Source organism: Sinohyriopsis cumingii, unplaced genomic scaffold, assembly GCF_028554795.1.
Source record: "Sinohyriopsis cumingii isolate HCF-2022 unplaced genomic scaffold, ASM2855479v2 utg001170l, whole genome shotgun sequence".
In the NCBI taxonomy this organism is placed as follows: Eukaryota; Metazoa; Mollusca; class Bivalvia; order Unionida; family Unionidae; genus Sinohyriopsis; species Sinohyriopsis cumingii.
The window spans coordinates 529,242-673,420 of NW_028315967.1; the positions used below are offsets into that span (position 1 = coordinate 529,242).

At 35.1% G+C, this 144,179-nt stretch overlaps 4 protein-coding genes across 8 annotated transcripts in view; 1 reads left to right on the top strand and 3 right to left on the bottom strand.

Annotated features, from left to right (window-relative positions):
* Nucleotides 1–14,560: 14,560 nt before the first annotated feature.
* Nucleotides 14,561–45,546, bottom strand: LOC149772810 (uncharacterized). Its single transcript, XM_089947256.1, has 4 exons — nucleotides 45,463–45,546; nucleotides 44,000–44,136; nucleotides 37,751–37,913; nucleotides 14,561–24,681 (listed from the first exon to the last, which is right to left on the bottom strand). The coding sequence occupies exons 2-4, from the start codon at nucleotides 44,063–44,065 to the stop codon at nucleotides 22,340–22,342; spliced, it is 2,571 nt and encodes an 856-aa protein (XP_089803382.1). The 5' UTR covers nucleotides 44,066–44,136; nucleotides 45,463–45,546; the 3' UTR covers nucleotides 14,561–22,339.
* A 1,699-nt stretch (nucleotides 45,547–47,245) lies between these two features.
* Nucleotides 47,246–78,064, top strand: LOC149772811 (uncharacterized). 4 transcript variants are annotated; one of them, XR_016417588.1, is made up of 6 exons: nucleotides 47,294–47,371; nucleotides 50,401–50,503; nucleotides 55,781–55,937; nucleotides 63,872–64,042; nucleotides 69,699–71,916; nucleotides 72,001–78,064. XR_016417588.1 is itself a non-coding variant. In XM_089947248.1 (5 exons), exons 2-5 carry the CDS (start codon nucleotides 50,411–50,413, stop codon nucleotides 70,625–70,627), a joined length of 1,350 nt encoding a protein of 449 aa, XP_089803374.1. In that variant the 5' UTR covers nucleotides 47,246–47,320; nucleotides 50,401–50,410; the 3' UTR covers nucleotides 70,628–78,064. The 4 variants fall into 4 exon arrangements, 3 of the variants coding, with proteins under 3 accessions (XP_089803374.1, XP_089803373.1, XP_089803375.1); XM_089947248.1 differs by having other exon boundaries at nucleotides 47,246–47,320; nucleotides 69,699–78,064; XM_089947247.1 differs by having other exon boundaries at nucleotides 69,699–78,064.
* A 15,709-nt stretch (nucleotides 78,065–93,773) lies between these two features.
* Nucleotides 93,774–123,609, bottom strand: LOC149772812 (uncharacterized). Of its 2 annotated transcripts, XM_089947274.1 has the most exons (7): nucleotides 123,273–123,609; nucleotides 117,901–118,001; nucleotides 114,202–114,358; nucleotides 111,196–111,267; nucleotides 105,522–105,920; nucleotides 95,544–95,676; nucleotides 94,892–95,027 (listed from the first exon to the last, which is right to left on the bottom strand). In XM_089947274.1, exons 2-6 carry the CDS (start codon nucleotides 117,985–117,987, stop codon nucleotides 95,585–95,587), a joined length of 807 nt encoding a protein of 268 aa, XP_089803400.1. In that variant the 5' UTR covers nucleotides 117,988–118,001; nucleotides 123,273–123,609; the 3' UTR covers nucleotides 94,892–95,027; nucleotides 95,544–95,584. The 2 variants fall into 2 exon arrangements, with proteins under 2 accessions (XP_089803399.1, XP_089803400.1); XM_089947273.1 differs by lacking the exon at nucleotides 95,544–95,676 and having other exon boundaries at nucleotides 93,774–95,027; nucleotides 123,273–123,590.
* A 17,754-nt stretch (nucleotides 123,610–141,363) lies between these two features.
* LOC149772813 (uncharacterized) overlaps nucleotides 141,364–144,179 on the bottom strand; it is a 10,326-nt gene continuing 7,510 nt past the window's right edge. Inside the window, exon 6 of the mRNA XM_089947258.1 lies at nucleotides 141,364–142,444. Within this exon, the coding sequence (XP_089803384.1) occupies nucleotides 141,687–142,444 (758 nt within the window). The 3' untranslated portion in view covers nucleotides 141,364–141,686. The remainder of the gene's footprint in view (nucleotides 142,445–144,179) is intronic.

The window sequence follows — 144,179 nt, forward strand, 5'->3', positions numbered from 1 at the left end:
TATTACTGTAGCGACTTTTATTTTATTTTATTGTACAGAAATAAGACATTTACGTGGATACTTGAATATACGGTTTTGCATCTTTGTAGGTATTTCATTTCGTATTGGTTTGATGATTTGTATCATAGTATGAGATACACATATGGGTTTAATAACTTTCATTATTTTTTTTGATAGTTATGAAAATATGCATGTATTGTATCAAAACAAATATATCGAATACTTTCATTTAATTGTTTTGTAGTCATTACACAAGATAAACATTACATTATACACTAAAGGGTTCAAGAGAGATCATTCTACAACTTATAAATATAGACACAATAAATAAATAAATAAATAAATAAATAAATAAATAAATAAATTCTCAATCAAATACATAAACAGTTCTATAAAATTAAAATACTCTAAATATTAAAGATCAAGGGACTTTTATTCAGCCCCAAGGTGCATTTGTCCCATGGGGGCTTTAATCCTTGAATCTATATAAATAATCTGACGGAGTCACACACTCCTATATATTTACCCACCTCACTCTCTCTGTTATATATATATATATATATATATATATATATATATATATAATAGAGAGAGAGAGAGAGAGAGAGACCGACCGCCTATCTTTCCATTAATCTGTGATTATACTAAATGAATTTGCGAATATACGATTTCACAGAACTCAAAAGTACAAATGGCAGACTTTTTCTCATTTTACTTCGAAGCTAAAACAAATTATGCAAACAATTGATGTGCAGTAAGGTCGTTTATAGATAATTTATTCCTTTTATAGAGAACTTTAGATAAAAGCTTGTCAGTGTAAATTTCCGCCTTGTCAATAGCTGGAAAATACTTTGCTCTGATTCATAGGAAAATAAAAGCATATTATATACATTTTATTGTTTTAAAAAAAAATAATTATCTTGATGGAAAAAAAATCTCAGCTTAAACAAACATCGCACCAGCACCACCCGCGAATATTAAATTGCCAGTAACTTATAGTAGATGATACTGTTATACACATTAAATTATTGTATAAATTGTAATCTAAAATCAAAATAACTTAAGTTGGATCATACAATGCTGACATTAGACTGTCAATAATATATTAAGATTTTAACTCACTGGCATGATATTTATCAGACAGTGACAATAACCATCCAATAAACATGAAACACTCACTCAAGAATCGATAAACTATTTAGTGAACTTCAGAAATGAATTTATTCAAACAGAAAACAATTACTCTCCTCGACATTTTAGGATTATTCGCAGTTTTATAAAGGAATTAGTAGCGTGGTTAACACATTAAATGCAATAATAAATTATAACAAATTACATTTTAAATCCAAAATTTCCATAAGTTGCATCTGGCCCGAATATCTTTCACAAGAATTCCTTTGGTAAACATGTTGACATACGTGACACGTGTCCAGCACGTCATTACAGGATCATGGATATAGTTATATTTGATATAATTCAAAATTAATTTTGTGATAAATAAACTATTGTTCTAATAAATTACCAATTGCAAAAAATTAATTTGTCATGAAAAATGGAAACGTCATTCATATCATCAAATCGTAAGAAGAGTACTAGAGAATTTCCTTATATTCAATACCGACGGGAACTACCTACGTACCGATACAGTGAAAAAGTACCCTGGTACGTACCACGGGAAAACCCACCATAAACCGGTATACCGGCAATACCTCATATTTCCAATCGGAACCCATTAAAGTGCAAAGATGAAAACTAAAATTAAAACTACTGAATCCAACTTTTCTTTGAGCATGCCTCATGTATGAACCGGTTTACTTAAATCTCATCAGTCACGCCAATTCATGAAGAAGTGATAACTCTGGCTCAAACAAAAATGTATGAACGATCTTCAGAAACTAACCGTGCCTTTGGGAATGCTGCACTTTGTTAATTTGATAATTAAAGGATTATATACTAAAGAAACCAAGCCTACGTGGTTGACCCTGTTAATTCTGTGGTTTTGTCAGAAAATCATTGAAATTTGAACTTGAATAATCTGCAGTAATCAGCGTATATACCGTGTTACAATAGTAATTGTACTTCGAGCAATTGGCTTAGTATCTAACAGTGATGTTGTTAACTGGGATCAGGCATGCGTGGATAAATTGTAATCATTTTGTTCATTGGGATTAGGCATACAGACATCAAATGAGACATTAGGTCAACAAGATTTAAATGTTTTAGAACAGTTTCACTTCAGTGAAGAATAAATTTGAATAAATGTTAAATACAACTTACGTTTAAAGTATCATATTTATTATTTCTTTTATTTTCAGTAATAACAATGCTCGAATATTTATGTTTTCTCCGGTTTTTTTCTATCCTTGCCTATCTCTCAAAATATCCATTTGAGACAAATATATATATATATATATATATATATATATATATATATATATATATATATATATATATATATATATACATTACAAACAATATAAAACTACTTTAAGGTAGATTTTTAAATGGTTAAATTAAAACAAATACGTATAAAACCTAATATAGATTTACCACATCACAGAAATAAGGTTTATTTATCAAATAGCTTTGTTTCTTGGACAATTTTTCATTGAAACTTTAAATTCGAATTTCAGGGCAACAATTTGCGAACTTGCTTATGACGATGATTTAATCATCACTAATCTCTAATCCTGATAGGTGATTTGACCTACAGCCAAAACTACATATGACAAGTCAATTAACCCCACGACAAGATATAACGTGGCTATCACTCCCACGCAAACAAAATCATTCTGCTATAAATAACTGTATGCAGTATTGCTGTTGCTTGGGGGTGGGGGAGGGGTTGATTGTTGGCATATTTGTGTTGTTTTTGGCTCACGCGCACAAATAAATATAAGTAGTTATGTAGCTCCTTTCAAATGTTTTTGTTAAAGAAGGAATCATCTTTACTCCTGATGAAGCAGTGCTTCTTTCACCAACCACCACTAAAACGTTCACACGATTAGCTCTTGATAGAACAACGGTTGACATTGTCATCCCACAAGCAGCAAATGTAGTAACAATTGTTATACCCATTTCTTTACACTGTTGTTTTAGACTTTCTTCCAATGGTATGCAAATGTTGAAGCAGTAATTGTGGTATATGTTTTCACACCAAATAAAACCAAAAGATCCTAAGATAATATATATTTATGTAGCATTGCATATACAGGATATTAAGTAGAAAAACGTAATATATATATTGATGTAGCATTGCATATACAGGATATTAAGTTGAAAGACGTAATATATATTTACAGTAACATTGTATACACAGGATATTAAGTAGAAAGACGTAATATATATTTATGTAGCATTGTATATACAGGATATAAAGTCGAAAGACGTAATATATATTTATGTAACATAGTATATACAAGATATTAAGTGGAAAAACGTATTTTATATTTATGTAGCATTGTATATACAGGATATTAAGAAGATTAACAGAAGTGTATTCATTCATAATGTTGGTTTTCGCCACGAAGCATTCTCTACCTGTTTTTTTAGGATATCGATAGTATTATCTGTTGTGTGATACAGAATCCGAACATTAGTCTTTGGGGAATGTCATCATAATGTGATATAAGGCCTACAAGATAAGCAATGAATGACAAATTCTTTACTCGTCTACAAGACATCATAGGAAAAATTGAAAATGTATTAAAGATTCGATGTCGAAAGCGCTTCGACCCTTCAGCAAGTTTTTTGTAATGTTTTGGAAGAACTGCTGAAAGTTGATCTGCTGATTTCAAGTCTGCGGCATCATTTGGCGACATGATTTGGCGGCATGATTTTGCGACATGATAACGTGAAATCCCACATTGAAATCACAAGTAATAACGTGTAGTATAAAAAAGTAAAGATTCAGATCGGAAAAAAACAAGATGGTCACACTGTTCGAGACTCATCGTCGCAGCTTTGGTGTTCCTTTGGATCAATAGAAAATCTGGACATAGGAGAACTGAAACAACTTATTTTTAAAGAAGGGAAGAGATTAAAAGGAACAAAAGTGATTTGGAAACGCTAGCTCTTGACCATTCTCTTTGTGGATAAATAAATATTCCATTTACATTTCACATTCTATATTCTTTTTGATCAAACATTCTTTGTTAAAATTTCGTTACAAACTTTGTAATTGGTTTAATCAGTCCAGGATGAATGAAGATTTGACCTAAACATTTTTAGTGGTAAGCGATTTCACTCATGGTTGAAAATTTCATGAACTTTTTCCTTTATATGTGGGATACAAAATATAGAGACATACCACGTGATGTCGCAATTCATATCATTATAAAGTTTTCCTTCTCCACAAAGATATATATTTATTGTGTACCAATAACATGTCTCTGACGGTATTTGCTTCTAAAGTTGATGAAATAAAAGTAATGAATAAAAAACACTTGCCTTACTCCGACAGGTAATCCACTGAAAATTTAGTTAATTTAATTTTCTGGTTTTTGTAGCTAACACTAATAATTGTCCTCGTTGCAAATTAGACACATTTGTATAAAAATTATTTTCATCCGCACATATTTGAAACTTTTATTATGTTCTTATCCTTTTTTTTTTGTTCCAAAAACTTGTTACCAAACACACTGTGATTCATACATTTCTACGAGAAGATAACTTATTCTTAACTGTAGGCTGTTGATATATCTGGGTCATGGGCAATCCCTCCCCCTCCTTGAGACCGCGAAACACTAAAATGTCAAACCTCTTTAAATCTGCACCTTGTTCCGACCCTAGCACAGTATGGTAGTGACCAAGGCCTCCTATCTAATTTTAATACACACATTATTCCAGTTCTCAAAAATGTCATAAAATATCAATATGTCTGATAGTCATGTATATTTCCAAGTGAATGAGAGAATGTTCAATGGCATCATGTTCATATTGGTCATTGGTAAAAATCATGTATTGATGACTAATACGTTTCTCGTATAACTGTTTCATTAACTCGTCCAAAGCTGTCTATGTATTAATTTGGGTACATGCCATTCAGTAATTAGTTTGCATATTTGCCATCTGTTTCAATATTTCTGTGAACTTTTTATCACTTAAATATTTACCTTGCAATTCGATAGTTTGTCCCGTAAAACTAAACTTATCAAGAAACCTGATTATTCTTTCACCTATTGTTTCTGTTCCCTTTTTCATGAACCTGGCAAGTATGAAATTTTTCCTTAATGAAATATATTTGTCAACATTGTTTGAAAAAGCTTTTATCACATCACCGAGTTATTTTTTTTAACCATGGTCTTAATAAATTACCGACTTTCATAACTGCACAAATTGCGATTGAACTTATTATTTTGTATCATACCAATTACTATATCTATCTGAATTATATTCTAGTGGTCTCTCCACATCATCCCTTAGTGTGTTCAACATAATTTCCACAGAAAAACAAATCTACCATCTTCATTGTTCATGTCGATACAAGATGTAGATCTGTGCCGTTTTATTATTAGTTTTCCATTAGTTGCATCTGGCCCGAATATCTTTCAAAACATTTCCTTTGGCCACCATGTTGGCATATGTGACACGTGTCAAACATGTGATTAAAGTATCATAAATATAATTATATTTGTAACATTCAAAAATTCATTAAAAATGTGTTGTACAAATAAATTAATAAATTAATAATTTTTGAAACATTAATTCTTCATGGAAAATGAAAACATTCTGTTTATATCATAAATCCAGAAGATGAGTGCTTGGGAATTTCCTTATATTCAATACTGACGGGAACTACCTACGTACCAGTACAGTGAAAAAGTACCCTGGTACGTACGACGGGAAAAATAGAACCTTAAACTTAAACGGCCCAGACGAAACCTAAAATTAAAGCAATGGAATCCGCCTTTTGTTTGAGCATGCCTCATACAATGAACCGTCATAATAAGATCTCACCAGTCGAGAAAATTTGTGATGAATTCATAATTGTGGCTCAATAAAAAAAATGTGTGAAGGATCTTCAGAAACTATCCGTGCCTTTGAGAATGCTGCAATTTGTTAATTTCACAATTACAGGTTTATTTACTGAACCAACCAAGCCTATGTGGTTGACACTATGTTAAATCACTGGCTTGTCCGAAAATCATTGAGATTTTACCTGGAATGTTATGCAGTAATCAGCGTATAAACAGTGTTACATTAGTAACTGTGCTTCGAGCAATTGGTTTAGTGTTTAACAGTTATGTTGTTAATTGGGATCATGTATGACTGGATAAATTGTAATCTTGCTGTTCTTTGGGATAAAGCATACACGAATTAAATGAAATATTCTGTCAATAGGACTGTCACTTCAATAAAGAATAGATTTGAATAAATGTAAAATAAAATTTTCACTTATGAATAAATGTTAAATGTCTTTTTCATTTATACAATCATTTTTATTTTATGCTTTTTACCGTTTCCCGAGTGTGTGTGCGTATGTTTACGCTTACATTAAAACAATGTAAGACTACTTTAAGTACATTGTTAAATGGTTAACATACAAAAAATAAGTATAAAACCTAATATAGTTTTACCACATTACAGAAATAAAGTTCATTTATCAAATAACTTTGTTACTTGGCTAATTTTTCATTGGATCTTTAAATTCGTAGTTCAGGGCAACAAGGAAATTCACGAAAATTGTTACCCAATAAAAATCTGGGTTCACAAGCAGTTTACGAACTTGCTTATGGCGATGATTCTTCAAAGAAGGACCTCACCTAAAGTGACAAGCATCAATAATCTCTAATCCTGCTTGATGATTTGACCTCCAGTCAAAAATACAGATGACAAGCATATTAACACCACGACAAAGAAATAATTCGGACAAGCACTCCTGAGCAAACCAAATTATTGCGCTATAAATAGCTGTATGCATTATTGCTGTTGCTTGGGGAGTGAATGTTGGGTTATTTGTGTTGTCTTTTTCTCACACGCACAAATAAATATAAATAATTACGTAGCTCTTTTGAACTTTTTATTAACGAACGAATTATCTTTATTCCTGATGGAGCAGTGCCTCTTCCACCAGTCACTCTTAAACCTTGTACACAGTTAACTATTTGATAGAACAACGGTTGACATTGTCATTCCACATGCAGTGACTGTGTTAACAATTGTTATACTCATTTCTTTAAACGGTTATTTGAGTGTTTCTTCTAATTTTCCCTATCTTTCTCATTAAACCTATCAATGTTTTCTCTGGAAACTCTCTCGAGTTGTTCAGATATCTAACTAGTTACGCAAATTTTGAAGCAGTATTTGCGGTACATTTTCACACCAAAAATTTTATCAAAAGATCTCTCTGACAAATATATATTTATGTAGCACTGTATATACAGTATATTAAGTAGAAAGACGTAATATATATTGATGTAGCATTGCATATATATGATATTAAGTAGAAAGACGTAACATATATTTATGTAGGACTGTACATACAGGATATTTAGCAGAAAGACGTAACATATATTTATGTAGGACTGTACATACAGGATATTTAGCAGAAAGACGTAATATATATTTATATATTAAGTAGAAAGATGTAATACAGAGATTATAGAAAATGTGAGAAAGCAAGATGTAGATGTTTTGAACCAATGAAGATGATGCATGATCACAAAAATGTCAAAGTTATCTATGTATTCTCTTCCATAAAGATACGTGGATATTGTTGCTGCAGAAAACTATTGTTCGGTCAATAACGCTGTGTAGAGGTCCAGGTTTGCCGAGAGGTCCATCTTTGCACTTGATGGAGCAGTGCTGCCTCCACGAACCACTACTAAACCTTTCGACCAATTAGCTATTTGATAGAACAACGGTTGACATTATCTTCCCACAAGCAGCAACTTTAGTAACAATTGATACCTTGTCATCTCACGAGCAGAGACTGTAGTAACAATTGTTATACTCATTTCTTTAAATGGTTATTCCAGTCTTTCTTGCAATGGTATAATTTTCCCTATCTTTCTAATTATTCTAATTATTCCTCTCAAAGTTTTCTCAGGAAACTCTCTAGAGCTGTGTCAGATATCCAACTAATTGTGATTTACAATAAGTGCAAATTTTGAACCAGTATTTGTGGTATTTGTAGTATATTTTGACACCGACCATTTTACCAAACGGTCGCTGAGATAATATATGTTTATGTAGCAATGTAAGGAGCAGGATATAAGTAGAAAGAGGTAATAGATAGACCATAGAAATGTGAGAAAGGCAAGATGTAGATATTTTGAACCACGGACGATGATGTAGGATCTACAAAATCATCAAGGTTATGCATATATTCTATTCTATATAGATACGTGGTTATTTTTGCTGGAGAAAACGATTTCTCAGTCAAATACGCTATACATAGGGCCAGGTTTACCAAGGAAACTTGTACATGACTCCCAATACTTGTCTCCTGTGTCAATGATAGTATTTCCAAACAATCTTCTACATTTGCACACTTGACGGGGATAAAAAGCAATCAAGTAATTTCGAAACGAATACCGAAACTGTTGGAAGGGCTTTATATGTCGATGATGATTTTCTGAATAACGAGTCGTCTCCAAAAATAGCTATCTTGATCTTTGTGTGTCTAGAATGTGTTCAGCTTGTACCGGAAACCTAAAAGAACCAATGCCTTCAATAGCATTATTTAAAGATTACTGGAAGCGTGTTCATTCATAATGTCAGTTTTCGCCATCACCATGAAGCATTATACACCTAGTTTTGGTGATATCAATATCATTATCTGTTGTGTGATAAAGACTCCAAACAGTTGTTTTGGAGAATTTTATCATAATGTGATGTTCAAGGTGTATAAGATAAACAATGAATGACTCCAAACGTGACAGATTATTTTATGGTTTACAACTCCTAATGGGAAATATTGAAAAGTTATTAAAGATTCGTCGTCGAAAGGGCTTCGACCCTTCAACAACTTTTTATAAGGTTTTGGAAGAACTGCTGGAAGTTGGCCTGCTGATTTCAAGTATGTGACATGGCATGGCGACATAATACCTTTGAATCACACATTAAAATAAAAAATCAAACCATGTAGTTAAACTGAAGTTTTTATTCTGTTGGAAAACAATACAAGACCAAGACAGCTAGTCAAGACGTTCGAAACTCATCGACGTAATCCTGGTGCTCCTATGGGTCAATAGCAAATCTGGACATAGGGGAACTGAAACAACTTGTTATAAAAGAAAGGAAGAAATTATAAGAAAAATACAGAGATTTCGATGCAGAAGCCTAGACAAAGGACAGTGGTATCTATTAGTAATGAATTAAAACTTATTAAATTTCAACAAAACTCCATCACAAATTTAAGCGATCCTGTTAAATTAACTGAATTACTAGTCGGTTTGTCGAAAGATATTGAGGGAATAAGTTGACAATAAACTTATAGCTATTCAGCAAAGATGTAGTGAAAGAGCTAAACAAAATTCTTAGATCTGCAAAGTCAGATTGATGAGAACATAAAAATAGTTTAGATGCCTAGAATATATTCACACAGCGATAACGAGATTCATCTATTGATTTGCAAAGCAATTGTAATCTGACGAACTTAGCTGCTTTGGACTAACATTGGAAAAGACTTAATTTTTCAGCTGCAATCTAGCATTTACGGGGCTGATGAAAAATATAATTAGACGCAAGAAACAAAAGAAGAATTACAAAAAAAGACTGCATAAATAAATGAAAACAGATTTTTTAAACAAAGAAATGAGTAACTAAAATGAAAGATTTAGAAAAAAAGAAGTTAAAATATGGATACCCGCAAAATACTTGTTTCGGAAGCATGCATGAACATCCAACACAATCAGTTGAAATCTAACATGTTTTAGACCTGAATGACAGAGGCAGTACGAAATGCAAAATATGCCTTTACAACGGAAGTACTAATGGCCTCTGGAGATTATGCAAATGTATGTTGTGCGCTGAAATTGCAACATGTACGATTGGTAAATTTTGAACACAGTAAAAAGTGTTTAACCAAAATGGAGCCAAATAAAATGATTGTGGAGTGACTAATCACGGAAACAAAATCTTTTAGGATTACATTGCTATAATCTATCCACTTGTCCTGTCCAACAAGACTTGCAAAGAAAGAGGTTACTCAAGGATAATGTGCCAAAATTATGTATATAAAAAAGAAACTAACCAACCTTATCAAACAAGGCTGAAGTGGCTGAGATTTGGAAATATCAGCATGGTTCTTTGTACATATGTAAAACTCAGTTATAAGGACTTAGGCAAAAATGCTAGGCATTAGTGGTGTTCTCAAGGTAACATATTTGCATTGTTAAAACTAACGGTTGTCATCATACATAGACAAATGAATTCTGTTCATTTTAAATGTATACATCTCATGATTGTATTACCCGAGCCAGTTCAACTCTTGACTATTTTCCTTGTGGATAAATAAATATTCGTTGTACATATCACATTATATATTGTTTTTGATCAATCATTCTTTGTTAAAATTTCTTAACAAACCTTCTAATTGGTTCAGTCAGTCCAAGTTGAATGAAGGTTTGACCTTAAAATAATCGTTCTTAATGAAAACGCCATTCCACTCATGGTTGAAAAGTTCATGAACCTTCTCCTTTATTTGTGGGATATAAAATATGTTGACATAAAATGTAATGTCGCCATTCATATCACTATAAAGTTTTCCTTCTCAGAAAAGATATATACTTATTGTGTACCAATAACGTGTCTATCGCGGTATTTGCTTCTTAACACGATGAAATAAAAGTAATATTAAAAAAGTTGCTTTACTCCGACTGGTAATCCTCTGAAAATGTAGTTTATTTAATTTTCTTGTTTTGTAACCAACACCAATAATTGACGTCACTGCAAATTAGACACAGATAAATAATTATTTTCATTGAAACTCCTTTATTCTTTTCTAATATTTATCTTTCTTACTTAGACTTTCCAAGCTTGTTACCAAACACACTATAATTAGTCAATTTAAAGTCTTTCTCCAAATCACTTCTAGCTTGTTTTCAGTTACAGATCATTTTTCAAACTTGCATGTTCTGCCACTCCATCACAGCCATGCCGCTGCATTCGCAGAAAAATCTTTTTCCATGCCGAGAAAATGTAACATCTTGGCGAAAATCTGAACAACAGTACCACCCAGTCTCTACTGAGTGCAAATATGAACAAAAATGACACTTGCCTTACCTGCATACCACCCACTGAATGATTGAGAACAGCAAAGATTGCAACTAATGCAATCTTTAGACTGTCCAAAATATTTTCATAATAAAGAAACATTGTTTTTTAATTTAATGTCTGTGCTTCTCTGGTTATTTGAGTGTGTGGTGATAATATCTGACAGTGCTAGTCTAAAACCTATTTTTATTTTGAAAGCGTATTAAATGCTTTAATGAAAGCAGGAATGCTATTGTCTCATTTAATTTTGAATTTCCTGTCATTCTCTATAGGCTTCTAGAAGATACCTTATTCTCAATTTTATGCTGTTAATTTATCTGGGTCATTGGGACTGACTTCCCCTACTTGATTCCACTCAACACGAAAGTCTAAAACCCCGCTGCCAACACTCTCTGGAAGGTTGGCAGGTACTGTCATGATTTATTCAAAGTACATGTTTTAAAGTCATCTTTAAAAATATACTATGTGCTGGCCCTGGCCCCAGTATAATAGTGAGCAGGTTTTACTTTGTAATTTTAATATACACATTCTTCCATTTCTCAAAAATGTCATAAAACATCAATATGTCTGATAATTTTTTTTTATCAACCTAGCAATTACGAAAGTTTTCGCTACTGAAATATAATTGTTACCATTGTTGGTAAATGTTACCATTGTTAGTAATGCTTTTCCCTCTTCATCTAGATAATTTTTAACCAATTTCTTCATAAATTAACGATTTTCAAAACCAAAAGTTGTGACTGAACGCATTATTTTAGATAATTGCAGAACCTTTAAACTTGCCTGTACAGCAATCCATGTTTCTTATCTTCTCCACATTTGCTGTATTGAACCAATGGCATATGCTGATATATGCCCTACGTTTCATTAGTTGAAATATCATTCACTTCTGTGTGTGAATAACATACTTTTTTCATTTTTTTCCTTTAAGAATTATACCCCAATTCATTGTAAGAAAAAATACTTCAATGCAGTTTGTTCGTTTGTAAACTATTGTTTTATATCTCTTGTGGATTGAATTAACATATGAACAAAGTGCTGATGGAATGTTTTTGATGGTTTTGATTCCTGAAGTTATTTCAACACCGCAGATGATATGTTCCAAAGGAATAATGACCTTTAGTTGTTTACAAATCTGTGTCTCTGGCATGATGATATTTTCCAAATAGCAATAAATTTCAACTGAAATTTCTAATTTATTTAATTTTTTAACTAAACATTCTTCTGGCATATCAACTGAGTTAATATGTTTGGTGTTCACTATTTCTGTTATACTGAAAACATTAAAACATTTTTCTTTCTGTCATGTCTATTTATCTGTGAGGGTACCAATCATGAAACAAAATGTCCAATGTAATTGTAACTTTGCAGATGGTAATATTGCCATGCTGAAATATAATTAATCAGTCAATGTTTTTGTCTTCCTATTTCAGTTAACTCTAACTGGTTTCACGTAACACAGTTTAACTATTTTATAAACATTTACAGATATGTCAAACTCATTTTAAAAATTTCCCAATGTGCTCAAGTTTTAGCATACATCAATCATACCCATAACTGTATCGGAATTATTTTCTAGTGATCTTTCTACATCATCACTTTATGTGTTTAACATAATTTCCACAGCAGAGCAAAATAAAAAATCTACCATCTTCATTGTTCATGTTGATATAAAAATTTTATGAATCCCATGTTAAATATTCCATACTATCAAAATAGTGATCTTTAACTTTTCTCATTTCTGGTACAAATTTGGTGTGTAAAGCATTCACTGACCATATCCCTTTCTTCAATTTTTTCAAAATGTCAATAGCAAGGTCAATTAAATATCAATTAATGGGGCATGTCATAAATCTCATTGTCAAGTCAAAATGTCAAAAGCAATGTCATGTCATAAATCTCATTGTCAAGTCAAAATGTCAAAAGCAATGTCATGTCATAAATCTCATTGTAAAGTCAAGCTGAGGATCTACGGAGACAAAGTGTTGAATGTTTCAACTGATGACAATCAATATAGTTCAATATCAATAAAAAAGTATACAAATCTGTATTGTTGATACAATAAAATATATACTTATTTACATTAAATAATCTGTAATAATAAGGATTTTGTTTAACTTCACTTATTTTGGCCTTGTTAAGTCTTTTCTGGTTGGAAAGGACATTAAAGGTTGGGGTTCATAAAACATTTTTAGTGGTGGGCATTTAGTATTGGTATATAAAGCATCAAAGTCTGCGATTGATTTATTGGAAAAATTCCAATATATATTTAAACAGTCATTATTTTTTTTACTTACAAACAAGTAAAACATATTTATACAACTATTTTGCATGTATTTTAGGTCACTATTTCACATGAACAACTACATCTCTATCGTCCATTAGGATTTTAACAGGTCTTAGATCACTGTTTTATGCTGTGATGAAGTCATCACTATAAACATTTTTCATCGCAAACCAGCAGCACTCTTGCTTTCTAACTGCTGCTAATATACTGATGATTTATAAATTAAACACATCCTGTAGTGCAGAGTATGTTCATGGTACAGATAACTTTACATAATTGTCTGTAAATACTCATCAAGAGAACTAATTCAGAGAAAGCATAACTGTACTTCACAACACACTAAGAGATTTATCTCCCTTAAATGTTTCTCTTGCACTACAGTCTGCCATTGATTTTGTGCACAAAAATTGAACATTATTACTATTTTGTTTTTGCTAATTGTCTTCAGAACACATTTTTCAATTTTTGAATGAATACCCTCAAGTACGAAAAATGAATATCCTCAAGTCTGACTGATGAATACCCTCAAGTCTGACCGATGAATACCCTCAAGTCTGACTGATGAATACCCTCAAACCTGACTGATGAATACCCTCAAGTCTGACTAATGAATACCCTCAAGTCTGACTGATGAATACCCTCAAACCTGACTGATGAATACCCTCAAGTCTGACTAATGAATACCCTTAAGTCTGACTGATGAATACCCTCAAGTAGGACTGATGAATACCTTTAAGTCTGACTGCTCCTGTAATTTTAGATTACACGGTATAGTAGGAGTAATGGAATCTACATTTTTTGGAAATGTCCTGTATTGTGCTTATTTACGGTGAGAAGATGTGACTCTTGTCCAGAAACGTCAATTAACTTACTACAGGACAAGTCCGATACAAGGTAGGACATGATATAACAGCTCTGACAGTGATACGTCTCTGGATAAATACCTCCAAACTAAATGATATTTTTGAAATGTAAGCTAAGTCCAACTAAAACAACTATTTTTCTTAGTTTCTCTCTCTTTAAAGGTAGCAAGCAATCAAACACTAAAGAATGTTTTCTCTTTTTGTTTGTGAATCTTTATTTTGTACTATAATTAAATATTATTTTACTGAAAGAAAGAAAGAAAGAAAGAAAGAAATGCAAAACCTCCTATACATTTTAACATTCTATTAAACATCCAGCATCAGTAATCCATGGTTCATAGTTTCATCAAGTTCATTTTCATACACTCTTATTTTTGTACAACCATTCCTTATGAACCATTAAGTACAACAGTAAATTCTGGGGCAACACATTTTGTGTAGTGACCTGTAATTAAGCTACACAATGGACACATGTTTATACACAAGAAGTCAGTGTCAAAGTTCAAAAATGCATTCCATAGGAAAACAGGAACATTTACTGTATGCAAAACCAGAATGTAACCTATAATAACATAGGTAATCTCCATGAACGTCTTAACAGTGAACATTCTAAAATATCATGCTGACAATTAATACAGACTATAGTGATCTTGAAACTAAATGATGGTCTCGTTAATAACTGGCCATAAAAGTATAAAATAATGGAAATTGATGTTGTTGTTGTTGCTGTTGTTGTTGTAGGGTTTAAAGCCATTTCGCAGCACAAGATAGGCTATACATGGCAGCCAGTATAAATGGCGGAGGAAGAACCTTGGTAAACCCCAGGAAGAATTACCAGCCCACAAGAAGCTACTGGCAAGCTTACCCACATAACCACATTAGCTAAATCTGAGACTCGAACCCACGCAGACAGAGGTGAGATGGCAGTGATCCGTAATGGTGAGCGCTTTAGACCACTCGGGCACTCGTGGCCCTAATGTTTTTGTCCCATCATATCAAAAATGAGGTGATATAGTGAGTTGATACAATTCAGAGATTACATCTGTTTCTCTTCATTTTTAAATCACTTCTTAAAATCTGCCTCGGTAGCAGTTATCTTTGTCCAACCCTAGAAAACACGGCTGTATTCAATAATGCAAGCATTAGCAAACAATCCTACTGTACAAGTTGTCATTAAATGATACTATGTGGCACTCCTACCATAAAAACTGCCACAGAATGGTGCTATGTGGTACTCCTACCATACAAACAGTGAAATTGCCAATGAATTGTGTTATGTGGCAGTCTTGTCATACAAACAGAGAAACTGCCAATGAATTGTGTTATGTGGCAATCCTACCATACAAACAGTGAAATTGCCAATGAATTGTGTTATGTGGCAGTCCTGTCATACAAACAGTGAAATTGCCAATGAATGGTGCTATGCAGTACTCCTACCATACAAACAGTGAAATTGCCAATGAATGGTGCTATGTGGCACTCCTACTGTAAAATTTGCCAGATAATAGTTCTAGGTGGCAATACTATTGTACAAGTTGATAGATAATGGTGCTAGGTGGAAATCCTACTGTAAATAGTTGCTAGATAATAGTTCTAAATGGCAATCCTACTGTAAAAGTTGACAGATAATGGTTCTAGGTGGCAATCCTACTGTAAAAATTGCTAGATAATGGTTCTAGGTGGCATTCCTACTGTAAAAGTTGCCAGATAATGGTGCTAGGTGGCAATACAATTGTGAAAGTTGCCAGATAATGTTTCTAGGTGGCAATCCTACTGTAACAATTGCCAGACAATGGTGCTAGGTGGCAATACAATTGTGAAAGTTGCCAGATAATGTTTCTAGGTGACATTCCTAATGTAACAATTGCCAGACAATGGTGCTAGGTGGTAATACTACTGTAAAATTTGCCAGATGATTCTAGGTGGCAATACTATTGTACAAGTTGATAGATAATGATTCTAGGTGGCAATACTACTGTAAAGGTTGCCAGATAATGATTCTAGGTGGCAATACTACTGTAAAGGTTGCCAGATAATGATTCTAGGTGGCAATACCACTGTAAAGGTTGCCAGATAATGGTGCCAGGTCACAAATGCCAACAGTCAAATGATGTAGCTTACTGCAGGCAATGCATGCACAATTGTGTTCATGCACATTTGACCTTACAAACTATGACATGTAAACAGTGGCTTAGAGAACCTAAATATACAACTAAATTACCAAGAATGTCATATACCTGAAGTATCTTAGACCTTTTTACTGAATTATATGGAGAGGGACCCAGGCCATCTAACCTTCATCCATGTGGGTTCAAATCTCAGCTCAGCCAGTATGGGTATGTAAGAAAGCCAGTTGTACACCTGCCGCCATGTATAGCCTATCTTGTGCTCAGAAATGGTGTTCAACCCAAAACAACAAGGATATGGATTAAATATTTACTTTCCAATAAAAAGGCTTATTCTTAAATATGTGAAGAACCTGGTTCTAAGAACCTGAAAATTTAAAAACATGCTAACTTGATGAAAGCATTTGTCCACCATATGGAAATTTCTAGTCAGAACAGATTGCTCAGTAGAGGAAATCGACTAAATGCTGACACTGCAAATAACACAGCCCACATTTTACTGGATTAAAGTGAAAGGCTAAGATCAACATTGGAGTGACAGCCAGTATGAATACTGCTAGAAGGATAGTTCATGTATAAATAATTACATTGATTAGTCACTACAACTGAGGCTTAAATGACAAACATGCAGTCCATTTATTTAATTCCAATACTCTCATTCACAATTGAATTATATAAGTAAAGTTTGCTTGTTGTTGGTTTTAACAGAACTTTTAACACATTATTGGCCATATCAAGAAAAAGAAATGGGTGCCAAGTGCCTTTTTCTATGGACACACCAGGGCAGCCAACCTGGGTAGAGCAGGTGTGTATCAAACACACACACTTGAGTCAGATGCTCTAACCTACCATGGCTCCCATGTTAGTAATGTATACAACATACATCACAGTGACCTTTGGTTGTAAGGGTGTAGTGCTAACAGAAATGCATCCAACAGGAACATGAACAACACCCATCAAATGACCTATGAAAAAGAAATTCAAGAAATTCACTGTGGCAAAAATATAGGTCACAATGATCATTTATGCATTAAAAATGTAGTGCATATGAAGATACAAGCACTCATCAAGTTTCATGGTTCTAAGTATAGCAAGATAAAAACTCAAATAATCCATGAGCCAAATGCTTGTGACCAAAGCCAGCTTAAAATTAAAAATATGCCATGGTGAACTTTTGTCATAAGGGTGTAGTTAAAACAGATACAAAAATCATTAATTTCACGACTGCCTCATAAATAGTGCCTGAGAAATGAAAATCCGTACAAAATTAACCCCAAGTCCCTGAAGTGTGAAGCGAGCCATAACAACCAATTCTGCTCATCAAGACACACCCGCTCACCAAGATTCATGATTCTATATAGGACGGTATACACACGGTATGCAAAAGACCTATCTGGTCATGAGATCAATACAAAAATTTAACCTAAGATGTGACATGTAGGTTATGGTGACCTATATTTGTAAGTGTCTGGTACTGGCAGAAATGAATCAAATCACCTAGCCTGGCACAAACAGTGCTCAATAAATAAAACACAAAACTGAACCTAATTCAATGTAAATTGTAGGTCCCAATGACCTACTTTTGCTGAGCATGTAGTACTCATCAAGATACATCCCCATACCAACTTTTATTCTTCCCTGTATAACAGTTGTATACTGGGTGCATAAAAAAATTGTGCTCATGCCCTAAATGTAAAAATATCAAGATAACCTTGAAAAATGTGAAATGTTGGTCACAGCAACATTCTTTTTGCTAACATAAATGCATGCAATCATCGAATGGGATGCTTCTAACACGAACAAAACTAGAAAAATAACTTGAAATAAGAAATTTAATCAAAGTTAACAATATGGGTCATACTGTCATACTTTTGTGATGAGGCTGTAGTACCTGTCAAGATTCATCATTTCACCAAGTTTCACAATTCCAGTTATATTTACAACCAATATTTGAAGATGGGATTCACCAAATCTCAAGTTCTAAGCCTGCTATGGCCTGTTTGTTAAAAAATCTCCAAATACACAGAGATTGCGGACTCTAAACAAGTCAGCTTGTCAAGGATTGTTTAAGTGCATGTCACCAATTTCAATGTGATTAGATGACAGTTGTTAATAACTTGTGAGATTTCTCTGACAGGTGTGTTTGGGTAAAAAGGCACTTATTTCTAACAATCTGCCAATCTAGCACAAGAAGACGTGTTAATTATCTGTTGTTTATATGACTGTTACAGGGTAGATGCTTACTGTTTGACAAATAATTAAAAGGATGGAAAGAGTGCTCCCAAATCATTCTCAAAAGTCAGTTCCTCAAATATTGTTTAGATTTATGTCACAGATTTCCAGGTCAAAAGTGGATGACATGGGAGCGGAAGCAGACATGTGAGTGGACACAATACTCTTCATAAAAAATGCAAAATGTAAATTCATTGATATTGCACTCAGATTTACCTCACTCAATGTGGGACTCAAATTTACCTCAGTTAATGTGGAACTCAGTTTTACCTTATTCAATGGGACTATTCAAGTTTAACCTCAGTCAATGTGGGACACAGTTTTCCCTCATGCAAAGTGAGACTCAGTTTTACCTCATGCAATGTAAGACTCAGTTTTACCTCATTCAATGTGAGACTCAGTTTTGGAATCAGGTCACAATTAGTGCTTCCAGTACAAATATATTGTTGTTGTAGGGTTTAACGCCACCCTTCAGCACATGATAAACTATACATGACGGCCAGTATTAATGGTGGAAAAAGAACACAGGAAACCCCCGGAAGGAACCACTGACCCACGAAAAGCTACTGGCTAGCTTTCTCACATACCCACATTAGCTGAATCCGAGACTCAAACCCACGCAGACAGAGGTGAGATGGCAGTGACACATACGAATGTAGTTCTAGTCTACTTTCAGAACATTTTTTCCTCTCTCATTTTGGTGGTGACAGAAGAGTTACATTTGTGCATTTTTGGTAGGGATTTAAAGATTATTGTTTATTCTTGAGAATATGAGCTCAGGGCAACAGTGCACAGTGAGTAATAAGGCCTTGGTGATGATCCGAAAGTGAAATCTGTGTTCTGTTTACATGCTGCTCTGTTGACAGTCCTGCCTCTCAAAAAAATGCAGGTCAACCTTTGACAAGAACCTCATCCTGCAGTCAACTTTGAAGGAAATTTAGATTAACATATGATTTGTATTGACTGTCACACAGTGGAAAGGTCAGTATTCAGAAACAAATGTCGAGAACACATGGTAAAATTAATTGTGTTCTATGTCCTTTTACCGTTTTACCTCATTCAATGTGGGACTGTTTTATCTCATTCAATGTGGGACTCAGTTTTACTATTTTTACCTCATTCAATGTGGGACTCAGTTTTATTTACTTCATTGGTGGCGCTATACAGTTTCGCATTTTGCATAGGGTTAGGAATTTAAAGAAAAAGAATGTCCCCGGCTTTCCTCACTGGTTATACTGGCTATTTAAAAAAGACCTTGTATATCTTAGGTATAATGCAAAGAACCTTTAATTCCCTTTATTTTGGTGTATGATTGATGGGTGTACTATGGGTTATAGAGTATACAGCTTGGCCTTACTTCAAATGTGCACCTTTCAAAAAAGTGCTAGCTCTACTTGGTCATTTTCACTTCCTGAACTTCAGAGGTCATTTGTATAAAAAAGAGCCGATAACTTTTTTTACATTTTATATATTTGGTAATTCATTCATTGCACTTTCAGAAGCTGGTATTGTCTAGTCTGGCAAAATTCATTTTCCCTATTTTAATAGCTGCTATGTATAGTGTACTTTAGACTAATTCAGACTGACTTTTTAACACAAGGGAGCAGTCGTTTTAGTTAGCAGTGTGCTTAAATCATGTAAAATTTCCAAAAGTACAATATCCAAAAGAAATATCATCCACATTACATTAATGTAGCATAGAGGTATGCAAACATTCTCTCCACTGTGCATGTTTTAAATGCGAACTACTTCACCTTACATACGTCACTCTCTCAAAAGTACATATTATCTGGTGAGCGCCACCATTCAATTTGGAATGCAGTTTTTACCTCATTCAATGTGAGACCCAGTTTTACCTCATTCAATCTGGGACCCAGTTTTACCTCATTCATTTTAGGACTCAGTTTTACCTCATTCATTTTAGGACTCAGTTTTACCAGTCTTCTTACTAGCTGGATACTTAAATATGCATGACTGACTGAACTTTAACTAGAAATGAGAATGTGGTAAAATGTTATGATATATTAAAACATGATTAAAATTAAGCTACCATTTATGTTCTGGGCTGTTTAATTGTTCACTTTAAGGTATTTTACCTAACATATATCTCTCTCTCTCTCTCTCTCTCTGAACAATCTATTTCCAAAACTCTTTTCCACCAAACTATTTATTTATATATACATGTATTTGCCTACCTTTACTATTTAAATTCTAACTCTTCCTTTGTTTCCACATCTACATGTCTATCTACCTGTAATATTTACATGTACCTTTTTTTTATATAACTTTCGTTATCAACATATGGTTTTACAGTGCAAATAAAGATACAAAAGTTATATATTGTAAAATAAATTTCCTTAAAACATCTATGACTTTCAGTGTTAGCCAAGATAAACTTTTGTATATGCAACTGATGTATACAATCATAAAGTCACATCCATAGAAGAAAAATTAAAATCTAAAATTCGTTCAGGCAGCAAAACAGACATTGTTCTAAAAGCAATATTAAAATCCTAATTAACTGGGTAATAAAATTACTGTAAAACATCAATTATCTAGACCCAGAACAGTTACAGTAAAATATCAATTATCTAGACCCAGATCAATTACAGTTAAACATCAATTACCCAGACACACATCAATTACAGTAATTGTAAAACATCAAGTACCTAGATCCAGATCAATTACAGTTGAACATCAATTAACTAGACACATGTCAATTCCTGTAAAACATCAATTATCTAGACCTAGATCAATTACAGTAAAACATCAATTATCTAGACCCAGATCAATTAATGTAAAACAGAGTACCTAGACCCAGATCAATTACAGTTCAATATAAATTAACTAGACACATCAATTACTGTAAAACATCAACTATCTAGACCCAGATCAATTACTGTAAAACATCATTTATCTAGACCCAGATCAATTACAGTAAAACATCAATTATCTAGACCCAGATCAATTACTGTAAAACATCAATTATCTAGACCCAGATCAATTACTGTAAAACATCAAGTACCTATACCCAGATCAATTACAGTAAAACATCAATTATCTAGACCCAAATCAATTACTGTAAAACATCAATTATCTAGATCCAGATAAATTAAAGTAAAACATCAATTATCTAGACCCAGATCAATTACAGTAGAACATAAAGTATCTATACCCAGATCAATTATAGTTCAACATCATTTATCTAGACCCAGATCAATTACAGTAAAACATCAATTATCTCAACCACAATTAATTAATGTAAAACATCAATTATCTAGACCCCCTGGTGGACAGAGTGCTGGGATAATTGGTTGTCCAGATAACTGACATTTTGCAATAATAAATAGCTTATCAGATACTGAGAAAATAGATCACCTGTGGGTTTCATTATAAATGTACATGATTATACAAAAGAAATTAATTTTATCATTTCAAAGAAGAATGCGAAAAACTATCAAACTTATGATAAATCAATCAGTTTGTTTCCAAAAGAAATAGCAGACAATAGTAAAATATAGTACTGATATCAAATTTATCTTTCATACACCTATACTTACAAGTGTTGATTTAAATTAAAACAACTGAATAACTGAATGATTCATATTGTGTCACATATTACTGTGTCTATCTGAATTGTGCTTCTCAAGCTCTGTCCTTCTTGCAAACTTCGCTGAACAATAGATGCACTGAAATGGCCGTGTATGTGTCCTGGTATGGGTGACAAGGTTGGAGGGATGTCCAAATCGCTGTTCACAATACTTACATTTATAGGGTTTCTCTCCCATATGATACCTCCAATGGTATCGCCTGCTCATTTTGTTCTTGAGGATTTTATTACACAAAAGGCATTTTGCCATGTTGCCAATTAAAACAAATGTGCTTTCATCAAATTTTGCTCTGTTTGTTTTTATCCCAGATATACTAAGTATCTGAGAATCAGCATTAAGTCCCAAATGTTGAATGTTTGGACCCTGAATACCTTCAAGCTGTCCTCTCGGTGTTGACAACTGACCTTGACCCTGAGAAGTGGTTGCAGCCATAGCATCACAAATTATATTCTTGGAGGTAGTCATACCCTGTGGACTTGTTCTGTTGATGTGTAAAGGGGATGTGAACATAGGATTTCTTTGTGCAACCGTTTGACCCATCTGAGATGTTGCCATGGTACCAGAGAGCTTTTGGTGCCCATGAGATCCTAGAGAAAACTGCAATGAATTCTTGGGTGAAGAACTTAAAATATTACTTTGCATATGCTCATTTGGAGATCTCTGATAAATTCCTGTAGGTGAGACAAGACTTTGACCAAAACCTTCAACAGCATTCTGCATATGTGGAGCACTTCTTTCAGCAGATGCAACTCTATACTGGGGTTGGCATCTTCTTTGATACCCAACAGTGTCTGAAGACATTCTTTGCCTATGTAGGTCTCTAAGCATTGTCATTTGTTGTTCTGATGGATTCCCAGGAAGGAGTTGATCACAGCTGCTCCTTTCCTCACTCTTACTGCTGCATGTAAGATCAACAATAAAGACATCAGAATCGGTTTCTTTGTCCCTTTTTACATTGGACATTTGTTGTAAGTGACTCTGAACTTTCTCTTTTTCCATCTGAGATGATGTCATGTGTGAAAATTGTGAGATTTCCTGTGGTTTATGTCCCTGAGAAAATTCACAACTTCTTTTTCTGGCTGCCAATACTTTCATGTTGCCATGGCAACCATCAAAATCTAACACTGACGCTTGATTCTCTTGTTGCCTATCAATACAAGAGTGTCTGTTTAGAGACTGGTTGCTACACTGGTCATTATTTGTCAACATGGACTGGTTTTCAACTCTAACTGAGCTCACTGACTGATTACTAGATGAATATATTTTTGATGAGGTACCAAAAATGTGATTGTCTTCATTGTTACTCTTAGAAAGGGTAGGACCTCTAGAAGAGTTTTTTTGGTCAGACTTTTGATAATCATCCGATTTTGTGTCTGAGAATCTTTGCCATGGACTTGTACTTTCTGAATGATATTCAGAACCAGAATGAACACTGCCTGGAACCACTGATAAAAACTGTCTGCTTTTTTTGTCTTTGGAATAAAACCTACTCATCTCAGACATGTCTGTAACTTCACCATCTGATGATTTTGGACTGTGTTTTCCTGTGCTTCTTTCAGATTGTGGAGAATCCTTTTCAGTGCCTGTCTGATCTTGGTTGGATAAAGTTTGAGTACCACTCTTACACTGTGGGAACATAGTCTGGATATCAGTCTGATCTTGGTAGGATAAAGTAAGGTTTCCAGTCTGAGACTGTTGTATCTGACATGTGGGATCAGTACTGGGTTGATGAAAAGGCTGCAAATCATCAAATTCCACTGAGATCCTCCTTCTTTTTTCTGCAGAAGATTCACTCCCATGGCAGGGACTGTTCTCATGAGATGCTGAATTACCATTGTATTTGTCTATCTCACTATGATCTGAATTTAGGAGAAATGAATCTCTCTTATCACCTATCTGAGAAGATGTAACTGACACCAGCGATTCTGATTCTTTGGTACTAACTTCATCATTAATGCTCTCAATGAAAAATATCTCTCCATCTTCATTTTTCACCACTGTTGGGACCTCTATCTCCTTAACATCTTCAGTTTTGACCACTGATGGGATATCTATCTCCATATCATTTTCAACAAAATGACTCTGCTCAGGATCTTTCTCTGAAGGGAAGCCATCTTTTTGCTCCTCTGAAAGCGTGGGCCTCTTGCCATGCATAGCATCTGGTTCAATATTCACTGAAATATGATCAGATGTTTGCAAAGCAGAACTGGAACCAGTCACCTTGGATTCTGTCTGTGTGTCACTGTCTAATAGTTCTAATGAGAAGTTTGTTAGGTCAACTACTGAAGATAATTCTGATGGCTGCTTCTTTCCCTTCTGAGCTGCGAACATGACCCGTTTATCTGAAATGAAATTATTATAAATATGGTAACACAGGTCAGGCATTTCTCTAAGCACATATGCATATGTTGTACAAGTGTACTAGATGAAATATACGTATGTTGTACAAGTGTACTGGATGAAATCCTCATACTGTAACAATAGCTGTACAAGTGTACTAGATGAAATACTCATACATATCTTGTACAAGTGTACTGGATGAAATACTCATGCATATGTTGTACAAGTGTACTAGATGAAATACTCATACATATCTTGTACAAATGTACTAAATGAAATACTCATACACATGTTGTACAAGTGTACTGGATGAAATACTCATACATATGTTGTACAAGTGTACTAGATGAAATATATATATGTTGTACAAGCGTACTAGATGAAATACTCATACATATGTTGTACAAGCGTACTAGAAGAAATACTCATGCATGTTATACAAGCGTACTAGATGAAATATTCATACATATGTTGTACAAGGATACTGGATGAAATACTTATACATATGTTGTACAAGTGTACTGGGTGAAATGCTCTTATACTGTCACTCCTACACACTGCCCATCACTGCATTTGTGTATGTGTTATACTGTGTCACTCCTACACATCACTGCATTTGTGCATGTGTTATACTGTGTCATTCCCTCTAGATATGACACCTTTGCCTGTGTGCATGTGTGTGTTATACTGTGCCACTCCTCCTACACATTGCCCATCATTGCATGTGTGTATGTGCATGTGTTATACTGTGTCACTCCTACACATCACTGCATTTGTACATGTGTTATACTGTGTCACTCCCTCTAGATATGACACCTTTGCCTGTGTGCATGTGTGTGTTATACTGTGCCACTCCTCCTACACATTGCCCATCATTGCATGTGTGTATGTGCTTGTGTTATACTGTGCCACTCCTCCTACACATTGCTCATGTGTATGTGCATGTGTTATACTGTGCCACTCCTCCTACACATTGCTCGTGTGTATGTGCATGTGTTATACTGTGCCACTCCTCCTACACATTGCTCGTGTGTATGTGCATGTGTTATACTTTGACACTCCTCCTACACATTGCTCATGTGTATGTGCATGTATTATACTGTGCCACTCCTCCTACACATTGTTCTTCATTGTATGTATGTGCATATGCATTATACTGTGTCACTTATGTCACTCCTACACATTGTTCATCATTGCATGTATGTGCATATGCATTATACTGTGTCACTCCTACACACTGCCCATCATTGCATGTGTTTGTTATACTGTGCCATTTCTCCTACATATTGCTCACTGAATGTGTGGGTTTTTATGTTCTAATGTGCCACTCCTCCTACACACTGCACATCACTGCATGTATGTGTGTGTGATAATGTGCCACTGTTCCTACACATGCCCATCAATGCAGACTCCTCCAGTGGCCTAAATGGATAAAGAGTCCCCCTTAGATGCAGGAGGTCACGGGTTTGAACCCTGGCTGAGTCATACCAAAGATGTATAAAAATGGTACTAACAGCTGCCTCACTTCGCACAAAGCATTAAGAGGTTAGTGTTAAGACTCATTGCCCTTGTGTCAGGATAACATGATGGGTGGGACATGATGCCACATGTCTGTGGCATGATGCTCTAGTTCTAGATATCACTACAAACTGGGACACTAGACACTGTAGCGACATGACTAAATTTTTTATTTTAAAGCTACATTAAAAATCCGAATCATACACATGCACATTACCATGATCGCATGTGTGTGCTATAATGTGCCACTCCTCCTACACATTGCCCATGATTACATGTGCATGAGTTGTACTGTGTCAATACACCTACTCCACCTGGGAGACATTTTGAGCTTACAGGTATGATTAGGGGTACCAGTAGTTTGTAGAAATGCACAATAATTTTAGAATTTTGATACATCCCCTGCAGGCAATGTCTGTCAAGAGGGGAGGGGACAGGCTTTAACAAGAGGTTTGTGGGGTTGGGTGGGGGTCATGCAGCTAAACATGATGCCAAAAGAGTGAGATTATATAGTGCAGGATCGGTTTTAGATGAACTGTCAGATTTGTGATAAACTAAGCTGCGGCTAACATTTTCTAAATTGTACCATCTACACTCGCTTATCAGACAAGTCCAACTGCAAACTGCACAGATCCAGATCTGTCATCACATAATGTGCTGGCAGATCTGGGTCTGTGCAGTTTGTTAAGACTAATCAATGGATCAAAAAAACATAGTGCTCTATATATATATTTAATTTGCGTTGTTTTTTCTTTCATGATATGCTGCTGTAATGAATTTTCTACTTGACCTAAATTATTGATTTTTTTAATTCTGTAAACAACTAATACATAGCTAAAATATTCTCTTTGTGTGTGGGTTTAATATTAGTACCATTATTAACAGAATTAAACATTTATTTGGGTTTGGGTCTAAGTTACTGAAACTCCCCTGTCAATATACCTGGCCTACCTGACATATTCCATATTCTATAATATAATTTTAGTTGTTGTTGTAGGATTTAATGCCATTTTTCAGCACACGATAGGCTATACATGGCGGCCAGTATTAATGGTGGAGGAAGAACCCGAGAAAACCCTGGAAAGAACCACCAACCCACGAGAAGCTACTGGCAAGCTTTCTCACATACCCACATTGGCTGAATCCAAGACTTGAACCAACGCAGACAGAGGTGAGATGTCAGTGATCCATAACAGAGATAGCTTTAGACCACTCGGCCACTCAGGGCCCCTATAATTTTAGTAACAGACCTTCTAATTATAACTGAGATTGTATCTAGTAAACATTAGGATCATTCTAGAAAGTTATTTTCCATTAGATAATATTTTCTAGACAATGCTTATTGTGACCTCAGGTAAAGTAACAGACTATATGCTCTGGCTACTGGAAAAAATATTCATTTGTGCTTTAAGATCTTAGCAGAATCAACTGTATTATTGTTGTGTCCAGAAATTCATTTGGGCTGGAATTTATTTATTTAAATTATTTAAATCAACTGATTCTTCTTTGAAAATGAAAAGTACTCTTCAATAATAACATTCTTTGAAATAGAGACTTGACTTTATACTGAAACTGCAAACATTTAGATTTTGGATTGTATTATTGTGATCCAACAAACAAATGTTGGTATATCACCACAGGCACATCAGTATTGGATTTAATTTGGATTTCCACTTAAGTTTATTCAGAACTTTAATTATTAGGAGTTGTGTCTGTAATTCAAGGATTATATGGGATTTAAATCTGCAACACCATAAGTTCCTTTTTTTGACATTTTTACTCTGTATTCCAGGAAATAAATTATTTGCTGAATTTCACAGAGCTTGTTGCTTTCCACTCTTTTCTATTATTTATTTTAATCATACCCACAAATTAGGGATACTGCAATTACAAAGCTATCTACGCCATAACCCCACACTGGAAACTCACCAAACTTGGCGCATGGATTCCTTATATGGGAAAATGGTCCTGAGGGAAGGTTCAGATTTAAAAATACAAAATTGCAATACAGAAACATTTGGTAATAAATTTTTAGCCAACATTATACATCCAATCATAGCAGATGTGCAAACCCAAGCAAGACCTTCTGAGAAAGGCAGTCAAAATTTGTCCTAAAGTTAGACCAGTTTTTACTAAGGTGTAATGAAATTTCATATATTGCTTCTGCTGACTTGGCAACATGCATTCAAACAGTTCAAAAGTGTGATCTAAGACTGATGCAGCAAAGGTAAAAATTATTTTCAACAAAAATTTGTAAAGTACACTTATACTTTATGTGCCTCCAGTAGAGTTTCAGAAACTGCAGTTCCAAACCACATGGAGCTAAAAGGCTTCTTCTATATCTCTTAACTTGACATTATCATTGGATTTATTTTGTTTCATTTTTTTATTCGTCTAACTTCAAACAGTGACAGTGATCATTTCTCCTGCAATGTGTCATACTCAGATCAACATGGCATGATGTTTAGTAAATGTAATTGTTGCCTTTCCTACTTTTCTTAAAAGAATATGTATTTGTCTGGGGGAGGAAGGGGAAAACTAATTTTAATGATGGTATACTTACCTGTTGCTATTGCATAGCTAATCTTTCTTGGAGGAAAATTATCCTTGTCTGCACAATGAAAACTCATCCTCCCATTGGATGACTTTCTGGAAGGGTCCAGAAGCCTGCCCTATGACCCAATGCATGCCCAGTAGTCTTCATCTTTTAAAAGGATGAAGACCATTAGAGTGGGGTAGGAGTGAATCTGGCAAAATCTTGATCATCCCCAGCACAGACATAGCTGTGCCTTTGTATCTGGATTGGAACTGAGCTACAGACAGAATCTTATTTATTGCTAAAAAGCCTGGTTGGCAAAGGAGTGAAACTGACTCATAGTTGCCAATGAATTGCTGACAGCCTCATTCTATCGATGGGGTATGAAGCTCACTCCAACATATCACAGATGCCAATGAACTGCAGACAGCCTCATTCTATCAATGGGGTATGAAGCTCACTCCAACATATCACAGATGCCAATGAACTGCAGACAGCCTCATTCTATCAATGGGGTATGAAGCTCACTCCAACATATCACAGATGCCAATGAACTGCAGACAGCCTCATTCTATCAATGGGGTATGAAGCTCACTCCAACATATCACAGATGCCAATGAACTGCAGACAGACTCATTCTATCAATGGGGTATGAAGCTCACTCCAACATATCACAATTGCCAATGAACTACAGACAGCCTCATTTTATCAATGGGGTATGAAGCTCACTCCAACATATCACAGATGCCAATGAACTGCAGACTGCCTCGTTCTATCAACGGGGTATGAAGCTCACTCCAACATATCACAGATGCCAATGAACTGCAGACAGCCTCGTTCTATCAATGGGGTATGAAGCTCACTCCAACATATCACAGATGCCAATGAACTGCAGACAGCCTCATTTTATCAATGGGATATGAAGCTGACTCCAACAAATCACAGATGCCAATGAACTGCAGACAGCCTCATTCTATCAATGGGGTATGAAGCTCACTCCAACATATCACAGATGCCAATGAACTGCAGACAGCCTCATTCTATCAATGGGGTATGAAGCTCACTCCAACATATCACAGTTGCCAATGAACTACAGACAGCCTCATTTTATCAATGGGGTATGAAGCTCACTCCTACATATCACAGATGCTAATGAACTGCAGACAGCCTCATTCTATCAACAGGGTATGAAGCTCACTCCAACATATCACAGATGCCAATGAACTGCAGACAGCCTCATTCTATCAACGGGGTATGAAGCTTACTCCAACATATCACAGATGCCAATGAACTGCAATGATCTGGAATTGGGATATAAAAGTGCACTAAGGACACACTTGGGGAAGGATACCCCTCTGTTTCTATTCAACAGATGATCTAAAGCCTGGAACAATGTGGTGCAACTGGAGACATCTGTGACAGGGCAGTGCACTTGGGACACACTTCGGGAAAGGTGAACCTCTTTCTATTCAGTTGAGGATCTGGTGCTTGGGGCATGAAAGTGAACTGGAGACACACTTAGGGATGGATGATCCTCTGTTTCTATTTATCTCATGATCTGGTGCTTGGGAGATGATAGTGCACTGGAGACACACTTAGGAATGGGTGATCCTCTATTTCTATTTATCTCATGATCTGGTGCTTGGGACATGATAGTGCACTGGAGACACACTTAGGGATGGGTGATCCTCTATTTCTATTTATCTCATGATCTGGTGCTTGGGACATGATAATGCACTGGAGACACACTTAGGGATGAGTGATCCTCTATTTCTAGTTATCTCAAGATCTGGGGCTTGAACAGTGAATTGCACTGGAGACACACTTAGAGATGGGTGATCCTCTATTTCTATTTATCTCATGATCTGGTGCTTGGGACATGATAATGCACTGGAGACACACTTAGGGATGGGTGATCCTCTATTTCTAGTTATCTCAAGATCTGGGGCTTGAACAGTGAATTGCACTGGAGACACTTGGGGGATTGTACACTTCTATTTCTATTAGCTGATGATCTGGAGCTTGGGGCAGGGAAGTGACACACTTGTAGAAGGGTGTTCCCATTATTTGTATCCTGTTGACAAGCTTCTATTCAACTGTTGATCTGAGAACTGGAACAAGGATGTGCGCTGGAGGCATGGTTGGGGAAGGATGCTCCACTATTTCTATCGAACTATTATTTCTTTTAAATAGAGTGAAAACTAATTTTGACAAAAACTGCATCACACATAGTATTAATGAAACTGTTTGAAACCTTATGGCTATAATAATATATTTCATAAATTGCAAGTCTTTAATATATATTCATTAACAAAATAACAAAACAAATTAGTGTCAAAAAAGCATCAATATTTTAGTTATTCTACCAGTTTGGATCTATGTACATAGGTATGACTTCAAAACTTGAGAACATTCAAAGCACATTGCAATATTTAATGCATTTATCAGTTTAAAATTATTTTATCAACTGTTTAAGTGACTCTGTATACTAAAAGGGAGATAACCATATAATTATTGCACAAAGTTGAAGACTGGCATAATTTTGCAGTTTCATTATAATTGTAATTGAAGCTAATGGAAAACTAAGTTTTGTTAAGGTCTGATGATGCAGAATATAGTGTTATTAAATTTTTATGATGTAGTCTACAAAGACTTTTATACAGGCTTGATGATTCAGTCTATAATGAGTGTTATTAAGGCTTGATGATGCTGTCTATATTGAGTTTTATTAAGGCTTGATGATTCAGTCTATATTGAGTGTTAGTAAGGCTTGATGATTCAGTCTATAATGAGTGTTATTAAGACTTAATGATTCAGTCTATAATGAGTGTTTTTAAAGCTTGATGATTCAGTCTATAATGAGTGTTATTAAGGTCTGATTTACCAGCCTGTAATGAGTTTTATTAGCTTTGATGATGCAGCCCTAATGAGTGTTATTAAATTTTGATGCAGCCTATAATGAGTGTTATACAGGCTTGATGGTACAATCTGTATTGAGTGTTATACAGGCTTGATGATGCAGCCTATCTTGAGTGTTATCAAGGCTTGATGATGTAGCCTATATGAGTGTTATTAAGGCTTGATGATGCAGCCTTTATTGAGTGTTATTAAGGCTTGATGATGCAATTTATAATTAGTGTTATTAAGGCATGACTTAACAGCCTGTAATGAGTGTCATTAGCTTTGATAATACAGCCTGTAATGAGTGTTATTAAGGCATGATTTAACAGCCTGTAATGAGTGTTATTAGCTGTGATAATAGAGCCTGTAATGAGTGTTATTAAGGCATGATTTAACAGCCTGTAATGAGTGTTATTAGCTTTGATAATACAGCCTGTAATGAGTTTTATTAAGACCTGCAGATGTAGCCTATAATGCATGATATTAAGGCTTGATAATGTAGCTTGTAATGAGTGCTATTAAGGATTGATGATGCAGCTTATAATGAGTTCTATTATGTCTGATAATGCAGCCTGTGTTATTTAGGCTTGACAATGCAGCCCATATAGTGTGTTATTAAGGCTTGATGATGTAGCCTATGCCGAGTCTTATTAGGCTTGATGATGCAGACCTTAATGTGTTTTTAATGCTTGATTATGCAGCATATGTGTTATTATGACTTGATGATACAGTCTATAATGTGTGACTAAGTCTTGATGATGCAGCCTCTAGTGTTATCAGCCTTAATGATGCAGCCTAAAATTATCTATTAAGACTTAAGGATACAGCCTATAATGATTGTTATTAAGGACTGATGCTGCAGCCTATAATGAGTGTTACTAAAGCATGATGGTATGATCCATAACTAGTGATATTAAGACACGATGATGCAGCCCAATAATGAGTGTTATAAGACTTGATGATGCAGCCTATAATGTGTTATTAAGGCTTGAAGATGCAGCCAGTAATGAGCATTATTAAGGCTTGATGATGTACCCTATGAGTGTTATTAAGTCTTGTTGATGCAGTCTATGAGTGTTATTAAGTCTTGATGATGCAGTCTATAATGTGTGACTAAGTCGTGATGATGCAGCCTCTAGTGTTATTAGCCTTAATGATGCAGCCTAAAATGAGTTATTAAGACTTAAGGATACACCCTATAGTGATTGTTATTAAGGACTGATGATGCAGCCTATAATGAGTGTTACTAAAGCTTGATGATATGATCCATAATTAGTGATATTAGGACATGATGATGCAGCCCAATAACGAGTGGTATAAGACTTGATGATGCAACCTATAATGTGTTATTAAGGCTTGAAGATGCAGCCAGCAATGAGCATTATTAAGGCCTGATGATGCAGCCTATGAGTGTTATTAAGTCTTGATGATGCAGCCCAATAATGAGTGTTATAAGACTGATGATGCAGCCTATAATGTGTTATTAAGGCCTGAAGATGCAGCCAGTAATGAACATTATTAAGGCCTGATGATGCAGCCTATGAGTGTTATTAAGTCTTGATGATGCAGCCCAATAATGAGTGTTATAAGACTGATGATGCAGCCTATAATGTGTTATTAAGGCCTGAAGATGCAGCCAGTAATGAGCATTATTAAGGCCTGATGATGCAGCCTATAATGAGTGTTATTAAGTCTTGATGATGCAGCCTATAATGAGTGTTATTAAGACTATAATGTGCATACTATTTATATACTTTCTACACTGCTTTAACTGACAGTAAGCAAAAGCCACTATATTACTCCTGTATAGAGAATATTTATAACGCCTACATCCTCACTTATAAGAGAAGTCCAACTTCAAACTACACAGACCCAGATCCGCTGTTGCATACTGTACTAGACAATCTGGGTCTATGCTGTTTGTAGAGTGACTTGAGTTAAAGCAATGATATAGAGTACATTAACAGCTGCTACAGTACTTTAGATTGTTACAGGAAGTTTCAACAAACTGACAGAGCAAGCATTTTATGTAACTAAATTATTATTGAATAAAAATAAACCAATACTCAGAAGAAGAAAAAATCAGGTTCATATTAACTCATGCAGAGAAAACCCAAAGTTTTACTTCTTTCATTAGGGGGGCACTCTACTGATAGAAAGAGTGGCAGGTGTAAGGTAAAGTTCTTTACATTTGCAACAAGTAAGGTCAAGGTGTATACTCAATAACCCACATTACACCCACCAATCATACAACAAAAATAAAGGAATTAAAAGTTCTTTGAACAATACCTAAGATATACAAAATCTTTTTAAAATAGCGAATATAACCAGTGAGGAAAATGAGGAAAATTCTTTTTCTTTAAAAATCTAAGCCTATGCAAAATATGAAACTGTAGAGTGACACCCAAGAAGTTGCTTAATTACCTAATTTAAAAAAAAAAACCATCCTAATCTGTATAAAATACATTCTAAAATAGGCAATGTTGTGAAGTAGACAATTTCAATATTCTGTATGTAGTAATTATATCCATATTGTATATATGGTAATTAAAGCAATTTTTTATATGCAGCAATTATATCTATATTATATATATGGTAATTATATCCATATTCTATTATGGTAATTATATCCATATTTTATATATGGTAAATATATCCATATTATATATATGGTAATTATATTCATATATTATATCTGGTAATTATATCCATATTCTATATCTGGTAATTATATCCATATTTTACATATGGTAATCATATTGATATTCTACATATGGTAATTATATCCATATTTTATATATGGTAATCATAACCACATTTTATATATGCTAATTATATCCATATTCTATATATGGCAATTATATCCATATTTTATATATGGTGGTTATATCCATATTTTATATATGGCAATTATATCCATATTTTATATATGGTAATTATATCCATATTTTATATATGGTAATTATAACCATATTTTATATATGGTAATTATATCCATATTCTATTATGGTAATTATATCCATATTTTATATATGGTAAATATATCCATATTATATATGTGGTAATTATATTCATATTTTATATCTGGTAATTATAGCCATATTCTATATCTGGTAATTATAGCCATATTTTATGTATGGTAATCATATCGATATTCTATATATGGTAATTATAGCCACGTTTTATATACAGTAATCATAACCACATTTTATATATGGTAATTATATCCATATTCTATATATGGTAATTATATCCATATTTTATATATGGTCATTTTATATATGGTGATTATATCTATATTTTATATATGGCAATTATATCAATATTTATATATGGTAATTATATCCATATTCTATATCTGGTAATTATAGCCATATTTTATATATGGTAATCATATCGATATTCTATATATGGTAATTATAGCCTTGTTTTATATACAGTAATCATAACCACATTTTATATATGGTAATTATATCCATATTCTATATATGGTAATTATATCCATATTTTATATATGGTGATTATATCTATATTTTATATATGGTAATTATATCAATATTTTATATATGGTAATTATATCCATATTTTATATATGGTAATTATAGCCATATTTTATATATGGTAATTATATTCATATTTTATATATGGTGATCATAACCATATTTGATATATGGTAATTATATCCATATTTTATATATGGTGATTATATCTATATTCTATATATGGTAATTATATCCTTATTTTATAGATGGTAATTATATCTATATTATATATGTGGTAATTATATCCATATTAATTATATATGATAATTATATCTATATTCTATATATGGTAATTATATCCATATTCTATATATAGTAATTATATCCATATTCTATATATGGTAATTATATCCATATTCCATATGTGGTAATTATATCTATATTCTATATATGGTAATTATATCCATATTTTATATATGGTAATTTTATATCCATATTCAATTTATGGCAATTATATTCATATTCCAGAAGGTCTTAGCTGATCAGTACAGTACAAAATATTTATTTATGAAGGCCTAGAAGGTCTTATCTGATCAGTACAGTAGAAAGTCTTTATTTCTGGAGGTCCAGGTCTTATCTGATCAGTACAGTAAAAAGTCTTTATTTCTGGAGGCCTAGAAGGTCTTATCTGATCAGTACAGTAGAATGTCTTTATTTCTGGAGGCCCAGGTCTTATCTGATCAGTACAGTACAAAGTCTTTATTTCTGGAGACCTAGAAGGTCTTATCTGATCAGTACAGTAAAAATTCTTTATTTCTGGAGACCTAGAAGGTCTTATCTGATCAGTAAAGTAAAAATTCTTTATTTCTGGAGGCCCAGGTCTTATCTGATCAGTACAGTAGAAAGTCTTTATTTCTGGAGGCCCAGGTCTTATCTGATCAGTACAGTACAAAGTCTTTATTTCTGAAGGCCTAGAAGGTCTCATCTTATCAATACAGTACAAAGCAATAACTGATTCCTTTATTTTAAGATGCCATATTTATATTAATGACCAGAGACAGCATGTGTTGTGGTAAGCCATCTTCAACTGATTTACAGTTTGCTGTATAAATGTAAATATATAATACATAAAACAGGAACAGAACCATGCCTTCCATGTGAGGCCAGTTAACACTACTGATCAAGGTGTTTACCCATGAATAGATTATCTTGCAATATTAAGCAATAGTATCCACACAACCCCAACAAATTTTAAAGATGAAAAGCATGAAGGATATAAAACATACACAATACTTACTCTTTTCATTCCCTCATTTAAATTTCTAACATGAGTGTGGCCATGGGGTCCATAACACTTCCAACTTATTGGCATATCAACGCAAATGGAAGTTCTTGATGTAAACAAGCAGAAAGACTGCTCATTTTCCTTTTCTAGGTTCTAGAATAGTCCATTTCAGTGAAAACTGTGTCATCTGCATCAGATTCTACTATTTGCAGTGTCTAGTTTTAATATTACTAAAACAAGCAGATTAAATAAATAGGGGGAAATCTTGTAAACATGAGCTTAAAGAGATGAAACTCCAAAGCTATGAAATTATTGAGATTATCAAAGGTGGCGAACTATATCAGCTTGAAAACATAAACTTGCTGATGCAAATATCGTGACTGTGTTATTAAAGAAACTCCTGTTTGTTTCAAAATGTCAACAACCTGACAGAGTTTAGGACCCACTGGCAACAATCAGGATAGAACTTATAAATCACTGAAAGAAATGACAAAGTTTTATGCAGTTTTTCTATCTATGATTCTTTTTTGTTTTTAAAATCGGTAGGGGAGTACAAACAAAGGAAGGGTTTACAAATAATATAGTAGTTCTTACTTCCTGGTTACACAGTAGATATGACTCAGCAGACTTTTAGGGGAAGAAAATGACTGACAGGAAGAAAAGGCAGCAGTTTTGGAGGCTGATTTTCACAATAAATGCCTTGATATTTTGAAGAAAACAAAATCACTTTCCATTTCAAATCTGTACATTTTAGCTTATCGACTATTACATTTTTAGACATGATTGTTGCATATTTTTTTCCAATCTGTATTCTTTGACATTCCAAAATGTTACCTTTATATATAATCCACCGATCTGACATGTATGAGTTTGTAACATGGGCTGTTTCATATAATCCACCGATTTGATGTGTACGACTTTGTAACATAAACTGCTTCATATAATCTGAGTTAGCCGATATGAGTTGTTTTACTTGTCTGAATCATTGTCAAACAGACATAAAAAATAAAATGGATGTAAGTCAGAGTCTAGCCACATTTTGCCAACCTTGAAGAGCATATTTTAATAATTTGTTTTATATATAATCTAGGTATCAAATAAATAACTGGTAATTGGGGTGGGGTTTTCTTTAAAATCATTGATATAGTGACTTATTGTAATAAAATATTGAAAAGTTTCCGACATTCCAAATTTTATATTATTTATCTGATATATAAGTGTACCAGGTTTTAAACGAGACCATGATTATTTGACTTTCCAAAACTATACAGAATTTATACACATTGATAAACTGCAACTGAACTGGACATAACATGAAACTTTTAAGCAACAAGTAAATTAATTCTGACCTTTGCATTTATCAATGCAGTAATGGAGAAAATTGTTCTGCACAGTATGGAGGTCCTGAGAGTACCCTCTCCCCATCTCTGATCCCAAACATCCATGAGACTTGTCATCTAAATTAGCCGTGATGACAAGAGATTCTTCCCCTGCCTCAGCCAGTCTCTGCAGCTGTGATTGAAAGAATCAATTTGTCATCTTTAACTAAATGCAGATGAAAGGAAAATAAATTCAGTTCAACATCATAATGGCAAACAAATGAAATGCTTCAGCTTAATTTTAGTTTTAGTGTAGGTCATGAAACAGTACCAAGTCTTGTCTGCATAATTTTATTGTTAAACCCTCAAAAAGTAGTGTAGGTCAGCAACAGTATCAAGTCACTTCTGCATAATTTTAGTGTAAGTCCTCAAAAAGCAGTGTAGGTCAGCAAACAGTATCAAGTCACTTCTGCATAATTTTAGTGTAAGTCCTCAAAAAGCAGTGTAGGTCAGCAACAGTATCAAGTCACTTCTGCATAATTTTAGTGTAAGTCCTCAAAAAGCAGTGTAGGTCAGCAAACAGTATCAAGTCACTTCTGCATAATTTTAGTGTTAAGACCTTAAAAAGTAGTGTAGGTCAGCAAACAGTATCAAGTCACTTCTGAATAATTTTAGTGTTAAGTCCTCAAAAAGTAGTGTAGGTCAGCAAACAGTATCAAGTCATTTCTACATACTTTTAGTGTGGGTCCTCAAACATTAAGTAATTTCTGCATAATTTTAGTTAAGTCCTCAAAATATACTGAGTCATTTCTACATAATTTTAGTGTAGGTCATCAGACAGTACCAAGTAATTTCAACATAATTTTAGTGTAGGTCCTCAAACAGTACTAATTCATTTCTACATAATTTTAGTGTAGGTCCTCAAACAGTACCGAGTCATATTGACATAATTTAAATATAGTCCTCAAACAGTACCGAGTCAAATTTCCTAATGTGCTTGTCTATATTTATAATATTGCATATCACACCAAGCATATTTAAAATTATTAAATTAAATTGCACATGTACATTATGGTTTCAACACAAGTGGTTGCTGTTTTTTAACAAAATATTCTTTAAGCACCATTTTTATTATATAAACTCAAGTACAACTCTCCACTTGAGGCATACAATTTTAATTTGCCATTACAAACCTTAACATATCCCTGAACAAATTAATAGAAAACTAAATGTGGAAGCCATCTCCAGTATCTGCAGTTTAATGTTCTTTTAATCTCTCTCCTTCAATCACATTGTGCCCCAAAGAACTTCATTCAGGATTCAAAATTTTTGTTGTTATGTACTCATAATCATGAAATATCACACTAAATATCTCTCCTGTCTTTGTAAAACTTATACCAAACCATGACCCCCCCCCCTTTCTTTAAAATGTTCTTGCAAAAATTCATACTAACTATGATCCGTTTCCCTCAAGATCCTTGTAAAACGTCATGCTAAATATATCCCCCTCTCAAAAGATCCCCATAAAACTTTCCATCCCATATATCCCCCTCTTCCAAGATCATGGTAAAACTTTTTATGAAATACAATCCCCCTGAGATGCTTCATGACAAATAAGATCCCCCTCCCTCATTGATGTAAGCTAAGTTCAAGTTAAAAGTAATAATATTATCGATGAAAATGTGACCATCCATACAGACAAATACACACACATGCACATACACACACACACCTCCTCCACCTGGATACAAATGTTGTCATATACACATCCTCATGAAACTTGATACAAATATAATCATTCTCTTCCAATCAGTAGATGGGTGCCATTTACAGGGATAACCAAATGATGGAAATGTACATGTAGATGGGTGCCGGTTACAGGGATAACCAAATGATGGAAATGTACATGTAGATGGGTGCCAGTTACAGGGATAACCAAATGATGGAAATGTACATGTAGATGAATGCCAGTTACAGGGATAACCAAATGATGGAAATGTACATGTAGATGGGTGCCGGTTACAGGGATAACCAAATGATGGAAATGTACATGTAGATGGGTGCCGGTTACAGGGATAACCAAATGATGGAAATGTACATGTAGATGGGTGCCAGTTACAGGGATAACCAAATGATGGAAATGTACATGTAGATGGGTGCCAGTTAGAGGGATAACCAAATGATGGAAATGTACATGTAGATGGGTACCGGTTACAGGGATAACCAAATGATGGAAAGGTACATGTACTGACACATGTATGGATCGACACAATCGCTGACAAATTACAATATACTAACAAAAATGCAGACTGAACAAGCAAAATAACAATATATATTTCAATATGCAAAATTTTTGTATACAAAAGTTAAGGTATGTTTTTTTGTGACATATTTTCCCATAGATCAGTTGAAATAAATGCCTCCAGGTTTGAAGCTATGGAATAGCTATATATATTAGTTGTTTACACAGAATATAATTTTTTAAAAAGTTAAACGAGTCCAGCAGAAATGAACTCAATATTGGACAAGGTCAAGTTCAACATACAATGTTCCATTACAATAGCAGGTTCAAAGCTTGCCATTTTATTATATTTTGAAGATTATAATATGAAAAGAATACACAGTATGGCAAAAAGTTTTCAAGTCCAATCAAACCCACAAATTTTACATTCATACAAAATCCTATTGATTTAGAAGTCCAATTACTTATCAAAAGGGGCCCTGAGTGGCTGAGTGGTCTAAGGCGTTCTCCATTACGGAACACTGCCATCTCACCTCTGTCTGCATGGGTTCGAGTCTCAGATTTGGCCAATGTGGGTATGTGAGAAAGCTTGCCAGTAGCTTCTCTTGGGTCAGTGGTTCTTTCCGGGGGTTTTCCCAGGTTCTTCCTCCACCATTAATATTGGCCACCATGTATAGCCTATCGTGTGCTGAAAAATGGCGTTAAACCCTATAAAACAACAACAACTTGTTAAAATTTTGAAATCTATTTAATATACAATTATATGTAAATAATTACTGACTGTTAATTTTGTGTAAATAATTACTGATTTTTATGTAATTACAAATACTATGTAATTACTGTAATTGACTCAATATCCAAAGGTGCCTTAAGCACACACACCCAAACCTCAGATATAACTAATCCATTTCTATATGTACATCAGTGCTAGAATTCTCTGCTCAAACCTCACATATAAACCTCACATATAAATAATCTATTTATTTGTGCACATAACATTGCTAGAATTCTCTGCTCAAACCTCACAGGGGCCCAGAGTGGTCGAGTGGTCTAAAAAAACACTCTCCGTTACGGATCACTGCCATCTCACCTCTGTCTGCGTGGGTTTGAGCCTTGGATTCGGCCAATGTGGGTATGTGAGAAAGCTTGCCAGTCGCTTCTCGTGGGTAGGTGGTTCTTTCAGGGGTTTTCATGGGTTCTTCCTCCACCATTAATACTGGCTGCCATATATAGCCTATCATGTGCTGAAAAATGGCGTTAAACCCTACAACAACATCAAACCTCACATATAAATAATCTATTTATTTGTGTACATCACAGTGCTAGAATTCTTGCTAAAATTTGCTTGGAACATCATGATCTTCTTAGATGTAGTGTTCAAACTGTGACTTAACCTTGACTTAACCTTGAAGTCAGCCTCAAAGACAGATCTCACATGTGTTTTACGGGTTGAGGACAGCTGGAAATGTCTGCAGTGGAAAGCTCTTTATATGGACAAAGGGAGATAACTATTCTGGTATCTACCAGTATGTAGATACAAGTGATGGGGACACTGTGACAAAGGGAGATAACTATTCTGGTATATACCAGTATGTAGATACAAGTGATGGGGACACTGTGACACTTATTTTGATTGACTTCATGAAATTTACAACTTAAACCTCTGGAACAGCAATGTGTGGACATCCCATGAAATAAGGCAGACTCTTTTGCAATATCAGTAACTGTAATTTACAAGTTAAACCTCTGGAACAGCAATGTGTGGACATCCCATGAAATAAGGCAGACTCTTTTGCAATATCAGTAACTGTAATTTACAAGTTAAACCTCTGGAACAGCAATGTGTGGACATCCCATGAAATAAGGCAGACTCTTTACTGTAATTTAACCAACCTTGGTAAACAAGAGATATCTTGTGTGTCCTTGGGAGGGATAAAAGAACAATGTTCTTGATACAGTAAAAAATGTTCTAACAGTTCTTCTTCCCATAACATAATAATCCTTGTTCAAGTACTGTCAAGAACTTTGTTCCAGAGTAAAGAATACAACCCACCTCTGAAGACCTAGTGGACAAGGAAGTGTTTTTTGTTCTGTTTTTAGGTAAGCTCATCCAGAAAGATTTTAGAGTGCTAAACTTCCACACAAGTCACCAAACAAGTCACTAAAGAACAGCCCATGAGATCACATATCTGCTTATTACCCCAAGGTCCAGCATTCTCTATTTATATACTACTTATACTAGTACTCTATGGTCGAGTACACTATGAGTCTCGATGTATAGCAGGGGATAAGTTGGATATGGCCCTCATTAATTTACATCATAGTGTGTGGCTTTTAAAATCACTTGTTGGCCCCACACCCTGAAGGAAGTTTCCCGTGCCCAATTTACATACTATTTCAGCTACACTTTCTTTCCATGGTAACATGCAAACACTGAATCAGGACAATGCAAAATACCAAAAGGCACCTCGATACAATGTACACCTCTATACAATGTACACCTCTTGACAAGGAAAGTAATAGCCATATTCCTGTGTATTACTTACCTGGGGATATCATTTTCTTCAAAGCTGCTTTAATGACTCCTTTATTCACTGACAGTACACATAAGATTTCAATGCATACACAAAACATGGTTAATTAAGGGGAAATATTTCAATTAACCTTTCTCATCTGTCTTAACAACCTCTGTTATTTCTATCATAATTCATCACGATGTGCTCCTATCAATAATCATATACTTCAAAGTAAAACAAAATGATAGAAACACTATATCACTGCCCTACCAAAACCAAGATGACAATTTTCAATAGCAAAAGGTACATCTAGATTAGTAGTGTGAAATTATACATGACACAAAAATTGATAGTGTGATAATGGCACAAATTCAAAAATGATTTTCCAATGTTTCGGGCTAAACAAGCTCTTCATCAAGGGAGAATCTACAAAAGCTTCTGGATATATATATATATATATATATATATATATATATATATATATATATATATATATATATATATATATATATATATAATTTTGCTAAGTTTTCAGGTGAAATACTGGATATTCTTTATTCTCTTCATAAATTTTAGTTTCAAAACTTCTTAGAAGAGACATTATCTGGTTTTGGGGTTGAACATATTGGGATTTCAAAAAGTTCCTTGAGGATGATATTTTGTTTGGATGGTAGAAAAAAAATCAATAAGGCCTGTAACATACTTCACACACAGTAATTATACAGTGAATGTATGAAAAGGAGAGGAGAAGAAACCACACTTCAAGATACCATCTGACACAGGACTGAAAAAAACTCTGCTTGTTGTCTGACAGCTAAGAACTATGTATATAATCTTTTTCATACAGTAAGTGATCAATCCTTGATTTGGTCTCTTATTGTATGTCCTGATACACTCTTTATACACACAATTCGCAGTTGGTGCATGATGTATATTATGGTTTCTATGGTAACATTACTATTCTGTATATCTGAGAGCATAAAACATAAGCAAAAAATAGGTTTTCACTGAATGTAATTAATGTTTAACATGTATAAACTGATAACCATGCAAGATTTACTATTTTGGCCAGAATATCAATGGGTATAATTGGGACAATGAGGTGGAGTTGGAGTAGGTACCACAAGGCAATTTAATTCCACTTTCCTGGCACAATGAATCAAACTTTATTAGACAAGGATGAGTAATTAATTAACAATGATGAGTAATTATTTGAGAAAGATGACTTATTATTGGACGAAATGTACAAAGATAACTGTACTTTAACTGACTAAATTTTAAAGTATTTGACTCCCAGATCTGGTAACAAACAGCACTGTACAAATGTCCCTGAGGATCAATTTCAGGTCCTTTTGAATCAAAGCTAGGTGCACATACCATTAAAATAAATTCTCAAGACTTGTACATCTAGTGGTATGTACATATGACTTGTTTGATCCTGGGCTCAGTCTTTGACAAGTTATGTTTTCTTGATTCCAATAAATAAGTTCTAAATTATAGCTGATAAAAAAGGCTAATTACCAGAATTTGTACTTCATATTTGAGAACATGTTTCAACATTCTCACAAATTCTGGAGTGTCCTCCATCTTGTATAATGTCTTCTGACAAAAATCTCATTCACATCCTTTTAGGGAAGCTCTTCCACAACCTACAGTTCCTGGAAAAATACATGTAAAATTAAGTTTAAAATGTTTCTCCTGCTGAAATGATAGGGCAATGCAACATATACATGCAATCCCTTTGGGGGATTTCAAACTGATGTATTTATCAGATTTCTATTGTTCACCCTTATCAAAATCCCTTACAAGTTGCACAAAATGTTCAGCATGATCATGTAATGTGTGTTGCCTTCCATATTTTTAAAATGTCAGCAGTATGGGTCGACTGTCATAACAGTGCCATTTTAGTTCTAGATGTAATGCTAAAAAAGAACAATTTTTGTGGCTAAAAGATGTCTAATCAAGCAATAACTTTCGCTTTTTTAATTAGACTTAGTACCAATGTTAAATTAGTTCAAATGTTAAACCATCAAACACACACAGTTCAAATGCAAATGCATACAGTTCTCCCCTATAATGTCTTTATAGTACAAGACACATGGGTGATGTATGCGCATTTATATATTTTAAATTAAATATAAATTGTTCTTTTAAACTTTAACACTAATTATTTTATTTTAAGCAAAGTCTTTTCAATTCTGATTATTTAATGCTCTGCACCTTAACTGTCACCAAGAAACTTCCAGGTGAAAATTATCTATCCCTATGGACTTTTACAATGGTGGCAATGTACTAAACTTGGATCAACATAACAGCATGTTGAGTGGAATCATTACAATAGAGGGTAGTATGAATTTGTTTATCAATATGTGTAGTTCCATTGTGACATCACAGCGAGCAATATTCAATCCGGCTTGTACTGGATCACACCATTAGGTTCATTTCGTCCAAAAATGTCCAAGTACTTTAACATTGATTTTGTCATATGCACTTTTTGGGGTGTCTAAATAATGACCTTCCAAAGGAATATGAATGTATACAAATCCAAATGAAGTGAATGCTTGCCACTTAATGGTATCTACAATCAAATTCTAAAAAAAATGACACCCATTACTGAAATAATCGGTGATGACCCTTGTGGCTTGTACTATAATAGAACCTGCAAATGGGTTTCTACAAGGATGAATAACAACTCCATTTTTAAAAAATAACCTAGGAACTGAAATCCCAACTAGACAATATATACGTATACCAAAAGTGGAACATAAATATTAAATTCATTTAGTTTTATAATTAAAAAATATAATTTTAATTTGTAAATATAATTAACTTGTCCGTGATACATATTTAATACATCCGCGGAAATAGGTGATCTTCAAACATATTAGTCTACTGGACAATAATTATGGACATTCGAAATCAGTAAAGATCTGTACACATATCGTCCTCACATAATTAATGAATTATGAACTACTTGATGAAACCTGTGAATCAGTTTTCCAACGAGATGGCGAAACAGGCGAGTCTTTCATAGAAAACCTGTCTAAATACTTAATGTTTACAATGAGTACGGTTGCACTTTATTCGCGCTTCTTCGGAATGGTAGCAATGAATTACTCTCAAAGACGTAGCTTTTTGTTCCGGTAAATGTTTTAAAGAAAAATTACTTCCCAACGAAAAAGACAATATAATAAGAATGTCAGGTGTGGCCAATTGATACATGTGTTTTATATTCCTGAAAATTAGTTACGGGATGAACAAAAGCATGTAATTGTGAACAACCAAGTCAAATGAGCGGTGGCCTACTTCATAATATTTTACCCCTCCCAATTGACGAAGTTTTACCTCTGCTTCATACTTCATACTTCAAAACGATTATTACTTGAGTGCAAAAGTTAGAAGAACTAAAAAGAAAATAATTCGGAAAATCAAACATTTGATTAAAAGTAAATTTAGCTCTTGCTGGAGTTTATAGTACCAGAGCTTCAATGGCTAGAAGAGTGTTTCATAGACCAGTTGTTCCGGTGTTATGTATATTTAATTTAATTGTTTGTTTGTTAGTTTTAATTTTTTTTATTCCATTATATGTTATTGTAATGTAACATTGTATGCTGGACTCGACATTGTCCAAAACTGAGTTAATTTCTGCTTGATCTGATTGACTTTTTTTATTTCATTTATGTAAACAACTAATAATATCTTCATTATTCTCTATGTGTATGAGCTTATTATCAGGATTACTATTCTGGTAAACAAGAAGGAGTAAATATGTTGATTGGGCCAAGGTTTTGGAGATTCCCAAGTGAATTTTGCTGGTTATTGTGTTGTAAATAAATTCAGCTCATTAGATCATTCTAGAAGGTTATTTTCCATTAGATAATGGTTGTTTTTAGAAAATGTTAATTGTGACTTGAGGCCAAGTAGAGAACTATATAATCTTGTGACTGTGAGGATTTGACCAGTCGTGCTTTAACATCTAGCACTTTAAGTTGTATTATGTTGTGACCAGTTTGGGCTGAATGTCATTTTCTTCAAATTCTTGAAGTGATTATTTTCTCTGGAAATACAAAAGTATTCTGATAAAAGTCTTGGATAAAGGTACATTTGAGCTTGAGTGCGTTTTGTCTTGAGTACAATTCGGTTTAGGTACGTTTTACTTGAGTACGGGCGGGGGGTGGGGTGGCGGGAAGCGACTAGGTGGTCTAAAGCGTTCTCCTTTAGCGATCACTGCCAGCTCACACCTCTCTGCGTTGGCTTGAGTCTCAGTCTCGGTAAATGAGGGTATGTGAGAAATCTTGCCAGTAGATGCCCGTGGGTCGGTGGTTCTTACCGGGGAATTTCCTCCACTAGTTATTCTGGCCGCCACGTATAGTCTATCTTGTGCTGAGAAATTGCGTTGAACTCAAAACACTGTCTTGAGTTTGTCCTACAATGTTAGACATATCACATGTTGTTTTTGTTTTAGTGCCCAAAGACATAAATATCAGCGTCGAGATCTTACATGTAGGACTATAATTTGAGTACATTTTGACCTGCTATGAGAAAAATAAATGCAACTGACATCGACTGACTTTTGCATTGAAGGTAAAAAAGGACAAGAGTTAAATGGTGAATAGAAATACGATTATTAACAAATCTAAAAAAAATCCCAAAACAAACAACATAATGCCTACTAAAAAAAAACACGGGGCTTTATTGAAGCGAAAATTGAGGTATCCAGAATAAACCGAGCGATAGCGACCCTAGTTATGTTCTTGTTGGGTCTAACTTACGAATAGAACACGCCCATGAATTGGAATATCTTTCCTATTTTTCTTCGAAGTCGGTGATATCTTAAACGAAGTACGAACTATCTAAAATTGGATGAATTAATTGAAATAACTACTTTGAATTGTGAGGGTTTATTTGGCACTTAATGATCATACTGCGGCATCCCAACCTTTTTCAATTTGAAAACCGTTATTCATAATCGTTCACTGAACCTAAAAATGTGGAACAAATTTATATTCGGAACTTTAATTTGGATATTAGCACTCGTGCATTTACTAAACGATTTATGATTCAATATAACATTTTAATTTTTTTTGTTTTTGTTTTTGTTTTTTTTTAAGAATACTTTTAGTTTACATTTATTTACCTCTCAAAATTGTGTACTTAGGAAATCGTGTGGTTTGTCTTCTAAGTTTTGACGAGATTTCGTTTAAAGCAGTGTTCTCTCCAGATCGTGGTGTAAAGCAGAATTCTGTACAAAAAATAGCATTGCTTTACAGTATTTCAAGTTGCATACATGTATAACTTTGTTGACTCAAAGTTTGATTCCATTTCACATAGATGATAATCTCGCCCATCTTCTGGTATGAACTGTTCTCCAGTCGGCTATCGCATAAGGTGGATTCTGTTAAAGCTTGACACACTTCAAATCTTTATGTAGAGCTGTTAACGGTTACTCGCGTACTCGCCTGTTGTTAATAACCTGGGTACTTAAATGAGTTGTTGTAGCATTGCACATGGCCTCATAATCTCTTAGCTTGTAATGGTAGCACTCACTTTGTTTTCTTTTGATTAAGCATCAAATTTAATATATGTACATGTTCAGGGCCAAGTAGAAGTATGTCTCTTGCAGTATGTGTTCTGTTAGCATGACATGACAATCAAGCCACAAATGTAACTTGTTTTGTGGCAAGTAACATGACAATCAAGCCTCAAATGTAACTTGCTCAGTGGCTTATAACATGACAATCAAGCCACAAATGTAACTTGTTTTGTGGCATGTAACATGACAATCAAGCCTCAAATATAACTTGCTCAGTGGCACGTAACATGACAATCAAGCCTCAAATGTAACTTGCTCAGTGGCTTGTAACATGACAATCAAGCCACAAATGTAACTTGTTTTGTGGCATGTAACATGACAATCAAGCCTCAAATATAACTTGCTCAGTGGCACGTAACATGACAATCAAGCCTCAAATGTAACTTGCTCAGTGGCTTGTAACATGACAATCAAGCCACAAATGTAACTTGTTTTGTGGCATGTAACATGACAATCAAGCCTCAAATGTAACTTGCTCAGTGGCATGTAACATGACAATCAAGCCTCAAATGTAACTTGCTCAGTGGCTTGTAACATGACAATCAAGCCACAAATGTAACTTGCTCAGTGGCATGTAACATGACAATCAAGCCACAAATGTAACTTGCTCAGTGGCATGTAACATGACAATCAAGCCACAGATGTAACTTGCTCAATGGCATGTAACAGAGGGTGTTTCTTTTAAATCTTGCTGCACACATTTAGGAGACTGAAACCTTGTTAACATTCTGCTGAAGACACAACGAACATGATCTGAAACAATTTTGCTATTTCTGCCTGTTCAGGTTTAGAATTTATACCTTATAAACATGGTTATAAGTTGGGTTCAAATGCAGAGAACAAAGAGATGATCGGCATTGTGCAGGCAGATTAGAGTTTATTCTACTGGTTATTTTTAGCAACCAGCATAGACCCAGAACTGCTGTTACATTATGCGATGACAAATCTGGGTCAGTGCAATTTGCATTTGGACTCATAAATGACAATTATGACCTATGTACCAAAAAATGGAAATGAAGTCAGACAGGCAGTGGTCTTTCTTTTATTTATATAAATTATAAAACACAATTTTCATAGGTGGTTCATGTCATTGTAATCTGGATGTGTCAGTTACAAAGAAGACCAACTCAGTATATCAACAGATTCAGCAGTTTGTAACCATCTCATTGAACTGGCAAGCTTTCTCACATAACCATGTTGGCCGAGCCTGAGAATGGAACCTAGATGGGCAGATATGAGATGTTGGTGATTTGTAAAGGTGAATGCCTTATAGCACTTGACCACCTGAGGCCCCATATTTACATCATAATTAATTTTAACTGATCAAAGTGCCTAGATTATATAGTAATATAGTTACAAATCTAAAAATAGTGAATCAGTATGTAAGTAATCATACATGTATGTACTATATATTAAGTAATTATACATGTGAGTACATATATTATGAAAGTAATCAAACTTGTATATGTAAGTATTATATTAGTAATTATGCATGTAAAATTCGTTTTATTCCATCTTGTATCTCATCTGAATTCAGATAGTCTTTTTTAGCGATGTACAGTCTGTGTATTGCCCTCGTACAGTCTGTGTATTGCCCTCATCATAGTTCTGAAACTGCCCTTCTGAGGCCTTCTTTCTAGCATGTATTTGGTATTCACCTTATTGTCATTCAAGTCCTGCTTGGTCAACAGGACACACAAAACATTCCATCCCATTTGATATATGTTTTTGTTTTCCACAAGAAAGCTCTGATTCAAACATGCTCTTAAAACCAATCTATTTCTGCTGTAAGAACAAACTTCGAGACTTAATACCTGGTACTTCCTTAATTATTGTCAGCATATATTTATAATCTTCTGATTGTAATGTATGTTTATGTTTTTATGTATCTGATATTATAAATCACTTAAAGATTAGGCATTGTACTAAGTCTACATTAATATTATTATTATTATTATTATTATTAAGTATTATGAAAGTAATCAGACATATACATGCAAGTGTTATGTAAGTAACCATTATGTAAGTATTATGCACTGTCCTATGGGTCACCTTTGAATGCCTGTAATTTTGTGTACTTTACAGTAGATGTCCAGAATAGAAGTTGGGATGCTGTTGATAAATGAACTGTTGTTTGAAATAGACTTACAGTAAAACAGAAATAAAACAAATGTACAAAAGTTTTTGTTGTGGGAAAAGAAACCTTAAACATGCCATTTGACTGAGAAGCATAGAAACCATAGTGGATATATGCATCCCATCTCCTGTGTTTTATGGTCCATTGGTAATTGTCCAATATGTTTATTAATTTGTGCTTATTGTTTTTCAGGTTTGCCAAGATGAACAATACAATGGAACCTCCAGAATGGAATCAAAGCCCAGAATTAAGGGAGGCACTGAAGACGGTACTCAAGTTTGAGATACAAACCTTGGTAAGTAAACCAATTTGTCAACCTTTCCATATTTACCCACAGTGCAATGTACAGCCCTCTTTAGACAGCTTAGTGGTTGTGTGATGGAAGATCTGGTTTTAAGCTGTTTGTAGATTTTGGGTTAAGCATCATACCTCCACAAATGCATTGCAGATGGTTTATCAGCATGGATATCTTTTGTTATGTATATTTAATTTGCTTTGTCTGTTTGTTTGTTAGTTTTATTTTGTTTTATTTCATTACATGCTATTGTAATGTAACATTGTATGTTGAACTTGACCTTGTCCAAAATTGAGTTCATTCCTGCTTGACCCAAATTGACTTTTTTAAAATTTTTATTCGTTGTAAACAATTAATAAATAGCTAAATTATTTTCAATGTATATGGGTTTGAAATCAGTATTATTGTTATTAATAGAAGGAAATATATTTATTAGGTCAAGGTTTTGGAATTTCCTAAGTGAATTTTACAGATTATTGTTTTTTATTTTGTAAACATCAGGATCATTCTAGAAGGTTATTTTCCATTAGGTAATGGTTTTTTTTATATATAGAAAATGCTAATTGTGACCTGAGGTCAAGTAGAGAACTATATATATTGTAACTGAGAGGATTTTGTCATTTGTGCTATATGTCTAAGCACAATCAAGTTGTACTGTATGTTGTGACCAGTAATTTTGGGCTGGAATCTATTTTCTTCAAATTATGGAATTCATGTGATTATTTTCTCAGGAAATACAAAAGTGCTCTGATAATATTCTTGGATAGAGACATTCACTGGAATTTATCATGTATTCAAACCTTGAATTATGATTCTGTGATTCAGCAAAAAAACTTGGCACATCAGCACACTAGGAGCTATAACAGACATGTCATCGCCTTCATTTTTAAAAATTTATTCTGGACTTTTGCTGAATTTTATTCATGACTTTAAATTACTAGGACTTATGTCTGTAATTCTTGGATTATTTTGGTATTTAATTCACAATACCGTAAGTTCTTTTTTCTCATTTTCACTTTGTATTCTTAGGAAATAAATTGTGTTAAATTTTACAAAGCTTGTTGTCTTTCACTCTTTTCTGTTACTTATTTTAAGAGCATAGACTTGTAACAGAAAATTGGACCCTTGTCCTTGGATACTAATTTCTCTAAAATATTTCAGAAAACTTGTTTAGGAGATATAAATTTGCCAAGTTTTGGAATTTTCTAAATCTCAGATAATATTTCACATTTTAGAAATCTTTAGTGAAACTCCTTGAAAAAAGAGGAATTGATTCAGCTTGCCAGAAAATTTGATCTTTCTGAGGCAAAAGTTTCTTTAACAAAGCAATTGTGATAAAAACAACACAAACGCCAAAAATTCTGTGCAACTAGTTTCGCATTCAATCTATGCTTCTTCAGGCACGAACTGTTTTGAAAGTAACGGATGATGTCTTTTATTTTAAAGCAACAATTACATCATTACGTAACATCATAAATGGTATGCATCATCTTAACAATTATATATATATATAGAGACCAACAGTCATACTTATAACTATATTGTTATAAAGGATATACAATGTATCAGTTTAAATTATACAATTTTATATAGTGCACTGGCATTAGGTCCATTAGGATACAAAGTATTTAACTTATGAATCCAATAAGTTTCTTTTATGAGTCTATTCATGTCACCATGCACAATATCTATTGGCATGAAAGAAAAATCGAAAAGAGAGTGATTATTGGTGTTAAAGTGTGTTGAAATATTAGAGGAAAAGTTGTAAAAGTATTTCCAGGCTGGATGTCCGATACGGAAAATTTAATTGTGCCATATGGAATCACAGATTGAACATCTGTATCAAAGGCCTGATAAGATTAAATTGGTATGTAATAAAGACTTTTTTTATAGCATTAAACATTTTGATTGTATAATAAATTATAAAAATAAATTATATATTTTAGTTCTGTAATTTACAAGTGACTCATAAAATTACAATGTGTAAACTGACATCAAATATGTCTTCTTCAGAAAAGAGTCTAAGTCAGTGGAATAGAGTGTAGCACACGGTACAATAAAGTGTGTGTGATTTGGATCTTTAATGTAGCTTTGACAACTTTTCGGTCATTTCATGAAGTGAAGCGGTTTGTCAGTAATAGTATAATTTATGAATATTTATTACACGATTGCATTATTTAGCTTAAACTAGTAATTTCGTCATTTTGATGGCTAATGACGAGACAGTGTTTTAAGGTAAATAATGTAGAAGCATTGTGTTAAGAAAAAACACTTCTTCAGCTATATAAGGTACCACATGTTTTCTGATATTGTACAACCCACAACAGGCTAGTATTGTTCGTGGTTGCAAGGTAGTTGTGGATAAATGTAAATGTTTCATTGATGATAATAATTTGATTTATTGTGGAGCCAGATATAAAAGTTACTTTTCTGTCCACATTGTCATCAGGTTCTACTTTCAATGTTTCCTAAATCCCTTCTTAGAGTCTTATCATGCTTGGCATGAATTGTTATGATGCTAAAATGGTTCATACTACTGGTGTCAGGATAATGTGACTGGGTGGGGCATTATGCTACATGTCTGCGGCATGATGCCCCAGTGCTAGACATCACTATAAACTGCCACATTGCAGACATCATAGTGATATGACTGAAAAATTGTTAAAGCTACATTAAAAATCCAAATCACACACACACACGCATGCATTCAAAGGTAACCCTCTAATACAGTCAGCATCTGGCACATTATTGCAAACTCTGTCAAATTTACCCCTAACTATTGTCAAATTTAATGATTGGCCACATAATGGAGTTTACAGGATATTTGTTGATTTATAAATTTAACACATAGATGTTTGTTCCAGCATGCCAATAAAGTAATTCTCTAAGGTTTACAAAGAGGTAAGTAATTTAATTGTCCTTACCACCGTGTGTTTACAACAAGGAAATAATTTAATTGTCCTTACCACCGTGTGTTTACAACAAGGAAATAATTTAATTGTACTTACCACTGTGTGTTTACATCGAGGTAAGTAATTTAATTGTCCTTACCACTGTGTGTTTACAACAAGGAGATAATTTAATTGTCCTTACCACTGTGTGTTTACATCGAGGTAAGTAATTTAATTGTCCTTACCACTGTGTGTTTACATCGAGGAAATAATTTAATTGTCCTTACCACCATGTGTTTACAATGAGGTAAATAATTTAATTGTACTTACCACTGTGTGTTTACATCGAGGTAAATAATTTAATTGTCCTTTCCACTCTGTGTTTACATCGAGGTAAATAATTTAATTGTCCTTACCACTGTGTGTTTACAACAAGGAAATAATTTAATTGTCCTTACCACAGTTTGTTTACAAAGAGGTAAATAATTTAATTGTCCTTACCACTGTGTGTTTACAACAAGGAAATAATTTAATTGTCCATACCACCGTGTGTTTACAACGAGGTAAATAATTTAATTGTACTTACCACTGTATGTTTACAAAGAGGTAAATTATTAATTGTCCTTACCACTGTGTATTTACAACAAGGTAATAATTTAATTGTCCATACGACCGTGTGTTTACAGTGAGGTAAATAATTTAATTGTACTTACCACTGTGTGTTTACAAAGAGGTAAATTATTAATTGTCCTTACCACTGTGTGTTTACAACAAGGTAATAATTTAATTTTCCATACGACCGTGTGTTTACAGTGAGGTAAATAATTTAATTGTCCTTACCACCATGTGTTTACAATGAGGTAAATAATTTAATTGTCCGTACCACTGTGTGTTTACAATGAGGTAAATAATTTAATTGTCCGTACCACTGTGTTTACAGCGAGGTAAATAATTCAGTTGTACTTATCATTGAATGTTCCAGTGAAGTTAGGTTTTGCCATGTTAATAATTACTGTTATTACCAGCAGTATTTATCAAGATGACAACAGCTAACCACAGAACAACAGCAGTGTTTACTTCGTCATGGTAATATCTAATTCTATCATATATAAAAATGGAATGGTAGCCTCATAAGTTTCTTTTTCAAAGATTATGAAACATATTTGAAAAGTTTCCAGACCAAAACTGGTCGATTGTGTGCCAAGCTCACTTCACTGTAAGCACTGAGCATTTCTAGTAATAACTTCAGATTGCCAATGAAGGAATAATTTTTTACAAAAAGTGCAACAGTTTGGTTTTGTACAGGTCAGTACTAAGTCTTATCACACTGAATCCATAACACTTTTGTGAACCACTCCAGTGGCTTAGTGGTTAGAGCATCCGCCTCGGATGCGGGAAGTCGCGGGTTCAATCCCTGGCCGAATCATACCAAAGACTTACAAAAATGGTACTAACAGCTGCCTCGCTTGGTACTCAGGATGAAGAGGTTAGTGTTAGGACTGGAAGGCCTGGTGTCAGGATAATGTGACTGGGTGGGACATTATGCTACATGTCTGCGGCATGATGCCTCAGTGCCAGACATCACTATAAACTGCCCCACTGCAGACAAAGTAGCGATATGACTGAAAAATTGTTAAAGGTACATCAAAAATCCAAGTCACACACATACACACACATTTTTGTGATTTTGAAATGAAAATATTAAGTATATAAAGTTTAGTTCAGTTCCTTTTCATCTATCTTTAGATTCTCCTATTTAGGACACTCTTATTGCAGAAGGTGTTGCCTTATAAGATGAAAACCACTAATGTGCCAATTAAATATTAAAGTTTAAATAAAAAGATTAAAAGTTGAAATTTAAAGAGACAAAAAATGCACAAAAAACCAAGCCTTTAATTAGAAAAGAAGCCACCATTTAATTGTCAAGATTGCTTTTGTCTGCATGATAATCCATTTTTTAATGCTGACCCTAGAACTTTTCTCCCAGGGTAATTGTTTTTTTTAAAACTTTATTTGTGCATCAAACTGAGCTGGTTTTGCCCAATACCTGAAGTATTTAGAACATTATGCTGGATATAATAATCATTATAATATATGTAATGTTAAAAACAAAAATACCTACCCTAATTTAAAAACTAGTACAACAGGAAATGCACATATTTTTTTTTGCCTAACCTGGGACTTGGAGATTTGACATTAGATCTCAGTTCCCCACCATCCATATGACCAGATAAATTGGGACATACGGAGCTCCAGTAACCTCACCTATCTTATGGTTATACCCACTGTTTGGAAATAGAAAAAATATATGAATAAATGTGATTTTTGCAAGTGATCAAAAAATTCATTGTATATTTTGGATTTGATTTCACTGTATTGCTTTCAGCTTGAACGGCTGTCATCAGTTGGTGAAGAATCACTTCTTATCACCGCTAACATCACAGACCATAGATGTAATCACATGTCTGCAGGGAAAGGACAGATATTCGCCCAGGAAGGAGATTTATCACATTTCAAAGAGAAGTTTCTTCATTTCTGTACAGGTCAGGGCATAGCTAGGTGCATTTTTCATATTTATGGGTCAGTGGCATAGCTAGGCACATTTTTCGTATGTACAGGTCAGTGGCATAGCTAGGCACATTTTTTATATGTATGCATCAAATACTCTATTTATTCAGTCATGTAACATGTTGACTGGATATCCTGGGCACTGTAGGTACACATAATACGTTGACTGGATATCCTGGTAACTGTAGTACATGTAACACATTGATTGGATATCCTGGGCACTGTAGGTATATGTAACACATTGATGACTGGATATCCTAGGCACTATAGGTACACATAATACATTGACTTGATATCCTTGGCACTGTAGGTACACATACACATTGACAGGATATCCTTGGCACTTTTGGTAACATAATACAATGACTGGATATCCTGGGCACTGTAGATACACATAATACATTATCTGAATATCCTGGGCACTGTAGGCACACATAATACAGTGACCAGATATCCTTGGGAACGTAAGGCATATGTCACACACTTGCTGGATATCGTGTGCACTTTAGGTACATAATATATATTGACTGGATATCCTGGGTACTGTAGGTATATGTAACACATAAATTGGATATCCTGTGCACTCTAGCTACATTTAACACATTGACTGGATATCCTGGGCACTTTAGGTACATGTAATGCATTGACAGGATATCTTGGGTACTGTATGTATATATAAGACATTGACTGGATATCCTGGCACTGTGGGAACATGTAATTCATTAGACCATGTACCATGGCTACTGCATGTAAATATAAAAAATTGGCTGCTGGTACATGTAACACATTAATCTGGTGCCATGGATAGTGTGGGATTATGAAACACATTGACCAGGTGTTATGGATACTGTAGATACATGTAACACAGTGACTAGTTGCCATGGATACTGCAGCAGGAAGCTGAAACAAGTTTTTAAAATCCAATCACTCGGTCAAGTACTATCAATTTTTACTTGCCCAGAAATAACTTATACCCAACCAGTAAATGTAGAAATATGGAAGTTTACAATGTATTTGTTAACAGTCAAAATATGATCATGTGAAAGGTTGTTTTCCAGAACTTATTATGTGACCTTTCTTACACCAGCTGTAAGTAAAATTAAAATGTAGACTCCACTGATTTCTCTTTGGTAAGCATTTATTACTACCAAATAATAAGAGCTTTTATTAATACCAAAAAGTGAGAGGATTTATTACTGCCGATGAGTGAGAGCATTTATAACTGTTGAAAAGTGAGACCATTTTTTACTGCCAAAGAGTGAGAGCATTTATTACTGCCAGTGAGTGAGAGCATTTATAACTGTTGAAAAGTGAGACCATTTTTTACTGCCAAAGAGTGAGACCATTTTTTCCTGCCAAAGAGTGAGAGCATTTATTACTGCCAAAGAGTGAGATCATTCATTACTGTTGAAGGGTGAGAGCATTTCTTACTGCTGAAGAGTGAGAACATTTATTACTGTTGAAGATGAAGAATGAGAGAATTCATTATTGTTGAAGATGAAGAGTGAGAACATTTATTACTGTTGAAGATGAAGAGTGAGAGAATTCATTACTGTTGAAGGGTGAGAGCATTTCTTACTGCTGAAGAGAGAACATTTATTACTGTTGAAGATGAAGAGTGAGAGAATTCATTACTGTTGAAGGGTGAGAGCATTTATTGCTGCTGAAGAGTGAGAACATTTATTACTGTTGAAGATGAAGAGTGAGAGAATTCATTACTGTTGAAGGGTGAGAGCATTTCTTACTGCTGAAGAGTGAGAACATTTATTACTGTTGAAGATGAAGAGTGAGAGAATTCATTACTGTTGAAGGGTGAGAGCATTTATTGCTGTTGAAGGGTGAGAGCATTTATTGCTGTTGAAGATGAAGAGTGAGAGAATTCATTACTGTTGAAGGGTGAGAGCATTTCTTACTGTTGAAGAGTGAGAACATTTATTACTGTTGAAGATGAATAGTGAGAGCATTTATTACTGTTGAAGGGTGAGAGAATTTCTTACTGTTGAAGATGAAGAGTGAGAGAATTTATTACTGTTGAAGATGAAGAGTGAGAACATTTATTACTGTTGAAGATGAAGAGTGAGAACATTTATTACTGTTGAAGATGAAGAGTGAGAACATTTCTTACTGTTGAAGGGTGAGAGCATTTCTTACTGCTGAAGAGTGAGAGCATTTATTACTATTGAAGATGAAGAGTGAGAGCATTTATTACTGTTGAAGGGTGAGAGCATTTCTTACTGCTGAAGGGTGAGAGCATTTCTTACTGTTGAAGATAAAGAGTGAGAACATTTATTACTGTTGAAGATGAAGAGTGAGACCATTTATTACTGTTGAAGATGAAGAGTGAGAACATTTATTACTGTTGAAGATGAAGAGTGAGAGAATTCATTAATGTTGAAGGGTGAGAGCATTTATTGCTGTTGAAGGGTGAGAGCATTTCTTACTGTTGAAGATGAAGAGTGAGAGCATTTACTACTGTTGAAGGGTGAGAGCATTTCTTACTGCTGAAGAGTGAAACATTTATTACTGTTGAAGATAAAGAGTGAGAGAATTCATTACTGTTGAAGGGTGAGAGCATTTGTTGCTGCTGAAGAGTGAGAACATTTATTACTGTTGAAGATGAAGAGTGAGAGAATTCATTACTGTTGAAGTGTGAGAGCATTTCTTACTGCTGAAGAGAGAACATTTATTACTGTTGAAGATGAAGAGTGAGAGAATTCATTACTGTTGAAGGGTGAGAGCATTTATTGCTGCTGAAGAGTGAGAACATTTATTACTGTTGAAGATGAAGAGTGAGAGAATTCATTACTGTTGAAGGGTGAGAGCATTTCTTACTGCTGAAGAGTGAGAACATTTATTACTGTTGAAGATGAAGAGTGAGAGAATTCATTACTGTTGAAGGGTGAGAGCATTTATTGCTGTTGAAGGGTGAGAGCATTTATTGCTGTTGAAGATGAAGAGTGAGAGAATTCATTACTGTTGAAGGGTGAGAGCATTTCTTACTGTTGAAGAGTGAGAACATTTATTACTGTTGAAGATGAATAGTGAGAGCATTTATTACTGTTGAAGGGTGAGAGAATTTCTTACTGTTGAAGATGAAGAGTGAGAGAATTTATTACTGTTGAAGATGAAGAGTGAGAACATTTATTACTGTTGAAGATGAAGAGTGAGAACATTTATTACTGTTGAAGATGAAGAGTGAGAACATTTCTTACTGTTGAAGGGTGAGAGCATTTCTTACTGCTGAAGAGTGAGAGCATTTATTACTATTGAAGATGAAGAGTGAGAGCATTTATTACTGTTGAAGGGTGAGAGCATTTATTACTGTTGAAGGGTGAGAGCATTTCTTACTGCTGAAGGGTGAGAGCATTTCTTACTGTTGAAGATAAAGAGTGAGAACATTTATTACTGTTGAAGATGAAGAGTGAGACCATTTATTACTGTTGAAGATGAAGAGTGAGAACATTTATTACTGTTGAAGATGAAGAGTGAGAGAATTCATTAATGTTGAAGGGTGAGAGCATTTATTGCTGTTGAAGGGTGAGAGCATTTCTTACTGTTGAAGATGAAGAGTGAGAGCATTTACTACTGTTGAAGGGTGAGAGCATTTCTTACTGCTGAAGAGTGAAACATTTATTACTGTTGAAGATAAAGAGTGAGAGAATTCATTACTGTTGAAGGGTGAGAGCATTTGTTGCTGCTGAAGAGTGAGAACATTTATTACTGTTGAAGATGAAGAGTGAGAGAATTCATTACTGTTGAAGTGTGAGAGCATTTCTTACTGCTGAAGAGAGAACATTTATTACTGTTGAAGATGAAGAGTGAGAGAATTCATTACTGTTGAAGGGTGAGAGCATTTATTGCTGCTGAAGAGTGAGAACATTTATTACTGTTGAAGATGAAGAGTGAGAGAATTCATTACTGTTGAAGGGTGAGAGCATTTCTTACTGCTGAAGAGTGAGAACATTTATTACTGTTGAAGATGAAGAGTGAGAGAATTCATTACTGTTGAAGGGTGAGAGCATTTATTGGTGTTGAAGATGAAGAGTGAGAGAATTCATTACTGTTGAAGGGTGAGAGCATTTCTTACTGCTGAAGAGTGAGAACATTTATTACTGTTGAAGATGAAGAGTGAGAGCATTTATTACTGTTGACGGGTGAGAGCATTTCTTACTGCTGAAGAGTGAGAACATTTATTACTGTTGAAGATGAAGAGTGAGAGCATTTATTACTGTTGAAGGGTGAGAGCATTTCTTACTGCTGAAGAGTGAGAACATTTATTACTGTTGAAGATGAAGAGTGAGAGATTTCATTACTGTTGAAGGGTGAGAGCATTTATTGCTGTTGAAGGGTGAGAGCATTTCTCACTGTTGAAGAGTGAGAACATTTATTACTGTTGAAGATGAAGAGTGAGAGAATTTATTACTGTTGAAGATGAAGAGTGAGAACATTTATTACTGTTGAAGATGAAGAGTGAGAACATTTACTGTTGAAGGGTGGGAGCATTTCTTACTGCTGAAGAGTGAGAGCATTTATTACTGTTGAAGGGTGAGAGCATTTCTTACTGCTGAAGAGTGAGAACATTTATTACTGTTGAAGATGAAGAGTGAGAGAATTTATTACTGTTGAAGATGAAGAGTGAGAACATTTATTACTGTTGAAGATGAAGAGTGAGAGAATTCTTTACTGTTGAAGGGTGAGAGCATTTATTGCTGTTGAAGGGTGAGAGCATTTCTTACTGCTGATCAGTGAGAACATTTATTACTGTTGAAGATGAAGAGTGAGAGAATTCATTACTGTTGAAGGGTGAGAGCATTTCTTACTGCTGAAGAGTGAGAACATTTATTACTGTTGAAGATGAAGAGTGAGAGCATTTATTGCTGTTGAAGGGTGAGAGCATTTCATACTGCTGAAGAGTGAGAACATTTATTACTATTGAAGATGAAGAGTGAGAGCATTTATTACTGTTGAAGGGTGAGAGCATTTCTTACTGCTGAAGAGTGAAAACATTTATTACTGTTGAAGATGAAGAGTGAGAACATTTCTTACTGTTGAAGGGTGAGAGCATTTCTTACTGCTGAAGAGTGAGGGTATTTATTACTGTTGAAGATGAAGAGTGAGAGCATTTATTACTGTTGAAGGGTGAGAGCATTTCTTACTGCTGAAGGGTGAGAGCATTTCTTACTGTTGAAGGTGAAGAGTGAGAACATTTATTACTGTTGAAGATGAAGAGTGAGAACATTTATTACTGTTGAAGGGTGAGAGAATTTCTTACTGCTGAAGAGTGAGAGCATTTATTACTATTGAAGATGAAGAATGAGAGCATTTATTACTGTTGAAGGATGAGAGCATTTCTTACTGCTGAAGAGTGAGAGCATTTATTACTATTGAAGATGAAGGGTGAGAGCATTTATTGCTGTTGAAGGGTGAGAGCATTTCTCACTGTTGAAGATGAAGAGTGAGAACATTTCTTACTGTTGAAGAGTGAGAACATTTATTACTGTTGAAGATGAATAGTGAGAGCATTTATTACTGTTGAAGGGTGAGAGAATTTCTTACTGTTGAAGATGAAGAGTGAGAGAATTTATTACTGTTGAAGATGAAGAGTGAGAACATTTATTACTGTTGAAGATGAAGAGTGAGAACATTTATTACTGTTGAAGATGAAGAGTGAGAACATTTCTTACTGTTGAAGGGTGAGAGCATTTCTTACTGCTGAAGAGTGAGAGCATTTATTACTATTGAAGATGAAGAGTGAGTGCATTTATTACTGTTGAAGGGTGAGAGCATTTCTTACTGCTGAAGGGTGAGAGCATTTCTTACTGTTGAAGATAAAGAGTGAGAACATTTATTACTGTTGAAGATGAAGAGTGAGACCATTTATTACTGTTGAAGATGAAGAGTGAGAACATTTATTACTGTTGAAGATGAAGAGTGAGAGAATTCATTAATGTTGAAGGGTGAGAGCATTTATTGCTGTTGAAGGGTGAGAGCATTTCTTACTGCTGAAGATGAAGAGTGAGAGCATTTATTACTGTTGAAGGTTGAGAGCATTTCTTACTGCTGAAGAGTGAAAACATTTATTACTGTTGAAGATAAAGAGTGAGAGAATTCATTACTGTTGAAGGGTGAGAGCATTTATTGCTGCTGAAGAGTGAGAACATTTATTACTGTTGAAGATGAAGAGTATGAGAATTCATTACTGTTGAAGGGTGAGAGCATTTCTTACTGCTGAAGAGAGAACATTTATTACTGTTGAAGATGAAGAGTGAGAGAATTCATTACTGTTGAAGGGTGAGAGCATTTATTGCTGCTGAAGAGTGAGAACATTTATTACTGTTGAAGATGAAGAGTGAGAGAATTCATTACTGTTGAAGGGTGAGAGCATTTCTTACTGCTGAAGAGTGAGAACATTTATTACTGTTGAAGATGAAGAGTGAAAGAATTCATTACTGTTGAAGGGTGAGAGCATTTCTTACTGCTGAAGAGTGAGAACATTTATTACTGTTGAAGATGAAGAGTGAGAGAATTCATTACTGTTGAAGGGTAAGAGCATTTCTTACTGCTGAAGAGTGAGAACATTTATTACTGTTGAAGATGAAGAGTGAGAGCATTTATTACTGTTGACGGGTGAGAGCATTTCATACTGCTGAAGAGTGAGAACATTTATTACCGTTGAAGATGAAGAGTGAGAGCATTTATTACTGTTGAAGGGTGAGAGCATTTCTTACTGCTGAAGAGTGAGAACATTTATTACTGTTGAAGATGAAGAGTGAGAGAATTCATTACTGTTGAAGGGTGAGAGCATTTATTGCTGTTGAAGGGTGAGAGCATTTCTCACTGTTGAAGAGTGAGGACATTTTTTACTGTTGAAGATGAAGAGTGAGAGAATTTATTACTGTTGAAGATGAAGAGTGAGAACATTTACTGTTGAAGGGTGAGAGCATTTCTTACTGCAGAAGAGTGAGAGCATTTATTACTGTTGAAGGGTGAGAGCATTTCTTACTGCTGAAGGGTGAGAGCATTTCTTACTGTTGAAGATGAAGAGTGAGAACATTTATTACTGTTGAAGATGAAGAGTGAGAACATTTCTTACTGTTGAAGGGTGAGAGCATTTCTTACTGCTGAAGAGTGAGAGCATTTATTACTGTTGAAGATGAAGAGTGAGAGCATTTATTACTGTTGAAAGATGAGAGCATTTCTTACTGCTGAAGAGTGAGAGCATTTATTACTATTGAAGATGAAGGGTGAGGGCATTTATTGCTGTTGAAGGGTGAGAGCATTTCTCACTGTTGAAGATGAAGAGCGAGAGCATTTATTACTGTTGAAGGGTGAGAGCATTTCTTACTGCTGAAAGGTGAGAGCATTTCTTACTGTTGAAGATGAAGAGTGAGAGAATTTATTACTGTTGAAGATGAAGAGTGAGAACATTTATTACTGTTGAAGATGAAGAGTGAGAACATTTCTTACTGTTGAAGGGTGAGAACATTTCTTACTGCTGAAGAGTGAGAGCATTTATTACTATTGAAGATGAAGAGTGAGAGCATTTATTACTGTTGAAGAGTGAGAGCATTTCTTACTGCGGAAGGGTGAGAGCATTTCTTACTGTTGAAGATAAAGAGTGAGAACATTTATTACTGTTGAAGATGAAGAGTGAGAACATTTATTACTGTTGAAAATGAAGAGTGAGAACATTTATTACTGTTGAAGATGGCTGGCTTACAAATTGCCCCCTGTCTACATAATTAAATGTGTTTGGAAAAATCTTTACTTCTAAGCGATTGTATGCAGTAATAACCTTAACGTTTCTAAGGTAAGTTTGCTGCTGTGACCTATTTTTCATCCATCATATGCTCAATAACAAATTAGAAATGCTACATCTTTTGGGACTAAGAACTCCTTGTTATTTCAGGAAGTAATAAAGGAATACATTTTCCAGTGAAAACAGAACCAGTTTGGGAGGCAGAAGATAGTTTCACTGAGGAGCAGATTGCCATGGAAACCAATAATGCTGTGAATGTGCCCAAAAATTCTTCAGGGAGGAAAAGTGGCATTGAAACCATTGTTTCCAATAAATATCAAGGTATAACTTCTTGATGTAGATTTAACAATTAATGAAGGCAAATATGTCATTTTTGTCATTAAGAAATGATGGCTGTTAAATGTGCATGCGGTTATCTCTGGAAGAATATCCGGGTATTTTTTGTGCAGTGGCACATTTCAAGAGTTGAGAGCAATTTCACATTTTTATTCTCTTTATATTTGCACAGCAATGGATATTGTATATATGCTTGCACATTATATTGCTGCAGGTCAGTGTCTACATTATATTGCTGCGGGTCAGTGTCTGCATTATATTGCTTCATGTCAGTGTCTACATTATATTGCTGCAGGTCATTGTCTACATTATATTGCTGCAGGTCGGTGTCTACATTATATTGCTAAAGGTCAGTGTCTAAAGCTCTCATTACACAAATGAATTCCATGCAATTAGCTTAGAGACAACATACTAGTGCATTTTTTGAAGATCAAGGGTCAGCATGGCTTGCAGTTAGGTGAGGTTCACACCCATAAAACCTTCCCTTATTTATTATTATTTCCTGACTGTAATAAACCTCACAATTACAACAATTTCCAAAGGAGGGTGGATTTGTATGGAGGAGTAGCTTAAAAATAAACTGAAACCTTGAATTAGAGACACAAAAAGGATATGACCAATAAGTCCTCAGTTCCAAGTTGTCAGTACTTATCAGGGATCAGCTCACATGCTTTGACTTTCCTCTTAATTTAACACAGCTTGTTTTTAATCCCATTTCAAACATTTCAGCTAAAGATTTTGATCTCGTCCCCAAATTCAACTTTATCATTATCTTGATCAGAAAACTTGACGACATAGTGTATTCATTTTCAGCTTAACTTCAATGCATTTGTCGAGATCTGTTCTTGAACTAAAAACTTAGGGAGAAAATTTCCTTCTTAAAACTTGATGACATTGTTTATTCCAGTTTTCAGCTCGACTTTAATGTGCATTTCTCAAGGTCCATTCTTGAACTTGTTGTTGTTGTGTGGTTTAACGCCATTTTTCAGCACATGATAGGCTCAACATGGCATCCAGTATTAATGGTGGAGGAAGAACCCGGGAAAACCCCTGGATAGAACCACCGACCCACGAGAAGCTACTGGCAAGCTTTCTCACATACCCATATTGACCAAATCTGAGACTCGAACCCACACAGACAGAGGTGAGATGGCAGTGATCCGTAATGGAGAGCACTTTAGACCACTTGGCCACTCGGGCCCCCCCTCCTTCTTGAACTAAAAAAACTAAGATAAAAATTTCCTTCTACATATGAAAAAAAGGAGATAATTTTCTAAAAATAGTAGAGATTTAATGGTGTATATTTGGTGATATAGGAAAAAACAAATTTTCTGAAGATTATCATAGAGCCACATGGGAGCTTAGATGCAGGATGATCAGTTATGGAATTATACTTGATGTATTTATATCAGGTATAATAATAATAAATAATGACTATTACATGCATAATTAATACCTAAATACTATGGACCTATACTTGTATTTGTATCAAGTATAATAATAATAAATAATGACTGTTACATGCATAATTAATACCTAAATACTATGGACCTATACTTGTATTTGTATCAAGTATAATAAAAATAAATAATGACTATTACATGCATAATTAATACCTAAATACTATGGACCTATACTTGTATTTGTATCAAGTATAATAATAATAAATAATGACTGTTACATGCATAATTAATACCTAAATAATACATGTACCTTGAATTGATAAAATCAGTAGATATATTTTCTAAATGGAAAAAGAAAGTACTTCCAAAAGTGGTATTGTGACTGATAATAAAACTGGTGCCACCAGTGTGGTAATATCTGTTTTCACATACTGTGGTGATATCTGTTTTCAACCACTGTTATTGGTTTCTACTTTAACGCACTGTGGTGATATATATTTTCACCCACTGTAGTGATGTCTGTTTTCTCCCACTGTGGTTGACATCTGTTTTCACCCACTGTGGTGATAATGTTTTTTTCTCCCACTGTGTTTGATATATATTTTCATCCACTTTGGTCATATCTATTTTCATCCACTGTTGTTTCAGTATTTTGTTAGGAAATATATTCTCTGTTGCATTTTAATAGTAATATAAATGTGTATGGATTTGTCAAGTTTGTGAGCTCCAAAATGTTCCAAGCTTGCCAAGTCTAAAAAAATCTGCTCATCAGAGATACTCTTTATACATGTGGCCAGTCTCAAGGCAGCTAAGTGATAATTGTTAAATGAATGAATATAATAAGTGTTCTCAAATGATTTAGTTGTAGTTTAAATAAATAATTATCAAAAAATATCTTTCAGTTTTGTTGATGTATTTGAAGAAATGAATCTGCTAGTGCATAAAGGTCCAAAAACAAAACAACAAATCTAATGACTCGGTTTCAAAGGAAATTAGTTGTTTAATTTTTCAGTTCCTGGACTTTTACCTTAACATTTCTCTCTCTCTCTCTCTCTTTCTCTCTCAAAGGAGCCTTTATCTAGCTATCCATAAATCTACATACATGTATAAGTCTGTCATTGCTCCTCTGACTTCATATGAATTCCAACCCTTTCTTTTCTAGATATGAATTCCAACCCATTCTTGTCTAGATATGAATTCCAACCCATTCTTTTCTTTCTCATGTACTTATCTACATGTATTATATATATATGTGTATCTTTTTTGATAATTTCAATTATTGGCATGATGATTTTAAGGGACAAACAAAGATTAAAAAAAAGCAAAAGTTCTTAGTAAAATAAATATAATGCAATTTTTTTATAATATCCATGTTTTGTTTTACATTACTTTTTTACTTTGGGATATTATGTTGTCATAATTTGAGGCAAGATCAGTTGTCCCAAGGGCAAGATCTGATGTCCCATGGGCAAGATTAGATGTCCAATGGGCAAGATCAGGTGTCCCAAGGTCAAGATCAATTTTCTAAGCAAGCTTACATTATATCAAATTATGAAAGCCTTGAGTGTGCATGCATAACATGTTTTTATTCATTTGTATAAAAAAAACTGTTTAGATCGCTGTTTGTGTATTTAACAAACGACTACTGATTAGATTGCTATTTGTGTATTTAACAAGGGACTACTGTTTAGATCACTATTTGTGTATTTAACAAGGTACTACTATTTAGATCACTATTTGTGTATTTAACAAGGGACTACTGTTTAGATTACTATTTGTGTATTTAACAAGGGACTACTGTTTAGATCACTATTTGTGTATTTAACAAGTTACTACTGTTGAGATCACTATTTGTGTATTTAACAAGGGACTACTGATTAGATTGCTATTTGTGTATTTAAAAAGGGACTACTGATTAGATCACTATTTGTGTATTTAACAAGGTACTACTATTTAGATCACTATTTGTGTATTTAACAAGGGACTACTGATTAGATCACTATTTGTGTATTTAACAAGGGACTACTGTTTAGATCACTATTTGTGTATTTAACAAGAGACCTCTGTTTAGATCACTATTTGTGTATTTAACAAGAGACTACTGTTTAGATCACTATTTGTGTAATTAACAAGGGACTACTGAATAGATCACTATTTGTGTATTTAACAAGGGACTACTGTTTAGATTACTATTTGTATATTTAACAAGGGACTACTGTTTAGATCACTGTTTGTGTATTTAACAAGAGACTACTGTTTAGATCACTATTTGTGTATTTAACAAGAGACTACTGATTAGATCACTATTTGTGTATTTAACAAGAGACTACTGATTAGATTACTATTTGTGTATTTAACAAGGGACTGGTTTTTTGGTTACTATTTGTGTATTTAACAAGGGACTACTGATTTGATCGCAATTTGTGTATTTAACAAGGGACTACTGATTAGATCACTATTTGTGTATTTAACAAGGGGCTACTGTTTAGATCGCTGTTTGTATATTTAACAAGGGACTACTGTTTATATGACTTAAGACTTGGTTCACATTTCTTTTCCTATCTGATGAACAGAAGCAGAAGCAGCAAAGATTTAGACTTAGAAAAACAAAGCACTTGATAACATTCAGAAAATACTGATTCTTTCTAATGCGAGTTGAATAAATTTGACTCTCTGAAAGACTGTTGGGGGTAAACCTTGTGACACTTGCCAGAAGTTTTTGACCAACAAACACCCATCTAGATGTGAAAAGAATATAGTCATATGACATGATTGGTGTTCAAAAAAAACCAGGATGACACTATAACAATGAAATACCTTCATATTAAAATTTTAATATTCTGCAAATTTTGTAGAATTTTTTTTATGAGATCATTTGCTTCAGTTGTCATGATGATTAATTGTGTTGCTGTCAATGACACATCATTTAACGACTTATCATCTATTCATTGCAGTGTTTTCCACATATTATGATGTAATAACAACCACAAGCTTGAGGGCAGTTCAAAATGGCCATTATTTACTTTCAAGTTTTTTTTCTCTCCAGGATGCAGTGGAAAATGCTGATGATTTTCCGATAGCACTTGATAATTATTTCATCATCCTAAATGTTTTAGCATTGTATCCATGCCTTGATAATTATTTCATCATCCTAAATGTTTATGCATTGTATCCATGCCTTGATAATTATTTCATCATCCTAAATGTTTTAGCATTGTATCCATGCCTTGATAATTATTTCATCATCCTAAATGTTTTAGCATTGTATCCATGCCTTGATAATTATTTCATCATCCTAAATGTTTATGCATTGTATCCATGCCTTGATAATTATTTCATCATCCTAAATGTTTTAGCATTGTATCCATGCCTTGATAATTATTTCATCATCCTAAATGTTTTAGCATTGTATCCATGCCTTGATAATTATTTCATCATCCTAAATGTTTTAGCATTGTATCCATGCCTTGATAATTATTTCATCATCCTAAATGTTTTAGCATTGTATCCATGCCTTGATAATTATTTCATCATCCTAAATGTTTTAGCATTGTATCCATGCCTTGATAATTATTTCATCATCCTAAATGTTTTAGCATTGTATCCATGCCTTGATAATTATTTCATCATCCTAAATGTTTTAGCATTGTATCCATGCCTTGATAATTATTTCATCATCCTAAATGTTTTAGCATTGTATCCATGCCTTGATAATTATTTCATCATCCTAAATGTTTTAGCATTGTATCCATGCCTTGATAATTATTTCATCATCCTAAATGTTTTAGCATTGTATCCATGCCTTGATAATTACTTCATCATCCTAAATGTTTATGCATTGTATCCATGCCTTGATAATTATTTCATCATCCTAAATGTTTTAGCATTGTATCCATGCCTTGATAATTATTTCATCATCCTAAATGTTTTAGCATTGTATCCATGCCTTGATAATTATTTCAACATCCTAAATGTTTATGCATTGTATCCATGCCTTGATAATTATTTCATCATCCTAAATGTTTATGCATTGTATCCATGCCTTAATAATTATTTCATCATCCTAAATGTTTTAGCATTGTATCCATGCCTTGATAATTATTTCATCATCTTTAATGTTTATGCATTGTATCCTTGCCTTTAAAGTAACATTCTGGTATTAAAACCAGTTAACTAGATTTATGTTTACATAGCATGCTGCCCTCTTGTCATTGTGTTTTTATTTCTTTTATTTGCAGATAAATCTGGTACCAAACAATATACCCAAAACCAAAGAATTAAGGGAACCCAAGATTTGTTGTCAAGTTCAAATTTAGACCATCCCAGTGAGCCTTTTGCTGCTGAAATTTCCACAATTACAATGACTGATTTAAGTAACTATCATCAAACAACAGAACACTCTAGATTGCAATGGAAAACCAGTCAGGAGGGTCAGAATAATGTAGTACATCCCAATGTTTCTTCACCTGTTTATTCATATGGGCAGATTGTTCCAGTAACATCAACACCAAATAATGACTTTTCAGGTGATGTTCTCAGGCTTTATAGAAACAGTTTTGATAAAACTGATAATTCAAAACTGAAAGAGAAGGATACAGAAAGTGGTGAAAAGACTAGCATAAATTCTGGCGATTTAAGCAGGACAATGGCTTTAAGAGGCCAGCATGTAAGTACCTTGTCTCAAAATGAAAAATCATCTAACATAAATTTTGGACCTGTCAGACGATGCAAGAGACATGACTTAACTATTTCTCAAAAGATTGATGTGATAAATGAATTAGAAAAAGGAAAACCTCAGATACTCCTTGCTAAAATTTATGGCGTGTCACAAGCACAGATTTCAAGAATTTCATTGCAGCGGGAGAAAATTTTGTCACAATTTAAAAATTACAACCACAGTCGGCGGCGAATGCGAGAAGGTACAGCTTATGATGTTCAGGTGGCACTCTATCAGTGGTATTTCAGTGAAAAGAAGGACAGTCAATATGTAAATGGTCCCATCCTGATGAAAAAGGCAGCAGAACTGGCAGCAACATTAGGTTACAAGTCATTCTCTCCGTCCAATGGTTGGCTTCAAAGATGGAAGGAAAAATTTGACATTGCATGGTCAAGAGGTTCCGTTTGTTCAATAGGTAGAATGAGACCAGATGTTTTACCAAATAACTGAATCAAATTCCTCTATTGATTGGTTCAGTTTTAACTTTATCCAGAGACTGTACAAACCTTTATATTCCATCTTTGTCTTGAAGCCTCAAGATTAGCACATTGCAGACAAATAGCAAAATAAAGATATCTCTTTTCCAATGGTGACTTTGAAAGTCAAAGTGCAGAGGTGACTGTGGAATTGGTAGTCGAGAGGTGACTGTGGAATTGGTAGTCAAGAGGTGACTGTGGAATTGGTAGTCAAGAGGTGACTGTGGAATTGGTAGTCTAGAGGTGACTGTGGAATTGGTAGTCTAGATGTGGAATTGGTAGTCTAGAGGTGACTGTGGAATTGGTAGTCAAGAGGTGTCTGGAAGTAGTAGTGTCAAAGCTGAATTTTAATAGCAATGACATGCTGCCTGTCACTTTTGTTCACCTTACTTACTTTTTCCACATTGGATAAAGCTCATCTATGCTAGATACACTATCTTCCCGTTCTAGAGATTCTTCGACCCATTTAGACTTACAAATGACCGTGATGTTGAATCATCTGCAAGTCCAGCAACCCAGGCGTCTAGAAATGTAGGAGTTGTACATTGCAGCAATGATCTTGATGAAAAACATTAAATTTCAGACTACAGGATTGACACATGATTCCAACAAAAGTTCCATAGACTTGCAGAAGAACCTAAAAGATAAGAAAAATAGTTATGGATCATTCATGCTGAAAGAAATCAAAACTTGAAGACTACAAAACTCTCATGTTCAGATGTACAGAGGTCATCTAGTGCTGGCAAAATGAATCTGTCTCAATTTTCAAACATCATAGTATATGTTGGAGATAATAATTATGGTGATGAATACTGTGATAATAATTATGGTGATGAATATGGTCTAAAAGAAACTGAACATTACTACAGGCTTATGGATGAGGTATGTGAAAAAACTAATCTTGGTACAAACATAATTGTGTCAGGAACACCAGTATAGTCTGATGTTAGACAACTGAATGAACTATTGAATGATGAGCGAATATCACAGTCTCTATTTTATGCTTAATACTATTCATAAAATGGTGAGCTTCAAGAAAACCTATTCGACCAAGATGGTATACATCTTGTCTTTTTAAAAAGCATGGACCATTATTTGAGCATTCTTAAATCAAGTAATAGCTCATACTGTAGCGTGGGGGTGGGGGGAAACAACCATGTGCAAACATTGGAAACCAATTCTAATACACAAAATGCAAATGACACCCGGGCTGATTCTGACTAAGTAAGAGTACAACATTTTACATTAGGCATTTGGCATAAGGCATTATGCATTAATCATTAGGCATTAGGCATTATGCATTAATCATTAGGCATTAGGCATTATGCATTAATCATTAGGCATTAGGCATTATGCATTAATCATTAGGCATTAGGCATTATGCATTAATCATTAGGCAAATTCCACCTAAACTTAATATATTCTTAAATGAAAAATATCCATTGAAACTTTTTAATGAAAGAACAGATGATGATAATCTCAGTATAGATGGATTTTCTTCTGAGAGACAGACAGACAAGAGAAGATGAAGGTCTCCTCACCTATATGTCATATGCTATCAGCTATGTAAGACAACATGATCTAGAAACAGAAGTTGAAAGCCTTTTGATCCAAATCAATTTATACATTTAAAGCCTATTCTATTCTGTTAATTGTATAAACCACCAAATTCAAAACAATGACTGGATTGACAAGTTTGAAACTGAAGTGGTGAGATCAGATAGCCAGAAAAATACTGAAATCATTATTATTGGTGAGATCAGATAGCCAGAAAAATACTGAAATCATTATTATTGGTGATATGAACATACAAGTTCTGAAATTACAACCTCAAAAAAATAGAATGATCTTTATAAACCATACAGTTTCTAATGACTTGGACACCCGTATTGATCATATTGATACAAATCGACTGGAAAATATATCACAAAATTACAGGTGTCCATGTGTGCCATTAGCGACCACTTTCCTATCCATAAACAAAAACATTTGGAATTTACATAGTACATATATTCCAAAAGATTTCATGAAAAATTCCTAAATTCCTAAATGACAAAGAACCATTTAGAAGGAAATATTTTGTTATCATTTCAACAAAATCTTTGACAATAATGCACCATTAAAAATAAAGCAAATGAAATGGAACTGGTGTTCACATGACATTGTTAATGCTTTTCACACATGAGACAAAAGCAGATGAAATGGAACTGGTGTTCACATGAAATTGTTAATGCTTTTCACACATGAGACAAAAGCAAATGAAATGGAACTGGTGTTCATATGAAATTGTTAATGCTTTTCAAACATGAGACAAAAGCAAATGAAATGGAACTGGTGTTCACATGACATTGTTAATGCTTTTCACACATGAGACAAAAGCAAATGAAATGGAACTGGTGTTCCCATGACATTGTTAATTCTTTTCACACACAAGACAAAAGCAAATGAAATGGAACTGATGTTCACATGAGATTGTTAATGCTTTTCACACACAAGACAAAAGCAAATGAAATGGAACTGGTGTTCACATGAAATTGCAAAATTATGAATGCTTTTTACACATGAGATAAATTTGTTAAACCCAGAGACGTGAAAAGCTACAGAAAATGGAGGAATGCAGCTAAATATAATTGGAATAGTCAAAAAGACATACTACAACAAGCCGTTGAGGAATAAAAACAAATCTATTATTGTGTGGAAATATCAAAATGAACTAAATTCCCAAAAGTCACATGTTCTTCACAGTAACGACAAATACAATGATCATAAAGTGACTTCATTGTAGGATTTAAGTATTTTATTAGTGTTTCTGATGATTTAAACTTTAATCCTACTCTCTAAATGAGAAACTACAGTGTATAGAACCATTTACATTGAACTATGTTACAGTGCATGAAGTTTACAAAATATTGTAAATCCTAAAAAGTTAGATGGAACTGGACACAGAATACTTAAATTGTCAGCACCTGTGGTAACCAAGCCAATTTCTCACATAATCCGCATAATTGCAACAAATGACTATCCTGAGCCACTTAAAATTGCAAAAGTGACACCGGTTTTTAAGAAATGTGCCAGGTAAAATCCAGAAATTGCTGACCATTATGTCTGCTATGTGCTGTTTCTAAATTCAAAACATGTAGTGAATTTTATACTTATTTATATCAAAATATGCTTGTATGTAAAGATCAAGCAGGATTTCAACATTCACAGTCCTGTCAAATGCCTCGAATTAATTACTGAGTTATGGTTGAGCAAAATGAACAAAGGAAACTAACTGTTGAGTGAAATGAACAAAGGAAACCTAATTGTTGAGCAAAATGAACAATGGAAACCTAAATGTTAATTGAAATTAGTAAAGGAAACCTAACTGTTGAGCAAAATGAACAAAAGAAACCTAACTGTTGATTGAAATTAATAAAGGAATCCTAACTATTGAGTGAAAGGAAACCCAACTTTTGAACAGAATGAATAAAAGAAACCCAACTGTTGAACAAAATGAACAAAGGAAACCTAACTGTTGAATGAAATGACTATAGGAAACCTAGCTGTTGTGTGAAATGAACAAAGGAAACCTAACTTGTTGAATGAAATGAACAAAGGAAACCTAACTGCTGAGTGCATTGAACAAAGGAAACCTAACTTTTGAGCAAAATAAACAAAGGAAACCTAACTGTTGAGGGAAATAAACAAAGGAACCTAACTGGAACTGTTTATATGGATTTTGAAAACTTGAGGTACATGTTAATCATGCCATCTTACTGTCAAAATATAAATGCTACAGGTTTCTTGACAACACTATCCAGTGTTAATTTTATATCCCTAATCCTAACACAGCAAGTCTGCATAGGAAGTACAACATTGCAACCAGAAAGCATCAAAGCTGATGTTCCCCAATGAACAGTCCCTGGATCTCTGTTCTTTCTTGTCTTCATAAGTTATCTACCCATCATTACATTGGTCTCAAATCATAACCTTTTTTCTGAGGATTCTCCACTTGAGTTACCTGGATCCTGCATAGATATTGTGCTGTCAGTCTTGTGCATTGACAAAACAAAATCGAAAAATAAAATGATATGCATATAGGTGGAAACAAAATGTATGCTGACAACAACTTCACAATGACAGGCACAGCTAGGCCAAACACATTTAGAGGATGTGAAGTTAAGAATGTAGCAAGTCATAAACTTTAAAGTATTTATGTGGACAGATTTCTACAAGGGTATGATAAGTTGACAAAGTATATTAAACTCCATCTTCACTAGCAAAGGTTCTGATATGTTAACCCTATCTACACCTTGGTGGATCATATGGATATTTCATAACTTTCTCCTAGTTGTAATGTGTTTTTTTTGTAATGAGAGGAAAATACCTGTTTCCACAAAACATGTTTATTCCATAGCATACAAACTATAACTGACCTGCTTGTCAAACCTACATCTAGCACCCTATCTGACAGCCTTATCTCAGATCTCTAGCACCCTATCTGTCAGCCTTGTCTCAGATCTCTAGCACCCTATCTGTCAGCCTTATCTCAGATCTCTAGCACCCTATCTGTCAGCCTTATCTCAGATCTCTAGCACCCTATCTGTCAGCCTTATCTCAGATCTCTAGCACCCTATCTGTCAGCCTTATCTCGGATCTCTGAGATCAACTATAGGATCGTCTGTTGTTGGTGTGATCTGTCTCTTGTGAAGTACTGATTAAAACAATGCAGATTCTGATTTCATCGGGATTTTGGGGTTTGGGAGCAAACACAACTGGATATACACAATGAGTTGTGCATCTATCTTCTCGATGACATCTAATTCTTTTGAGTCTTGCCAAATCTTTTTCAACTTTCTTCCAAATACGATTTGGAATACATTGGTGGGCTGAGTTAAAGGGATTACTGAAGGTGTATCTGTACGTCTTTAAGTTTTCCAACTCCTTTGAAGATAGCTGGGTAATTTTTGCACAGTTCTTCCGACTTGCTATTCACTGTAGCACAGATTCTTGGAATTATTTGCAACTGTATGCTTGTTTCATAGCTCAGTAGGTTTCTAAAATTCCCTTTGGTTACATAGAATGGAGCTGTAGTGATTCTTTGTTTCAATCTTGACTTGAAATTTATCGGCTATATGTAATTTTGTTTCTGATCCATAGGCAAATACGTTTGTGTCTCTTCAGCAGTTTAGGCTGTTCATCCATGACATTAATGCTTGATCCTGTGTCAGTCTATTTTTCTGCCATCTACTTATGCCATTGTGTGAGTTTTTTTGGTTTTAAAGTATTGACTTTATCTCGAGTTCACAGGCCAAAGGTGTATTCTTCATCTGAGATCTCAGATATAATGCATGCATTTCTATCTATCAGGATTTCTACTCGATTAACTCTGCTTTCTGCCTCGAGTCTTGATCTACTGATTTTTTGCAAAATTGTTTTTCTTCTGGCAGAAATTGCATTGTCTCTCTTTTGCAGGACACTGCCTATCTTTGTGTGGATATTCGCCACCACAATTTCTGCATGTTTGGTTTCTGTATTGTATTTTGTTGCTGCCTTTAGCTTTCTCCATGAAATATGTATCTTGTTCCTGTGATGACTTGGTGTCCTTCGTTTTATTATGGTATTGGCATTCTTTCTTTCAGATTTTTCTATTTCTGTTGCTTGTCTGTCAGAGAGTTCCATGGCACAGGCAAGTCTGAGAAGATGCATTAGGGCCTTCCCTTCAAGAAGTGCATGATGTCTAAGATGTGTTGACAAGCGTCTTTGAATTACTTGTGATTTTTTTTCATTATCGACATCGTTGAATTCACACATTGCTGAAAGCTGATTAGCTTGGTGTGGAAATCATCAATCAATTTTCAATTTTGTCATTTTTCTTGCTGAAATTTGTAGATTTCAAATTCGTGGTTCTTCTTTGGTGCGAAATAGTTTGTCAACTTTTCTACGGTGGTTGGATAATCTTCTCCAGTCTCTAGGAGGATTTCAAAGATGTCGTGTACTTCCTCTCCTGCATAGTGTGAAAGTAATGTGTGTCGACATTTTGTGTCTCTGATGTCCATTCCAATCAGAAGGTTATCGAGTTGTTTCACCCACTTCTTCCATTGAACATCAGGTGCATTTTCATGGACTGAGAATGGTGATAAAATGGGCAACTTGCTGCCATTATCAGAGATGTAGACTTTCACTACAAGTGTACAAGATGGTAGCAAGTCTATAATAATTCTCTCAGTAGAATGACACAACCGTCCTTATTCTTCCCTTGGTATCCTCAACATTTTCAGTCTCATCCTCATTGCCATTGTAATGTTTGTGTTTTGTAATGAGAGATGAAAAGACCTGTTGCTACAAAGATGTTTTATTCCATAGCATACAGACTCAAACTGCTTGTCAGACCTACATCTAGCACATGTCAGCTTTATCTCAGATGCTGATTCAGCAGTAGAAAAGCCTATATTACTGTATAGCACTGCTCCTAGAACACTACATCCCTGATTCAGCAGTGGGTAAGTCTATATTACTGTATAGCACTGCTCCTAGAACACTACATCCCTGATTCAGCAGTGGGTAAGTCTATATTACTGTATAGCACTGCTCCTAGAACACTACATCCCTGATTCAGCAATGGGTAAGTCTATATTACTGTATAGCACTGCTCCTAGAACACTACATCCCTGATTCAGCAGTGGGTAAGTCGATATTACTGTATAGCACTGCTTCTAGAACACTACATCCCTGATTCAGCAGTGGGTAAGTCTATATTACTGTATAGCACTGCTTCTAGAACACTACATCCCTGATTCAGCAGTGGGAAAGCCTATATTACTGTATAGCACTGCTCCTAGAACACCACACTAGTGACATACATTGGATTTCATGAGTTGTCTCCCTTAGTATGTAAAGCAAACTACAATAGTGTATAGCAGCGGTACCTTGGCTGAAAATGGTGGAGGCAGTTGATTCAAAAGGATACTTTGAAAGTTAAACATCGAAAGTATGACTATATACCAGAGAGAAGCCATTACAGATGTATTTGAGGGAAAGGACGTATTTGTACAAACACAGACAAACAGTGGAAAATTGCTGATTTAGGAGTCCATTCCAGTTGTGTGCTCCACTTGTTGTGATCTTAATCCAAAGCAATGAAATATCTGAATGATCTGCCATGGTGTAGATAGGGTTAATGCATCAGAACCATAGCCAGCAAACGAAACGATTCAACGAAAAATTAAATTAATTTCTAAGATAAAGAAATGTCTTTAATAGAACACCAAAAATAATCTAACGTTATTTAAAGAAAAATGTTTTTTTTTCTCACTTTATATTTTGTTGCAAATATTTTATAAATTTTCCACATTTTAAGAAGAATTAAAGGAGATTGGTACTGTATTTACTGAGCTACCCTTTAGAAATAAAGTAATAATAATTATTATTATTATTATTATTGTTATTATTATTATTATTATTATTACTATTATTCCTCTGTGCTATATAGCACATCCTCATCTTTTTTGGACGACATCTTAAGTCAGATATAGAAATATTCATTTAAAGAGGGCCGCGGGAGGTGAATAGTCTAATGTGCTCACCTTTACCAATAACTGCCATCTCACCTTTGTATATATGGGTTCAAGTCTCAGGCTTGGACAAAGTGGGTATGTGAGAAAGCATGCCAGTAGTTTTCCATGGGTCAGTCATTCTTTCTTGGGTTCTTCTTCCACCAGTTAACGTGATTGCAGTGTATGGCCTATCGTGTGCTGAAAATTGGCATTAAATCACCATGAACAACAACACATAAGCCTTCTACCCCTTGCAGGTTCAGGAATTAGTGTAGGAATATGTAAAATTACTAATGGATCATCAACATTATCCATTCAATTTTTCCACTTCATGTACTTGTTGTTTACGGGGTTTGTCAGTTTTGTTATTTAATTATTGCAATTAACATTATTAACATCAGTTAATCTCCTAACAAAACTTGGTAGATAATCTACACTCCACCATGCTTTAATTTATTCTTTTAGCAGTAATATAAATCATACATGTTTATAATTCATTTATATATAGATAAAAACACTGAGGTTTATAAATTATGAATAAGTAGTAAGGATAACAACAAGGCTTATGCAACCTTTTTTTTTTGTATTTCATTGTGTGTTTTTTGTTTCAGAGATGATTAGACTGAGATAAGAAAAGTAAGGTTAGCAAAACAGCTAGATTTCTCTGTCGCATGGATGAAAAAGACCCATCCATGTACCATTCCTATCTAGTGCCTCACATTGTCCCATCATGTTAAATTACCATATTGCCAGACCTGCCAACTCTTACGATTTTGCCGTAAGTCTTACAAAAATTATCCTTAAAATACAGACTTACTGCATACAAGCAAAAACTACAAAAAAATGATAGTTGCCAAAAAATCCAGATTATCGGTTCATCCATGTTTGATATGGATCCGGGTTTCATATTTTGGATTAGTGAAATAAGTCAGGGAACCAGACTAACTTTAGAGCAGCACCCAAGACACTTTAAACTACACATATTTGTTCATGCAAAGCGTCTGCATGATCAAATTGTTGACTATTTAAAAAAATTCAATGGCATCCATAAAACGATGCATGTTTAAGACGAAAGGGAAAATAAGCGTCTAAAAAGGTGTTAATAATCAACACAGAAAAATAAAAAGAAGTATTCAGATTCTTCTGAATAAAAGCTGGAAAGGACACCATTACGTTTATTGGACATAACGTGCCAATTTGAGTATGTCTTGCGGCAGGAGATATGATTGCTTTCGTCATGTGAAATGGAAAAAGAATTTCCAAGAATTACATCAAGTTGAGAGATAGCAACAAGCCATTGAGTTGCATAAATTTGGAACTAAAGTATGTGCAACTGTACTAGTGGTAAATAAAGTCTATGTGTACTTTACGAACCTTTTAGTTGAACATAATGTTCATCATCGCTGTGTCGAACTTTTAATTTTGTTTTCCAGCTTTACAATAGCAATTATTGATATTTTGTTACACCTTACTGAAACCTGGTCAGTCTTACAAAAAAATCAACTGCCTTACTGAGACAGACTCATCAAGGTTGGCAGGTCTGTATTGCCCCCAACAGGCCCAATCCATTGCCCCATATATAAATATAAATATAAATATAAATTTGGGAGGTTGTACGGACAAGGGGGAATTTAAGATGGTGGGACTATCTGAGGCACTAGATAAGAATGGAACTTGGATGGGCCTGTATAGGGACAAGGAGAATGGAAAAAGGGGTGACATCACGGTACTAGACATTGGCATCAATGTTGCCAGTGGCTGACCTCAATCGGGCAAAACAGAGCAGCGAGGAAAAAAGCTATAATGCTTGGTGAGGCAGGACATAAAACTTTATATAATGCCTGGTGGGGCGGGACATATAACTTTATAGATGTAGACAAAGAAACAAATACACAAACCCAAAACATCAACTAAAAAGTGTGTAAACCTTTGTTCTCAATTTTCTGGAAGTGGCTTTGCATCGCAGATGTGACCATAATTTTAGGGACAAATGATATGTAAGCAAAAGCTAACACATAGACACACGCACATGCACACAAGTGTTACTGCATCTGGTGACAGTAGAACAGGCGGCACTTTAGTCTGGAATGTTTTGAGAGATGGGCAGACGGACTCAACATTACAGACAGAAAGAAAGAAAGAATGGAAGAAAAAACATATCGTTTTGGGTTCTTTTATTTTTTGTAGTATTTTAGGACAAAGGTAATTAAGACAACCATACATTCTGTGTGAAAAATGTTCATTGTTTTCATTCATTCATCAATTTCATAAAAAAGATAGTTTGATATTTATTTTCAACTGACTGCTTAACATTTGCTGTAGATCCCAAATTTAAGAGATGTCTTGTGTTTTGCAGCACATGCTGCAAACAGTGTTGCAAAGTTTTCACAAATCTAAGGGCAGGAAAAAAAGCAGCGCTAAAATGTGCCTTGTTCTATCAACAGTCTAAACTGAGAGAAAATAGGATTCGTTGTTACATTTTTTGTGAATGCATGTTTTGGTTTTAGAATTCAGAGTAACCATAGACATGGTTATACAGTGCAATGTCACTCGCGTCATTCTTGTTGTTGTTGTTGTAGGGTTTAACGCCATTTTTCAGCACACGATAGGCTATACATGGCGGTCAGTATTAATGGTGGAGGAAGAACCCGGGAAAATCCCCAGAAAGAACCACCGACCCACAAGAAGCTACTGGCAAGCTTTCTCACATACCCACATTGGCTGAATCCGAGACTCGAACCCACACAGACAGAGGTGATATGGCAGTGATCTGTAACGGAGACCGCTTTAGACCACTCGGCAACTCGGGGCCCCCACATCATTCTTGGAAAAGCCATGTGTTTGTTGCCTTTCTGAAAAACGCTAGAGAAGAAAATCCATGACACATTGCAGTGCCAAAATAGGATAAAGCCAAGATACCTGAATTGTACAAGCTCAAACCAACTCAACGATTTACTAATGGAAAAAAAAAGAATCATTCTACAATTTTAAGAGTGTAAGTTTTTGAGAGAAAAAATTACATGACAAATGGAACAGTTCACGTAATTATGGTGACTACTGATCACAGTTTTGGAGAGGTATCTTCAAACTGAACAGATGCCATTAGATTTCAATCAAAATTACTAGGAGAAAGAAAGAGAGAGAGAGAATGTTATTTCTACTTGTAAAAATATCATGACTCTTATGTTTGTATATTTTCCTTACGAAATTTCAAAAACACATTTCATTGAAATAATTACTCCTATAGGGAACAAAATCCCACCATTGTAAAATATCACAAGAGTAAATTGGAGACATAGCCTACTAAAATCATTTTGTCAAAAATATCATGTAAAGTACTCACAGAATAGTACATCCAAACATGCCGTGATGTGTTTCGCAATAAGACTGAAATTTCCACGAGTCACCCATGGTACGATTGTTTGTGCATTAGTTTTAATGTTTGTAAAGTGACTAGTCGGCATGTACAGAAAAACTCCTCTGATCTTCTTGCTGCGCAAATAACAACTGAAACCGATTTGAAGCCTAGGCGGTGGAAAATAGTTAGCCAATGAAGTCACTTACAATGAGTGACGCATTTTTGGTTCTAAATTCAAGGCAGGTGGGGGGCCCCCGAGTGGCCAAGTGGTCTAAAGCGCTCTTCGTTACGGATCACTGCCATCTCACCTCTATCTGCGTGGGTTCCAGTCTCGGATTCGGCCAATGTGGGTATGTGAGAAAGCTTGCCAGTAGCTTCTCGTGGGTCGGTGGTTCTTTCCGGGGGTTTTCCAGGTTCTTCCTCCACTATTAATACTGGCCGCCATGAATAGCCTATTGTGTGCTGAAAAATGGCGTTAAACCCTACAACAACAACAACAACAAGGTAGGTGGTGTAGTGGTCAGGCGCAGAAAAACATCTGTTCTTGCCACTGTGCGAAGAGCAACTGAAGGAGATTCGAAGCTAAGGTGGTAGAAAATAGGTGTAGCCAATAAAATGGCTTCTAACAACTGACGCATTGTTTTGCCCTGGCTCTTGCTTTTTTACCATTGCAGTGCAGACTGACTGGAGTGTGAACTTACAATCTTGTGTTGTGTACTGTAACATTTCTTCTTGCCACATCAAATATTTAACTGTGCTATTATTGTTCACATTTTGAAACTGACCAAACCAAATATTTTCTCACTTGGACATTTTGACATACATTCGTATAGGTAGAGAGAGAAATGATATAGTATTGAGTGGTAGTTTTGTTTCAAACGAGTGAATTTGGGGTTTGTAGGAAGTAAATAAACTAAAGTACAGTGAACCTCAAGGATGATAACCCAAGCTGTCTGTCCATTGATGCATGTATTTACATCAGAAAAAATATGATCTCTAAACACAAAGATATAAGGCAAGCATGAAAGGTATGTTTTCCTTCATGTCCGCGTAACTTAAAAGTTTTAATCCCCTTGCAAGACAAACTTGGTACCTTTTGTTGAGCTTCAATAAAAAAAATACTGAACAAACTTAAGCACTTTGCTATAGATATTTTCTTTTGGAGCAACAGCAAATTGTTTGTGTTTTTAGGGAACATACCTAAGCACTAATAAAAGGTGGGCCAGGGAAAATACACATAAAAAAGCTTTGATCTTTCTGAAAAAATGAGGGGATCTTCCTACAGTTCTTAACCAGCTATATATGCTGGGATGGGCCTGTGGCATATCCACAAATAAAGAAGTACAGATTCTGGTCACGTTGCAAGTGTGTGCATGTTTTGGAATATGGTAAAAATTGGATATATATTTTTCTCATGACACTTATGAAGTTAAGAGTCTGTGCAAGACTCAGAAGTTAAAGTACATAACTTTTGTATGGCTTGTAAACATTTCCACTTTAGAAAATGTGAAGTATCGCAAGTTATTATCACAAACAGAAGTGGAACATAGGGTTTTGACAGTTGTTGTTTGGACACCCCTGCTCAACTTCACAACATACTTGCTCTGTCTCATACTTTGGTCTTGGGAAAGATCACCTTTGTTGATGCAGCAACAGTGGTAAGAGCAGGAGAAGACATCGTTGCTGCTTTCAAAAATGGGTACTTTTAAAAATGGGTTTAGTATTTTTTTAAAAATATCAAATGAAGAAAAAACGTTTGTTAAATCAGGGTTAGTAGACATTGTGGTCAATGACAAAGTAGAAGTGACAGAGATGGAGACATCATTGTCAAGTAGCATGGTTTTCTGGAGTATGTACATGTCCTAACGGCACAGTACCATCTCTAGTTCTCTTGATGACACCAACTGTCTGTTTTTTTCTTGCAACTTATTTCTTTTGTGGTAGGGTTTGAATCGAAGGGTCGTCAAGATGCATGAGGTGTTTAAGACGCAACGCTGTCGTTGGGTTCCTATATGCTTGGCTTTCACTTGCCTTGTGAAATATACCAAGTCATTGTCACAACGAGAGGTAGAGAGGGTATATATGGAAAGAATGAACTTGGATTGAAGGGTCATCAAGATGCATAAGGTGTTTAAGATGTACTGTTGTCATTTGCATAAATCAGTCGTGTTTCCTATATGTTTGACTTTCACTTGCCATTGTGAAATATACCAAGTCATTGTCAAAGCAAGAGGTAGAGAGGGTATATGTAGAGAGAAGGAGTTTGGTTAAATCACTTCTGAATCAGCAATTGAGATGAAATGATTGCACGATTTCAGTGAGAGAGAAGAACATAAGAGGCAGCGACGTGACGAATGGCCTCACACACGTCTGCAATTAGACCAAGAGAGCCTACATCAAACCAAAAGTCACCACTATCACCCAAAAAGTATTACCACATTCGAGAGATGGAAAAGTGCTTCTCTAGAAAACTTAGAACCATGGCCTACACGTACACGATGAAGTTTAAAGATTTCAGGTCTGATATATTGCTTGAGAAAGCAGAAGAGTTCATCACTGATGTATGGGATTCTTTGTTAACCACACTGAAACGACAATGTGAAGCCAAAGATGACGATTGCTTGACACTCTCCATTTATCAAGACAGTCTGAAGTCCCCTGTTTGGATTGAGTTTAGCAGACCATCAGAACTGACACCTTCCAAAGTCGTCAACAAGATTCAAGACGTGCAGCAGTCCAACGACAAGTTTCACATCACCGATGGAAAAGCGACACTGTACATGGCCCACGTCTCTTCCCAAAGGGAACAGGCGCAAAAAGATGTTATTGGTGGATGACCTTCGCAGCACCAAAAAGAGCCTCATTCTAATTAACAACCCTCAAGACAAGATGTGTTTAGCCCATGCCATCGTCATAGGACGAACATATGCCAACAAGAATGACACGGCAGAATGGAAAAGTGTCTGGAAAACTATTCAACCATTGAACTGAGCCAAACACTGAAGAGAAGCAGAACTCCTGTTACAGCAAGCGGGGATATCCAAAGACACACCCTGTGGCATTTCTGAAATGGGAAAATTGCAAGACATCTTAGCTCAATGCTACACCTTGAAAGTGCACCCTCAAGATGTGTGTGGACCTCTGTTGTTTTGAGGCAAAGATTTTAAAGACGGAAAATACATTCACATCTATCATATCGATGAACATTTCAATGCCACCACCAGTATCACCCGATTCCTGGGATACAGATATTATTGTGAGAAATGTAACAATGGCTATAACAATCGAGACAATACAAGCATTGTGGACTGAAATGCTCAGGATGTTTAGCCTCTCAACCCTGTCTTGACAAAGGACAAGAACCAGTGAATTGCCTTGCTTGTCAGCACACTTCTGTCAGCCCTGTTTGTTGCCAACAACATCTGAAGAAGCAAGGTTCACAGTAGAAAAGTGCTTGTCAACTCCTGAGATTGTGCTTCACTTGTGGACAAGACATACGTACCAATAGTGCCAAAGCTCACGCATGTCCAGGAAAGCAGCCTGTCATATTTGTCGCCAAATCATGGACTTGGAACACAAATGCTTCAGAAATACCATTCCAAACAAAAGAAGAAAGACGATCAGAAGAAAGACAATTTCATCTTTTTCGATTTCAAATGCATGCAAGAGACTGGCATTCACATTGCTAATTTCTGTGTGACTCATCGAGCGTGCGAGAAGTTCACCCAAGAACCTATCTTTAGTCATTGCCCTCACTGCAGCAAGATTCCTGGAGGCCATGACAAAATCTTTTAGGGACCTAACATGCTATTTGATTTCGCCCAATGGATCTTATACCCCATCGAAGAGACGTGGAGCCAAGGGGACATCGAACGTTACTGAGATTGCCGTCACAATTACTTGGGATACGATTTCTTCTCAGATACTGTACGGAACAAAGTATCAAAATCATCTACATGCAAGTGGGACAAGTACAATTTATAAATTCAATGGGTTATTTGGCAAGGCCATTGAGTCAAATGCCTAATAAGTTTGAAATGACAGAAATGGACAAAGGCTATTTTTCGCACTTTTTCAATACCGAAGCCAAGCAACATGCCGTTCTACCCCATTTGCCTGATGCTCACTACTACGACCCTGACAACATGAGCACCGAACAATGAGAAGCTTTCTACGCTTGGTCATATTGCTAAAACGAGGAGAAAGGAGAAGAAATCAAATATTTGGATGTATGTTTGCTGTATCCATACATGTGCAAATATTGTCACTTTCCCACAGGGTACCCACAACTGCTGACAGAACACATCGATATGGAAAACATTTGACAGTACAAAGGATTGATTAAATGTAAAGTCTTGCCTACCACGGACTTGTACCATCCTGTTTTACCTCACCATTGTCAAGGAAAACTGATGTTTCCCTTGTGACAAACTTGTGCTGAAACGTGCAACCAAGACCAGCCTTGTCAGCACACCCAGAAAGAAAGTGCCTTGATAGGAACGTGGGTCAGCATGGAATTGTTTAAAGCTCTGGACCAGGGATACCAACTGTTAGAAGTGTACGAAATTTTGTTAATACAGAAGAATATCACATGGGTGACGAGCCTCAGAAAGGCATTTTCGCAGACATCAGTACCTTTTTAAAACTGAAACAAAAAGCCAGCCATCCTTCCTGGTACCACAATCCCGAAGACCAAAAGAAATTCAAAGAGAACTACTTGGAGCAGGAAGGCATCACTTTAACATGGAGAAAAAGGAAGGACTCTAATCATTTGCCAAAGTGCTGTTAAATTGCTTGTGGGGCAAAATGGCACAACGACCATGTTTACCCAATATGGAGTATTTGACAAAACCTTCCCGCTACTTCCAGATGATTCACGACAAAACCAAATCCATGAAACATGTGGTCATCCTTCGTGAGGACTTGATCCGGTCAATTACAAAGAACTGGACTTTGTAGAAGCTAATTAATTTGGAAATGTCATCATTGTGGCTTACCTGACAGCCCATGCTTGCTTACAATTCTACGAAGTGTTACACCAGTTAAGAGATCGTGTGCTGACACAGACAGTTGCATCTACATCGATCGCCTGGGTCACCGACATCCTGTCATTGAAGGAGACCATTTAGGAGCCTGGACGGATGAGCACCCCAATGACAAGATTCTAAGTTTTGCTAGTGGCAGTCCCAAAAATTAAGGCTTCGAATATGGGGACCAACAAGGAGAAGTGCACACCAAGTGTAAAGTGATTGGCTCTCAGTTATTGCACCGGTCAAGTGATAAACTTCGGCATGTTGAAAGTAGCCTTGCTGTCTGGAAAGATTTTAAAGTGACTGCCTACCAACCTCACAAGATTGTACGTTTAGTCACACACCAAATTGTCAGTTGACCTTTGGAAAGTGTGTATCAAATCATGTACCAGAAACACATGTGACTTTCCAGCCACTTCACTTTACCATATGGACTCACTGATATAAAAAAAAATGGTTCCAAGATGATAGTCACCAACAAGAAGGATGATTTCAACACAGCAGGAATCGAGTGAGAGACTCAAGTCCTATGAGAAACTCAAACGCAATGCTGTGCCTCACGATCACATTACCAATGCAGTACCACATCTTAGTTGTTTATTTACTAACGCCATGGAAAACTATGTGCAACCAGTGCAACTTCCAGACTACAAGATTTTACCTTATGGACACGCTGATATCACCCAGTATAAAAAGGGGATGACTTCCAAGAATGAATGTTCATTGTGAGGACAAGTGCTGTGAAAGATTAATCACTCTACACAGATGAAAAAAGAGAAGGAACAAACATCATTGACCTCTTTCACCACCATACTGTCACAGAAAAGTGCGTCCAAGAAGGAAAAGGATTCAGTAGACCTAAAGGAGTATTTTAGCATCCAAATGACTCAGACGGTGATTTCAAGAAATTGTAGGACTTACACCCACACGATGAAATTTACAGACTTTGCATCTGACATTCCATCTGAGGAAGCAACAGGTTTTATTACGGACTTATATGACTCACTGTTAGAGGAACTCAAACGTCAATGCCAAGTCAAAGATCGAGGTCGTTTGGGCATATCTACATATCATGACAGCTTGAACTCTCCTGTATGTCTCAGGTTTAGTACACCTGCAGAATTAACTTCTTCCAAACTTTTGAGGACTATAGAAGACGTGCAGACGATGAGCGAAACATTTGACATCACCGATGGAAAAGTGACCACTTATATGGCATATGTTGTACCTCCATGGGAAGAAGACAATGACTTCACTTTATCAGCTTACCGATAAATGTACCTAGCATGATGGACATAACAGCAGATTTACGAATGAAAGGGAGTACGTGATGGGAAACATCAACGCTGGGACACAAGTGGTAGCTGACCAGATTTTAAACAACCTATGTGACATATAGAGAGAAACATGAACTTTGTCCTATTTGATCGTTTTTTTTCTTGTTTTTACTATTTCTTAAAAATAAACATTTAAAGTAGCATGAGAGAAATTGGGATTCTTTTACGAAATGTAAATACGTTGTATGTAAAGTGTTTTTTGAAGGTATTAACTTTAATTTTAAAAAGCAGTTTACTAGACTCAAGAACTAAATAAATTGTGCACAGGTTTGTTTCATGTCCAAATGTTTATGTATTAAATGGCTAGTGCTTAGACCAAAACACAGGACAGAGAGCCCATGTATGTACTTGAATTAATGTTTTGTACCCATGCAATAGACTTTTCTTATTGGAGTCTCTGTTCTATCTGTGAGTCTTTCTTTGGAACATCTCTGTCCTCTTTTCTGTGTGTCTTTGTTTAGATGTGTGTTTGTTTGTTTCTGTATGTCTATGTTTGTCCCCATCTTATGTTACTGTGTTTAGGCTCTAATACACAGTAACAAAAGAAAGAGTGAAAACAAATAATTTATTTCCCTGGAAAAACACTGTAAAAAAGACAAATTAAGAACTTACAGTTTTAAGAATCAAATCCAAAACTAATTCAAGAATAATCCACGAATTAAATTTTAGAATATTCTAATGAATTCAAATTCGAGTCACAATGAAAAATCCAAAATGGAAGGCGATGACGTATACTGTAGTCAGTACAGTGCTGATGTTTACAGTCCTTTGTGAACCACAGAAAATAATATTCTGGTGTTTGAATTCCGAATCAAATTTAAATAAATGTCTTTGTCCAAGAATTCTTTATGAGCACTCAAATATTTCCAGGAAATAGAATTAATCTTTAAGAATCCGAATAATTTGAATAAAAATTAAAATGTAATTCCCAAACTGGTCACAAACATGCACTTTGCAGTGTAAAGAAAAAGCCCCAGCTGAGAGATCTCTCTCTAAGCATCACTATTAAAACTGATGCGCAATTTCTAAAAGCCCAGAATTACAAAATGGAAGCTGTTTACATATTAAAAAATCACATCGCCCCAGTATGACCTTGATAAAAACCAATCATTTTACTCCAAGAATAAACAAAAATAAAAAGTTTTTCACTCACTGATTTCTAAATCAAGGTCGAGAATTATGTCAGCTTTAGGTGTTTACAACTGAAGAGTCAAGGTCAAACTATTTTCTGAAAAACTACCAAGTTCCTAGTAAACAAAACTACATTATTTTGACATGTAATGAAATTAAAAATAAAAAGATTTTAAAATTTACAAACAACTTAAATCAAATATAAATTAAACCAAATATACATAACACCTATCAACCTTTGTCCCTATAAATGCATTTCACCCTATAAATAGTGTTGACCCTATAAACCCTATGGCATCACCCATGTTCAATTCCCATTGACTCCAGGGGCCATTCCCATGTTAAATTCCCATTGTCACCAAAGAGCAAACCCCCTATTTTAATGTTAAGGTCCCACTGTCACTAAAGTGGCCCCATATACTACTACCAATGGTCATCTGGTTAGACTGGAAACATTCGCGATGCATTTATTAAGAAGGAATGTTTAGTAGTGGTTTTGTTTGATATAGAAAAGGCCTATGACATGACATGGAAGTACGGGATATGGAACGACCTGCACGATCTAGGTCTAAAAGGCTGTCTGCCCTCTTTCATATCAAACTTTCTCTCGGACAGAGAATTCAAGGTACAAGTGGGCTCCTCCCTCTCTGATAATCATGAGCAAGAGATGGGTGTTCCCCAGGGATGCTTTTCAACATCAAAATTAATAATATTGCCAATTGTTTAGCTCCTGATGTTGTTGTTGTTGTTGTTGTTCTAGGGTTTAACGCCATTCTTCAGCACAAGATAGGCTATACATGGCGGCCAGTATAACTGGCGGAGGAAGAACCCTGAAAAACCCAGGGAGGAACCACCGACCCACAAGAAGGTACCAGCAGGCTTTACAACGTACCAACATTAGCCGAGCCTTGGACTTGAACCCACGCAGACAGAGGTGAGATGGCAGTGATCTGTAACAGAGAGCGCTTTAGACCACTCGGCCACTCGGGGCCCCAGCTCCTGATGTGGATTGTTCTCTATACGATGGCGATTTCTTAATATGTTATCGATCAAAGCACATGCATACAATTGAAAGACGACTACAACAAAATATAAACAAGATTCAAAATTGGACCAATGCAAACGGTTTCAAATTTTCAAAGTAAAAACAAAGTACATATGCATTTGTCAGTTATGAAGACACCTTGACGAACCTAAACTCACACTGGACAGAACACCCATATCAATTGTTGAGGAAACAAAATTTCTAGGTATTATCTTCGGAAAAAAACTGACCTTCATTCCACACATAAACATCTTGAAAGCTAAATGTTGGAAATCTCTAGATTTACTTAAAATAGAAGCGCATACCACTGGGGTGCTGATAGAAGAGTCATCCTCAATTTATATAGAACATTTATTCACTCCAAACTGGACTATGGTTGCATTGTTTATGGTTCAGCCAAAAAGTCATATTTGAAGATGCTTGACTCAATTCATCATCAAGGAATAAGACTAGCTCTGGGAGCATTTAAGACATCCCCATGTGAAAGCCTTCTCGCTGAAGCGAACGAACCACTTTTATAACATCATTGAGAAATCCTTTCCACATAGTATGCTCTCAGATTAAGATCAAGCCCTCTGAACCCTGCTTTTTCGGCTGTTCTTCAACCCAAATACAAAACCTTATATGAAAATAAACCAGACGCCATACCTTCCTTTGGCATCAGAATATCATTCAGAATTGACAGTATAAAATTTCACCTTTCTAAAATTCAGAAAACATCTATCTCCAAAAAAACTGCCTGGCTACTTAAATGACCAAAGTGTGTGTGTGTGATTTGGATTTTTAACGTAGCTTTAACAATTTTTCAGTCATATTGCTACGATGTCTGCAGTGTGGCAGTTTATAGTGAAGTCTAGCACTGGGGCATCATGCCACAGGCATGTAGCATGATGTCCCACCCAGTCACATTATCCTGACACCAGGCTGACCAGTCTTAACACTAACCTCTTAATGCTGAGCACCAAGTGAGGCAGCTGTAAGTACCATTTTTGTAAGTCTTTGGTATGACTCGGCGGGGGATCAAATGGATGCTCTAACCACTAGGCCACCGGAGCAGTGGGAATACAAAGTACTTTTTACACTACACGATGTAAAAAAAAATCTTAGACAAACTCTTCCATCTTCCACAACTCTTTTCATAATCTCCTCACCGAATAAAAAAAGTATACAACAATTTATACTGATGGATCCAAGGATGAGGAAAAGACTGCTGCAGCCTTCGTTAGTGGAAAACACACAACAAAATTTCGCTTACCAAAAAGTACATCGGTATTTTCAGGCAAAATCATTGCAATAGACCTTGCTCTGAATTATATCGAAAGCAAACATATTTTAAACAGTATCGTCTTCTCCGACTCACTGTCATCACTTAGTCACTACACAATAGAAAACTGGAAAACCCATTATTAACCAATATTCTCATTAAAAATACTGAGCTGAGGACCTCCCACAATATAGTATACTGTTGGTTACCTAGCCATATTAGTATTAAAGGTAATTATAAAAAGCAGATGGCGCTGCTAAAATGGCCCTATCCCTAGAACCATCTGATTTTCAAATACTGTATACTGATATTAAACCTAGTATCAAAGAGTCTTTACATCAGAAGCGGCAGGCATCCTGGAATGATGCAGTGAATAATAAACTTCACACCATCAAGCCAACCCTAGGAGAATGGACTCCTTCCTAGAGAACCATCCATAGGTAGGAGGTAGTCATTGCAAGAATTAGAATTGGTCATACCTATATAACCCACTCCCACAAACTAAAAGGTCAAGACCCACCAGAGTGCATTTCTTGCAATGAACCATTCACTGTTGAGCACTTTATGATAGTGTTTCGACCTCCAACCTATGCGCAATCAGTACTACAACATGCATGACATGAAGGAACTTTTTGATGCAATAAACATCTCTTGTATTTTGGAATTCCTGAAAGAAGTAAACATTTATTCTAAGATATAACTTGTATGCTATTACCTTGAGTATTGTTATGTAATGTATATACCGTCGTTCATACTCAATAACTTTTCATCTAAATCTTCATTGATAAACGCCATTTACATTCCCCGTTGATCGGGAAGCTTTATATATTACTCTTACCATCTTATCGTTTTGCTTTTAAATGTTTGATATTTATATCACTGGTCAATAAGAAACCTTTTATCTCTTTTAAATAATCTGACATATAACCTTTTGTATGGCACTAAATAGCCTAACAGTGCTGATGTGCCATTAAAATACAATCAATCAATCATTATTTTGAATTTTCATTATGAACATATTTAGTTGTGTGTACTAGTCAACAAAATCATAAAATACTAAAATGTGTTGCTTTATCCTAAATTTATGTTCCACACAAGATTACTTTAGTCTGCTAAATTAAAACACTAATTTGACTAGTAATATGACTGCTAACTTAAAACACTAATTTGACTAGCAATATGACTGCTAACTTAAAACACTAATTTGACTAGTAATATGTCTGCTAACTTAAAACACTAATTTGACTAGTAATATGACTGCTTACTTAAAACACTAATTTGACTAGTAATATGACTGCTAACTTAAAACACTAATTTCACTAGTAATATGACTGCTTACTTAAAACACTAATTTGACTAGTAATCTGCGTGCAAAGATATTACATAAGGCCAGGCAATCTGGGTGCAAAGGTATTACATAAGGCCAGGCAATATGGGTGCAAAGGTATTACATAAGGCCAGGTAATCTGGGTACAAAGGTATTACATAAGGCCAAGTAATCTGAAATAAAGCATCCTAGCATGTAGTTCTTTCAAATTTGTATAATGATGCCAATTTGCAATCAAATATGGCTTCCATTACTAAAAATGAATAAACCTTTCAACAACTTCTCAAAACCCACTTAACTTGACAAATTTTACAGAAGGCATCCTCATATAGAGGCCTTTCAGGTTTGTACAAATGATACCATGTTGCCATCAAATAATACTGCCTTCATGAAAAATAGAAAACTTTTAAAAGACTTTTTCTAAAAGACCACTCAACCCAATTGAACCCAATTTGACAACAAGAATCCCGACATGAATACATTTTAAGTTTGTACAAACAAATATGGCAGCTGTCACTAAAAACAGGGAAAAAAAAACTTTAACAACTTGCTCTCAAACACCACTCAATAAAATTCTACTGAATTTATCAAAAAGAACCTTAGCCTGAATGCCTTTACAATTTTCACAAATCTTCATTCAAATATAGCCTCTGTTAATAAAAACTAGAATACAAATTTATGTAACAAATAATGCTCAAGAGAATTTGACCAAAACTGAACAGAAAGCACACGCAAAATGCCTTGGAATAAAACGATGTTGAAAAATTATCAAAGATAGTCCACAATGCATAAAAAAGAAGCCTTGTGACAATTTTTTTGCAAGATTTGCAATCAACAGCGAAAGAACTTTTTTCTAAAGAAAGCATCTTCCTGACCCATGTTTTTGGCCAACTGTTATTTGGTTATTAGGCAGATATCAGTCAGCTGAGCAGTCTTTGGCCCACCTGAGCCCCTTGTTTCATTTCACATTAAAATCTCTCACTCATGTTGGTTGTAAAGATCAGCTCATGATGATATGGCACCATTCTCATAGTGAAAGTGAAAGTGGAACAATACATAATCTTTTCATTAAGCTTAGAAACAATTTGAATTTTGAGAAAGTTTTTATTTTTTATAAATCAAATGCCATCTGTCTAAACAGAGATATGTTCTACATTAATGCTTTGTAACTGTACTATGCCTGACCATGTCAGTTCTATATGCATATGTCAAACCACTGCTCTATGCCAATATGTTCTACACCAATGTTTTGTCATCTCTGTATGCCTGGCCATGTCAGTTCTATAGGCATATGTCAAACCACTGCTCTGTGCCAATATGTTCTACACTAATGTTTTGTCATTGTTCTATGCCTGACCATGCCAGTTCTATAAGCATATGTCAAACCACTGCTCTATGCCAATATGTTCTACATTAATGTTTTGTCATTGTTCTATGCCTGACCAGGCCAGTTCTAAATGCATATGTCAAACCACTGCTCTATGCCAATATGTTCTACACTAACATTTTGTCATCATTCTTTGGTCTAACTATGCCAATTCTATAACCATATTTCAAGCTATTGATCTATGCAAATATGTTCTACACTAATGTTTGGTCATTGTTCTATGCCTGGCCAAGCCAGTTCTATATGCATACGTCAAGCCACAGTTACAGCGATAACGTCCAACCTTATGCACTTGCTGATGATGCCAGAGTGATCCCTTTGTTGAATAAATTTTTCCACATATTCTGCATGTAAATCGTTGACCACAGATCTGCATATGCTTTGTCAGGGAAAATCGATTATCAAATGTTTTACTGCATTGTGGACATGCATATAATAAACAATTTGTGTGACTTTTCATGTGTTCCTGAAGCAAAAACTCACTGTCAAATCTTTCTCTACATTCACTAAATGGACAGGAAAAATGACCATGGTTTTGTTCCTGTAAATCTGTTACAGAAGCTTCATTTTCATGCATTTCTTTCACGTGAGTGTCCTGTTGATTTACTGTATTAATTTTACTTTCTTCTCTATCAGAAAGAGACTGGTTACTTAGACACTGTGACTCTCTTTCTGCATGTTCTTTCATTTTGTGCTGCTGAAGTGATTTTTCGTCAGTAAAACTTTTCTGGCATGTTGAGCATTGAAATCTGGCAGATGTCTGTAGTGGAACATTTGGTCCCTGTGGTCTAAGATGGAAAATGTTCTGGTTTCCACAACTCTGGTCTATACGCCTAGAAGCAGGAAGTTTGCTTGAAGAACCATCTTTGATAACTGATCCATCCAAAACAGATCCAGGGAGGGGCCCTTCTAGGTCCATATAGGAGTTGGGCCCACTTAAGGCTTCCAAATCCAGTACTGAAATAGAAAGGATTTAAATAATTTCACTGTACCATAAACATCGATATAAAGAGCATCTACACAAGAATGCTCACTGAACTGAAATTTATTTGACGATTCAATTAATTTCCATGTTATAAAAGCCTTGAAGGGCAAAATATTTGGATTTTTACCGTAGCTTTAACAAATTTTCAATCATATCACTGGGCAAAATATTAAAATTATTCAATGAGTTTCTTAAATGTCATAACTATGAACCCAAATGATGAGAAACACTGATTGAATTTGTTGAAATTGCAGAATATTGCAGGGAAATTACTCTGAGATGCGCTCTGATGCCTTGGTCATTACTGTGTTGCTTTGCAACGTCATGAAATGTTGCAAGTACTAGATGTGTTTTGTACTATATGTGTTCCATGTACTATATGAACAGCATATACATGTTGCATATATAAATGCAAGTACACTATGTGTTGCATATACTATACACTATATGTGTTTCATACAGGAAAGTTACAAAATAGGTATATTTACATGATGTGGAAGCCATGTAATAAATGATAAAACTGACACTCCTAATGGTACAGGGATATAGAATAGGCCTGAAGCATCCTCCTGCATAATGGCGGTAACATGTTTTCTGTTGGATACCTCTTGTGATGGCGATCTAAGTGATTTATAATGAAAAATCTTCAAACAAAAACTGTGTCCTAATAGCACATGACTATAATACTTAATGATGTAGACTCAAATTATAATGCATCTCAATAGCCAAGAACTAAGATAACTCAAAAGCAATGACAGAACGAGACTGGACCAATTTAACGGGATCCATGATGATACCAGTGTTATATGACAGACAGTGGTATTACTGAAGTGTTATATAATGAAGGTCCAATTAATTGGGCTCTGTGATGATACCAGTGTTATAGGAGGGACAGTAGTATACTGAGGTGTTATAAAATGAAGGACAATTTCAATGGGATCAGTGATGATACCAGTGTTATAAAAGGGACAGTGGTATACTGAGGTGTTATAAAATGAAGGATCAATTCAATGGGATCATTGATGATACCAGTGTTATAGTAGGGACAGTGGTATATTGAGGTGTTATAAAATGAAGGATCAATTCAATGGGATCAGTGATGATACCAGTGTTATAGGAGGGACAGTGGTATACTGAGGTGTTATAAAATGAAGGATCAATTCAAGGGGATCAGTGATGATGCCAAGTGTTATATGAGGGACAGTGGTATAATGAGGTGCTATATAATGAAGGTCCAATTTAATGGGCTCTGTGATGATACCAGTCTTATAGGAGGGACAGTGGTATAATGAGGTTTCATATAATGAAGGACCAATTAAATGGGATCAGTGATGATACCAGTGCTATATGAGGGACAGTGGTATAATGATGTGCTATATAATGAAGGATCAATTTAATGAGATTTATGACCACACACATGTAATAAGTGGGATAGTGGTACACCAATAAGCAGTGCCGGATTACCAAATAGGCAGAGTAGGCACCAGCCTAGGGTCCTCGTGACAACGGATCAAAATAATATTGATAAAATGTATTAGGAGATAATTTCTGAGGGGGTCCCAAAGATTTTGACTGCCTAAGGGCCTTCACAGGGTTTAATTCAGCACTGCTAATAAGGGACCAATTTAATAAGATAATGTCTCGATCAGTGTTATACAAGGGACAGTGGTATAATGAGGAGCTATTTAATGTGGGACCATTTTAATGGAATACATGACCATAACCATGTAATAAGTAGGATAGTGGTATACTAATGAGGGACCAATTTTATAAAATACATGACCCAACCAGTGTTATACAAGGGATAGTGGTATAATGATTGGTTATCTAATGTGCGACCAACTAAATGGAATCATGACCCAACCACTGTTATCAGTATCTGTTAGACAGTGGTATGAGAGACCAATTTAATGGGGTCCTTTATCATAACAGTGTTATACAAGGGACAATGGTATACTGAGGGGTTATATAGTATGGGACCAATTTAACTGGATACCAGACCCTATCAGTGTTACAAGATGGAGTGTAGTATAATGAGGGACCAATTTAATGGGATACATGACCCTCCAGTGTTATAAGATGGACAGTGGTGTAATGAGGGACCAATTTAATGGGGACCATAATCATACCAGTGTTATAAGCAGGACAGTGGAATCTCGAGGGGTTATATAGTATGGGACTAATTTTATTGGATACCTCACCCTACCAGTGTTATAAGATGGACAGTAGTAAGAGAGATCAATTTAATGGGATACCTCACCTTACCAGTGGTATAAGATGGACATTAGTATCATGGGAGATCAATTTAATGGGATATCATACCATACTCTACTGATAAGCAGGACAGTGGTATACTGAGGTGCTGTATAGTATGGGACCAATCTAATGGAATCCATGATATTTTATCTTTGACATTTCTGTTTTCATTTTTTTATGCATGCTCGTTTACCTACCTGGACTCTCAATTTTTGTCGTTGCCCTCCCTGCTGCTCCAGTGTGGTGTACTTAAATCATTATTATATAAATAATAACACTAACCATGGAATCTCACGCAGCTAAACTAGCTCGACAGTGACTAGAGGCAATTAAAACATATCTTCCAGTCCATGATTCTGTTAAACAAAAATTACAAGTATGTCAGGAGTCTCAGGTGGAATTTACAGAGGGTATAGAACAGTTATATAAACCAATTATCGAACCAACAAAGAAAACTGTTACAGCCACTGAGGCAGCACAAAAAAACTCTTGAAACATTACCTGTAGATATTGCTGGCCATCTTCAAGCAACTCTACCACCACCCCAGCAACCTCCTCAACCACAACCTGAAGATGAGCCACAACCTCTGGCAAGAGTTAGAATTAACAGTACAGATAAATTCAAACCTGAAGGTATTGCTGCTATCAAGGACAAAGACCAAATAATTAATATTGCCGCAATTGGATATCATGATAGAGATAAGTATGTAAAACCTGAATATGTTAGAACGATGAGATCTGTTAATTGGATTAGGGATGTATATTGCATTGCTACTGATACACTGCAAATCAGATCTGATGAAGATGTTAATAATTTTGGCATATTTAAACAGGTAGTAGCTGAGTATATTAGAAAAGAAATTCAGCAAAGGAGACAAAAAAGGAGAAGAAATGAAGTCAAAACTTGAAGAAGCTAAACAATTAAGAAAACGAAAAGAAAAAGATATGAAGTCAAAACTTAAAGAGGTTGAACAAGCAAGGAAACAAAAGGAAGATTTGGAATTTGAAGAAATTAGGAAAAAGGATGGAATTATGTTCACCAAGTAAGAAAGAAGCAAAAGAAACTGTAGGTGGTCTGAGCAATTGGGTCACTCGTGGAAGTGGTCTTGTTACTCCATGTCCCAATAACGTTCTTGCCAATGTTGAACGATTGGAAATTCTGACTGGTGGAAAACAAGCTGGTAATAATTCCCAGAAATTATTAATGAGGCAGCTTCTATTTGTCAGAGATAATTTACAAGAGGTATCATGGATATTAATGTTTATCATTCCTTATTGATGAAATCGTTGATGATTACTGCAGTGATTGAGGGTATGCAATTAGATCAGTGACAAGAAAATAAGATTATACATAATGCTCAATGTGGACCTGTAATGGTCAGGGTGATAAATTCGTGATTACCAACATATAAAGCGATCTACAGAGATGGACTCGGTGATGTTGTTCAGGGTCTATTTAAACGTGACCCTGTTCGATTATACCACACTGGAAATATTGTCACATTAAATAAAAATTCAAAAACCAGGAATACTGACTGGTATCGACAAACCACATTATGAACAAGCATATCCTGTGACGACAGCTGTTTATGCGGTATATCTGCTGAATGATAAACCTGATGTCGATGACCTTCTGCTGATGAAAATTTCTCGCTTGAATTCTGCTACAGAGCAAGTTACAGAACACTTCACAAAAGCAATGCATGGAAATGGTTTAACAGATCTACTACGTAAAAAAGTAAATGAGTGGGCAAAAACAGTTAAAGATACCAAAGCGTCTATAAAAGACGTTGCTGAACTGGAAAAAAATTATGATTCCCAATAATGGTGAAGACACTAAACGGAGAGATTTTGTATGAATCAAAATATTTAAAAAATGGTGCTTTGATAGAAATCACTGATCATAATGCACATGCGTGGACTTCGGATATAACAATATTTCCACAAAATCAAACTGTTAAATTCTATAATGGTGATATGTTCGATTTTTATCAGGAATATCAGTAAGAGTGACCCTGTACCCATGTGGTTGTTTCAAAGTACAGAATCTGTGAACTACGATCAGTTTGTACAGCCTAATGGAGATATTTATTGTACAGAATATCTCCACAACGAAATGAAAAATCTTGCATTGAAACACACAAACGATGCTGATGTTATCGAACAATTACTCAATAACTGTTTTACAGTTCCGCCTGTTACAAGATTTTGACTTAACTGGATTTTACTGCACTGAGTCATTCGAGTCTACATCAAAAAGACCTTCATCTGGTTGTCGCTGTTTGGTTTGGAAAATATTTTAGCTAATGCATTTGGGATCCAATAGTTTTATTATGATACATGCTTGACGTAAAATTTTGATATTGTTGGTTGTAAGTGAACCAATTATATCATATCGTCATCAGAAACAAGTTTGGTTACTACAGAAGAAATATTCCCCTGATGAAAATCTGAACAATACCAATCTGGAAGAAAAAAAACTTGCGAAAGATCTTGGCAGAAAAATAATTGGTAAATTTATGCAAGAAGGATCACATGATCATAAACGAAATTGTACAAGATTAATTATCAACAAAGCTGAACTCAATTTTATACTTGCTGATAAAATGGAGTGAAGCACAGTACTGTTAATTTATCGGACAGAACTAAATTAGGTACAATTGTAAGCTACACTGACTCGCCACAGTTTATTCATTTAAGATCTTCAATGCTCGCATATGTTTCAATAAATTTATTATTGATGATAAATAGATTTCCTGATGCCGCTGTTTGAGTCGCCACAGATTCATTTTATATCAATAAAAAAAAATACAGGATTGCTAAAACAATTACATATTGGCGCTGATGCATCATGGGGAGAATGGAGTATAAAATGAGAAAAGATACTTAGTTGTTTGGAATCTGCCGATGTTGAATCTAAGGAAATATATTATAAAAATGAACAGATGTCAAAACTTTCATCAGCACTATCAGTATATGTCACTGTGGCCAGGCATAAAACAGATTATATCATTAGACCTTGAGGTTCTGGTAAAACAACACGTGCAATTGAATTATTTTGGAATTCTGATGTGGTTGTTTTGACACCCACACATAGATGAAATGAACGAATGAGGAGTTAATTCTCATACTTATCACAGCTTCTTCCGATGGAACGGAGATGCATGGACTCCTGAGCGAATGGGTGAGAAATATATCACAAAGATTATTATCTGGGATGAGATATGCACAGTGTCATTGGAGGTATTCAAAATGTATTCTTGATTGGTTGTTGATGAAAAATACAGTTGTTTTGTGTGGCGATCATGATCAACCACCACCTTTTGTTGGATCATCTCCGCGTGACTGGCTGAAAAAGTTCATAGATTATTATGAGGAACTAACTGATGATCATAGAGCTATTGGTGAACCGCTGAGAGAGTTTAAGAAGTAATCAGAGAGATAAGACTGAATGTGAGATAATGCGTGATTCCAGAGACTACGATGAATGGTTTTTGGAACATGTGGAGGCCTGCGGATTTGATAGTTGGAAGTCAGAAGATAGTTCGTGATACACTTCAGCAACAATTATTTCTATTACATAAAGAGAAGTTTTCAGATTTACCTGTGCCATTAGCTGGTTATCAGCAATGTGACAAAAAAAGTAAATGTGACTTTGATCTTGATGTTAAGTTTATCAAGACACTGAAACAACAAAATAACCAATTTGCGAGCTGCAACACAAGATGGTGGTAATTGTGTATCCTACTTGTATTTGTTCGCATACAAATCCACGCTGAGCAGTCGAACCTAGTCTGTAGATTGCAGATCTATGTGTAGATCTTACCACACTGGAAATTTTATGTGTGGTTACACTCCAGACTGGATCACTCTTTTTTACCACCTTCAAGTTCACCAAGTTCATATAAATATCTTACAGTCACATTACTTAGTACAGCTTGTTTTGAAAAAGAGTCATGTTGTTGTACTGGTATATGTTTTTTTATGATCGCGCTGATGGGTTTCATAAAAGTTCCAGGAGTAATTTCATTATTTAACACAGCTATCAAGCTTGGTAGTCTTGCAACCCATTCACGAGATCTCATATCTTTCTGAATTATTTCCTTTGCATACTCATGAATTACTGAACTTTGTTCAGGGACTTATGGTTGGCAGATATTTCCTTTGCATACTAATATCCAAACAATCACTCAGCAAGTGTTCTATTAAATCACTCAACGATTGCCTGATCGCGATGAATTGCAGTGTGTCATCTGATTTTGACATTATGTTATTTCATCATCATCGTTAATGCACGAAGAAATTCTTTGCCAGGATCAACCTGTAGCAACTGTGGCCATCACTGGATCATCACTGATAAATTCGTTCAAAAGCAGATGCAACTTCAGTTGTTGTTTTTGTTGATAGTGATTCTGCTTCTTTATATCTACTTGCAACGTCAACAACAGTTAACGCATATCTGTATATGCATGACTGAAGTCTACATGTTTTAATAGTATCATGCAGTAAAAACAAAATGCCTGTCAAGCTAACCAATTTTTAACAACAGAACGTGTGACATTCGTTGCATCAGCAAATTTACTAATCACTGCTCTACCCCTCCAATATCCTATTGGACTATAGTAAATAAATTCCATTATAATAGTTATCTATGATTAATTATCAGCCCCTGACACTAGTTTACTGTACACTGCAGATCTTACCAACCAAAGTGATTCTCTGAGAAATTTATTTTTTACAGATTTTAACATGTGTACCAACTTCAAGCCTGCAATATGTCTGGATTTTTATATGCAACATCATGAACGTGGCACACTTGATCAATTGCATTTATTGGATACTCTCCAGGTCTTGGATGGTCTTGATCGTTGAGTCGGATATCAAGCTGGGTTCCAGGACCACAATAATTATATCCAGGAAGATGTTTTTCTCCTGGGTATTTAGCCCATGGAGTCCCTGGTAATTTTCCCAGTGAAGCAGGGATATCACCACCTGTCTTCGTATGAGATGAAATAAATCTGTATTTGCTTGTACCACATTTCACACACTTGTCTTAATTGCACACTTTTTATTTTTTGTTATTATTGTTGTTAATCCACTGGTGGGGTGGGGGCTCTGCATCGAACACAATATAAATCCGTATTATTTATTATATTTGTACAATATGGATGTCATTGATTTCTCAGCGACATGAAAGCAAGAGCCAATCAAGCAACATCCAGCGCTACCAAATTCTATCAGAGCAATTATCATAGGTCCATCTGGCTCTCGTAAGACACAATTGTTGCTTAATCTAATAATGAGATGGCTCATGAATGGCTGATAAATTTTGTATTTAGTGGCACCATTCCTAGAAGATCAGTGATGCTATGATGTGCTTAAAGATATAAATGCTCCTGACACAGACACAAAAACACAGATGTTATATATGTTATACAGTGATATACAGAAATACTTAAAGTGATCAGAGATAACTGCAATATGATAGTTGTGTTTAATGGAAACATTCATCAGACCTGGATGTAATTAAGATTAAAAACTTCTTTTCAAAAGCGCAAATTTACATGATCCTCAGTCATGATACAGTATAGGTCTCGATAAAATTTCTGGTTGAGAGACACAGCAGCAGGGAGAATAACAACAAAAACTGAGTGTCCAGGTAGGTAAATGAGCACGCATAAAAACAAAAACACAAATGTCAAAAGATAAAATAATTAAATGAGCTAACCCAATTAGAGAAGTCACAGTCTGTAAGAGAATTCGGTTTGACGTTATTGATTTTGTATTTTTATTTTTCATAGGAAAGCTTTATTTTCATGAAAAAACCCTCCTAAAAAAGTTGCAGGATTTGCCCACCATGCTGCTCATATGATAAAATGGGCAGTAGCATACTGAATGGAGTTATAATGAGTGACCACGATAATTGCATTTTGAGTAATATTAGATTTATATCTCTAATTCTTTTTCTAAGTGAAGGTTGTTTTCACAATAATAAGACAATGATAATGACAAGACAAGGATAATAGACTGCTTTGACAATGACAAGACAAAGACAATAGATTGCACTGACTAGGACCAGACATGAGTAATAGCTTGCTTCAACAATAATGAGACATGAATAATAGCTTGCTTTGACATTGACAAAATAAGAGCAATAGGTTGCTTGACAATGACTAGACATGGGTAATAGGTTAATTTGATGATGATCAGGCAAGGGCAATACATTGTTCTGACAAGAACCAGACATGGGCTATAGGCTGGTTTGACAATCATCCAGACATGGGCAATAGACTGTTTGACAACGACAAGGCAAGGACAATAGGTTGTTTTGACAATAACCAGACAAGGGAATAGCTTGCTTTGACAATGACCAGACAAGGGCAATAGCTTGCTTTGAAGATGACCAGACATGGGTAATAGGATGCTTTAACAATGACTAGACATGGGTAATAGGTTGCTTGGACAATAACTTGACACGGGTAATATGTTGCTTTGACAATGGCCAGACAGGTAATAGGTTGCTTTGACAATGACTTGACATGGGTAATAGGTTGCTTTGACAATGACTTGACATGGGTAATAGGTTGCTTTGACAATGACCAGAAATGGGTAATACATTTGCTTTGAAATGACCAGACATGGGTAATAGGTTGCTTTGACAATGACTTGACATGGGTAATAGGTTGCTTTGACAATGACCAGATGTCACAGAATTAGGCAAAGAAATAACTTGGTTTTGTCTTAGAACTATTCGACTATTTCTCATTATACATGCGTACAACGTTATCTAGGGTGAATATGTGTTTTTCCAGGTAAGCAACTGTATTAGCATCTACCTAGCCAGAGATTACTTGTGATGAGGTAACATTACTAACATGATATGTACGGGTATTCTACCCTGACTTGTACTCACTCTCCTATTAATTTAAGTAAGATCAATTTCTAAAACCAAGACTGGTCATTTTGGATCACGTCAAGGAGTGTACGCTCTCCATTGTTCTCCAGCCATAGGGCTGATTGTGACTGTTGCTGTGATTATGACTGTCGCTGTGATTGTGACTATTGCTGTGATTGTGATTGTCAATGTCACTGTGAATATGACTAGAGCTGTCTGAAGCTGTCTAAAGTTGTTTAGAGCTGTCTGGAGTTTCCAGAATATTTAATGCTGCGTGCTGTCGATACATATGTACGTACGTATGTCTGTGCCACGGACGTAGATGTAGCAAATTAAAAAGGTGCTGTATGCTGTCTGTACGTGTATAAGTATGACTGTACACGTGGTGGATTCATAAAGGGTACAAGCGGCCGATAAGAGTGTGGGCCAACCCAAGGAAGCGTGCGACTGTACAAAGGGTCTAGAAGCATACGTTTGGATCAATTGTTGTTCCATTGCATTTTTATATCCATAAGATTATTTTGAATCTTAGTTGTATTCATAAGATTATTTTGAATCTTAGTTGTGTTCATAAGATCATTTTGAATCTTAATAGAATTCATATTTGAGATTATGTCAATCTCTCTTATAGTGTAAAATACTGTTTGAAGCGTACCTGCAGTCCATGAGGTTTCTTGGATCTGTACTTCATATTGATTTAATATTTTCGATTTATTTTCGATGTGTGATTGTTGTGTAGAGTGATTTGAGTAAATCGTATGTTGAGAGTGTGAGAGAATCATTGTATCTTTACATCATATATTTTTCTTTATTAATTCATTCATAAATTTCCATCTTTCTCACATTGTGTTTGTCTTATTCATTTAGTCCAAAAACCCACTCGGTTTCTTTTCTGCGACACCAGAGATGGTTAATAGGTTGCTTCGACAATGACTTGACATGGGTAATAGGTTGCTTCGACAATGACTTGACATGGGTAATAAGTTGCTTTGACAATGACCAGACATGGGTAATAGGTTGCTTTGACAATGACCAGACAAGGACAATAGTTTCTATAAATTATAGGCATAATCTTTACATTATCATCTTAATTTCTATACAATGACTGCAAACCAACTTTGTTGTTGCAACAAAAGTTGACTGTCGAGAAATAGGAATATAATGAATTACAAATATAATGAAGCAATTAAGGCAGTCCTAAACTGTAGAATTCTTTGCCATAATTTATATTTTCAAACCGATATGCTGATAATGAAACATGAAACTAATGTGTCAATTCTGTGATTTTCTATTAATGACAACTCTGAAACCAAACCTGTAATGGAAGGACAATTTTCCTCAGAGCTGTAGTTCTCAGGACCACACAACAGCAAAGTGGAACATGTCTTTGACTCTGATCCACGAACATGAAGTGGTGAATTATCCAAGTCTGGGTCATGAGGTTCACTCTTAATTCTGTCAGGGTTGGCCTGTTTGTACATTGTATTAGTGACAGGATCTATAACAATCTGTTCAGGTGGAGTAAAAAGGAGGTTGGATTGTGAATTGTAGCTATAGTTGTCAGTCAATACTGATGACAATGTCAACTGTTCTGATCGTCTGTGGAGTGGTGTAAAGTCTTGGGAGCCTTTGTGTCTCTTGGGACGCATATCTTCTCTAGGAAAAAAACATGGCTCATTGTGCATGTGTCTTCTCTCATCAACTGGAGTTATTTCTGAAAAATTAAAATTACAAAAATACATTTTTGTTAAAAATGGACTTAAAAATTACATGTCTGCCACATTTTTTGTTCAAAGTAAGCAAACTTTTGTACGAGAGCTAAATCAGAATTACTTAATTTTTAAACAGAGGTTAAATAATGAACGTCTTCTTTCACATTCAACTCCAAGGATTTTCATCAAATCCTACAATGAAAAAGACACAACTAATAAAAGTTTCTTTGACTCTTAAAAAATGTCATTCATTATCCTGGTTGCTTTAAAGGAAGACTGGTTGCGTCTGAAAGGAAGGGTTTTTATTAACACTTTGATCTGTATGTGTGAGCAAACCCAATTTTTCAAAGGAAAATAATAATATATTGATTGTAATACATGAGGTGGCAAAGCCAGGGCAGTCACTATGACCTTGGCATTCAAGCAGAACTACTCTCTTATTTCTTATCACAAGCCCATGGTTTATAGGTCAGAGTCAATCATTTCAAGCTCTTGCATTAGTGACCACTTGTCCAACAGCAGCACAACAAGCATCACATCCAGGTCTTTCAGCAGCTTCCTAAGAAATATGATTCGTTCAAATTCCTGTTGGATCTGAGGCATTATTCTCTAGCATATGACCCACATTCCCTGTATACCAAGGGCTAACCCTAGCCCATAGGTTATTCATTTGAAGCTGTTTCATATATGCTAGGAAACTGGAGTCTGTGATGACTCATGGGTATGCAGATTACCCCACACACACCTATTGCAGCATATTTTGATTGAGTAATGCAATGAAAAATAGAAAACATTTTTTGGAATATATCACAGAAATGGAGGGGGATAACAGAACTGAAGAGAATCCCCTTCAATGAAGTGAAGAGTAGCATAAACAACCACGGCATTGGATAAGCAAGTGTTGAATTATCAGCAATGAGTTATCAGTGAGTAGTGAGTTAAGCAATTGTTGAATTATCAGCAAATCAGCAATGAGTTATCAGCCAGTAGTGAGTTAAGCAAGTGTTGAATTATCAGCAATGAGTTATCAGTGAGTAGTGAGTTAAGCAAGTGTTGAATTATCAGCAATGAGTTATCAGCCAGTAGTGAGTTAAGCAAGTGTTGAATTATCAGCAATGAGTTATCAGTGAGCAGTGAATCAAGCAAGTGTTGAATTGTCAGCAAGGAGTTATCAGTGAGTTGTGAGTTAAGCAAGTGTTGAGTTATTAGCAATGAGTAGTCAGTGAGCAGACTGTTAAGCAAGTGTTGATTTATCAGCAGTGAGTTATCAGTGAGTTGTGAGTTAAGCAAGTGTTGAGTTATTAGCAATGAGTAGTCAGTGAGCAGACTGTTAAGCAAGTGTTGATTTATCAGCAGTGAGTTATCAGTGAGTAGTGAGTTAAGCAAGTGTTGATTTATCAGCAATGAGTTATCAGTGAGTAGTGAGTTAAGCAAGTGTTGAATTATCAGCAATGTGTTATCAGTGAGCAGTGAGTTAAGCAAGTTTTGAGTTATCATCAATGACTTAGTGAGTTAAGCCAGTGTTGAGTTATCAGCAACGAGTTATCAGTTACCAGAGAGTTAAGCAAGTGCTGAATTATCAGCAGTGAATTATCAGTAAGCAGTGAGTTAAGCAAGTGTTAAGTTATGGTTTAATCTTCATGTGTCTGGGGCAGGGCTAACGCCAAGAACATCATGATGTGTCTGGGGCAGGGCTACTGCAAGAACATAATGAGATGTCTGGGGCAGGGCTATTGCCAAGAACATCATAACATGTCTGGGGCAGGGCTATTGCCAAGAACATCATGATGTGTATGGGGCAGGGCTATTGCCAAGATCATGATGTGTCTGGGGCAGGGCTATTGCCAAGAACATTACATGCATAGGGCAGGACTATTGCAAAGAACATCATGACGTGTCTGGGCAGGGCTATTGCCAAGAACATCATGATGTGACTGGGGCAAAGCTATAGTCAAGAACATCATTATGTGTCTGGGGCAGGGCTATAGCCAAGAACATAATGTGTCTGGGACAGGGCTACTGCCAAGAACATCACGTCTGGGACACAGATATTGCCAAGAACATCAGTACATGTCTGGAGCAGGGCTATTGCCAAAAACATCATGACATCATTATGTGTCTGAGGCAGGGCCATAGCCAAGAACATAATGTGTCTGGGGCAGGGCTATTGGCAAGAACATCATGATGTGTCTGGGGCAGGGCTATTGCCAAGAACATCATGATGTGTCTGGGGCAGGGTTATTGCCAAGAACATCACATGTCTGGGACAGGGCTTTTGCCAAGAACAACATGATGTGTCTGGGGCAGGGTTATTGCCAAGAACATCACATCTCTGGGACAGGGCTATTGCCAAGAACATCAGGATGTGTCTGGGACAGGGCTATTGCCAAGAACATCAGGACATGTCTGGGGCGGGGCTATTGCCAAAAACATCATGATGTGTCTGGGGCAAAGCTATAGCCAAGAACATTATGTGTCTGGGGCAGGGCTATTGCCAAGAACATCATGATGTGTCTGGGGCAGGGCTACTGCCAAGAACATCACATGTCTGGGACAGGGCTTTTGCCAAGAACATCACATGCCTGGGGCAGGGCTATTGCCAAGAACATCATGATGTGTCTGGGGCACGGCTATTGCCAAGAACATATCTGGGACAGGGCTTTTGCCAAGAACATCATGATGTGTCTGGGGCAGGGCTATTGCCAAGAACATCACATGTCTGGGACAGGGCTATTGCCAAGAACATCAGGATGTGTATGGGGCAGGGCTATTGCCAAGAACATCAGGACATGTCTGGGTCAGGGCTATTGCCAAGATCATGACGTGTCTGGGGTAAAGCTGTAGCCAAGAACATTATGTGTCTGGGGCAGGGCTATAGCCAAGAACATAATGTGTCTGGGGCAGGGCTATTGCCAAGAACATCACATGTCTGGGATAGGGCTTTTGCCAAGAACATCACATGCCTGGGGCAGGGCTATTGCAAAGAACATCATGATGTGTCTGGGGCAGGGCTATTGCCAAGAACATCACATGTCTGGGACAGGGCTATTGCCAAGAACATCAGGATGTGTATGGGGCAGGGCTATTGCCAAGAACATCAGGACATGTCTGGGTCAGGGCTATTGCCAAGATCATGACGTGTCTGGGGTAAAGCTATAGCCAAGAACATTATGTGTCTGGGGCAGGGCTATAGCCAAGAACATAATGTGTCTGGGGCAGGGCTATTGCCAAGAACATCATGATGTGTCTGGGGCAGGGCTACTGCCAAGAACATCACATGTCTGGGACAGGGCTTTTGCCAAGAACATCACATGCCTGGGGCAGGGCTATTGCCAAGAACATCATGATGTGTCTGGGGCATGGCTATTGCCAAGAACATATCTGGGGCAGGGCTTTTGCCAAGAACATCATGATGTGTCTGGGGCAGGGCTATTGCCAAGAACATCACATGTCTGGGACAGGGCTTTTGCCAAGAACATCACATGCCTGGGGCAGGGCTATTGCAAGAACATCATGATGTGTCTGGGGCAGGGCTATTGCCAAGAACATCACATGTCTGGGACAGGGCTATTGCCAAGAATATCAGGATGTGTATGGGGCAGGGCTATTGCCAAGAACATCAGGACATGTCTGGGTCAGGGCTATTGCCAAGATCATGACGTTTCTGGGGTAAAGCTATAGCCAAGAACATTATGTGTCTGGGGCAGGGCTATAGCCAAGAACATAATGTGTCTGGGGCAGGGCTATTGCCAAGAACATCATGATGTGTCTGGGGCAGGGCTATTGCCAAGAACATCACATGTCTGGGACAGGGCTTTTGCCAAGAACATCACATGCCTGGGGCAGGGCTATTGCAAGAACATCATGATGTGTCTGGGGCAGGGCTATTGCCAAGAACATGACTTATCTGGGGCTGGGATTGGTATCACCATCACCTGGCACTGTCCTTATTTAGAAGACAGGACTGGGTATACCGGAATTAAGACCACCAACTCCAGCCCATGAAATACTAGTCTTCTGTTAAGGTTGCACTGGTGCTGGTGCTAGTCTAGAAGGCTACTTTTGTCTGATGTCCTTTCTAGGCACTGTTCTTAACCAAGCCCAAGATGGTTCTAACATCTTTTAAAGTTAAGAATGGCTGGATTTGTGAGGTCATGGACATATTTCTAATGTATTATGGTCGGGTAATGTAAAGGAAGAATATCTTGCAAACTGTTTGCTGGAATTCAATGAAAGTTTATAAGATTATTTAAGATGATACAAGGAATAAATTATTAAATTTTAGTGCTTGCTTGTCATAAGGATTGCCGTTGTGCTCAATATTACTCAAGAAGTTTTTATATTCTGTCACCCTGTATATTTTAGCTTTTGCTGTTATCTTATTACCATAACTTGCACCAGAGAATAGCTTCTGGGAGATGGAATTGACTTCAACAGACATTCAAGAACTGAATTAAACAGAATAAGACGTAATGGAAGTCTTTGGGTTGGCATATACATGTGAACTTAAATTTAGTAACATAAAACTATTTCAAAAGATAGAGTTTTGAGAATCCTATGAAATGCAAGATAAATAAACAATACTTTTGGAATGTTTGTTTCGATCCCATGTATTTGCTGTTTGAAGTCAAAAACACTCTAAGGCAAACTAATCAACATAAGATTCATTTAAACATAAATAATTTTGAAGACATATTTGTTAGATTTGGATTTTTAACGTAGCTTTGAACAATTTTTCAGTCATATTGCTACGATGTCTGCAGTGTGGCAGTTTATAGTGATGTCTAACACTGGGGCATCATGCTGCAGACATGTGGCATGATGTCCCACCCAGTCACATTATCCTGACACCAGGCAGACCTAACACTAACCTCTTAATGCTGAGATCCAAGCAAGGCAGCTGTTAGTACCATTTTGTAAGTCTTTGGTATGACTCAGCCAGGGATCGAACCCATGACCTCCCGCATCTGAGGCAGACACTTTAACCACTAGGCCACCGGAACGGTTTGAAGACATATTTGTAAATTAATTGGTAAGAAATTCTAAAATTTGTATGTTGATGAGAAGAGATGCGATGAGATGACATGAGATGAGAAAAGTATGATTTAAAACAACAAAGCCATATCAATAAGAATCTAAAGTAATATTGTTTAAATGTGAATCAGTTGTATGATTTAACAGAAAGAATGGAAAAATCAATTCTGCTCTGAAAGGAAACACTTCAGTGAGGGACTTAAATAATGACATTTTAAAAATTTAAATAAATAATACTCTTACCACCATGAGAACTCCGTCTCAGGTTTTTATTTGCAAGCATGTCTGTTTTTCCATGATCATACAGCGCAGCACCTGTAACAAAGATATGCTAGATATTACTGACCACCCTATACATTCTGTAACATATTTCAATATAAATCCCTCTATATGAGTATACCCCTATACAGCACTCACTCATTATAACACTGTCAATGGGAGCCATTGAGCATAACTCTTTACAGTGAAACTAGACATATCATTTTACTACTCCTGATAAAAAATGGGATAAATGATGACACCTGCCTTATAAAAGTGTTATAATGAAGGACCTTACAGTGAGTGGATATTGTTGAGTCCCATGAGTATTGCAATGGATCATTTAATACAGTCTCAGTAGAAAATGGGGAATATTAAAATAGAGCTTCTCTATTTGTCCTTTCTTCCATTCTTCTTCATAATAACTCCATTAATTATTATTGCAATAAAATTTGATAATGCCCTTGATACATATGTCATCATCATTTATGCAATGTCATCATTATTTATGTAAGGTCAAACATCACTTATGTAATTTCAAACATCATTTATGCAATATCTTCATCATTTATGTAATGTCTTCATCATTTATGTAATGTCAAACATCATTTATGTAATGTCAAAGATCAGTTATATAATGTCAAACATCATTTATGTAATGTCAAACATGATTTATGTAATGTCTTCATCATTTATGTAAGGTCAAACATCATTTACGTAATGTCAAACATCATTTATGTAATGTCTTCATCATTTATGTAATGTCAAAGATCAGTTATATAATGTCAAACATCATTTATGTAATGTCTTCATCATTTACGCAATGTCATCATCATTTATGTAATGTCAAACATCATTTATGTAATGTCATCATTATTTACGTAAGAGCATCATCATTTAAGATATGCCAAAACAAATAGTATTACAGAAATAGTTGTAAAATGCTACCAAATAATGTTCATTTTCTTCTTGTGAAAAAATTGAGGAAAAAACAATTTTTAGACCTGATTTTTTTGCAAGCTGAAAATCACTGGTTTCAGAACAAGTTTATGTTTGGATCTTAGACTTTTTTGGCCTTAGGTCTTAATCAGATCAGTATGCCAGTATGAACTGCACTCTGACAGATAAAATAGAACAGGTTTCAGATTTAGAGCAAAATGGACCCAAGACACAAGTATTATGGGAACAATATTAAAAAATGCCACTTTTTGCCCTTCTGCCTCTGTGCGGCCAAAACAGCCAACAAAAACAATGTCTTTTATATACCTATGGAGCCAGTTACATGAAAGTCTCTCCAAAACAGATGTGTTTCGATCCACTCAGAAGTAATCCCTAAACATATGCATTTTCCTACCCCCATTTCAAATGAAAATGAAAATAATGTCTCGGGGGGGGGGGGGGTAATGAGTTAACTCAGAGCAAGGGTCTGATCTACTGGTATTAAGAAAGGGATCAGTATGAGGTGAAATTGCTTGCACTGGCAACATATGCTCTGGAGAGAATGTTGGTATACCTCAATGCCGCTTTCATGTACTGTGACTGAAATTTCTTTACAAGTGTAGTTATGGAGACCATGGCTACTCCCAAGGTGCTAGAAGAAAAATTAGACTGAACTAGTTCAAAGTATACATAACTTTAGCACTCAAAAGCATCAGCCTGAACTAGGCCAAGGCACACTAACTTTGACCGTCAAAAAATCGGCTGAACTAGTTCAAAGTACACAAACTTTAGCAATTACTACAAAAGAAAAAAACATTTTTGCCAGAGAAGACAATATCAGGTTCTTAAAGTACAATATAAACAAAAAATAAACAAAGTTATCAGTTTGTTTTTTTCCAATTTATCTTTTAAGTTCTGGAAGTCATAATGACCAAGCAGTCTTTTGAGAGGTGTACTTCTGAAGTAATGCCAAACTATATACTCAATGATCCAAGCTACAACAAATACATAACAAAACTGAGAATATGAGTGTGTGATTTGGTTTTTAACATAAATTTAACAATTTAGGATATGACAGATCTTTGTTTAAATAACCATTGAGAAAAACCTGGGAAATTTTTCTCTAAAAATCAAACCCAGTGCAAAGGGCAAAAATGAAGAGCAGAACCATAGATAATTAACTGAATATTGCATTTCATAGCCATACCAGGAAGAGAGATTCGAAAATGCTTCAAAATCCCTATCTTTTTTTCAAAGAGCAAGTCTGTGGTTCAAACTTTTAAAATCCTAGAGTGTCTAATTCAAACGTAATCAATGAAAAGGCTTCCTTCAAAGAATCTTTCCGATTATGAGTGTCTAAGTCTCTGTCGGCATAAGTTCAAATCTCAGCTTGACCAGTGTCGGTATGTGAGAAAGCTTGCCAGTAACTTCCTATAAAGAGTCTTTCTTTTCAAGAGTCCAATTCCAACATAATCAATGTAGCTGGTCACAGCTAAGTTTCAACAAATCAGTGAAGAATACAAGTCACACATAGTAAACAACATAATTATATATACGTCTCCATGCTTAAAGCTGTGTCTGCACTTTACAACAATGCTGATAATCTCCTAACTTTACCGCAAGATAAAACTTTATTTGTGTTCACAGAATACAGACACTCGAGCATAACTCTTAACCAAGGCATGATGGACAGACATAAAGATGGACAAAGGTAAAATGACATGCACCCTACCATTGTCATAGAGGGCGCATAAATATCCCTTTGGTAAAAAGTACCCCAGTTAAAAAATCCCACATACCCAGTTTTCTCAAACCAGCACTTTTCATAGTAAATCAACAACTTCTGAAAGGACTTTGTTATTTGTTATTTGTGTTAAATGTTGTTGAATCCAAAGTACAGCAGGTTCTAAAAGTTCATTTTAAACCTTGATCTCTTGACCACTCTTCTGTAAAACTCCCCACTGGAGCTGATGTCAATATACACCAAATTATAAAATGGATTAACTTATGAAACATTATTCCAATGGAATTATTCTACAAAACATCTGTCACCTGTACAGAAGCATAAAAACTGTTGCTCCAAATCAGCCACATTCTTGAATTTTGTAAATTTATCTCCTTTCTGTGAGGCTATGTGACCATGACTGCCCTGATCCACGCTAGCTGTAATCAGGACCGATTCCACTCCATATTCAGAAAGTCTTTCAATCTGAAAAGATGGAATAATACTCAAAATACAGGATTACTATTGTATTTCAGTGCTGATGTACCTGTTGTTTATCTCTGATAATAAGACCATGGCAGCATGCCCAATATGTTAAAGAAGTTGGATGAACAAAGTCGGAACAATACTGGAAGAATTTCTTGAGAAGGAATGCAGAAACAAATTTTGGATGAATGCAAGTTATGAAAAGTAAAGTAAATCTGAAAGAACATGATGAAATACAACAGAATTAACTACAATGAAATTTAAAGATGAAAATAAAGATGAAAGCATTTCGATGAATAATTATTACCCACATCTAAAACAAACTCATATCAGAACTGATCAAGTATATAAAAAAAACTTGTAACAGGACAGGTCAATGCAAATACTGTGTCATCCATATCTAAATCAAACTTATAAAAGGACAGAACAATGATCTAAAAAAGAATTATAACATGAGATATCAATACAAATATGGCCCCCCAATCTCAATCAAACTTGCAACAGGTCTGATCAAAATTTTATAAAACAATCTTACAACAGAACAGATCAATACAAATACTACCACACATATTTCAAACAAACTTGTAACAGGATAGATCAATATAAATACTATTCAAACAAACTTGTAACAGGAAAGATCAATACAAATACTATTCAAACAAACTTGTAACAGGTCAGATCAATACAAATACTAGTCAAACAAACTTGTAACAGGTCAGATCAATACAAATACTATTCAAACAAACTTGTAACAGGTCAGATCAATACAAATACTAGTCAAACAAACTTGTAACAGGTCAGATCAATACAAATACTAGTCAAACAAACTTGTAACAGGTCAGATCAATACAAATACTAGTCAAACAAACTTGTAACAGGAAAGATCAATACAAATACTATTCAAACAAACTTGTAACAGGACAGATCAATACAAATACTATTCAAACAAACTTGTAACAGGACAGATCAATACAAATACTATTCAAACAAACTTGTAACAGGTCAGATCAATACAAATACTAGTCAAACAAACTTGTAACAGGTCAGATCAATACCAATACTATTCAAACAAACTTGTAACAGGAAAGATCAATACAAATACTATTCAAACAAACTTGTAACAGGACAGATCAATACAAATGCTATTCAAACAAACTTGTAACAGGACAGATCAATACAAATACTATTCAAACAAACTTGTAACAGGACAGATCAATACAAATACTATTCAAACAAACTTGTAACAGGACAGATCAATACAAATACTATTCAAACAAACTTGTAACAGGACAGATCAATACAAATACTATTCAAACAAACTTGTAACAGGACAGATCAATACAAATACTATTCAAACAAACTTGTAACAGGACAGATCAATACAAATACTATTCAAACAAACTTGTAACAGGAAAGATCAATACAAATACTATTCAAACAAACTTGTAACAGGACAGATCAATACAAATGCTATTCAAACAAACTTGTAACAGGACAGATCAATACAAATACTATTCAAACAAACTTGTAACAGGACAGATCAATACAAATGCTGTGTCATCCATATCTACATGTAAAGCAAACTTGGTCACTCAATCTCAATCAAACTTGTGACAGGAGAGATCAAATTATAAAAAGCAAACATAACAGGACAGATCAACACAAATACTATTACCATATCTAAAACAAACTTGTGACTGGACATATCAAAACCAATCCTGTGTCACCTATGTCTAAAACAAACTTGTGACTGGACATATCAATACCAATCCTGTGTCACCCATGTCTAAAACAAACTTGTAACTGGATATATCAATACCAATCCTGTGTCACCCATGTCTAAAACAAACTTGTAACTGGACATATCAATACCAATCCTGTGTCACCCATGTCTAAAACAAACTTGTAACAGGACAGATCAACACAAATACTGTCACTCACATATAAAGCAAAATTTCCACTGGACAGACTAATACAAATAATTTATCACCCATATGTAAAACAAACTTGTAACAGGCCTGATCAACACAGACACAAGAATGAATAAATTTTAAGTAAACAAGATAATATACTGCTCTACCTGACCTAGGTTCCTATGACCATTTTCTGAAAATACTTTCTTAACTTCATGGATTTTTTCATTTCCAATCTAGAAGTCTTCTAAGGTCAGAATCAAGACTATAAACACATTTACCATTTCCAATGATCTAAATATTTAATCCACAATCCTAGATAACTATTTAGCTATATATTATGTTGTTTACAAAATAAATGTTACTGGTCAGGTATGCCATGAACTTGATATTAGACAAGGTCAAGTACAAAATACAGATATACCTAAAATACAATCATTAAGAAAAACCAACAAATACTGGTAATACAATGAAATATACATAACACCTGATTGTTTCAATTAGCTGTTATTACATTTAAGTTCCAAGTCTTGAAGTTAATCAGAATGAAATCTACATAAACTTGGTAATATGAATTATTATTCCATATCTGAAAGAAGGAATTCATAAGATTTTGAGAAATTCTGTACTCTGACACTTAAGTGAAAAATACTGTACTCTGATTCTTAAATGAGAAATACTGTACTCTGACTCTTAAATGAGAAATACTGTACTCTGACACTCAAATGAGAAATACTGTACTCTGACACTTAAATGAGAAATACTGTACTCTGACACTTAAAAGAGAAATACTGTACTCTGACACTCAAATGATAAACACGGTACTCTGACACTTAAATGAGAAATACTGTACTCTGACACTTAAATGAGAAATACTGTACTCTGACACTTAAGTGAAAAATACTGTACTCTGACTCTTAAATGAGAAATACTGTACTCTGACACTCATATGAGAAATACTGTACTCTGACACTTAAATGAGAAATACTGTACTCTGGCACATAAATGAGAAATACTGTACTCTGACACTTAAATGAGAAATACTGTACTCTGACACTTAAATGAGAAATACTGTATCCTGACACTTAAATGAGAAATACTGTACTCTGACACTTAAATGAGAAATACTGTACTCTGACACTCAAATGAGAAATACTGTACTCTTGACACTTAAATGAGAAATACTGTACGCTGATACCTAAATGAGAAATACTGTACTCTGACACTTAAATGAGAAATACTGTACTCTGACACACAAATGAGAAATACTGTACTCTTGACACTTAAATGAGAAATACTGTTCTCTGACACTTAAATGAGAAATACTGTACTCTGACTCTCAAATGAGAAATACTGTACTCTGACACTTAAATGAGAAATACTGTACCCTGACACTTAAATGAGAAATACTGTACTCTGACACTTAAATGAGAAATACTGTACTCTGACACTCAAATGAGAAATACTGTACTCTGACACTCAAATGAGAAATACTGTACTCTGACACTTAAATGAGAAATACTGTACTCTGACACTTAAATGAGACATACTGTACTCTTGACACTTAAATGAGAAATACTGTACTCTGACACTTAAATGAGAAATAATGTACACTTAAATGAGACATACCAGAGTCTGAATCTCATACTTCAAGACTGACTTCATGGCCTCCTTCATATCTGGTTGAGAAAAATCAGGCTCTCTCATGTGTGACATCTTTATCCTTGGTCCTACAATTTAATCAAGTGTCATTAGTACAACTATAGCATGAAGAAGGAACAAGCATATAAACGTTTAAATTTTGGTGTCCTGCATACCTATAGCATGAAGAAGGAACTACTGGTAGTAGGAAAACATTTAAAATCTGGTGTCCAGTACAACTATAGCATGAAGAAGTAACTACTGGTACAGTGTGACCCTGCTATAGTGCGCTCCGTTATAACGCAAACGAAAAAAAATCTTTCTGAAAAGTATGTAAACCAACATAAAATGTTTACTACCATTTTGTGCAAGAGATCATGCATGAATAATACAAGACGATCATGGAGTGGCTCCTGAAATTTTATATGTATTTTTCTCATACACAAAAAAGAAGTTTCTTCTTCTTAAAAGTATGAAAAATAAAGTGTAAAATAATTATTCTAGGATCACGTACGGCTTCGCCAATGTCACAAACTGCGATTTTATTTTCCCAATTGGTGGCAAAATATAATACATGCAAGTTTTTTTTATTGGCGCCATTTTTGGCTGTTTAAACTTGTATATACAACCACTGGTTGGAGTGGCAAAATTCAGTGGCTCCATGAAAGGAATTTGCAAACCTGATAAAAAATGCTCTGAAATTTATTTATTGTTACATAAACAATTTCTTTGTCCATATTGACAAACCATCTTAACAGTGCATTGTTATATCATAATCCGCTTATGTTGACATTGAGCATGAGTACTGTATGTTATGAGATATTGGCTTTCTTTTGTTGTTGACATTTCTGGTAGCAGAGATCAACCGGACTAGGCATTATCTCGTAATCTATCTTTCATTGGATTTTTGGGCACTCGCTAGTAATTAATATATTTACAAAGACTGACATTTGTATGTGGATGGTAAGTAAAATTCCTCTTCTTTCCACTCAGAATTAAATCCTTCACAACACCCACATGTTCTGTACTAATCCTTGTCATCAGACCAGAAAACCTAAGTCTCTATCATCCTTTGACCCTTTTTAAATTGAGTGGAAGGCAGCATCACTCCGCAACCACAAATGTAAAAAAAATTAAAAATCTTGTTGGTTTATTCAATAGGCTGGGAGGAACTGTAACTACGATTGACTAAACAACGACCAATTCCTTTTTTTAAAATGTACCCAGATAAAATAGTTTGCTGAAATTTCAAAGGAAACAGATTACCTTTGAAGCACAGACTGTTATGAAAACGTACTCAGCAAATGGAAAAAATACCAGTCTCAATACTGCAATACAGTTATTTAATGTTGCCACCACAATAAGAAACAGACATTTGCTTGGTTCTCTAAAGCTGTCTTTTAGCGGTGACGTCAATAGCGCATGCATATTTCATCAAGGAAAGCCGACTACATTCTTCAATAAGAACAAAGAACTTTTCTTCAAACAAGTCAGTATAAAACTTAAATAAAAGCAATGGAATCTGATGGATTTTTGCATTTTCTAACGTGAATGGAACACGTTTACTGTGCCGTGAAAGTTTCCTTTTTGCAGGGAAAAAGTTTGTGCTTACGAATGCTACCAAAAGTGGCTTAAAACACAAACTAACTTTTATCGACTTAGAATGTACTAAAAAGTAAATGTGCTTCTTCATTCATTACATGATTGTGCTATGTTTATCCACTGAATTCAGACTTATATGACCTGTGACAAAATTATTGAAAATTTTAAATCTGTGTGGATTTTTTCGATTGAAATTACTTGTATTGTGGATTCAATGTATGTGATGAGATTCGCGGGTGAATACACGGTGTTGATACTCTATTCATGCTATACATAAGACATGTATATATAAACAGTATACACGTATATCTACCAATCCATGGTTCATTAAATAAAGTTGGTTTATTCAATAGGCAAGGAGGCCTTATCTGTTTTCACTACAGGTGTATTTCCCATTTAATACGCATCAATTTAAGATGGTAACTGTGCCAATGAAGCACGTATTGTACTGCCCGCATTTATTAACTACCCCCCCCCCCGCAAATTTGTTTAGGTACATGTATTATTTTCTTCAGTTAACTGACCTGGTTGCTTATAACATGGTTCAGTCTATAACACGGTCAGGTTCTATGGTTCCCAACTACAGTGTTATAGTGGGGTCACACTGTAGTAGGAAAACATTTAAAATTTGGTGTCCTGTACAACTATAGAATGAAGAAGGAACTACTGGAAAACATTTAAAATTTGGTGTCCTGTACAACTATAGCATGAAGAAGGAACTACTGGTAGTAGGAAAACATTTAAAATTTGGTGTCTAGTACAACTATAGCATGAAGAAGGAACTAGAACAAAAACATTTAAAATTAAATGTCCTGTACAACTATAGCATGAAGAAGGAACTAGAAGGAAAACATTTAAAATTTGGTGTCTGGTACAACTATAGCATGAAGAAGGAACTAGAAGGAAAACATTTAAAATTTGGTGTCCTGTATACCTAGAGCATGAAGAAGGAACTCAAAGGAAAACATTTAAAATTAGGTGTCCAGGTCCAAATGTTACCAACATAAGACTTACATTAAGTGTAGACTTAAATTTCAGCCAATCAAATCACTGGATTCTATATTTAAATTTCCACCAATCAGATCATTGGATTCTCTACTTAAATTTAAGTCAATACTTAAGACATGATGGTGAAATTCAACCCAGCTTGGTCACAAAAATAGTCAGACTTTCTTGTGCTGATAAAACCCCGAGATTAATTTTATTTCTCTCTTTTGTCATCATTATTCTGACAACTTCAAAAATAGTTGCTGTTTTACATTTTAATGCTCATTCACCAATACCATATATATTCTATAAATTGGGAGGTCATTTTTTCTTCATTCTTTCACTCTCTATCTTTGTTCTCATTTATTGTTCCTTCAAGCATCATGCCAGTTTCCTTTCTTTATCCTGTCTTACTTTGCTATGATACACCTCTCAAGTTTAGTCTGTACACCAGACAACAAACAAATTTAACAACAGTAATTTTGAAACTGTACAACATTATTATTGTACATTATTATTATTTTATTTATTTAAAAAATCGGCTCAATCACAAGAAGATAATGTAGTATACATATTGTCTTAAAGTTTATGTCCGATTCAATAAATATTGCTTACAAATAAAAAGTATTCAACATGCTTTCTTCAAGATACTCACTTTAATGAAAAATGGAAAAATCTTAAACAGAAAAATGCTATCAAAAATATCATAGCCCACAAACACCTTAGCAATCAAATTGCCTAGAATAGTACAAATGCCCCAGTACTGCCGTTTTTCATAAATTTCACCAGTCTTCTAATCTAACTAAAGTTTGGAAGGAAAGAAATGATTTGTTATAAAACCAATCCGATATAACGATTCTTTGAACCAATCAAGATGTTAGGTTTAGACGACATTCAAATATTCTGTTTAGAATTAAGGTGTCACCCCTTTATTCAGTCACCAAAGCCACTTGTAATTCTGTTCTTTTTCAGGAGTGCACCAAGAGTAGTGTTGTGATACATTCAACAAATTCCATTAGTAACTAATCTAATAACAACAACATTCACACATGGCACACAAACTGATTCAAGAGGGAATGAAGAGAGGCATGTATGTCTGTAGGTGGATCTGAGAAGAAAAAGCAAGCATTAGATAAAAATAAGACTTGAATGAATATTGGTGATCAGCTGGTGTGTCGGAATACTTTGAAGGACGAGTTTGAGCTGAAGAATAATCCAACTGTTGTTGATTTCCATATTAACTAATTTGTAAATATTAATGTACGTCAGTTGTGACTTTAAAAAAAATACTCATAAATGCTAGGCTGAGTCCAACATAATATCAAATACAAAATGAGAATAGCATATTACACAAGGACCACCTATTGTATCCAACTTTGGAGTTGGCTTCTTAAGTTTACAATGGTGACATCACCAAAATCTTGTGTTTCATCTTTTGACTAAAACCGGTTAACCCAGGTATGCTGACATTCAACATTGGATTAATTCGTACACATGTCCAAAATGGCCAGGTCTGTCAGTTCAAGAGAGAAATTGCATGGCTCATAATGTGACGAAATGTCAATATTATCCAGTTGTCATGGAAACCAATGATGCAGGTTTATCAGTTCAAGAGAGAAATTGCATGGCTCATAATGTGACGAAATGTCAATATTATCCAGTTGTCATGGAAACCAATGATGTTTAGGACCAATATCTTTTAATATTTAGTATTATTCAGATGATTTAGCATATATGATTTATTGCAATGTAATGGCAGAATTGGAGATTTGGGAAAAAGATCACAGAAAGCTAATATAATGATATTACATAGGTGGTACTAACATAACAGTCACCAGGTGGAGGTAGCAGCCCACACCAACCCCGAGGCTCAGTTGGCTGGAATGTGATGGAAGCCAGGAACGCTACAGAGCGCCCTTATTTTGCAGTAAGGTCTCAACCCACAAAACATAAATATCAGGGTCGGTTTCATACATTGTAGGACTAATCTTAAAAGGTGGTGGATGATTCTGATTGCGCTGCTTGAACAAGACAATGCCAACACAGTCCACTGTACCATGAACGAGTTTATGAGTGCAGCAGGAAATGCTGCAATGCAAGCAATGGGAAGCTACTGGAAAGTCTTGTATCATACCAATATTGGCCTAGTCTGAAACTTAAACCCATGTGGACAGAGGTGTGATGGAAGTGTGGCTTAATCCAAGACTTAAACCCATGTGGACAGAGGTGCGATGGAAGTGTGGACTAGTCCAAGACTTAAACCAATGTGAACAGAGGTGCGACAGAAGTGTGACCTAGTCCGAGACTTAACCCATGTGGACAGAGGTGCGACGGAAGTGTGTTCTAGTCCGAGACTTAAACCCATGTGGACAGAGGTGCGATGGAAGTGTGGCCTAGTCCGAGACTTAACCCATGTAGACAGAGGTACGTTGGAAGTGATGGTAAAGATCACAGGGGCTCGTTACAAAGAAAATCAAGGGATGGGGGTTCTAACCTGTAATAATTACAGATTAGACCCCCCCCCCCCATCCCTTGATTTTCTTTGTAACGAGCCCCTGTGGTAAAGATTAGCACTTTTCCTCCAAATTCCATCGAAAACATGTTATGCTGCTTTTGTGCCTCACAAGGAGATCCTTGTCCCACGAAATCGTCCTGGACTGTCATTTCTAACATGACCAGTTATTTAGTATAAAATATAATCTGCATGACTTCTCAAAAAGTATATTATTTTATCAGATGGTAGTATGATTAGGAAACATCAAACAACTTACTTCACACTGTTCAAGCTGTTAGGGACCCATCATCTAATTTTCTATATGAATTTCGTAGAAATTATATTTTCTTCAATTAAATCAAGATAATTTATTTTTAACGAATGTAATACATATAACAATAGTTTTACAAATAAGGGCATGAATACTTTTGTCTAACTAATTGAGCCATATTGTTTTTGAAACACCAATCTATACCTCTTCCCCCTAAAATTAAATGGTTGGTTCCTTATATACTTCCGGATATATTATGAAATGTACAAAAGTGTGCAACTGGACTATTGTAACATACAAAAATAACTCTTGCGGTCCAAATAAATAAATAAATAAATAACAAAAATGAAGGCATACAACAAAATATAAGCATACATACAAAGTGAAAGTACAGAGAAATAAAATTATTTGAATAGAATAAAATGTAAAGAAAAGGTTTTGCTCATCTCTCAAATAAGTACTCTCATCTGTCTCCTTCTCAATTTCTGGGTATAAGGTAAATAAGCATTCTTGGAACACCACAAAAGACTCTAATGGTAGTTCCTCCTCTTGTAGGCTAAAAAAATATGAAATCAAATCAAAGCACAGCAATAAAGAAAGTCACAACTAACACATTGATGCTTTTAATTTGAATCCATTATTCAATAACAGTTTAATGGATAAATTAATCTAAGGCAATTTGAGATTTAGGATATCCTATCAGTGACATCTGGTTGCTCAGAATATATGCCAGTGCATGCATATGTGTGTGTGTGTGTGTGTGTGTGTGTGTGTGTGTGTGTGTGTGTGTTGTTATGTATATTTAATTTGCATTGTTTGTTAGTTTTATTTATTTTTTAATTTCATTATATGCTATTGTAATGTAACATTGTATATTGGACTTAACCTTGTCCAAAATCAAGTTTATTTTCTACTTGACCTGAAATATTTTTTAAAATTCTGTAAATACTAATACATAGCTAAAATATTATCTATGTTTATGGGTTTAATTTCAGGATCATTATTAATAGATGTAAACATGTTTATTTGGGTCTGGGTCCAGGTTATTGGAATTCCCCTACAATTTACTTTGTGTACCTGACATAGTCCAGGTTATAGTTATATATCGTAATTTTAGTAACAAACTTTCTAATAATAATATATTATTTTGTAAACATTATCTTTCTAAAAAGTTATTTTCCATTAGGTAATTTTATTTTAGAAAATGCTAATTGTGACCAAAAGTCAACTGGAAGACTATATAATCTTGTTACTAGATAGATTATTCATTCGTGCTTTAAGATCTAGCAAAATCAATTTTGTTTTTTGCTGTGTCTAGGAATTTACTTCTTTAAACTATTTAATTCAGTGATTCTTTTCTCTGGAAATACAGAGTGCTCATAAAAAAATAATATCCTTCAACAGAGACTGGGATTTATAGTGAATTCAAACCTGGAATTATATTACTGTGTTTCAGCAAAAGGCACAACAACATGATACCGGCTGCCATAGGCACATCAACACATTCGGCAATGGACTTAACTTGGATTTCCACTAAAGTTTATTTGGAACTTTTATTATTAGAACTTGTGACTGCAAGCCTATGATTATTGATTTAATTCACAATACCATAAGTTCTTTTTTTTAATTTTCACTTCTTGTTTTGGAAAAATAAATTATTTGTTGAAGTTTTCAATGTTATTGCTTTTCACTTATTTCTGTTACGGGGGGCCCCAGAGTGGCCAAGTGGTCTAAAGCGCTGTCTGTTATGGATCACTGCCATCTCACCTCTGTCTGCATGGGTTTGAGTCTCGGATTCAGCCAATGTGGGCAGGTGAGAAAGCTTGCCAGTAGCTTCTTGTGGGTCAGTGGTTCTTTCCGAGGTTTTCCCGGGTTCTTCCTCCACCATTAATACTGCCTGCCATGTATAGCCTATCATGTGCTGAAAAATGGCGTTAAACCCTACAACAACAACAACGTTTCTGTTACTTATTTAAGAGCATAGACTCTCAAGTATACATACATGCATGCATACATACATACATACATGTACATCCATCCATCCATTCATATATCCATCCATACATACGTTAATTCATTCATAGCATTATGTTCACCTGCACATTTACACTGACATTATCATGAAATCAACTCATCTCTCTCTCCCCATCTCTCTCTTGTTCACGATTTAGTTGAGAAAAATATAGTGATATGTCTATTCACTATACAGTTAACATGGACACTGTACAGTTAACATGGACACTGTACAGTTAACATGGACACATACAGTTTTAATAAGTTGATTGGTAGTAACTCCACCCACCACATATTTTATAAAAATTGAAAGTTTAGAAAAACACTTTTGAATTAAAATACATGTAGGTTTCTCTCATAAACATATATGTATGTTTCTTTCATAAAAACTACATTTCTTCCCCCCCACACACAAAGTAAGTTTCTCTCATAAAAAAATACATGTATGTTTCTCTCATGATACTTACCCAAATATAAAATATCAGGAGTATATCCACCAACTCACAGTCTTCCCAGGTATCCAAAACTTCACCATTTTGAGGGTTTGTTTAAGCAAGTGCTAAAAGGTCATCTGCTTTCAATATAAACAGTCAGACTAGAGTGGTCTCTCCTTGTATGGAGGGATTTATTCAAGATCCCATCAATTATCAGTTACTACTGGAGCTGATGTATGTGTTCTTCCAGGAATGTAACTGCAGGTAGGTGTTTGGAGAAGGTGGCTATATTATAATTAGCTAATATTTATCAAAGGAAAAAAATTTTCCTCCAAAATTGTTTCTTCTTCAAATACATTACCGGGTCATAATATATTAGAAGAACAGATAAGAGGTGGAGGGTGTTAGAGCCCCCTGCACTGACACCATCTGGTTTCCTAATATGTACAGCAGGGTTGAGTTTCAAGTGACATTTGGACAATAATTATGGAATGGTCTTAAGCATAGACATGGCTATATTTACGACATGGTCTTAAGCATAGACATGACTATATTTAGGAAATGGTCTTAAGCATAGACATGGCTATATTTAGGACACGGTCTTAAGCATAGACATGGCTATATTTAGGAAATGGTCTTAAGCATAGACATGGCTATATTTAGGAAATGGTCTTAAGCATAGACATGGCTATATTTAGGACATGGTCTTAAACATAGATATGGCTATATTTATGACATGTTCTTAAGCATAGACATGGCTATATTTATGACATGTTCTTAAGCAGAGACATGACTATATTTAGGACATGGTCTTAAGCATAGACATGGCTTTATTTATGACATGTTCTTAAGCAAAGTCATGGCTATATTTAGGACATGGTCTTATTCATAGACATGGTTAAGAGAAAACTTTTCATCTCCCAAAATTTGTTAAGTAGAGTAACAAGCAATGACCTAGAAAAGTAGCCAATCACAGCACTTCAGATGAAAGGTCTTTCAAAATAATGTTGAGAATGTCATCTCTGAACAATATCCCTTGGCTTGAATGATATCAGTTTTGCAGAATATGTGCTTGAAGTACTTTACATGGGGGCAACTTGAAATGCTTTACTAATGGCAACTTGAAATGTTTATATTAAGGGCAGCATGAAATGTTTTACTAATGGCAACTTGAAATGCTTTATTAAGGGCAATTTGAAATGCTTTACTAATGGTAACTTGACATGCCTATACTAAGGGAAACTTGAAATGCTTTACTATGGTCAATTTGAAGTGCTTTACTAAGGGCAACTTGAAATGCTTTACTAATGGCAACTTGAAAAGCTTTGCTAATGGCAACTTGACATGCTTTACCAAGAGCCACTTGAAAAAGTTTACTAGGGGTAACTTGAAATACTTTACTAGGGGAAACATGAAATGCTTAACTAGGGGCAACTTTAAATTCTTTATTAATGGCAACCTGAAATGCTTCACTAATGGCAGTTTGAAATGCTTTACTAAGGGCAACTTGACATGCTTAATACCAAGAGCAACTTGAAATATTTTACTAGGGGTAACTTGAAATACATTACATGGGGAAACTTGAAATGCTTTACTAGGGGCAACCTTAAATACTCTTCTAGAGGAAACTTGAAATACTTTATTTGGGGCAACATGAAATGCTTTACTAGGGCTAACTTGAAATGCTTTACTAAGGACAATTTGGAATGATTTACTAATGGCAACTTGAAATGCTTTACCAAGAGCAACCTGAAATGCTTTGCTAGGGGCAACCTGAAATACTTTATTTGTGGCAACTTCAAATGCTTTACCCAGGGTAACTTCAAATACTTTACTTGGGGCAACTTGAAATTCTTTACCAAGAGCAACTTGAAATACTTTACTAGGGGCAACCTGAAATACTTTGCCAGGAGCAACTTTAAATACTTTATTTGGGGCAAATTGAAATGTTTTACTAAGGGCAATTTGGAATGCTTTACCAAGAGCAACTTGAAATATATTACCAGGGGTAACTTGAAAATACTTTACTAGTGGCAACCTGAAATACTTTGTTAGGGGAAACTTGAATAGCTTTACCAAGAGCAACTTGAAATACTTTACTAGGGACAACTTGAAATACATTACATGGGGCAATGTGAAATACTTTATTTGGGGCAACTTGAAATGCTTTCCTTGTGGCAACTTTAAATGCTTTACTAGGGGCAACTTGATATACTTTATTTGGGGTAACTTGAAATGCTTTACTAGGGGCAACTTGAAACACTTTATCAAAAGCAACTTGAAATACTGTACTATGGGTAACTTGAAATGCTTTACCAAGAGCAATTTGAAATGCTTTGCTAGGGGCAACCTTAAATACTTTGCTAGGGGCAACTTGAAATACTTTCTTTGAGGCAACTTGAAATGTTTTAACTAGATGAAACTTGAAATACTTAACTAGAGGCAGCTTGAAATACTTTATTTGAGGAAACTTGAAATGCTATACTAGGGGCAACTTGAAATACTTTACTAGGGGCAACTTTAAATGCTTTACTAATGGCAACTTGAAATGCTTTACAAGGGGCAAGCTGAAACACTTTATTTGGGACAACTTGAAATAATTTACTAGGGGCAAGTTAAAATGCTTTACTAAGTCAAATGCCCTAAACTTGTCTTGTGAAGTACCTCCTATAATGCTGAGTGGATAACCCATTATATCAAAAATGACAGGAACAAGCGAGATCTCTCTCCTGACTATGTTTGAAGCACCACTTCTGAGCCCTAGTGAGGTACTGCAGGTTGAAGGGTTTCAAGACAGCAACACTTTCAAGACAAAGGACTGATTGTCCCCATAAGCATGAGACAGGTCTTGGCAATTAAACCTGGGGCCATCATGAGTAAAACTGAACCATCATGGTTGGACTGTGAATATTTTGGGTTGACCAGTAAGGAATGTGTCTCACTGATTCTGTCTAATGGAGTAAAATGACTAGGAAGCATGTTTTATATGATAGGATAGTCATATTTATAGTGCCACTAGTATGTGTACATGGCCAAATTATCACCACCAGCATGTGTACATTGGAATGTTATCAACCCTGCTCTCTGTACATGGTCAAGTTATCAACCCTGCTATGTGTACATGGCCAAGTTATCAACACTGATATGTGTACATGGTCAAGTTATCAACACTGTTATGTGTACATGGCCTAGTTATCAACACTGCTGTGTACATGGTCAAGTTATCAACACTGCTATGTTTACATGGCCTAGTTATCAACACTGCTATGTGTACATGGCCAAGTTATCAACACTGTTATGTGTACATGCACAAGTTATCAACAGTGTTATGTGGCCAAAATATTAACAGCAAAAAGCAGAGACTGGTTGCAACAAAAATTTGTGTGAAATGTTTTAACTCATGAGCCAATTATATATAACAGAAGTGAAAAATAGGGTACATGATAAAAATGTCAGCTACAAATCATTCTGGCTAAACACAAAAAGATGTTCGTATGACTGAACCATATATATACTGTACCTTATACTTGGGGTATAAGGTAAGTTTTTGAATACATTGTCAAGACTTTTCAAAAACAACTACACAAAAAAACATCAATAACAACTACATAAACATAATAATCAAAACAGGATCTGTTACATGAAATAATACTTTCTCCTTTACATACTGAGAGAATTTATTGCATATTTGTTTTAAAAAAGTAAAAAACTGAAATGTAATCAGGAAACAGTCCTCATAATAACCATGATGTCTTTTTTGGCAAGACCACATTTTCTCAAACTTTTCTCAAGATAGGGGTCTACCTCAGGGCAGCTTGTTGTCAGTCACAATTTTCAATGTCAAGAATAAAGCCATCATAAAATGCCTTAATGCATAAGGTGATTGCACATTATATGACTTTCTGATTTTCTAGATTACAAAAAGTATGCATACAACTGAATGTGAGTTACATATATGCCTAAACAAATGGTCACAAGAAAATGGGCTAAAATTTTCTAAATCAAGAACTGTATGCACTTCTGCTGCTTTTATAAAATTCGTGGTCATCCCAAACTCTATTATAATATTTTTCTAATCTCTGCTGTGAAGGAGACCAAGTCTGTAATTTACTATAAACTAACTTTCCTTCCACATTATCAAATATATCAGGGACAAATGTACAAAGGATTTAAATTGAGTAATGGCATACATATTGGAGAGCAGACTATGGTCTTACTCCAGTTATAATGGACTTTTGTACTGTCTTACTCCAGTTATAATGGACTTTTGTACTGTCTTACTCTGGTTATACTGGACTTTTGTACTGTCTTACTCCAGTTATACTGGACTTTTGTAAGATTTTAACTGTCTTACGCCAGTTATACTGGACTTTTGTACTGTCTTACTCCAGTTATACTGGACTTTTGTACTGTCTTACTCCAGTTATACTAGACTTTTGTACTGTCTTACTCCAGTTATACTGGACTTTTGTACTGTCTTACTCCAGTTATACTGGACTTTTGTAAGATTTTAACTGTCTTACTCCAGTTATACTGGACTTTTGTACTGTCTTACTCCAGTTATACCGGACTTTTGTATTGTCTTACTCAAGTTATACTGGACTTTTGTATTGTCTTACTCCAGTTATACTGGACTTTTGTACTGTCTTGCTCCAGTTATACTGGACTTTTGTAAGATTTGAACTGTCTTACTCCAGTTATACTGGACTTTTGTACTGTCTTACTCCAGTTATACTGGACTTTTGTACTGTCTTACTCCAGTTATACTGGACTTTTGTAAGATTTGAACTGTCTTACTCCAGTTATACTGGACTTTTGTAAGATTTTAACTGTCTTACTCCAGTTATACTGGACTTTTGTACTGTCTTACTCCAGTTATACTGGACTTTTGTACTGTCTTACTCCAGTTATACTGGACTTTTGTACTGTCTTACTCCAGTTATACTGGACTTTTGTACTGTCTTACTCCAGTTATGCTGGACTTTGTACTGTCTTACTCCAGTTATGCTGGACTTTGTACTGTCTTACTCCAGTTATACCGGACTTTTGTATTGTCTTACTCCAGTTATACTGGACTTTTGTACTGTCTTACTCCAGTTATACCGGACTTTTGTATTGTCTTACTCCAGTTATACTGGACTTTTGTACTGTCTTACTCCAGTTATACCGGACTTTTGTACTGTCTTACTCCAGTTATGCTGGACTTTTGTAAGATTTTAACTGTCTTACTCCAGTTATACTGGACTTTTGTATTGTCTTACTCCAGTTATACCGGACTTTTGTATTGTCTTACTCCAGTTATACTGGACTTTTCTATTGTCTTACTCCAGTCATACTGGACTTTTGTAAGATTTGAACTGTCTTACTCCAGTTATACTGGACTTTTGTATTGTCTTACTCCAGTTATACCGGACTTTTGTATTGTCTTACTCCAGTTATACTGGACTTTTGTATTGTCTTACTCCAGTTATACTGGACTTTTGTAAGATTTGAACTGTCTTACTCCAGTTATACTGGACTTTTGTATTGTCTTACTCCAGTTATACTGGACTTTTGTACTGTCTTACTCCAGTTATACTGGACTTTTGTAAGATTTTAACTGTCTTACTCCAGTTATACTGGACTTTTGTATTGTCTTACTCCAGTTATACTGGACTTTTGTAAGATTTGAACTGTCTTACTCCAGTTATACTGGACTTTTGTATTGTCTTACTCCAGTTATACTGGACTTTTGCACTGTCTTACTCCAGTTATACTGGACTTTTGTAAGATTTTAACTGTCTTACTCCAGTTATACTGGACTTTTGTATTGTCTTACTCCAGTTATACCGGACTTTTGTATTGTCTTACTCCAGTTATACTGGACTTTTGTATTGTCTTACTCCAGTTATACTGGACTTTTGTAAGATTTGAACTGTCTTACTCCAGTTATACTGGATTTTTGTATTGTTTTACTCCAGTTATACCGGACTTTTGTAAGATTTGAACTGTCTTACTCCAGTTGTACTGGACTTTTGTATTGTCTTACTCCAGTTATACTGGACTTTTGTAAGATTTGAACTGTCTTACTCCAGTTATACTGGACTTTTGTAAGATTTGAACTGTCTTACTCCAGTTATACCGGACTTTTGTAAGATTTGAACTGTCTTACTCCAGTTATACTGGACTTTTGTAAGATTTGAACTGTCTAACTCCAGTTATGCTGGACTTTGTACTGTCTTACTCCAGTTATACCGGACTTTTGTAAAATTTGAACTGTCTTACTCCAGTTATACCGGACTTTTGTAAGATTTGAACTGTCTTACTCCAGTTATACCGGACTTTTGTAAGATTTGAACTGTCTTACTCCAGTTATACTGGACTTTTGTAAGATTTGAACTGTCTTACTCCAGTTATACTGGACTTTTGTAAGATTTAAACTGTCTTACTCCAGTTGTACTGGACTTTTGTTGAACTGTCTTATTCCAGTTATACTGGACTTTGTACTGTCTTACTCCAGTTATACCGGACTTTTGTAAGATTTAAACTGTCTTACTCCAGTTGTACTGGACTTTTGTTGAACTGTCTTACTCCAGTTATACTGGACTTTGTACTGTCTTACTCCAGTTATACTGGACTTTTGTAAGATTTAGACTGTCTTACTCCAGTTGTACTGGACTTTTGTTGAACTGTCTTACTCCAGTTATACTGGACTTTTGTACTGTCTTACTCCAGTTATACTGGACTTTTGTAAGATTTAAACTGTCTTACTCCAGTTATACCGGACTTTTGTACTGTCTTACTCCAGTTATACTGGACTTTTGTACTGTCTTACTCCAGTTATACTGGACTTTTGTAAGATTTAGACTGTCTTACTCCAGTTGTACTGGACTTTTGTTGAACTGTCTTACTCCAGTTATACTGGACTTTTGTACTGTCTTACTCCAGTTATACTGGACTTTTGTAAGATTTAAACTGTCTTACTCCAGTTATACCGGACTTTTGTACTGTCTTACTCCAGTTATACTGGACTTTTGTACTGTCTTACTCCAGTTATACTGGACTTTTGTAAGATTGACTATGGCTTCATTGTGTACAGATCATCTTAGATGCCAATGATTGAAAGGTTTTTAGACATTTAGAAATTCTCCATCAGAAGTTATGTATCTTGAAGCAAATGAACCATCATTTCATCTCAAGATTAATGAAACTGACTTTTCAACATAATACATAAATACCTATAATCCATCTCTCATATTCTTTTATGTTCAGGACCAAATATCCAGCCTTGTATGATTGGAAACCAAATTGGAAACTAATCCTACCACTAATCCTAATCCTAATCCCCCTTGATCCTCATTACATTAGTTGTCTCTGGAAGAAGCACATACAAATAAATCTTTCCAATACTGTAAAATTCTGTTAAACCTTGGTCGCACCTCTTAAAGTGTGAACCTCAACCAGTGTCCACTAACAGCTGAACACATTCTTGTAGAGTGCAACATCATCCACCCTTGAGACAGCTGTTTCTTGGTGTTGACACAATTAAAAAGCTCTTTAATAATGTACATCAGAGAAAGTCTTGGACATTTTTAAAACAATACAGTTTATATACAAATTGTGACCCTGCAGGTATTTTATGCTTTTTTTCTTATCTTTTATTTAACTATTTGTTTAGATTTGTTTAAATTTATTTTTCTCAAGTATTTTTTATTTTTTAATCTTCGTTTCAGAAACTTATCTATCGATCTACACTGTAGGACTCACAGTACTAATGATATGGAACAATGGGAACCAGTCTGAAAATTGGTGAATATAAAATAGAGTATATATGGGTTTGACTGGCCAGGATTGGTTGACTGGCCATGATTAGTTCATTAATGAATGATAATTTAAGCAAAAAGAATCTTCTGAGAGCTTATCCAAGTTGTAACTGAACAAAATAGAGACATTGTATTATTGATGGAATTTCAGTCCGTTCAATGTCTCGATTTCAATGTCATTGTGTTTGCAAAAGTTTACTATGGGAACTGAATTAGTACTGTTAGTCTGGTAAAGCCATAACTGTACTGCTGTAATTTTAAATTACACACACACAAACACACACATACAAACAAACACACACACACACACAAACACACACTCACACATACAAACACACACTCACACACACACATACAAACACAAACACACATACAAACACACACTCACACACACATACAAACACACATACAAACACACACTCACACACACATACAAACACACACACACACACACACTCACACACACACACACACACACACACACACACACACATTTTCATTGCTAACATGGTTAATGATGAGCATGTTCAGACTGCTAACTAGAGGCAGTAGTTCCCTACATGTATCGTATATACTCACTTATAAGTCAACCTTTTTTGACTGAAAAACTTGATTAAAAAAGTGTAGGGGGTCATCTTACAAGCATGACATACAAATAAGAATTTGAGATTCTTGTGGTAATGATGTAAACTCAAGATTTTCATGTTGCACAAAAATACTGTGAATTAAAATAGTTATACACTTCCATGCAATTATTCCCATTCAGAAATGTGTATCCATTTCATGATGGCATTTACTATAAGTACTTGCTTCTATAATTATTTGGATTTTAAAATATTACAGGTAAATTAAATAATACCCACCACAAAGTGAAGTGTCCTTCAGTGTTGTTTACCTTAGGTATTTACAAGCATGTATAATGCTTCCATTTTCATTCATGTCCTAAGAACCTGTAAATGTATTAATATTTGTGTTTTGCTGTATAAACACTGTATTTGATTAAATAAGTTTTTAATTTGTATATTCCTTTTCCATAAGCATGATTTTTAATTTCCAAGTTTTCAGCTAGTGCATATGAATCATGAGAAAAGGCATGTGCGAGATTCCGAAGTTATAAAACCAATTCTTTAATGAAGACATGATTGATTAATAGGAAAACATGTTTAAGTATTCCACAATGAAGATACTTGTGAATTAGCTCAACTACAAAAAACACAATAACACAAAAAAAAGACTTGGAATGTTAAAAACTGGTATATAGTGCATAATGTCTGATTCTGTGTTTCTAATATTAAGAAATAAAAAGAGAAATTTAAGTTCACACTCCTGCCAAATAACTTGCAAAAGTGGAACTCAACATTTCACTTGTGCACAGAAGTACTGGAAATCTGTCCTATATTTTAAAAGTATCACTACTGGAAATCTGTCCACTATTTTAAAAGTATCACTACTGGAAATCTGTCCTATATTTTAAAAGTATCACTATTGGAAATCTGTCCTATATTTTAGAAGTATCACTATTGGAAATCTCTCTTATACTTTAAAATATATCAAACATTATTTTAGTCACTTGACTTTCCATGGACAGGAAAAAAATGAGGATAATATTGATTAGTCCAGCTTGGTAGTGTCAAATTAAATGGTCAGTTTGATACTAAGGAAAGTCCCACTTTGTCAAGTCAAAACACAAGGTCAGTCATAATGATGAAAATCCAACTTTGTAGAGTCAACTTCATGGTCAGTTTTCAAAAGTTGTTTTTTATAAAAAAAATTAAACTAGAGGGGGCATTTGGATAAAGATAATTAAGACAAGATGGCCAGGGCTTAAGATTTCAAGTCCACAGTTAAAACATCAATGTAAAACATGCAATACTCCCCAAAGGTCAAAAGGTTAAATCATAAATAAATCATATCAACATCATAAGAAATATTGTGAAGGACAATTGTCCAATCATCAATTACCTGTCTCTGAATGAGGTCAATCAGTTTAAGGTATCATTGACAGCATGAAAGTTATATCATCAATTACCTGTCTTTGATTGAGATCAATCAGTTTATAGCATCACTGATAACATCTTCGATTGAGGTCAACCAGTTTATAGCATCACTGATAACATCTTTGAGATCAATCAGTTTATAGCATCACTGATAACATCTTTGATTGAGGTCAATCAGTTTATAGCATCACTGATAACATCTTTGATTGAGGTCAATCAGTTTATAGCATCACTGATAACATCTTTGATTGAGGTCAACCAGTTTATAGCATCACTGATAACATCTTTGATTGAGATCAATCAGTTTATAGCATCACTGATAACATCTTTGATTGAGATCAATCAGTTTATAGCATCACTGATAACATCTTTGATTGAGGTCAACCAGTTTATAGCATCACTGATAACATCTTTGAGATCAATCAGTTTATAGCATCACTGATAACATCTTTGATTGAGGTCAACCAGTTTATAGCATCACTGATAACATCTTTGATTGAGGTCAACCAGTTTATAGCATCACTGATAACATCTTTGATTGAGGTCAACCAGTTTATAGCATCACTGATAACATCTTTGATTGAGGTCAACCAGTTTATAGTATCACTGATAACATCTTTGATTGAGGTCAACCAGTTTATAGCATCACTGATAACATCTTTGATTGAGGTCAATCAATTTATAGTATCACTGATAACATCTTTGATTGAGGTCAGTCAGTTTATAGCATCACTGATAACATCTTTGATTGAGGTCAATCAGTTTATAGCATCACTGATAACATCTTTGATTGAGGTCAATCAATTTATAGTATCACTGATAACATCTTTGATTGAGGTCAACCAGTTTATAGCATCACTGATAACATCTTTGATTGAGGTCAACCAGTTTATAGCATCACTGATAACATCTTTGATTGAGGTCAATCAATTTATAGTATCACTGATAACATCTTTGATTGAGGTCAACCAGTTTATAGCATCACTGATAACATCTTTGATTGAGGTCAACCAGTTTATAGCATCACTGATAACATCTTTGATTGAGGTCAATCAATTTATAGTATCACTGATAACATCTTTGATTGAGGTCAACCAGTTTATAGCATCACTGATAACATCTTTGATTGAGGTCAATCAGTTTAAGGTATCAGTGACAGCATCAAAAAGTTAATACAAGATAACATAACAGCCTCAGAATTCATACAGATAATTTCTATGTTCAATAATGACATCATTAGGGCTGTGAATACCAGCTCTGTCATTTGAATAATGATTGAAAAGTCAACATCTTGTAAGTGAATTATCTGGACACTGATGCAGAATCATCTTGGGAAACTAATCAAGCCAAATGCTGCTGTTTCTCCCTTCAGAACAGCATGCCTTCTTGCATATTTTAGTTGAAATCAAACTGAAAAGAATCTATGGTGCAGGCTCAGATGGAACCCGTTATGATCCAACATTATGTTAGCTTGTACCTACTCTTCCAAGACTATTTCTGAGATAAAACACTATGACAGCATTCGGGACAGTATACACACATACTAAAGGACATTCCCTACTTATCTGGCAGTTCTGAAATTACTGTAGGAATTGACTATCAATTAGAAGACCACTTCTGTTGAACAGCAACATGCATAGCAACTATCAATAACAAATACAGCAACATGTGTAGCAACTATCAATAACAAATATAGCACCATGTGTAGCAACTATCAATAACAAATACAACGGACCTTGTACATTTACCACTGGCTTCCAATGTATGAATGTTGGAAATGGAGGATGACACCAACATAGTGGTCAACATGGACTGAAAACATCATAGTGGTCAACATAGGCTGACAACAACATAGTGGTCAACATAGGCTGACAACAACATAGTGGTCAATTTATTTTGCATAAGCATGCAGACATACAAGATTTTGTTCTTGACACATCTTCTCAGTGATACTTTTTGGACACATCATCTCAGTGATACTTTTTGGACATATTTTCTCAGTGATACTTTTTGGACACATTTTCTCAGTGATACTTTTTGGACACATCTTCTCAGTGATACGTTTTGGACACATTTTCTCAGTGATATGTTTTGGACACATTTTCTCAGTGATACGTTTTGGACACATTTTCTCAGTGATACGTTTTGGACACATTTTCTCAGTGATACTTTCTGGACACATTTTCTCAGCGATACATTTTGGACACATTTTCTCAGTGATACGTTTTGGACACATTTTCTCAGTGATACTTTTTGGACACATCATCTCAGTGATAATTTTTGGACACATTTTCTCAGTGATAATTTTTGGACACATTTTCTCAGTGATATGTTTTGCACACATTTTCTCAGTGATACGTTTTGGACACATTTTCTCAGTGATACTTTCTGGACACATCTTCTCAGTGATAATTTTTGGACACATCTTCTCAGTGATACTTTTTGGACACATTTTCTCAGTGATATGTTTTGCACACATTTTCTCAGTGATACGTTTTGGACACATTTTCTCAGTGATACGTTTTGCACACATTTTCTCAGTGATACTTTTTGGACACATTTTCTCAGTGATATGTTTTGCACACATTTTCTCAGTGATACGTTTTGGACACATCTTCTCAGAGATATGTTTTGCACACATTTTCTCAGTGATATGTTTTGGACACATCTTCTCAGTGATAATTTTTGGACACATTTTCTCAGTGATATGTTTTGCACACATTTTCTCAGTGATACGTTTTGGACACATTTTCTCAGTGATACGTTTTGCACACATTTTCTCAGTGATACTTTCTGGACACATCATCTCAGTGATACTTTTTGGACACATTTTCTCAGTGATAATTTTTGGATACATCTTCTCAGTGATGCTTTTTGCACACATTTTCTCAGTGATACTTTCTGGACACATGATCTCAGTGATACTTTTTGGACACATTTTCTCAGTGATAATTTTTGGACACATCTTCTCAGTGATACTTTTTGGACACATTTTCTCAGTGATATGTTTTGCACACATTTTCTCAGTGATACGTTTTGGACACATCTTCTCAGAGATATGTTTTGCACACATTTTCTCAGTGATATGTTTTGGACACATCTTCTCAGTGATAATTTTTGGACACATTTTCTCAGTGATATGTTTTGCACACATTTTCTCAGTGATACGTTTTGGACACATTTTCTCAGTGATATGTTTTGCGCACATTTTCTCAGTGATACTTTCTGGACACATCATCTCAGTCATACTTTTTGGACACATTTTCTCAGTGATAATTTTTGGATACATCTTCTCAGCGATGCTTTTTGCACACATTTTCTCAGTGATACTTTCTGGACACATGATCTCAGTGATACTTTTTGGACACATTTTCTCAGTGATACTTTTTGGACACATCTTCTCAGTGATACGTTTTGCACACATTTTCTCAGTGATACTTTCTGGACACATCATCTCAGTGATAATTTTTGGATACATTTTCTCAGTGATACTTTTTGGACACATCATCTCAGTGATACTTTTGGGACATATTTTCTCAGTGATACTTTTTGGTCACATCATCTCAGTGATATGTTTTGCACACATTTTCTCAGTTATACTTTTTGGACACATCTTCTCGGTGATATGTTTTGGACACATTTTCTCAGTGATACTTTTTGGACACATCTTCTCAGTGATACTTTTTGGACACATCATCTCAGTAATATGTTTTGCACACATTTTCTCAGTGATATATTTTGGACACATCTTCTCAGTGATATGTTTTGGACACATTTTCTCAGTGATATGTTTTGCACACATCTTCTCAGTGATACTTTTTGGACACATCTTCTCAGTGATACTTTTTTGGACACATTTTCTCATTGATACTTTTTGGACACATATCTCAGTGATATGTTTTGCACACATTTTCTCAGTGATATGTTTTGGACACATCTTCTCAGTGATATGTTTTGGACACATCATCTCAGTGATATTTTTTGGACACATCATCTCAGTGATACTTTTGGGACATATTTCCTCAGTGATACTTTTTGGACACATCTTCTCAGTGATATGTTTTGCACACATTTTCTCAGTGATATGTTTTGGACACATTTTCTCAGTGATACATTTTGGACACATCATCTCAGTGATACTTTTTGGACACATTTTCTCAGTGATAATTTTTGGACACATCTTCTCAGTGATGCTTTTTGCACACATTTTCTCAGTGATACTTTCTGGACACATCATCTCAGTGATACTTTTTGGACACATTTTCTCAGTGATACTTTTTGGACACATCTTCCCAGTGATACGTTTTGCACACATTTTCTCAGTGATACTTTTTGAACACATCATCTCAGTGATACTTTTTGGACATATTTTCTCAGTGATACTTTTTGGACACACCATCTCAGTGATATGTTTTGCACACATTTTCTCAGTGATATTTTTTGGACACATCTTCTCAGTGATATGTTTTGGACACATCTTCTCAGTGATACGTTTTGCACACATTTTCTCAGTGATACTTTTTGGACACATCATCTCAGTGATACTTTTGGGACATATTTTCTCAGTGATACTTTTTGGACACATCATCTCAGTGATATGTTTTGCACACATTTTCTCAGTGATATGTTTTGGACACATTTTCTCAGTGATACATTTTGGACACATCTTCTCAGTGATACTTTTTGGACAGGCTGAAGGGCTAAGTAAAGCTCTTAAAGCAAAGAATCTAACGTAATGAAAATAAAATTTACTGCTGATGGTTCTCTGACATTCACAGAATGTCAATCTGTGGGAGAGGAAGCCCACTTTGATCCTCATCCAAATGCTTCAGGAGGCAACAAGCCATGACTCTAATGAGTCAGGACTCTAATGAGTTCATAGGGATAGAATGAGTCAGGACTCTAATGAGTCAGGGATAGAATGAGTCAGGACTCTAGTGAGTCAGGGATAGAATGAGTCAGGACTCTAATGAGTCAGGGATAGAATTCACCCAATTAGCAAGTTTCAAGTTATTTGTAAATAAGGCATTAGTGTCAGTCTAGACAATAAATGATGTCACACAGATAACAACATGCTTGAAGCTTTCTAGGATATTTCAAGAAATTGTTTCAAGGTCAAGTGGGATTCATGAGATGTGAACAGACAGTAGACATGATTCCACTCCTACACAGAGAGGGGTTTATTGTCAAGGTCATGATTCACAATAACTAATAGGGTGTATATAAAGTTCAATTATTAATGGAATTTTACAAGTCAAAAATTAATGAAGCAAAGTGTGACAAAACCTGCAGATAGCTAATGTTATCCAAGTGCTTGAAAATTTGGTTTTAAAAAAAAGTTTTCATTTCTATAAATTTACAACTGCTGCCAACAAAGTTGCAAAGTAATTACTCTTTGTGATGATTGTCATCCTTATGTTGAATAAAACCTTGATAATAAATCACAGTGACCTTCAAACATTTATGCATCAGAACTGCCACTTTGATGTCACTGGATATATCAAAACACAAGTTACAGCCCTGCCAGCTTTTCAGAAGGGAGCCATATATATCTCAACCACATCAGATCGGTGTCACTGTGACCTTCTTTTCCTATCCAAATAAACAGTGTTTCAAAATGCTTACTGTGACAAAAACTGAGGTCATCTTTTGCTTCAAAACTCTAGTACTGATACACTGTGTATGGACTGTAGTAGTTAAACCAGCCATTAAATGAATTTCATAAAACCCACAAAATTGTTCTTTATGGCTGGGTGATCTTTATATGTAGGTGTTTACTATAATGGTAGATTTCACTTTTTCTCTAACTAGAATAAACCTCACTGAAAAATGTAATATACAAGAGACATCATTTCAATTTTGGTGATGCTTCTTTTTAATGTTCAGATGGATGACAAATTTAATTATTAGACATTTACAACAGTTCATTATTTTCATTTTGGAAAAATGATTTCAAAAACAAATTGTACCATTTTATACCTATCAGGGCTGAAACCATATATTTTTTGCACTGTTCCTGAAGGCTGTAAAAATTGGCTTGTGATGTCAGGGTATCACTGTTCTAGTTGACGATGCTGTAAATTAATTATTGAAAAAAGGGCATACTAAGCTTGAAAATATTCAATCTTTTTTTTATATTAAAAACAAAAATCCATTATTCAATGCCAATATGTTCTAATGTTTGGTCATTGTTCTATGCCTGGCCAAGCCAGTTCTATATGCATATGTCAAGCCACAGTTACAGCGATAACGTCCAACTTTATGTACTTGTTGATGATGCCAGAGTGACCCCTGAGTTGAATAAACTTTCCCACACATTCTACATGTAAACTTTTGACCACAGCTTCGCATGTGCTTTGTCAGGGAAAATCGATTATCAAACGTTTTACTGCATTGTGGACACGCATACAATAAACAATTTGTGTGACTTTTCATGTGTTCCTGAAGCAAAAACTCGCTGTCAAATCTTTCTCTACATTCACTAGATGGACAGGAAAAATGACCCTGGTTTTGTTCCTGTAAATCTCTTATAGAAGCTTCATGTTCATGCATTTCTTTCATGTGAGCGTCCTGTTCATTTACTGCATTTATTTTACTTTCTTCTCTATCAGAAAGAGACTGGTTACTTAGACAAGGTGACTCTCTTTCCCCATGATCTTTCATTTTGTGCTGCTGAAGTGATTTTTCATCAGTAAAACTGCTCTGGCATTTTGAACATTGAAATCTGGCAGGTGTCTGCAGTTGTGCATTTGGTCCTCTTTGCCTATGTCTGAATATGTTCTGGTTACCACAGCTTTGATCTACACACTTTGAAGTGGGAAGTTTACTTGAAGAACTCTCTTTGGTAACTGATGCCTCAAAAACAGATCCAGGGAGGGGCCCTTCAAGGTCCATGTAGGGATTGGACCCACTTAAGGCTTCTAAATCAAGTACTGAAATAGAACAGATTTTTATTACTCAATTTAACTGACTTCAAGATACATGTTTCAGCACGATACAATACTGTACAAAACACACATACGATGTAAGGTAGTATGACTTCCTATTCATTTAATTATGTTGGAGTATTTGACATTTTGAAAAATATATATTAAAAAATAACATAGAGTCTAAGAGATCCAAGATCACTTGCACATTTTTAGACTGGTGTGCTTTTCTCTTGCCCTAACATTAGCCAATTATGAATTCACAATTATGGGTAATTACACTGAAAAGTATGGAAAAATGTAACCTGTTAGCAACAGTATGAATAACAGTAATAACAGTATGAATAACAGTCATAATCACTCAGGCTGATGATCCTATACTCCTCATTCGGATTATTGTTAATGACTTCCAGTGGTTTCCTATAGTGTTTGTCAATAACGTCCAATTGTCCCTTATGTGTTTGTTAATTTTGTAATTTTCTTTATTAGAACTTATTTTGATTATTAAAACAGTATAAGAATTTCTCTTTTTCATAATTTATTAAGAGAATAATGTAACAACTAATTCATTTTAAGACCAAACTCTCCAAGCGTTCAAAGCATTATGATCCATGTAGGTAACATGAAACATCCTACAGATGCAATGTTGATCATGTAATAATATGTTTACCACAACATGTCAAGCTGCACAATCAATGCTGATTTTACAAAAGAAGACATCTTTAAATTCTAAAAATGTGTATAATCACATATATTTGAACTCAAACAACAAAGTGTTGGGGTTTAGCTTGTTTCAGTGTCTGAAAGTCAAGTACGATAAGGCTTTACTCCAGGAATGAGAAAGTCACACTGCAGGTTCAACAAAATGTCTGATTTATCAAAGTTTTACTGTAAAAAGTGTTCTGGAGGTATGATATGGTCCAACACTCTGCATTTGTATGCTACAAATACTAATTTGTATGCTACTGATATTAATTTTTATATTAGTATAATAATTTTAATAGTACTCATATTCATTTTATACTATTAATACTGATTTCTATATTACTGATAATAATTTTTATACTACTTATAATTTGTTGTTGTTGTTGTTGGGTTTAACACCATTTTTCAGCACATGATAGGCTATACATGGCAGCCAGTATTAGTGGTGGAGGAAGAACCTGGGAAAACCCTGGAAAGAACCACTGACCCACGAGAAGCTACTGGCTATACTTTGTATGCTACCGATAATTTTAATAACACTCATGTTAATATTCTATACTACTGACATTGATATTAAGTTTCATACTGCTGACACTAATTTTATATTACTGATAATTTTTGTTTATACTTCTCATTAATTTTACACTATTGATACTAATTTTTTATGCTGCTAATATCTTTCATACTGATACCAATTTTTATACAACTGACACCTTTTAATAGTGATAATAGTTTTATACTATTTATAGTAATTTTAAATACTTATTCAAATTTTTATATTACTCATAATAACTTCATACTAATGATATTAATTTTTGCATTAGTGGTTACAGCGTCCAACTCAGATGTGGGAGGTCATGGGTTTGATCTCTTATAGAGTTAATTTGTACTGCCTTGAGGTGAATAATGTCTTTGTTTATTAAACCAGCAAGTGAGAATTGTTTGTGGGATTTGAAAGATTGTGTTAAAGGCTTGTGATATTTATTGTTTTCTCCCCAATGTTACAGTGATTACATCCCAATCACCAAGCTGCCAT

Coding starts and splice junctions, on each gene's coding strand:
- LOC149772811 (XM_089947248.1), top strand. CDS start 50,411: ATGAACAATACAATGGAACCTCCAGAATGGAATCAAAGCCCAGAATTA. Junction 55,938..63,871: donor GTTTCTTCATTTCTGTACAG/GTCAGGGCATAG, acceptor TTGTTATTTCAG/GAAGTAATAAAGGAATACAT. Junction 64,043..69,698: donor TGTTTCCAATAAATATCAAG/GTATAACTTCTT, acceptor TTTTATTTGCAG/ATAAATCTGGTACCAAACAA.
- LOC149772810 (XM_089947256.1), bottom strand. CDS start 44,065: ATGGAGGACACTCCAGAATTTGTGAGAATGTTGAAACATGTTCTCAAA. Junction 37,914..43,999: donor AATATGAAGTACAAATTCTG/GTAATTAGCCTT, acceptor TTTCAATCACAG/CTGCAGAGACTGGCTGAGGC. Junction 24,682..37,750: donor CTGCATTGATAAATGCAAAG/GTCAGAATTAAT, acceptor ATTTCATTTCAG/ATAAACGGGTCATGTTCGCA.
- LOC149772812 (XM_089947273.1), bottom strand. CDS start 117,987: ATGTCACACATGAGAGAGCCTGATTTTTCTCAACCAGATATGAAGGAG. Junction 114,359..117,900: donor AGTATGAGATTCAGACTCTG/GTATGTCTCATT, acceptor CCATCTTTTCAG/ATTGAAAGACTTTCTGAATA. Junction 95,028..105,521: donor AAATTGTCCTTCCATTACAG/GTTTGGTTTCAG, acceptor TTTCTATTTCAG/TACTGGATTTGGAAGCCTTA.